At 41.8% G+C, this 143,680-nt stretch overlaps 6 protein-coding genes and 1 long non-coding RNA gene across 15 annotated transcripts; 6 read left to right on the top strand and 1 right to left on the bottom strand.

Moving 5' to 3' along the window:
• The first annotated feature begins 27,029 nt into the window (after window positions 1-27,029).
• Window positions 27,030-61,435, top strand: cntn2 (contactin 2). Of its 2 annotated transcripts, none has more exons than XM_018758712.1 (23): window positions 27,030-27,370; window positions 39,192-39,279; window positions 44,109-44,250; window positions 45,376-45,551; window positions 45,892-45,987; window positions 46,319-46,531; window positions 46,856-46,958; window positions 48,164-48,345; window positions 49,640-49,776; window positions 49,972-50,101; window positions 50,440-50,590; window positions 51,479-51,606; window positions 51,821-51,996; window positions 52,921-53,041; window positions 53,496-53,654; window positions 54,533-54,682; window positions 55,026-55,096; window positions 55,586-55,820; window positions 56,292-56,404; window positions 58,205-58,391; window positions 58,729-58,841; window positions 59,816-59,984; window positions 60,241-61,435. In XM_018758712.1, exons 2-23 carry the CDS (start codon window positions 39,222-39,224, stop codon window positions 60,345-60,347), a joined length of 3,117 nt encoding a protein of 1,038 aa, XP_018614228.1. In that variant the 5' UTR covers window positions 27,030-27,370; window positions 39,192-39,221; the 3' UTR covers window positions 60,348-61,435. The 2 variants fall into 2 exon arrangements, with proteins under 2 accessions (XP_018614228.1, XP_018614227.1); XM_018758711.1 differs by having other exon boundaries at window positions 27,030-27,428.
• Window positions 61,436-71,915: 10,480 nt separating this feature from the next.
• LOC108938242 (acidic mammalian chitinase-like) lies at window positions 71,916-75,704 on the top strand. The gene is made up of 11 exons (XM_018758688.2): window positions 71,916-71,978; window positions 72,126-72,155; window positions 72,351-72,555; window positions 72,684-72,740; window positions 73,197-73,362; window positions 73,476-73,600; window positions 74,035-74,158; window positions 74,297-74,479; window positions 74,643-74,759; window positions 75,034-75,160; window positions 75,436-75,704. Exons 1-11 carry the CDS (start codon window positions 71,954-71,956, stop codon window positions 75,642-75,644), a joined length of 1,368 nt encoding a protein of 455 aa, XP_018614204.1. The 5' UTR covers window positions 71,916-71,953; the 3' UTR covers window positions 75,645-75,704.
• Window positions 75,705-81,710: 6,006 nt separating this feature from the next.
• LOC108938244 (acidic mammalian chitinase-like) lies at window positions 81,711-87,796 on the top strand. The gene is made up of 11 exons (XM_018758689.1): window positions 81,711-81,763; window positions 82,173-82,202; window positions 82,414-82,618; window positions 82,740-82,796; window positions 84,930-85,095; window positions 85,229-85,353; window positions 86,148-86,271; window positions 86,481-86,663; window positions 86,838-86,954; window positions 87,155-87,281; window positions 87,588-87,796. The coding sequence occupies exons 1-11, from the start codon at window positions 81,739-81,741 to the stop codon at window positions 87,794-87,796; spliced, it is 1,368 nt and encodes a 455-aa protein (XP_018614205.1). The 5' UTR covers window positions 81,711-81,738.
• Window positions 87,797-106,798: 19,002 nt separating this feature from the next.
• Window positions 106,799-111,415, top strand: LOC108938245 (acidic mammalian chitinase-like). Its single transcript, XM_018758690.1, has 12 exons — window positions 106,799-106,830; window positions 107,854-107,919; window positions 108,053-108,079; window positions 108,185-108,389; window positions 108,563-108,619; window positions 108,957-109,122; window positions 109,225-109,349; window positions 109,914-110,037; window positions 110,127-110,309; window positions 110,456-110,572; window positions 110,676-110,808; window positions 110,977-111,415. The coding sequence occupies exons 2-12, from the start codon at window positions 107,895-107,897 to the stop codon at window positions 111,228-111,230; spliced, it is 1,416 nt and encodes a 471-aa protein (XP_018614206.1). The 5' UTR covers window positions 106,799-106,830; window positions 107,854-107,894; the 3' UTR covers window positions 111,231-111,415.
• A 12,809-nt stretch (window positions 111,416-124,224) lies between these two features.
• LOC108938214 (uncharacterized) lies at window positions 124,225-125,702 on the bottom strand. Its single transcript, XR_001966397.2, has 3 exons — window positions 125,516-125,702; window positions 124,647-125,041; window positions 124,225-124,305 (listed from the first exon to the last, which is right to left on the bottom strand). It is a non-coding gene; the product is annotated as an uncharacterized LOC108938214 (long non-coding RNA).
• A 1,922-nt stretch (window positions 125,703-127,624) lies between these two features.
• Window positions 127,625-139,037, top strand: zc3h11a (zinc finger CCCH-type containing 11A). 8 transcript variants are annotated; one of them, XM_018758669.2, is made up of 19 exons: window positions 127,625-127,942; window positions 128,046-128,358; window positions 129,576-129,638; window positions 129,813-129,961; window positions 130,355-130,474; window positions 130,568-130,691; window positions 130,796-130,993; window positions 131,989-132,078; window positions 132,166-132,246; window positions 133,837-133,926; window positions 134,472-134,576; window positions 135,002-135,100; window positions 135,203-135,262; window positions 135,361-135,834; window positions 135,934-136,004; window positions 136,082-136,604; window positions 136,713-136,891; window positions 137,006-137,226; window positions 137,334-139,037. In XM_018758669.2, exons 2-19 carry the CDS (start codon window positions 128,289-128,291, stop codon window positions 137,539-137,541), a joined length of 2,925 nt encoding a protein of 974 aa, XP_018614185.1. In that variant the 5' UTR covers window positions 127,625-127,942; window positions 128,046-128,288; the 3' UTR covers window positions 137,542-139,037. The 8 variants fall into 8 exon arrangements, with proteins under 8 accessions (XP_018614185.1, XP_018614190.1, XP_018614189.1 ...); XM_018758673.2 differs by having other exon boundaries at window positions 127,862-127,942; window positions 128,318-128,358; window positions 129,872-129,961; XM_018758674.2 differs by lacking the exon at window positions 128,046-128,358 and having other exon boundaries at window positions 127,785-127,942.
• A 133-nt stretch (window positions 139,038-139,170) lies between these two features.
• Window positions 139,171-142,116, top strand: snrpe (small nuclear ribonucleoprotein polypeptide E). The gene is made up of 5 exons (XM_018758677.1): window positions 139,171-139,324; window positions 139,515-139,541; window positions 140,792-140,854; window positions 141,064-141,142; window positions 141,619-142,116. The coding sequence occupies exons 1-5, from the start codon at window positions 139,271-139,273 to the stop codon at window positions 141,672-141,674; spliced, it is 279 nt and encodes a 92-aa protein (XP_018614193.1). The 5' UTR covers window positions 139,171-139,270; the 3' UTR covers window positions 141,675-142,116.
• Window positions 142,117-143,680: the final 1,564 nt, after the last annotated feature.

Genomic DNA, 143,680 nt, shown 5'->3' with positions numbered 1-143,680 from the left:
AATCCGCAATCTATCCTCCACCGCTTGCTCCTTTTATACCTCAGTAACTACCAGATTCTGAACAGTTGAATGGGTCTGGGCTAGGTGCACTGAGTGGTGCCTCCTCTGGCCCATAGCCATATTGTCCTTGTCGTTCGTGACAGTGCCCTCACGCCCTCCCAGGAGCACCTCCATCCACCCTATGCCGACGGGCAGGCGGCCTCCCCCTGCATCGTGGAGCCACCCGGTCCAGATGAGTCCTATGAATGTCCGCAATGAAATTCAGGTCTAAATTGTTACATGCCAGCATCCAGAATTGCTCCCCAGGGTCATAGACCTCCCAGTCAACCAGACAGTACAGTGTGCCTCTACGTCCTTTGGAGTCCAGGAGGGCCCTGACGGAGTAGACAGGGGAACTGTCTATATCCAGAGGTGAAGGAGGTGAGACTACTGGACCCTGCAGGATGAAAACACAATGGGGTTTGAGGTGTGAAACATGAAACGTGGGGCAGATACAGTAATGAGGTAGTAACTGTAAGCGGTAAGAAACCGAATTGATCCTTTTAAGTATCTTGAAAGGCCCATGAAGCGGGGGGGTTAATTTCCTTGAGGACAGATGTAATTTGATGTCCTGTGTAGACAGCCACACGTTTTGCCTTGGTCGATACAACTCCGTCCTGCACCTTCTGTCAGCCTTCTCCTTTTGGGAGGACACTATCTCCTGGAGTCGGACATGCGCGGACTCCCACACCGATTCACTCCTCTTGTACCAGTCATCCACAACCGGCACTTCACTGCTTTCTACCATCCATGGGAACAATGGAGGTTGGTAACCTAGAATACACTGGAAAGGGGTTATGTTAGTTGATGAATGGACCAGGGAGTTTAGTTTAGTTCTGGCTACAGTAGCTCTGCAGGTAACACCCAGTCTCCTGGTTGAGATGCTCCACTTGCCCATTGGACTGCGGATGATAGCTGGAGAAGAGGCTGACTGAGACTCCCAAGCAGGAAAAGAAGGCCTTCCAGACTGTCAAGGTGAACTGGGGTTCCTTGTCTGAGACGACAACCTCTGGTAATGTCATACAACCAGAAGACATGTTGAAACAACAATTCTGCAGTCTCCAGGGCTTTGGGCAGACCTTTCAATGGGACAAGTCGACGGGCTTTAGAAAAGTGATCTATCACCACCAGTATTGTGGTGTTCCCATCTGACCTATGTAGGTCAGTAATGAAGTCAACTGCAATATGAGACCATGGGTAATTTGGGACTGGCAGCAGTTCAAGGAGCCCTGCTGGAAGCTGTCATGGAACCTTGGCCTGGGTACACGTGGTGCAAGCAAGGAGGAAGTCTTTCACATCCTGTTTCATGGACAGCCACCAGATGTGTTCAGGGAGGCGTTTAAATGTTTGGTTGATTCCAGGGTGCTCTTGGACCGGATGGCGGAAGGGACATATTCCTTCTCTTGTAGCTGCTCGCTGGGACTGAGTTCCTGGAGCTGGGCCACTTTGATGTCATCCAACAAAACCCATTGGATGGGAGCTACAAACTGCACAGGTGACAGGATGGTGTCCGGTGGCGTTAGTCCAAGCGAAACCTCAAACAACCGGGAGAGAGCATCAGCGTTGCCATTCCTGGAGCCAGGCCAATAAGTCACTGTAAAGCAGAATCTGGTGAAGACCATGGCCCACCATGCCTGTCTGGAGTTGAGCCTCTTTGCTTTTTATAGATACTCCAGGTTCCTATGATCAGTAAACACTAAAAACGGGTGAGTAGCATCTTCTAACCAATGTCTCCACCCTTCTAAGGCTAACTTTATGGCTAAGAGCTCCCTGTTTCCGACATCATAATTTCTTTCTGTGGGTGACAATTTGCATGAAAAATAGGCACATGGATAGAGCTTAGGGGGGATTTCCCTGATGCTGTGAGAGCACTGCCCCTAACCCAGGAGTCTGCAGGGCCATATCTGCATTAGGACTCTCTATGGATGTGGCACTGCTTTCCTCAAGAAAGTATCTCACTGGTACTCCAAGAAAGGACAGGTTCATAGGTGACTAAACACAGATATCCTAGAACAATGGGGTTGAAGGGGATTTGACCAAATAAAACCAGATGTGTTCTGTATGGGACGGCCCCACCTGCAGAGTGACAGGTTCTGTACGGAGTGCCACCCTCTCAGACACAATTAGTCCTCCATCTATAGTACTAACAGCCAAGGGTTTTGAGCACGGAGTACAGGGCAAACCGCAAGACTCAGCAATATCGCTATCTCACTATCTATGAAGTTCCCAGCAGGACTACTGTCCACCACAGTTTTCACCTCACGTGTCTGTGAGCCCCATGACACTTTACATTACATTTACAGTAATTCATTTAGCACATTTCTCCAAAGTGACGTACATCTCAGTGAAAATACAATTTGTGTGCTACATTAGGAGAAAGAGAGCCATAGCTGCAGACATGTGATTCTTACATAAACCTAGTTTGTTTCTTTCCACTTTATGCAACGTTGTTCATTGCACGAGTAGGTGCAAAAAACGCAGGATAGATGAATCCTGATCAGATTCCTACATTTTTTTTTTGTTTTTTAAAGTACACAAACATTGACATACAATACAGGAGTAGCAGCTGTGTAAAGGCTTATCTGGGCATGATCATAAAGTTATGGTGCATGAACATTTACACCATACATGAGTTTGAGAGTTCATGGGCGAAGTGAGTCTGGAAAAGGTGAGTTTTTAGACCCTTGTTAAATGTAGACAGGGTTTCAGCAGTTTTGAGAGGGAGAGCTCATTCCATCACAACGGAGCCAGAACTGAGAACCTCTGTGGCTTACCTTTCGTGCACGGGACCACCAAACAAGCAGAAGTAGACGAGTGAAGGGCTCTGGCTGGTGTGTAGCAGTTGATTAACTATTGTACTTAGCTAGGAATAGTTCTATTGATGCATTTGTAGGAAATAACCAGGGTTTTGAATTTTATCCAGGCAGCTATAGGAAGCCAGAGCAGAGAAATGAGTAGAGGAGAGACATGGGAATGCATGGTGAGTCAAACACAATTCTGGCAGCAGCGTGCTGTCAGCTGCAGAAGTATGATGGCAGTAGCAGGAAGGCCAGACAGGCAGGAGAGAGTTCCAGTAGTCTAGACGGGATGTTACCATGGACTAGGACTAGGAGTTGAGCACAGTCAGTTTTGAGGTAAGGACAGATCCTGCAGATATTATGCAGGATGTATCTGCAGGTCCTGATTGTGGCTTCGATGTGCTGAGAGAAAAATAAACTGCAGTCAATCATCACTCCCAGACTCTTAGCCAAGGAGGTAAGAAAATGAGTGAGTTGGCCAGTTTCAGTTTGTTTGATTGATCGTGACAGGAGAACAGGCCAGCTGAGAGGTGAAGAATCTCTGTTTTGGAGAGGCTGAGTTGGAGGTGGTGATCAGGCATCCATGCAGAGATGTTTTAGTGCCGCTCTTTTGATCTCAAGCTGACTAAGACAGGAGAGTAGAATCTAGTGGTTGGCAGTGTCAAATGCTGCAGATAGATCGAGGAAGATGAGGACTGAGGAGAGGGAGGCAGCTCTAGCAGACTGGAGAGCATCAGACATCGCCTCAGTGGAGTGACCAACTTTGAAACCAGACTGACATCCATAAAGAAGATGGTTCCGGGTAAGGAAATCAGATAGCTGATCTTACTTCGCCCAAGATCTCTCCAGCTCATGTATGTTGTAAATGTACATGCACTGTAACTGTATGATCATCCTCAGATAAGCCTTTACACAGCAGCTACTCCTGTATTGTATATAAATGTTTGCATACTTTATAAAAAAAAAATTGTAGGAAGGTTATCAGAGTTCATCTGTCCTGCGTTTTATGCACCGACTTGAGCGATGAGCATCGGTACATCAAATGGAAAGTAACAAACTAGGTTTACTTAAGAATCACATGTCTGCAGCTATGTCTCTTTCTCTTATTGTAATGCACAAATTTGTATTTTTGCTGAGATGTACATTGCTTTGGAGAAAAGCGTCTGCTAAATGAATAAATGTAAATGTAAATGTAAAAGCAGCATTTATTGTTCTGTATTGATTAGTATTGTTCAGCATTTATTTGAGTTTAGGAAATAACAGAAATATTTCAACATTTTGAAAATGCAATAGTGAAAGTCTTTTGAGTTTGTGCACAGCAGATCAGTAGGTTATTGGTTCCAGTAAGTATCTCCTGAATCCCTGAAGTATGTCCCAGGGGCTGCAGTTTCCAGCCTCTTGGGTGAAGCAGAAAGAAACGGAAGGTTTGGTCACATGATGGCAGGGCAGCAATTTTATTAATAGTTAATTACACTCTATAACCTACTTGGCTTCATCCCAACAGACCACATATTTACCATTGGTAAAGGCTAAAGGTCTGTTTTAACCTGCAGACAAAGCATTTAATCATAGCGGTCAATACCAAAAAACTTATAAGAATATGTAACCTTCTGATAGATCTATAGATGGGCCTTTCACTGTAGTATACTGAACTGGCAAACCACGACATTCTGTCCAGAGACAGAAAGTCAATTATTTTCCACTGAGGAATTTCTGGTCACAAACAGCAAATGGCATATTATCAAAATGCTTTCTTAGTTCAAGTGTTTGGCAAGAGCACTGAAACAATACGATGCATGAATTTGTTATTTTATGTAAAATAAATTTGAACTTTACATTGGTGCAACAATCATATGACACTGGGAAGGCCAACTTTTTCCCAGAAAGAACATACAATTATTCAGTAAAAGGATGAGACATCTGGTGACTGTCACTTAGAACAGAAGACATGGGGAAAGCAGGACCAAAGTGCAGGATTGTTTATTTAAGACCAAGGGAATAGACTTGTTCCTGCTGTCGGGGAAAAGCGAATGGTCGGACGATCAGTGATCAGAGTGAGAGCGAACATCTGTGGTCGAAACCAGGAGGCAAGGTGAACGGTCAGAAGTCAGGGACCAAAGAACAGGATACGAGGACGAAGGGGAAGAATGTTCAACACACACTACTAGTTTAACTGCACTCAAGAAGCATATAAGCTGTGGCAGGGAATCCAAACATTAATAGATTATAAACCACAGATGTGGACATTGACAGGTGCCACTCTATCTCTCCCAGATGAACTGAACGTGTTTTATGGCTACTTCGAGCTCGCAAACAAAGACACCCCCAATGCGAATTCCTATAGGGCTAAATGCCCCCCAGTTTCACCGCCTCTGTAGCACAAGTGAGAAAAACTTTTAGCCCAGTCAACATCCGCAAAGCTGCTGGTCCGGACAGAATTTCAAGGCGAGTTTTAAAAACATGCAGTAAGCAACTGGCTGCTGTGTTCACAGACATATTTAACACCTCCTTAAAAAGCTCAACTGTACCTATCTTTTGAAAAACATCACTATTATGCACGTTCCTAAGAAAAACAAAGTGAGCTGCCTTAATGACTATCGCCCAGTGGCACTGACCCCCATAGCAATGAAATGCTTTGAGAGGCTGGTGCTGGGACACATTAAGGACACCATCCCTGACACTCTGGACCCACTGCAGTTTGCCTACCGCCACAACAGATCCACTGAAGATGCAACATCACACACACTTCACACCATTCTGTCTCATCTGGATAACAAAAACTGCTATGCAAGGCTTTTATTTGTGGACTATAGCTCAGCATTCAACACTGTCATTACAACCAAGCTGATCCACAAACTACTAGGGCTGGGACTGAGTGCCACATTGTGCAATCGGATCCTAGATCTCCTCACCAACAGACCCCAGCGTGTGCGGATTGGCAGTAATACCTCCTCCCCACTGATCCTCAACACTGGCACTCCACAAGGAAGCATCCTGAGCCCAGTGCTGTACTCCTTGTTCACACATGACTGTGTGGCCAGTCGCAGCTCCAACAACATCATAAAGTTTGCTGATGATACCACCATTGTGGGTCTGATCACCAACAACGATGAGATGGCCTACAGAGAGGAGGTGAGGCTCCTGGCAGAGTGGTGCCAGGACGACAACCTGTCTCTCAATGACAGCAAAACTAAGGAGCTGGTGATTGACTTCAGGATACAGGAAACGGTTCATGCACCCATTTACATAGGAAGGGACATTTTAGAGAGGGTCAACAGCTTCAAATTCCTGGGGGTCACCCTCACTGCCAAACTCACATGGACAGAGCACACAGCATTGACCATCAAAAAGGCCCATCAGCATCTCCACTTCTTCATGCGTCTGAAGAAAGCCCGGATGTCCACTACAGTCACCACTTTCTACAGGTGTGCTGTGGAGTCCATCCTCACAGGGTGTATTACATCCTGGGGTGGCAGCTGCTCCATACAGGACAAGAAAGCCCTACAGAGGGTGGTCAAAACAGCTCAGGGAATCATCGGCACGCAGCTACCAGCAGTCCAGGACACCTACACCACACGCTGCCTCAGAAAGACGATGCGCATCATGAAAGATCATAGTCACCCCGCACGGGCACTTTTTTCTTCTCTGCCATCTGTAAAGTGGCTCAGGTCTATTCGAACCCACACTGGTGGGTACAGGAACAGCTTTTACCCCACTGCTGTAAGAGTATACAACACTAACCAATGTGCCACCTTTAGTAACTAGAGTTGGACTGCTCCTCCCAAGTGCATTGGTAAATTGGTAAATGTCACTTAAGCATTCTCATTCTCTCGTTCTGAGTTCTCTGGCTGTTAAATGGTATTATTGTTATTACTGTTACCATTATTTATTGCTATTGCTGTTGCACTACTCACTGTCATTGTCATTGTTTTGTTTGTGCAGTATTTCTATTGTCTCTGTCTTTGTCTATAGTCTGTGGAGAAGCATTCAGGAAGAATTTCATACTTCTACGTGGTGCTTGTATCTATGACAATAAACTTGAACTTAATGTGCAATACCAATAACAATACTGGACTCTACACTGTGACTTTTGCAAGTTGACTTTGTACTGATATCTCCAAGTTCATCACTAGCACTGCCACTTTATTATCTGGTAATTATTTTGGCAATTCATTGTTATCTCTGGATGTATGTATATTTTGTACTTAGTAGTACTATCTACTGTATCTTGTCTATAGTCTGTGGAGAAGCGTTCAAACAAGAATCTCATAGTACTTGTACACGGTACTTGTACATATGACAAACTTTGAATTGAACTGAACTGAACTGAACTGAACTGGACATGGAATGCAGTGAATACTCTTGGCACAGAGGGAACGGTTGTCTCGATGAGATGCGGCACTGAGAAGGGCCTTAGTAGTCAAGTTTAAAGTCGAGTGCTCTGATTACCATCAGGTGCTTATTCGGACTCAGGTGCTGCTGGCTGATGTGTGGGTGTGGATGTGACAATGACTCAACATGCAGTTCAGTTGTGTATCTGTATACGAAGTGAATACCCAGTATTTCAGATGTTGAAAGGTGCAAATTACACATTTTTAAGAAGTATTTTTATTAGCAAAAGAAATAAAAAATAGCTTTTATTACACTGGAAAAGAAAGAAAAAAATGAAATAGAGTGTTTGCATAAGTAGAAAAACCTCTTATCCCCAGTTACTTAGAGTTTAGCGATGGGGGGAAAATTGTCTGTCGAGATCAAATTACTTCACCAGTGGCACTTGTCCATGTGCCACTGGAGTGGATAAAAATCTCAATATATAAATGGCTCTCTAATGATACTGTGAAAGAAGAATACATCTAAAGAGATAAAAATGCATGAGTTAAAACTGAAAATGGCATAGACTTGCATGTTTATTTTGACAAAAGTATTTGGATATTCATCTGAACACTGCTGACTTATAAATCAAGATGTGGAAGATGCATCACACCACCCAGGCATTGATTAGGCTGTCCCTCAAAATTCTGGAACTCTGACAACTTGCAGGGGAAACACTTTGGAAGATTCAGAGTTCAAAGGCTGACAGCAGAGTCAGTGTGTCAATATATTAAGAGCTCTGTATAAAGCTGACTTGTGTTAGTGGGTAGTAAGAATGTTGTTATACAAAAAACATCTCAAAGCCCATCTGGGGTTTATTAGGCAGCTAAGATTTGAGGAATGGTTTTGTTGTCAGCTGAGACCAAGACATAGCATTCTGACCACAATTCAAGGTGCTAAGAGTAGCATGAACTTAATCGTCCTTAAGCCTCAGAAGAATGGTGAATAGCTATATGTTAGTAATGGCATCATGCTGTAAGGTTGGTTGTCATCAGCATGAACCAGGAATCTTGTTTAAACTGAATAAAAAATATATGGTGAAATCAACAGATGAAAACTGTCAGGAAACTTTTTGTAGTCTACTGCAAACTGAAGCTTGAGACAAAACTTACCCTTCTGCAGCATAATGATATTAATGCCATCAAACCTCTGCAGCTTCTACAGAATGCTGCTGCACAAGTTGTGTTTGATTTGCCAAAGCACTTCCATGTATCTCCTCTACTCATTTCTCTGCACTGGCTTCTTATAGCTGCCCGAATCAAATTCAAATCCCTGGTTACCGTGTACAAATGCATTAATAGAACTGCTCCCAGCTATTTACAAGACTTAATCAACCATTACACCCCAGCCAAGCCCCTTCACTCATCTACTTCTGCTCGCTTGGTGGTCCCGCGCACGAAAGGTAAAGCTCGGAGGTTCTTGGTTCTGGGTCCATTGTGGTGAAATGACCTTCCCCTGTCACTCAGCACTGCGGAAACTCTCTCTATTTTCAAATAGGGTCTGAAAACCCACCTTTTCCAGATCCACTCCGCCCAAGATCTCTCCTGCTCATTTATGGTGTAACTGTTCACGCATCGTAACTCCATAAGCATCCCCAGATACAACCTTTATTCAGCCATTACTCTGGCATTTTACTTGCTCATTTGTGTATCTTATAATATTAAAAAAAAAAAAAAAAAATCACGGGAGGGTATCGGGATTTGTCTATCCTGTGTCTTATGCACCTTCTTGAACGATGAACAGCGGTGCAGCAAGTGGTAGGGAATAAACTAGGTTTGCTTGAGACTTTCATGTCTGCAGCTATGTCTCCTTCTCTTAATGTAATGCATAAATTGTACTTTTGCTGAGATGTACGTTGCTTTGGACAAAAGCATCTGCTAAATGAATAAATGTAAATGTAAATTAAACACAGGGACAAAGAAGCATTTACTTGACTTACAGTATGAATGTGCAAGATGCATATGAATAATTTAAAATTCACCACTGTTACAACATTTTAGAAAGGTCTAAATAGTGATAGGATAGTGTTTCTGTATTTACATTTACAAATTGATGACAACTTACAATGTCAAGCTACATACTTTACATTTACCATTTTTACAGCTGGATAAGTTTAACTGGAGCCATTCACAGTAAGTATTGTCGTCAAGGGTACTACAACAAGAGATGGGATTCAAACATTGCAGCTCTTATCACTACACTACCTGCTGCCCCATATTATCTGCTACAGCAATCCCTAAAATAAAACAAATTGTACTTCCAAATCTTTTCTGACTAATTGTCTTATTTGTACTTTTTCTAAATGAAGAATAAAAACCAAATGCTATTCTAATAAACTACAGTAACTGGCTATGAATGTGTCACATAACTGCTGTTTTTAATCTGTTTGCTGAAGATTTAATCAGTTTTTTAAATTAGACAAATTGTTCTTTAGGCAGTTTGAAAAAAGCACTTATGCTAACACTTTATTGATTCATCTTGACATGGTAAACTGCAACCTGCAACACTGCAACCTTCATCATTAGTTAAAACTTTTTTTTCACTTTATTATGATTCGTTTATCACAGTGAAAGAACTTGAATGGGGAGCTTCCTGTGCATAAAGACTGCACTTAACAGCCAGAGACTTCACCACTCAGCAGGCATTAAATAATTAATGAAGCCTTCGACCGGCCAAAGCAGGGGGCTCAGTGACCTAAGAACCTAGTTCCCGGCAAAGGAATATTAATGTCCTCCATTAGACTTTCAGATACCTCCTTCAACTAATATAGATCAACCCTCCTTGCCATAGTGACTGCTTTCTCCTAAACCATGAGCCCATCCCCTCTAGTGCCATAAAAATGCTCCTTAGTCAACTACCCCACCACTACAAACAGATGCCTCAGGACAATAACAAGGTCCAGTGCTAAAAAGGACCCCTAGTCCTGTCCTTCCACCTCTAACACCAGCAACCTACTGGCACTCTCAGCTAGTAATGTTCAGTTAGTCTATACAGCAGCCTTCTGAAAGGGGGTTCCTTCTGCTCCCAACATTGTATCTTTGTATCGTTGTATTGTTGTTCTTGTTAAGTCCTGTCAAGTCGGTGTTGATTCATGGTTACTCTATGGATAGGTGTCCTGAAAAGCATCTGGTCTTCCACCAACCAGCTAAGACTGGAAAGTTGGGCATCCATGGTTGTAGTCATTGTGTCGATCCACTGCAGAGCTGGCCTTCCTCTTCTATGTTGATTTCCACTTTGCCCAACATGATGTCCTTTTCCATTGACTGTTCTCTCCACATGATGTGTACAAAGTCATAGAGTCGAATCCGTGTTGTCTGAGCTTCCAATGAGATCTTTGGTTTGATCTGCTTTGTCTTCTCCTTTGATAAGACTTTTAATGCCTTTTCTGTTTCTTCTCTCATCACTTGTGGTTCTTGATCGTAAGGCATAGATGGAAATGCCTGTTGCTCTGCTTGGTCTTCGTGGTACAGCGAAGCGGTGTATTCCTTCCATCTGTTCTTGATCTCTCCACATTGTTGAGCATGAGCATCTTTCAGCATTCCAATTTGGGGTTTGAAGTTTTTTTTAACTCACGTAGTTTCATGAAAGCTGATCAGGTCCTTTCCCTGATATTTTTGGATTCTATATCCTAACACATGTCATAGTACTTTTTTTTGTCCTTTCTGGCGGCGTGCTGAAATCTCCAGTTAAGTTCAATAACTTCTTTTTGTCCTTTCGCTTTAGCCTTCCTACATTTCTCAGCAAAATTCAAGGTTTCTTCAGTCATCCATTTTGACCTCCTTTCTTTTCGTTGTCATTGCAAGGTTTTTTCACTTTCTTCAAGCACGATTTTCTTGAACTGGGAAATTAAGCTACCATACAGCAACAATGCCACTGTTACCTGTAAACTGACGAAAAAGTCTTATTTAATCTAGAATGCTCAGGAAGGGTGGGCAGCCATTGACACTTGGACCCCCAGAGGTTTTTTCTCCCTCGACTTTCAATTGGGAATTTTTTGTTCCTTTCTTCTGTGGCCATTAGGTATACTTATAGCTTTATGAAAGCATTGATAATGTATTACACTAGTCTGTAGTCAATTGTCTTCTTTGTTTCTTTGTCTGATATATTTGTTTCTTTGCCTTATGCCTGTGTTCAAGCGTTCTGTGTCACTCCATGAGAAAAGTGCTCTATAAAAGTAAATTGAATTGAATTGAATAGTGGCATTTGCAGTGAGAGCCTCAGCAAGCAAGTAAAATGGAAGAAGTAGATACAGTCTTTTAGTCTGTGCATGTGCTGAGGTATGAACTGAGAAGAGAAAGAGATAAAGTTCAAGAATACTTTAGTAACACCACCTGCTATATCAGGATCACAGAAATTTTAAGGACTCTTAATTTAGCGCATGGCCTTCATACACTTCTTTAAGTTTCACAAGTTGTTCTCTGTTCACCGACCTTTCAGGCAAATAAAAAAGAAAAGGAACTAGTACCATTGTATTAGGTACGGGATTTCCCAGCCAAGTCTAGTGAACCTCTGAGTGCGAAATCACCCATATTTAAAGAAGTTGCCACTATGGCAAGGAAAGCCCCCAGCTTGCCTGAAGCCCCTTTGAGCTGCCCTAAAAAGTGGCAATGCAACAGAGCAGCACCTGTGCAAAAACAGTAGTGCTGTGCAATCAGAAGATCTCAGTCCTGCAGGCATCGTAACGGGTCTGGCATGTGACAAGGCAGTGGAGATGGGAGTAGAAACTGGATTAGCTTATTCAGGTCCCCAGTCAAAAGGTGACCAAGCGGCAGGAGGTGCAGTGGGGTGTCCAGACCCAGAGGAAGGGTGTTCACCCCTTCAAAGAAGCAAGGACAACATGGAGCATCTACAGTGAATTGTCTCTGGTTTACTGTGAGAGCTGGCTAGCTTGTAGAAGTGTGAGGCATTCGATGAGGATTACACCTGTGATGCCAAAGCTTGTTGCCTATGCGTCAAAGAACTGTGCTGGGACTGAGGCCGAGCAAAAAACTGCGAGGATGACCACCTCGGTCCCTGGGCACACCACCAAGGTGGGCGACCTTGGCTATATCAGCCGCCAGCTCTGAATGTCCAGGACTTGTACTTCGAACCAGAGGCACATTTGAGGACAGCACCAGACAATGCGGCATTCCTGGGGCAGGTAGGCAGCGAGGACACTGCCTGTCCTTTTGATGGGGGGCAATGTAACGAAACACACTATTGAAGAGCATCCCGTTTGAGTGAGAACAGATATTAATTGTAAATTGTTGTGAATGACGGGAGTTGTGGGAAAAGTATAATAGTTGTTCAACCATCTCGTGGGTTGTAAAGAATTATAAGGGAATGATTCCCTGTTGGGAAGTTTGGAAGGCTGCGTGTGCTAACAGTATTTATGGAGCTGAACTAGATTTTTGTTGAATCAAGTTTTTCAGAAACCCACTGTTTTGTATTTAGGTGGGATACTTATAAGTGTTCAAGCATCCTTGCTTTAATTCAGTGGCTGAAGTACAAGTATTTTGCTGAATTTTGGCCTAATGACTATGTAGAGACCTTGAGTTGGAATGGCTCAGTTGTCTTTTTCAACAGGCATGTGTAGCTGTTGTCAGCAAGATTTAGCTTTCACATGCAGTTGCAGTCCTGCCTTTGTTTCTTAATATTCCTTTACAATTCTTTCAAGGCTCTCTTCTACCACTACATTCCTGCTGTCACACCCATGTCCTCGCACTAAGCAGACACACCTGCGGTGGATCAGGGAGGCGGGGCATAAAAGGGCTGCCCCAAACATCCCAGATTGCAGAACTTTGCAGCCTCTACACCAGCAATCTTCCATGATTTCTCCTGTGTCCCTGTTTCTTTGTTTTTTCACCCGTCTTCCTACATCTCGGTTTTCCGACCTGTGGCTTTGTTTCTGGACTTGGATTCTCCCTCGTATAACATTTTTTCCTCGGTGACCTCCTGCCTGTTTTTTGACTACTCTTTAAAGTTGGCCTTTGTCTGCTGACACGACACAATAAAAGTGCACCTGCAATTGGTTCTGGTGCTTTACATCCTGCTCACGATTATGACAGAAGGTTCCGCCAATACATTGGAGCCAGCGGTGCTAGGGTGTCTGGAACGCACTCTCGCTTCCCAGGGCACACTACTAGGCTCCCATAGTCAGTCCCTGAGATGGTTTAAGGAGGCATTCCGGGGGGCTAATCCAAGTGCTTCAAGAGAGGTGCGTGGTGGAGCCTTCCAAAGCCGAACTCGCATATAGAGAGGAGGACTATACCATGAATCAGTTTATAGACACCGCAGTGGCCACTGACAATTTGGCTTGAGACTGAACCCCACAAACCTGGCTGCCTCCACCTGCTTTATATTCTCCTGTGGAGACATTAAAACCAGTGTCGATTGGGCACGGTCGTCTGACTCCTGAGGAGATGCAATGTTCTTCTGGGACCACCTCTGCCTGTACTGCGGTGGTCCCAGCCACCTCCATGCACCCTGCTCAGCCCGTCCTGAATGTAAGGTCAGTGGTTACCGCCGGGCACGCAACTCACTGTTGCCATTGTTTTAGCTTGTGGGGGAGAATCAGATCTACGTTCATGCACTGGTGGATTCAGGGGCTGTGGGCTGTTTTATGGACGTTGGTTTCGCTGAGGCACATTGAGTTCCATGGCATGCATGTGACATAATATTAACGGTTAGCGCATTCAATAGACAACCCCTAGGAACAAGGGTCGTAGAGGCCCGAACGGAACCGTTACTCCTAAGAGTAGGGGCTTGTCACCAGGAGGAGCTGAGATTATTTTTAATCACTTCTCCCAACGTTCCTGTCATCCTGGGTTTTACCTGGCTATCCCAGCACAATCCTGTGTTTTCTTGGAGCAAGGGGGAGCTAGTCGTTTGGGGTTCTCAGTACGTTAAGGGGTGTCTGTCCCTGCTGTGCAGGGCAACCCCAGTGGAGAGCTCCGACACCTCCCAAACTGTGGTTATCCTGGTGGAATACCAGGTCTTCAGTAAAGAGCAGGCAGTTGCATTGCCACTCCACAGGCCCGGGGACTGTGCTATCGACCTCCTTCCCAGTACTGCACCTCCCTGAGGCTGAGTATATCCTCTTTCATTACCAGAACAAGAAGCAATGCAGTGGTACGTGTCCGAAGCTTTAGCGGCTGGAATCATTCGACCCTCGACCTCCTCGGACACTACAGGGTTCTTTTTCATTGGCAAAAAAGACGGCGGCCTCTATCCGTGTATCAATTATTGAGGTCTCAACAGCATTACAGTCAAGTATCCCCATCCTGTGCCCTTGATCACTGCTGCACTCAAACAAGTGCATGGTGCTCAGATATTCACCACACTAGTTTGGATCCGCAAGGTAGACAAGTGGAAGATGGCTTTCAGTACCACCCTGGGCCACTACGAGTACCTCATGGTTCCTTTTGGCTTGGTGAATGCTCCCAGTGTGTTCCAGGCCTTTGTGAATCATGTATTGGGGGACGTGGTGAATAACTGAGTTCTCGTGTACCTGGACGATATTCTGATTTATTCCAGGTCCAAGGATCAACACACCAAGCAAGTAAGAGATGTATTGTTGTCTCACCAACTCTTTGTGAATGCAGAGAAATGTTTGTTTCATCAAGAGCAGATCACGTTCCTTGGCTTCATCCTGAGCAAAGAGGGGGTGGCCATGGATCTAGGGAAGGTCAGAGCCATGACAGAATGACTTCATCCGAAGACCGTGAAGGTCTTATAGAGATTCCTGGGGTTTGCGAACTTCTACAGGCGGTTCATCCAGGGCTATAGTTCCATTGCCGCGCCCTTCACTGCCCTCACCACAGGTAAGGGCACCCATCTCACCTGGACTGAACAAACCCAGAACATCTTTATGACAGCGAAGGAGCGATTCACCACGGCACCCATGCTCCGCCACCCAGATCCTATGCTGCCATTTGTGGTGGAGGTAGACACTTTGGTGGCCGGGGTAGGTGCAGTCCTGTCACAATGGCAGGGGGACCAACCGAAGATGCACCTTTGTGCATACTTCTGATGTAAGCTGTCCAAAGCCGAGCAGAATTATAACATAGGCAACAGGGAATTACTGGCTATCAAACCAGCTCTAGATGAATGGCAACATTAGTTGGAAGGGGACTCACACCCCTTTTTGGTTTTGACCGACCACAAGAAGCTGGAGTACCTCCAGACGGCCCAGCCCCTAACCCCTACACAAGCCCAGTGGGCTCTATATTTTACCAGGTTTCACTTCACAGTGTCTTATAGCCAGCAGTAAAATACCAGGGCCGACACTTTGTTCCAGGTGAACGATAGCTCACCGCCCTCAGAATCCCCAGAATCTGTTCTACCCAGGCATTGCTTTGTGGCCCCAGTGCGATGACAATTCCTCCAAGACCTCCAGGTGGCTAAAGAAATTGAACCCAGGCCCACAAGGACAAACCTGCAGGGAAACACTATGTACCAGTGAGCATGCGACCAGTGCTCCTGAAGTGGGCCCATGACTATCCAACGGCATTCCACCCAGGCTTCAGTCAAATACTCACCCTCCTCCAGCGGCAGTTTGGGTGGCGCTCCATCCAAGAGGACGTCCAGGATTTTGTCAGTATGTGCGTCACCTGTGCACAAGCAAAGATCCCAGACCTGAAGCTGGGGGGCTCCTAGAGCCCCTGCCGGTGCCGGCCTGTCCCTGGTCCCATATCGCTGTTGACTTCCATGTGGATCTCCCAACATCTGATGGGAAGACCACAGTTCTCATTGTAATTGACAGATTCTCCAATGCATGCCGCCTTGTTCCCCTCCCTAAGCTCCCCACAACCTTGGAGACTGCAGAGCTTCTGTTCTACAATGTGTTTTGCTTTTACATCCTACCCGAGTTCATTATCTTGGACCGGGGATAAGAGTTCACCTCTTAGGTTTGGTAGGCCTTTTGGCAAAAATTGTGAGTCTTAGGTCTGGATATCATCCTCAAGCTAATGGGCAGGTCGAGGGGCTCCAACAAGATATTAGCCAATTTCTGTGTAGGTATTGAGGCCGCAAGCAGAATCAATGGACCCGGTACTTGTCCTGGGCTGAATATGCCCATAACACATTGACGCTCACATCTACTGGTCTCTCCCCTTTGCAGTGTGTTTTAGGGTATAAACCCCAATTGTTTCTTTGGCATCCTGGCTCGAGTGATGTTCTCGTGGTGGACGCGTGGTATAGCGGAAGTGCGAAAACGTGGCAAGCAGTCCAGGACCATCTCCAAGCAACAAGTGGATTGACACTGGCACTGGCATCCACTCTCATTCATCCCAAGGCAAAGAGTATCACTTTCCACATGGGACCTCAGGCTGAAGCTGCCCTCTATGAAGCTCAGCCCCTGGTACATCGGCCCGTTCAGGGTCCTCTGCCATGTTACCGCAGTTACTTACATACTTCAATTACCCCCACAGCTACGGGTAAATCCGACCTTTCATTTCTCCCTCTTGAAGCCCTGTGCCACAACCCTGCACCAGAAGCCCCTGGAAGACACACCACCCCCGCAGACACAGGTTGGCGGTGCGACCGCATACGATGTGCGGGAACTGCTGGACTCCCAGCCCCGGCAGGAGGAATTAGAGTACTTAGTAGACTGTTAGGGTTATGGCCCCGAGAAACAGTGTTGAGTGCCAGCTAGTGATGTGTTGGATCCTGTCCTTATCTCTCCTTTCCACAGGGACCACCTAGACTGACTGGTGCCCGGGCCCCAGGGGCATCCCCCCAAGGTTCGTAGAACAGCCTGTGGGGGTACTATCACGCCCATATCCTTGCACCAAGCAGACGCACCTGCAGCAGACACCCCGGATCACGGAACCTCATTTGAGCAGACTGCATCCTCTAAGCCAGCAATCTTCCGTGATTTCTCCTGTGTCCCTGTTTCCTTGTTTCCTCGCTCATCTTCCTACATCTCCCCAGTTTCCCAACCTGCGGCTTTGTTTCTGAACCCCGGGTTTGGATTCTCCTTCGTACGACCTTTGATCATTGGTAATCTCCTGTCTGTTTTTCAACTACTCTTTAAGTCTGCCTCTTGTCTGCTGACATGACACAATAAAAAATGTACCTGCAACTGGTTCTGGGGTCACGGCAAACCACAGCCTAACCCAGCAACACAGGGTGCAAGGTTGGAGAAGGAGGGGACACACCCAGGACAGGACGCCATTATTTCGCAAGGCACCCCATGTGGGACTTGAACCCCAGACTTGCCAGAGAGCAAGATCCAGCAAAGCCCGCTGTGCCACCATACCCACGATGGAGACAAGCATCTGCAAAAAGAATAAATGTAAATGTAGTTAGAGTTTCAATACAAAATCACTGAGATACCTTTAAACATACATCCAGCCAGACCAGATCAGATATAGTTCAAGACCAGACACCTCCAACAAGATACTTCAAGATCCTTTCTCAAACTATGACCAGACCATAGCTACAATCCTACACCAAAGTTGACTTAAAACCCAAATCTATTCCTTAGATGTAATATTCCTTCCTGTTTCTCTTTTCTATGTATAACATGATATTACCCAGAAACCTCTTAAATAACATATAAATGGCACTGGCTCCTTCGTATTCTGGTTCTTCAGATAATGAGATGTAATGGATCCTACCCCATGGGACTTATGTACTGTCAAATGAGAGTGGGGTTTAGTTGCACTGGATGGTTCATCTGTTGTGGGATCACTTACCTGTGATATTCTTGATGGCCATTTTGATAGACAACTGCTGACTCAAATATTAATTAGACTCAAATTACAAAGCCAACCATCTGTACATAACACAGATGTTGTCACACTTCATACCTTATTTGACTGCAGTGATCAGTGGAAAATGCTGACATTTTTACTTCTTCATATTTAATATTAATCCTAAGGCTGTGAATACAGTGCATTCAGGAAGTATTCAGACCCCTTCACCTTTTTCACATTTTTTTTATGTTTCAGCCTTATGCTAAATCCATCCATCTATCCATCCAGCCATCCATTTTCTTGCCCGCTTTTCCTTCTAGGGTCACGGTGGCAACATCGAGAACAGAGAGGCCCAGCCGCCTCTGTTCCCTACAACTTTGTCCAGCTCAGACTGGGGGATCCCCAGCCATTCCCAGGCTAACTGTGAGACATAGTCCCTCCAGCAGGTCCTGGGCCGACCTCGGGACTTCGTTCCAGTTGGCCGTGCCTGGTATACCTCCAAAGGGAGGCGCCCAGGGGGCATCCTTACCAGATACCCCAACCACCTCAACTGGTTCCTCTCAATATGGAGGAGTAGCGGCTCTACTCTGAGTTCCTCCTGGGTGTCCAAGCTTCTCACCCTATCACGGAGAGTGAGTCCCAACACTCTGTGGAGAAAACTCATTTCAGCAGCTTATATCCATGATCTTATTGTTTCGGTCATTACCGAGAGTTCATGACCACAGGTGAGGGTAGGGATGTAGATTGACTGGTAAATAAAGAGCTTTGCCTTATGGCTCAGCTCCCCATTCACCACTACAGCCCAGTACAGCGACCGCATTACTGCTGCTGCTGCTCCCAGTCTGTGGCTGATCTCATGCTCCCTTCTCCCCTCACTCATGAACAAGACCCCAAGATTCTTCAACTCCTCCACCTCGGCCAATTGCTTATGCTAAAGACATTCAAATTCATTTTTTTCCCTCATGAATTCACACTCAATACCTCATAATCAAAGTCAAAGTCAAATTTATTGTCACTTCCACAATATGTTTAGAACATACATCGGAGTGAAATAGCATTTCTCCTGGGCCACAGAGTGACATAGAGGACAACATATACAACATATACTATTATTACTACTGTACAATTCAGAATAACTAACTACTAAACTAAAAATACTGGAATAAAATGCAGTGGTATGGTTGGTTCTATAAGTAAAAATGTAAACAGCTTTAAAAGTGGTAGTGCAAAAAAAGTGAGCTCTTTTGTGCAATAATTGTTTGGAAAAGAGGGTTAGCTAATACAGGTCAATATGGAATGTATTAAAGAAATACAGCAGCTATACTTGGGATGGACACCAATTTAAGTGAGGTTTCAGCAGAGATTATCAAGGACATGAGAGGAGCATTCCTGCAGACCGTATGAAGGTAGCTGGTGTCCTTGTGGATGGTGGGGGGCTGTTGGTTCCGGTGGCCAGAGTTCATGACTCTTGTATGTAATGGGTGGCTAAGGGTGGTACAGAGAGTTCAGGATCCTAACAGGTTGAGGGAAAAAGTTGTTGTACAGTCTGATGGAACCAATTTGTTTGCTTTTGTATCTCTTCCCAGATGGCAGGAGGCTGAAGAGGCTGTGGGAGGGGTGTGTGGGGTCTCCAGCAATTTTGGAGGCTTTGTGGGCATGGCAAGCTTGGTAGATGTCCTGTAGGGTGGGGAGTGGGGTACCAATGATCTTCTGAGCTGTAGCCATTATGCGCTGTACGGTTTTGCGGTTGGAGACATTGCAGTTCCCATACCATGCAATGATACAGCTAGCTGGTCAGGATGCATTCAGTGGTGCCCCTGTACAAGGTGTGTATGATATGTGGTGGCACACTCACCCTCCTCAGCCTCTGTAGGAAATATAGGCAATGCTGGGCTTTTTTAGCCAGTGACGGAGTGTTAGTGGTCCAGGAGAGGTCATCAGTGATGTGCACTCCCAGGAATTTAGTGCTGCTGACTCTCTCTATGGCAGAGCCATTGATGGTCAGTGAGGGATGATGAGTATGAGCTCTCCTCAGGGAAATAAACATGAAAGTCTTCTTGGAGTTTACAGGAAGACATGTAAAGGACTGTAAGAAACTAAAGATTGTAAGACTAAGATTCCCATTTAACCTGACAGAGCTTAATAGGATTTGGATTGAAGACTAGTAGAAAATGCCAAAATCGTGGTTTACAACTTTTATTGCACCATACCCCAGAAGACTCTTCAAGTTGCTTCAACTAAGAAGAGGGTCTGAATCCTTATTTCAATGTGATATTTCTGTTTCTTTTTTTATATATAAATTTGCAAAAGTTTATAAAATCCTGATTTTACTTTGTAATTTAGTGTACTGAGTGTAGATTGGGGGGTGAACTTTAGCGATTTTAGCATAAGGCTGAAATATTTTAAAAAGTGACAAAAGTGAAGGGGTGTCAGGAACAAGGACAGGAGACCAAGGAGTGGGTGAGGACCAATCACAAGTTAGCTTATTCACATGAAGTCAACAAGGAAACAGGCAAGAATTGTAGTTGGGGACAGGCAAGAGTCATTCTAGGTGCAGACGTTATCTTTGGAGCAAGATGAGAATCGAGGTTAATCAGACGAAGCAGGAGATCAAGGACCGAGAAGACTGGAACCTGTGGACAAAGGACAAAAGGCGAAGAGGTACTGGAAGGACAAGATGGTACATGTATTGTGTTTGCCTTCACAAGCAGAGCGGTGGACTCAATGAGATTCCTCAAATCTGTGAGTCAGTGCAGCTTCTTTTATACTCGGTCACTCTAATATGCAGCAGGTGCAGCCGCTGAGCTTGATAGTGTGGCAGGTGTGGTAATTGAGGTTGATGGTATAGATGTGACAGTACCCCCCACCCTATGGGCAACTCCAGATGCCCTACTGGGCTTGGGCGGGCACCCCCTTGGCAAGGGCACTGGCTGGTCTGGGTGGTCCTTGTGGAAGGCAGAAATCAGTGTTGGATCCAAGATGTCCCACGCAGGCACCCAGCAACTGTCCTCTGGGCCATACCCTTCCCAGTCAACCAAGTTTTACATGACCCCGCACTGACGCCGGGAGTCCAGGAGTTCCCAAACCTATATGCCAGGGCCCCATCCACCTGCACCGGTGGGGGAGGTGCGGTATCTCGAGGAGCCTGGAGTGGGGACGTCCTCTATGGCTTCAGAAGGGATACATAAAATGAGGCACAAACATGGAAGTGTGGAGGCAGATGGAGTCAGTATGTTACTGGATTAATCTGACAAATGATCCAGTAAGAGCCAATGTAATGTGGACTGAGTTTCTTGGAAGGGAATCGCAGTTTGAAGTCCTTAGTGAACAGCCAGACCAACTGACCCGGACAGAAGGAAAGGGGGTGGCAGTGATGATCCACCTGCCGTTTGTATCAGAGGATGCTTTGGCTGAGATGATCTCTTACTGCCCACTAAGTTTCTTCACTGCAGTGGAACCAGTCATCAACCGCCGGCACATCACTGGGTCCTGAATGCCAGGGGAAAAGGGGAGGCTGATAGCCTAAGACACACTGAAAGGGTGAGAGCCCTGTGGAGGTATGTGACAGCGAGTTGTGGGCGTATTCTGCCCAAGGCAAAAACCAGCCCTACTGATGATGCATCTGGTTGCAATAGCTCCATAAAAACCAGCCCAGGTCCTGGTGCAACCTCTCCACCTGGCTATTTGCCTGCGGATGGTACCCAGAGGTATGACTCACTGATACCCCCAGCTTACATCAGAATAACTTCCATACCCGTGACGTAAACTGTGGACATCTGTCGGAGACGATGTCCTCCGGGAGACCAAATAGGCAGAAAACAGGGCCTCTAAGGTCTCCAATGGACACACAAGGAACAAAAACTAAATACAATTACAAAGTCAAAGCAGCCAAAGAGAAAGTGGAAAGTATACATTTACTCATGGCTGATTCGGTCCCTGGATCAACACTCTTTGAAGTATGGATATGTGAAAACGAATTGTGGAGTTCCTATCCTGTGTGCCAACACAGGTGGCCCATGAGCCCTGATTAGATGGGATCAGACAGCACCCACCAAGGAGGCTGCTGGTCCTGTTTGTCTTTCTGCCTGGCTGGCGTAGACCTTTGCTAACTTGTTCATGCTCGCCACACTACCCAGGCAGCCCTCACTGTACCCCTATTTCCCACCCCCCAGTGAGGACTGCCATATGCCCACCAGCCAGATGGTCTCATTACTATTATAAGGTGGCATCCTACAACCAGCACCCTCAGGGCTTCTATGCTTAGTTAGCCTGCCCTGGCTATTTCTAAACCTGCTTAGTTTTATTATTTCCTTCTTTATTTATTTTTTTAAATGTTTTACATATTTTGAGAAAAGCTACAGTCAACAAAGCCTATGTACTTTCATTTTCTTTCTTTCTTTCTTTCTTTCTTTGGCATGTTGAGTAATATTTCAGTTATTTGTTTATCATGGGCACCCTATAGGAAGCTGTCATTCATTCTTGTGACTGTTCTACCCTTATAAAAAATTTTCCCGTTGTGCAGAAGGGGCATGCTGGCTTATCAAGAATGTTTGCTTGAATTGAAACAGCAGCATGTACAGTATATGTCCTAAAACTGATATCCATGTCTAAGTATGAAATGGAAAGTAATTGCTAATTTGGCTGTCTCGGAAACAATAATTAATATTAACTATGAAAGTGAAAGTGCACACTGTTAAAAGAAAGTGTCAGCTATGTTGTAAATTGTGACTGTTAAAGAAAATAGAAATATTTACTGTTTTATTTACTAAATCTACTCCAGAACATACTAGAAAACATTTTCATTAATACTGTATTTTACAAATTGAGTTGTACTAAGTTAGGGAGGTGCAGTAGCGCAGTGGGTTGGACCACAGTCCTGCTCTCTAGTGGGTCTGGGGTTCGAGTTCTGCGGGGGGTGCCTTGCAATGGACTGGTGTCCCATCCTGGGTGTGTCCCCTATGCTCTGTGTTACCGGGTAGGCTCTGGTTCCCTGTGACCCTGTATGGGACAAGCGGTTCAGACAGTATGTGTGAGTTGTACTAAGGTATGTTTACAAATCTGTTTAGCTGCTTTTGACCTTGTGATTGAAATAATGAAAGAGATTTTAAGAATCTGTTCAATAAAGACATATTATGACAGAAATTACATGACTCGTTCATTATGTATGAAAACTGCAATTCATGCACAGTAGTGTGTTAATTTTTATATACTCCAATATCTTTGTTCAAAACTACGGTATTTCTCACTTGGCTTTCTGCACTTTAATTTCTTCTTAGGTTGGGTAGATTGTCCACATTTTTTGGAGTGTCGCTTTCCAGTACCAAACCTGATGCCCAGAGAATAAACTAAACAACACACAAACACACACACACACACACACACTAAAACCGCTTGTCCTAAGCGGGGTCACAACGAGCCGGAGCCTAGCCCAACAACACAGGGCGGAGGGATGGAGGGGGAGGGGACACACCCAAGATGGGACACCAGTCCGTCGCAAAGCACCCCAAGTGGGGCTCAAACCCCAGACCCCAGGCACAGGTCAAACCTGCTGCGCCACCACACTCCTCCAGGAACAAGTTTGGAGTAATTCAATAGTTGCTGTGTCTTTGTGGTAAGGCACTGATAGTAAAAAGAAATATGTAAATATATCCTTGGTTATTCAGCTGTTACATCCATTGCTCATTGGAACCTTGTGTAAGTCATAGCCATGGAGAGCGAGTTCCCTCTCAATGACACTTAGCCCCAGTGCCTGTCAGGGTGCGCATGCAAGTCTATGAGTACAAGTGAATACTCTTCCCTTTGTTAGCCTTCACTGTCTCCATTATACAACAGGAAGAGCTCCAGACTTGGGCCATTTGCCAGTGCCTTTTGAGTCTTCCTCATGTAAATGTTAATTTGTCTCGGTGCCTAGAAGAGGAGCAAGAGTAGGAAGACTGTATAAATAAATAGACAAAAGTCACTTCAATTGACCTGCTTATCCAGAGCAAAGAGAGAAAACAGAGGGTAGGTATAATTTGTGCAAGATTCTGCTTCAAGCAGTATGGCCACATTAGACCTGAAGAGTAGATTTGAGCTAACTGAGCTAAAATTGCCAGCAGTGAATGACTACAGTAGGTCAGAGGGAAAGAGAATATGTATATCTGGGTACCTAAAGTGTGGTATCCAATAGTTGCAGCCTTGAAGTCTGGAATCTGATCTCACTCCAGCTTTTTTCTCCAAGTCCCCCCTCACCACATCTCAAAGGTAGCTCCCACAGAGTTTTTTAATGACAAGGGTGTGGAAGGATGTCTCTTTTGTCCATCTGCACTCAGAAAGAACTGTCTGATTTTACACTGAATTTGAAAAGAATTAATGGAAAGATTCACACACACTGGCAGGATCCCCACAAGCCAGAGCCTAGCCCAGGAACGCAGGGTACAGGGCTGGAGCGGGGGATACACCCCAGGCAGGACTCGAACCCCAAACCCACCAGAGAGCGCGACCCAGCCAAGCCCAGCGCAGCACCACGCCATATGAAAAAAATCTTTTGCCGTAAATTTGAAGATTATGGTGTAACACATCTTTCCAAGAAGTTGAAGTTTCAGTTTCAAGTTTTATTGCCATGGGTACAAGTACTGTGTACAAGTACCATGAAATTCTTCTTGAATGCTTCTCCACAGACTATGAACAAAAACAATAGAAATACTGCACAAAACAAAACAATGACAATGAGTAATGCTAATAAACAATAACAGTAAATAACGGTAACAATAATAACAATAAATAACAGTAGACAGCCGGAGAACTCAGAACATGAGAATGCTTAAAGTGACAGTGTAATCTACCAATGTGCCTGGTTTAGTGGGTAAAAGCACTATATTTATATTACAAACATAAATGGAATAATACATCTTTTGGAATTTGCTGTCAAAGCTTTTTGTCACTGTTTTGTCATAGTTTGAGATAAAATGTGAAAAATATGACCTTCAGTAAAAAGATTTAAGCATTTTTGATGTTCTCAGAACAAATATCAGCACCCTAAAATGTTCTAGGAGGTAATTTAAATAATTTATATTCCCCAAATTAAAAAGAATCCTTCACATAATCTTTCTTGTAATTATGTTTTGTTATTTACCTAAAATATATTTTTGACACAGGTTTTGACTTCATCTTTTTCTTCAATAACCTGTGTTTGTGAAACAAACTGGTGCTGCTTGTGTCATCCATCTTGTTTCAGTATTTTTTGGCTCATGCTCAGGCTTCATTGGTCATCACACCCATGACAGGCAAAGGGTTCTCTGGGACAATCACTCAGTGCACTAGCACTGGACAGGAAAGGCACCCATGTGCCCAGGTTCTCAGATTTCGGAGGCTCTTAGACAGCATTAGGGATCAAAACTATTGATTCTCCTGTAACAGATGACTCCACCTCCAGGGAGCCCCAAGACAACTTAGATGGCCAGTCTTCACCTCTCCATCGTGAGTGTCACCGCACAACCAAACTCTTTGTCATGGAAATAATTGATCTACCAATGCACCCATTTGCTTCGTATTATAAACTGTCTAGTTGCTGATTAATCAAATCCTATGAAGGTAATAGGTCACTTCATTTCTAAAATGAATGAGGCAAAATTATCAAGTGACATTAGCGTTTCTAACAATTTAACATCGTAGTCTTACATCAAAGGAGCTAAACATCATTTTCTGGGCTTTGAAGGAACAGCACTGCAAGTACAGAATAATGTAAAAAAACAGAGAAGCCCCATTTGAGTTTCTCTTGGGACACTAGGTCTCACAGAACTCCAGTGACTGAACCACAGCAAGTTTTATTATACTCTTAGATTATCTATTACTGTTCTGGGATGGGGAGAACAGGAGTCTGTTACATCACCCATTGAAGCTTAGGGATATGTTGCTGCATGTTTGTTTGATTCTCAACCATTTGCCCTGTGTTATTGAATTAAATATGAGCTAATGAAAATGAATATCACAACTGGTATTTCAAAGCTGGCTAGTTGGCATGGAAAGGCCTAGAGCCAAGCCCTAGCCCCATCAGGGCTCTCAGAAAGAAGGACAATTGAGATCAGATGAAAAATTACCTTAGTAATTTAGTAATTCTACCATAGTTTTAGTGCAAAATGACTAGAAAATATTTACTTTCACTGGCCTTCACTCTATGAACAAGTAAAGAGTGATGTCTCTGTGCCTCAAGCCTGGTCACTAAGCAGCATTGATTTGGGACAAATACACAGTGAAGATCCTTAGGAAGAAATGAAAAAAAAATGCTGCACAGTTACAGCATGACATTTCAATCGTCTTTCCACTTTGGACATACTGAAGCAAAAGCACAGAATATGAAATACCTTTACTATTTGCTTTAAACTTTTTAATGCATAGGATGAGAAATTATGCAGTCATTTGCAACAATATGCCAGTTTAGTAGCATGGGCACAATGCCTACCCAAGTAAATTAAAAATTTTGGTTCAAAGCTGTACACGGGCATATGTAAAGTATTCGTGAGCCTGCTGGCTGAGATATATTTATGTTTTAATAAATGAGATGTCAGTGGTCCAGGTGGATTTGTGCACTGCACAGATAAACAGACCTGTGTGTCTGCACAGTAGATAAATCTGTACTAGAAAAATGACCAAAAAACCACCACACATGCTTTTTGGGCAAAAGGGCTTCACTTTTGAGTCAGTTAAAATGTGAAAAACTGGGCTAGATTTCAGATCAAGGACAAGATAGAATAAATATGGCCACAGGGGCACCTCTATGGAGGACTGAAAATAGGGTGTGCTGCCGGACACCACAGTTTCTATGTTTGTGTTCTGCCATGTGAGGCATTGGCTTGAAAGGTACAGGATAGGCTGGGAGAGGGTGGTTGACAGCAGGCTTGGCTGAGGGAGGTGGGTGTGGAGACAGAGAGAGTCACTAGAATTCTCATTGTGAGCAGCTGCCAAGCACCAAAGCAGCTGGAGACAAAGGAGAGCGTGGCTGAGCTGTGCTCCATTTTTTTCTGAGCGAGGAGAGAAGGAACGAGAGAGAGATGCGATAGGAGGTGATGGGGGTTTCTCTGAGCAGGAGAGGGAGGGGCAGCTCCGGGAACAGGGAAAAGGGGCGGGGGTGGGAACTGCTTTAGAGTATGAAAGGCGAGAGAGAGAGGCAGTCTGAGCTGCTGTATCGAGAGGACACATCTTAATGCGACACAGCTACAGCTTTCCTGAATGACCTCACCGAGAGAGAGAAAGAAAGCGAGAGAAAGGCAGAGAGGGAGAGAACAACACAAAAATCAACACAGGAAGTCACAGGGAGGAATAATAGAAGCCTGTGCTGTCTAAAAACACCCCATGTGGTCCCTTTTCTTCCAGGACATCCCTGAGGACAGCATCAGCACCATTCTTCCTGCCTACCCCTCGCACGATCAGTAATCGACTCGCCTGCGCATCTTCTTCTCGCCCTGGGATCCAGCACGGCATTGCGGCGCAGAAGAAAGAAAGCTGGTAGCTCGACATTTCTTCTTTCACTCTCTTATCTGCTTGGTCCTGCCTGCTGAGTAAGGTCAGTAAATGTGCTGTCAATAGTACTGTCACCTGAAGACTATCCCTTCCTTATTAAAGATGGGTGCATTTTGTGGAGGCTGGCACACTCTGTATGTGTTCGCATGTGTGTATGTATGCGCACATCTAGGCAGGAGGAGGAGGAGGAGGTGGAAGCTTGTTAGAGCGATACAGTGCAGTGCATTGGTTGTTATTGTCTGCCAGCAATACTAAACAGTCCTTCCCACAGTAAGATGCAAGGATTTTATGTAGACAGAGAGCATTAATTATGTATAGTTCAGGTGAGTTGTTTTCTGCTCAAAGCACCACCTCTGGACTGTTTCAAAGACCTCTATATGCAGGTAATTCGCTGTTTGGGGCCATCTGGTAGTAACATTAAGAGCTGCCAGACAGTTCAGATTGCTGATGCAGGGAACAGTGGTAGTCCAGAGCCTCTGCTTAGCATCATATCACCTCTGCTATTGGCAGCTACAACACCAGTTTACTAGCAGATGGGCAGGCTGGCACCAGAGAGCAAAAACCCAGGTGTGCTGCAGTTCCGGTCGGATGCCAGGGCTAGATGAGGCCTCTCTCTCTCTCTCTCTCTCTCTCTCTCTCTCTCTCTCTCTCTCTCTCTCTCTCTCTCTCTCTTTCTCCTTCCCTCATCCTGTTTGCCAAGAGTCTCAAACCTCTTGCTTCCAACAAAGGACAAGCAGCTTAACAATAGCTTGTTAAGGGTAGCAGGCAGGTAGGGAGGTACTACTGAGTCTCTTGACATTTGTCTATCCTGTCTATGTGCCCCCTGGCTTTTTCAGCCCTACAGGGAGAATTACAAGGTTTCCAAGTTACTGTGTTGTACCCATGAGGTGTGGTATCAGCAAGAACCACATAGACTGAAAAAGGTGAAATTGATAACCACAACATCACATTTGCATGTTTTCATGAAAAGAGGTACTTTGTGAGACTGAGTTGCTGCATTTGGCTGAAGTTTCTTTGTTTCACAATAAAACCTTTGCTCCCTTGCTGCTTGTATCTTGTTGTTGCACTGCTGTTCCATCAACTTTTGTCTGGTCTTGACAGCCAGCTTCTTCTGTTTTGTCTTATGTATCTCCTTTTCTGGTTCTATTTGTTCCTTCCACCCATCACCCCAACCTTCCAAAAATATCTGGGTATATATTCATTTTGTGCCCCTTATGAAATCATTAGTACCCAAGTTTGACATAGAGTAAATGGAGTAGCAAATGGAGAAGCCCTTTTGTACACCGTTGAAGGAGATTTGGATATGAGAAAAGTGGGTTGGGGGCAAATTAAAACCCACCCAACTGCTGTCACAGAGAAAGACAGAGGCCATGAGTCAGCTGTCACAAGTGAGCGCACAATCCACCTAAAGTGTTTTGCATTAAAAAAGAGAAAACATGGAGCAGCCAGATGAAGGGAAAGAAATGTTGTGAGGAGCTGGGTGGTGTAGCACAAGATCTGTATGCCACAGTGAATTTACATTTAGATTTTTTCATTTAACAGACGCTCTTCTTCAAAGCGATGTACATCTCATAGAAGATACAATGTGTACATTACATTAGTAGAAAGAAAGACTTAGATGCAGACGTCTGATTCTTAAGTGCAGTTAGTTTGTTTCTTTCCACCATATGAATCGATATGCATCACACAAGTACCTGCATAAAACTTTATCCCAATATTATAGTAGTTGCGTAAAGGTTTATCCGTTGTTTAACAGGCATGATCTCAAAGTTACAGTGCATGAACATTTACATATTACATTAACTTTATAGCTCATGGTCGAAGAATTTGGAAGAGGTGAGTTTTAAGATCCGTTTTAAATGTGGACAGAGATTCAGCAGTTCTGAATGAGAGGGGAGGTCGTTCTACCACAATGGAGCCAGAACCAAGAACCTTCATGCTTTACCTTTTGTATGTGCACCACCAAGCGGGCAGATATGGAGGAACGTAGTAGTCTGATTGGGGTGTAGTGGACGATCAAGTCTTGTATATAGCTGGGAGCAGTTCTATTGATGCATTTGTAGGCCATAACCAGGCAACTCTAAGAAGCCGATGCAGATAAACGAGTAGAGGAGCTACATTGGAACACTTCAGCAAGTCAAACACAACTTGGGCAGCAGCGTTCTGTATCAGCAGTAGAGGTTTGGCAGTAGCTGGAAGGCCAGACAAAGAGTTGGAGTAATCGAGGCAGGATGTCATCATGGCCTGGACAAGTAGCTGGGCAGAGTCAGTTTTGAAGTAAGGACAGATCCTGCTGATGTTGTGCAGGATGTATCTGCAGGTCTGGGTTGTGGCTTCAATGTGCTGAGAAAAAGACAGTCTTGAGTCAATCATCACACCCAGACTCTTAGCCGAGGAGGTAGGCAAAATGAGTGAGCTGTCCAATTTGGTTGAGAGTTCATGACAGGGAGACAGGCCAGCGGGGAGGCATAACAATACATATGAACAGGAACAGGTCATCATTTTCCATGTTATGGGGTCCTGCCACTGGTCCAACACTGTTTTCACACTAAATCTTGAATTAGACCAAGGTCAAAACTTTTTTAATATCATTGTATAGAGGTTAAATATAGATCATGGCTGTAAATCCTTGGTCCTTTGTAGACAGAATTGCTTACTGGTTTGTTTCCCCATGCAAAGCCCTTAATTACTCAGTAAGATCAATTATGTTAAAATAATGTAGTTCACTGTATTCTTCAGTACTCCAGGGAAAGAGCTGGCAAACTGGCACAAAAATCACTTCTTCAGTCATTCATAAAGCGGACGGGTTTATATTTGCTTCAAGATTAAATCACTATTATATTTTGTAAATGGAATTCAGAGTTTTTTTGTATGTGGGTTATCGATGGGCAAAAGTTTTTATTGAACAAGCAATAAACCACTCCTGAAAGCAGATACCTACTGCTGGAGAAAAGAGCCATCTCATAAAACTTTAACAGACTTCAGCTTTTTGTGGAGAGGACTTTGATGAGAGAGAGGTGAAATCCTAAAAGCCTTCCTGGAGAGCTCCCTCATGATTTTGCCATGTTAAGAACCATGCTAGCCAATTTGTTCTTTGGAGAATTCATCTAAGCAATGCCACTTTATTCACTCTTGGAATTGTTCTAGTACTGAAAGCCATGGGTTACAGACCTCTTTTTTCCTTCCAGAACTCTCAGAGAGAACATTGCCTTTGAGTGGAGGTTTCCAGAGAACATAGACTTTGAGCAGAGTCATTACAAAATGTTTTGATTCATCGCACTTTATAATGTTTTTTTTTTTTTTTTTCTGCTGGGTACAGTAGATCCTGACAAATGATCATTTAAAAACTTATGTTTACATTTGTGCTAGTAATTGCTGAAGGCATTCAAAACCAGACATTTTTGTCACAGTGACTTTTACATGCATATGTATAAGAAACTTTGCAAGTATGATGAAATATTAGTAAAAAGAAAAATAGAGAATTGTAAAGAAACAGTAAAAACAAGCACTTGATTTCATTCTCATCTTTGTGATATAGATATCAGTTTTTTATAGCTTGCTATTATTCCTGAAATATCCAACTGTTGACTCTGGATGTATCTCACTAACAGATGTAAATCTAACGCCTGCCCCAGGGTAGAAGTGTGTATTGTTTTGTGCGTTGGAACAAATTAATTACTTACCCTAAAACCAGTGGCCATCTCCAAAACATGCTTTCTATGTTCATAAAAACATGAAGTTATTATCCAAAGGTGGAAATGAACCATTACAAACACTTAATTAACATTTATATAACTATCTAACGATCCACAAAAGCATAGCTGCCTGTTAATTCTAACAACTTGCTCAATCTGTAACAACATTGATTATTTGATCAGCTTCACTTTGTGCATGTGAGTCATGTTCTAGGTCTGTTCATGTAGTCATGGTACTCTATGCCAGGTTGCATTCCCAGGTTTTCTTATGCTATTCACTGTGTTGATGTAATGCACAGAGGAAGTGGGGAGATAAGAGGTTGGTGTCACATGGAACCAAGGTCGCAGGGAAGGCTGGACCCAAGTACAGGGTTGTTTAGTAGGAACCGAGGGGTCAGGCGAGTTCTCGTTGTCGGGGATGGGCGAAAAGTCGGTTGATCGGCTGTCAGGGTGAGAGCGAAGATCCATAGACAAAGTCAGGGGGCGAGGCAAATGGTCAGAAGCTGGGTAACAAGAACAGGGATTAGGAACAAAGGAGACCAGGACATAGCTGCAAAGGGGAACAGTTGTCTCGATGAGATTCCACGATTGTGAAGGGGCTGAGGAGGGATTTTTTTTAAGCTGTGTGTCATCAGGTGCCCCATCAGCATCAGGTGCTGTTGATTGCGGTGCGGGCATGAACGTGACAGCTGGACCCAAGTGCGGTTTTATTTACAGTGGTTCCTTCATTGCATGCGGAAAGTACCAAAATCTATCCAAATGGCAGAATCAAATGAGATTTCACAGCCTGAGCAGCTGGTGGAGCTTCTTTTGTACCTGCCTTTAACTCGATGCAGGTGTGCCAACCTGATCTGCTGGGGTATGGTCTGGAACGTGACAGCTGAGCTTTGAGCACAATTTTACTAAAATATCTAAAGTTGACATCATGGAAAGGTTCATTCTCAAGTTTCTAATCATCAACATTCCATGAATCCTTAGTGGTATGAAGAGTGAAAAAGTATTCTATATAATGATAAGGTTTATACTGGGATTTCCAGGATCCTGTAAGCTGAGTAAAACAAATATTAAATGTTGTATCTTTATACTGTATATGCCAACTGAATAAACAACATTTGGATTATATTTTCAGAACTACATATACCACTCATATATGATCACATATGAACTGAAATAGTTGCAGCTAATTTCCTCTTTAACAAAATGCATAAACATGCCTCCTTCATGGATCAATGCAGCTTTTCAGCACAATTGTTTCTTGTTCTTGTTCTGTCAAATTAGCAAGTTGCAATGGTATAACATGTATACAAAGGAAAAATGTATGCTGCTCAGCATTTGAATCTTATTTCACATGTATATAATGCACATTATGGTTTTTCTACATATGTCTGGGACTGGTGTATCAGGCATAATGAGAACACCAGGATGTTCAAGTCGTGAGGTCAAAATGTGCACCACTAACGCTAAGGTAATTGAACCCCAGTGGCAATTAATTGCTTTGATGTTGGGAGTACCAAAACATCTGCTGCATTGGAAATTGCTGCTCGAAACACAAACGCAAATAACGGGTAACTGTCTAAATAAGGAGGTGGGCAGGACTTTCATTGATGTGAAATGCACTTTAATAAATAATAAATAAGCTTCTGTTTAACTCTGGCATGAGTGGACCACAAAAAACAAAGACCTCTATTGTGGTTCCACCATCCACCATCCTATCCTGTGCACAGATGCTGCCTCTGTGTTCCAGTACTGCCCCCCCCCCCCCCCCCCCACATAAGCCCCTCCAGCCTGACCACCACAAACCAGTAATGTTTTCCCTCTACTGTGTTTCTAGTCTGCATGTGGCCAACATGCCTAGTGGCCTACGTTTGAATATGTAAAACAGACATAGTGTGGGGTGGCTGGTGGCATCATGGCTGGAGCAGCTGTCTTTGGCTCTGGGGCTTGCTGGTTTGATCTCCACCTCCAGCTATATTTTCCTGGAGCAAGGTGCTTGCCCTGCAGTTGATCTGGTACCTTTGCCTGGCTGTGTGCCTGGGTAACTGTTGTGGTCCTGCAATGGACTGGTGCCCTGTCCAGGGTGTGCCACCCACCCATTCAGCCTTGTGCCCTGTGTCTCCCAGATAGGCTCTGGCTTGCCACGACCCTGCTCAGGACAAGGGGTTCTTGAAACTGGTTGGATGGACATAGTGTGAGACACCTTACACAGGATTCAGTTAAATTTATTTTTACAGAGTGCTTTCTCACACAGTGACACAGAGTGCTGAACAAAGGTATAAGGCAAAGAAACAAATGAACGCAAGATGCCTCTGCATTCTTCGCTGCGGTCACATAGCAATGCCTTCATGGGACTGCACTTATCACAGCAACTTCCTCATACATGGAAGTATCTCTTCTCAGACAATATTTGAGCAAAAATACAACTTACTGTATGTACTTTCTTATCATGGCTAATCTTACCTGACAATATGAAGACTTTTTAAATTGGTTTTAATATGTTTTGGTGTTTACAACAGCTGCTGTTTTATTGAAAATGTATGCCCACATCAGTATTTATAAGTGTATATTGGAACTATAAAAAAAATACCTGCTTACGGCAATGACCAATTTAATATTACTACAATGGGCACTGAATCCTTTGGAAAATTAAATATAGTATACTCAGAACAACGCTCAAAGTTGTAACTTTATTTTTTCCAACATGAAATTAAACATTGCCTGCTTTCTGGTGGGTCTGAGGTTCAAGTCCTGTTTGAGGTGCCTTGTGACAGGCTGGCATCCCGTCCTGCATGTGTCCCCTCCCCCTTCAGTCTTGCGCCCTGTGTTGCTGGGTAGGCTCCGGCTCACCATGACCATGCCCGGGACATGTGGTTGTTGGCATTGGTTGGTTGCATTTACATATTAATATTGGCTGGTTAAGATTAAATGTGAAATACAACCACACTCGCCCTCCATTATTATTCTTCAGCCACTTAAGGCATTCCCTCCTGCTCTCTACCTCATCTTAATAACCATAGCTCGACCCTTTTCATGAAGATGGGACAAAGGCAGAAGACTCACCAACTGTGAGCAGTAGTGTGTCAGGTTTTCATCAGCCTTATTCATGTTGATTTAGCCATAGCAAGAACAGAATGTAAGCAGGTGTATGATTCAAAACTAAAGGTGGAAAAGGCACCTAGTTCCATTTCGTGGAAAAAATCCATTTGGTACAGTGCATTATGAAGCAGCTGCCAGCACATTATGCTGCCACCCCCAATTTTGACCGGAATGAAACTGGTTGACATCTGAATTCATTAGCAGGGTCATGTCAGTGCAGTTTATAAGCTGCACAGTACAGTCTTTTATGCTTTTCCTTTAGTATCACATTTTACATTTATTCATTTAGCATGTATGGATGAGTGACCCATTGTAAGTAGTGTATCTAGCAGTGTAAATCAGCTTGGTGAATAAGGTGTGTGGGCTGGTAACACTACATAGTATCCATTGTAAGTCGCTTTGGAGAAAAGTATCTGCTAAATAAATAAATGTAAATGTAAATGTCGCAGATGTTTTCTCCCAAAGCAACATATGCCTCAGAAAACAATCCAGCTTTCAGCAGATGAATATGCCTAAAGTAAATCCACTAGAATCTCATCATCTCGCTGGGTCAGCATTCATGTGGTTACTGTACAAGCAGCTTAGGAGTGAAATTTTGAAGAGGTCTTGGGTAAAAAATAAGTCTCCAAGGGGGACTGTATCTCTCTCTCACCCTGTAACCCCACTGGCTCCTCCTATTTTGGTACAGAGAATAGGAGCAGTGACCCTCTGTGTTGGTCAGTGGCAGGGTGTACCGGGGACTACAGCTGGGGATGGTGAGCACAGCTGGGTTAAGGGCTTGCTATTTTCATGAATCATGCTGTTTGGTCTGAGAGGTTTTGCACAGCTGTGCCCCAAGCAGAAAGAGCAGAAATGGTTAGAGAGAGCCCTGATTCTGAATCACATAGAGTAGACTTTAGTTTTTCTGGTGCTAACCTGCCTTCACCCAGCATGTGCTTAATGTGGAATCAAGCTGTTTGAATGTGTCGCCAACTTGCCCTAAAAGGCAGTACTATGGTATATGCATCTAGTAGCTGTCAGTTTAAATGCACATATCCTTAGAGGTAGCACACAAGGATATATTTCTACTTCTCAGAATAGAAAAGCAATGAGGGCTTGCCATAGGTGAACCAAGGGCATTGTTCAGCACATCTCTCTGGTTCTGGTGTAGCCAACAGGCTTACCATCAGGGGGCAATGAGGCTGTGCCTCTGCTTGGGCCATGACTCCTAAGGTCCACATATGCTCTCCTGACCTTCCACCTGCATTGGCTTTAAAGCCATTGAAAGACAAAGTCAAAGTGGCTATATTGCCTGGTACCTTTTGCCAGATGGCAGGAAGGTGAAGAGTTTGTGTAACGGGTGCGTGGGGTCATCTGCAATGTTGGTGGCTTTGTGGGTGTAGAGTGTGGTGTAAATGTCTGTGATGAAGGGAAGAGAGACCCTGATGATCTTCTGAGCTGTCCTCACTATCCGCTGCACAGTCTTGCGATCCAAAATGGTGCAATTTCCAAACAAGGCAGTGATGCAGCTGCTCAGGATGCTCTCAAGTCCCTCTATAGAATGTGGTGAGGATGGGGGCTGGGAGATGGACTTTCCTCAACCTTCCCAGAAAGTAGAGATGTTGCTGGGCTTTTTTGGCTATGGAGCTAGTGTTGAGGGACCAGGTAAGGTTCTCTGCCAGGTGAACACTAAGGAATTTAATGCTCTTGACGATCTCCATGGAGGAGCCGTCAATGTTCAGCGGAGAGTGGTCGCTCTGTGCTCTTTTGAAGTCAACAACCATCCCTTTTGTTTTGTCCACCTTCAGGGACAGGTTGTTGGCTCTGCACCAGTCTATTAGCCATTGCACCTCCTCTCTGTATTTTGTCTGGTAGAACACAAAGCTGGATGGAGTCATTACGATAAAGCTGGGGGGAAGCAGGTGCTTTTTATCTTCTCATAGGCTTATCAGCTATGCCCAAAATCATGTCCATCTCTAGTCTGGTACTGTTTTGTACTAGTTATTCGATACGCTCCAACCAGATTGCAACGCATTTCCACCTCTGCCAGCTTGGTGGTCCCAGGTGCAAAAGGTCCAAAATCAAAGCACAAAGGTTATCAGTTCTGGCTCCTATGTGTTGGGATGACCTCAGCCTCTTACTAAGAACTGTTGAATCTCTATCTACATTTAAGAAGGGTCTTTAAACTCACATTTTTGGACTCACTTCTTCCATGATCTGTTAAGTGTATGATAAACATGTAAATGTTTATGTTCAATAATTTTGCTAAATTAATAAATGTTAAGCAAAAGAAGGTGAAATTTGTTACAGAAAATGCTTGCTTTCTGATGTATTTGTGTATTTATGATACAGGGCCATGATCAGTACTATTCTAGCCTGAAGATGTGAAAATACAGACTTCCAGTTGTTTTAGCTAACGAAAGTATTCTTCCCATTTGCTTTATTCAGTCCAAGCCGTGTACCATCCACATTGTGAGCTCTCCAGTAAGATAAAATAATTGGAGTTGCTCCACTGCAGGGGAAGGGGAGTTCAGATTGAACACGGAAGGAATCTTGACTGGCAGTTAAACATTGTTTCTACAAGTTGGTCAGGCACCTTCAGGTTGTTGTGTGCCAGCAAGGAGAGATGAGCCTCAGGTCAGTGCCAGTTTCCCTGTACAGTGCCAAGTGAATTAACTCTCACTGAGCATCTTGGAATTTTTTTCACAGAAGCCTGCATTATTTGAAATGATACTGTGACATGACTGGCACAGTATCATTGCACAGTATCATCACAGTATCACTGCTCATTGCACACGACTGGCCCTGGGTGTGATCAGGTATCAGATGGCAATAGGTGGACTTGTGAGAGTTTTTCTTTCAGTAATTGCAAAATAATTTCTGCACAAAAGTATAATTAACCAGCTGTTGTCAAAAACACAGACTGACACAGTGAAGCAAAACAAAAAAGAAAGGAATACTTCTTCTTTGTAGAACTGTCCCTTTAAAAGCTGAAAATCAGCAAAACCTCAAGCACAAACTACTCATAAAAGAACACAACCAATTAACATTTGATCTCACTATTATTCTCTTTAATAAAAAGTTTCTGTAAGGGTTAAATTTAATGGCTGCACTTGTTACTCATTTTCACCTAATGAAGTCTTCTTCATGTGCATTCTATAAATCAGAATATTATTTATTTATTTGTCACCTGTGCCCAAGGTGACTTGCAATATTAAATAATCAAATTTGCATTGATTTACCAATTTATACATATATATTTATAGAGGAAGGGGGGCGCAGTGGGTTGGACCGGGTCCTGCTCTCCACTGGGTCTGAGGTTCGATTTCTGCTTGGGGTGCCTTGCGATGGACTGGCGTCCTGTCCTGGGTGTGTCCCCTCCCTCTCCGGCCTTACGCCCTGTGTTGCCGGGTAGGCTCCGGTTCCCTGCGACCCTGTATGGGACAAGCGGTTCAGAAAATGTGTGTGTGTGTGTGTGTGTGTGTGTGTGTGTGTGTGTGTGTGTGTGTGTGTGTGTGTGTGTGTATTTATAGAGGATTTTCTTATTGCATCAGGTCAGGATAAATTCCTTGATCAAGAGTTGTACGGCAAATGTGGGATTCAGACCTGAAACCTTAAAACAGCAAAGCGACAGTCACAATCACAACACTAGCTGATGCCTACCAGAGATGGAAAGTGTCCCAGGCCACACCCATCTAGTGACTTATAAGGAATTCACTTTTGTGATAATTGCCTGTGTCTCAAAAGGAGATGCTAGCCACACTTCCTAAAATAAAAGTGCTATTGTCCCTTAATAACTTTACTGTTTATTCAGCAATGACTAACACCACTGCAACTAGCACGTCTGCTTTCCTTCAGAATGCAGGTTTGAGCCTACATGTGGGTCACAAAAAAGAGTCAGTGTAATTTCAATCTACTGAACCGGTGACTTTCAGTTCACTGTCACTGGGATCTCAGTGCAATTAAACTCCATCCCATCTTCTAGTCAACCAACTAATTGTCCCATTCATTTAAAGATAAAGCAACTTCAAGTGAACCCTGGTTTTTATAGATGTTTGAGTGTCTGGGCAGTTGCACACCCTGCTCCACAGCAGGGTAAAAGATTCACACAGGGGTTCTCTAGTGACCAAACAAGTTGTATTTTGGCTGCTTTAAAATTTCTTAACCACTGTAAATCAGTATTTTTCTAGCACCTGCACCATCCCCTTGTCAGCTGGTGGAACTATGCTGAGCATCCCACCTGCTGGGAGAAGAGCCATTTAGGGGGTCATGTCATATTAGTAGATGTCAGGGCACTATTAAAAGCCCCAATGTGCAAGACACTGAAGATTGTGAAGCAAGTCTTGTTTGTGTGTGTGTGTGTGTGTGTGTGTGTGTGTGTGTGTGTGTGTGTCTGTGCTTGTGTCTGTGTCTGTGCGTGTGTAAAGGATGATTTTTGTAGGTGTCTCTGTATGTGTACACTTCACACTTTCTGAGGTGGCGGGCTCTCCTGTTAGCCCCAAACAGGCATAAAAAGCTCTTATTATTGCAACTGATCCTAAAATGAATTTTACCTATCAGGATATCACCCATGGCCCACATTTAGGTGACATTTGGGTGCAAAGATATACATCAGTTATGCAAATAAGCAATGAAGAAATATATTATACAGAAATACATGCAGCAGTGCCATTGTATTTTAGTAACATAACAAATATCAATAATGCAAACTGGGTACTATTGCATACTATTCTCCCCATTAAACAGATGAATATTTATTGAAGCATCTTTCATTTTTTCATTTCATTTTACTTAACACTGCATTGGTTCATCTTGTTTTTGTTATATACAAGAGATTTCATTTGCATTGCAGCACAGTGCCTAGATTTGTAATATTTAATATGATTTAAATGCATTCCTGTACAGAAAAGAACAAGCACCCTGTTCTGCACTGACACAAGCTGTGATTGCACCTCATTTCTGCACCATAGGCCTGTGAGGCCTTTCAAACAAGGAGTGCTTTACTGAAACTCCCATTGTCTTCCTGAAAAACTTCCCAGGGCCTGACCAGGTGGGGTTCTGACCCAAGGATGGGTGGTCAGGTATACCTGCTGTGCTTCGTCACTCTGGCCATAAGCTTCACCGCAGGTAAGTCCACCATCCTGCTGCCCCTTTTTTATTATGCATTACCTCCTACTTTATCTGTTTCTATATTTACCACACATCAGAACTCTCAGCCTCAACCTCTCAGCTGTTCTTTATTTTTTTTTAATTATGATTTCCCCCCATTTTTTTGTAAATATTTCATTTGTGGATTGATAAGTTTATAGCATGTGAACATGAGGAATAGACGGAGAGGACTTGCAGTAGAAGGTGTCTTGCCAACAATGTTAAAAATGTATATTGTTCTTCTGTGTCTGTGGGCTGGAATTAAATTTAGTTTGTTTGAGGTCTCCCTATTTTAAAATGACTCAGATACCTCATAAATGATTTATGAAATAGCAGCAATGCTTTCATTTCAATTAGGCTACCCTAGGTGTAGCCATTCATTTACATTTACATGTAATCATTTAGCAGATGCTTTGCTCCAAAGTGATATAGATCTCATAAAAAATACAATGTGTACATTACATTAGCAGAAAGAGAGACATAGATGCAGATGCGTGATTCTAAAGTACAGTTAGTTTGCTACTTTCCACTATCCATGCTTTCATGCAGCCTGTCATTCCAGTACTCTGCTTTCTCCATCTAAACACACAGAAAGCTGAATAAGTACTTGCATGCTTTGTAACTGGTGAGAATCCTAGGAACCAGCTTTCGAGTAATGTTCATTTCCACTTCAATCCATGTTGTATGTTCCCTGTGCAGGATTTTTTTTTTAAACTTGGGTTAAATTGCTGCTGTCGGCTCTTAGATTAAATCTGGTAGTGCCAAGGCTAAAATGCAGTAAAAACAACTTATGTGCCCTGGTTTTCTTCAAAGTGGCAGGTCATTGTAAGCCAATATGCAAGCACATTTAATAAGCTCTTTCAGTACACACCCAGGGCAACAGTGTATTAGAGTAGTCTGCTGCGCATAAGGCATTACAGAACACACTGATAGGGATTTCTCAGAGGCTTTTGTCCTTATTGCTGGAATTCCATTAGCAGAGACTTTAGATATGCATTTCAAGCTGTGTCATAATACCAGCCAGTCCCAATGAGACTTTGAAGAAGAAAAAACTCAATTAGTGACTCTGCATTTGCTGTTAGTGACTCCTTGCAGCCCTATCTTAGAGAGGTACCCTCTCCAGCTGTATCCACATACACACCCTCTAGTTTTGGTTAAGTCAAAGACAAGCTGAGACTTGAGAGGCATGATGGCACAGTGAGTCGTGTTCCTGTCTCACAGCACCTGGGAGGTGTGAGAAGACATGGGTTTGATCCCCACTCACTCTGTGTAGAGTCTGTATGTTCTCCTTGTGTCTGTGTGAGTTTCTTCTAGGTGCTCTGGTTTCCTCCCACAGTCCAAAGATGTGCTGTTGAGGTTCACCTATAGTGTGTGAGTGACAGAGAGAGTGTCTTCCACTGATGTATGGATGAGTGACCCATTGCAAGTAGTGTATGTAGCAGTGTAAGCAACCTTGGTGAATAAGGTGTGTGGGCTGCTAGCACTACATGCAGTTCATTGGAAGTTGCTTTGGAGAAAAGTGTCTGCTAAATAAATTAATGTAAGTCAGCTACGTGTCTAAATAATCATAATTTCTCTTGTGACCGGTTCCATGACCTTAAATCCACCAATGAAAATGTCCCTCTCTACTTCTAAGATCCATTTAGAATTTCCCTCTGCTCTGATCACGGGTGCATTATTTACATAAAAATCCATTGGTGATTAAAGGTTTCATGCCTTGTGGGTATCAAGGATGAAAATGTAATCACATCAGATTGAATGAATTCAGAAATTTTTTCTGGATACAAAGTCATTTTCATTTGCTGCTGTCACTTGGCCACTAAACCATGCCCATATGCCTTAGTCATTTATTAAAGAAAATGTATGATATTAAGGGCAATAATGGCTTTGACTGATGTCTTCTCACTGTAAAAATAGCCTCACTGGTTTTAGTTTCAATTTAAATCACCAGTCAGCTTCCTGAAGATATTAGAATTAGTATCTTCCTGAAGAATTTACTTTTAAAAATGTTTGTAAGTCGCATTACATTACACACTTTCTTAAGAGTCGGTAATAATAATATTAACATAATAACACTTGTTGAGGGCAGCTGGTAGTGTAGTGGTTAGAGCTGCTGCCGTTAGAACCAAAGATCACAGGTTTGAGCATTGGACTTATCCTAAGTTGCTCCAGTAAAATTACCCAGATGTATAAATGGGTAGATAATTGTAAGTACCTTAGCATTGTAAGTCACTTTGGAAAAAAGTGTTGGCTAAATGAATAAATGTAGCATAAATTTTCATATATAATGATAATCATTTACATTTTTCGAAGGTGCTCACTTGACAACCTCACTGAAATACCCATGTTGGCACCCTGTGATTGATGTGGTGGTTGGGGGAGGAGATTAAGCCAGTTGGTCTTGAGGCACAGAGATACATGATGGCAATGCCGGTTCTCTTTCTCAAGAGGCTTCACAGTGAAGTCGGTTGGACTGGGTCCTTGTGTGCAGTCGTTGTAATATGCACATGGGATGTAACATTTTGTCCTGTGTATGTTGAATGTATTCAATTTATTTTTTTACAGCTATAATGAATATAAATAGTCATTTAGCAGAAGTTTTCCTCCAAAGCAAGCTTTTTAGAGGAGAGGGAGGTCACTCCAGTTAACTGGAGAGTATCTGACACTTCCAGGAGGGTAATTTGAATGTCCAACTTCAAATCCAGACTGATGAGTAATAAAGAGATCATTGTGGGCAGCATATGCAGATAGCTGGTTATAGGTTGCCTGCTCCTAAGCAGTGAGTTGAGGAAAGTTTTAAAGGTAGAGGGGAAGCAATAACAAGAAATCAAGGAGTTGGTAAGCTTGGAGAAAAAGTAATGGGGAACTCTACAATAGGAAAGATGAGGGGATAGACACGAGGGAGAAGGTGCTGACTCTGTGACAGCAGGACGTCAGACATTTCAGTTTCTGAGAGGGGGTGAAATTCAAAGAACAAGACGTTGCAGAGAGATGATCAAGACAGGTAAACACAGGTACAGGGCAGGTAGATGCCAAGAACTTGAAATAAAAATACAAGTATCAGTCAGCGAGTTTCTTTTCTGTTCTGCTCAGAATTACGGTAAACACAAATAGGTTTCCCACATTATGCGGATTTTAAGGAATGCTTTGCATAATTCAAATCATGTTAAACTGAAATTGTTTTTCTATTTTGTTATATGTTGAGTCAAGTTCATTGTGACACATGCATATCGCACAATGAAATTCTTCTTTGCGTTTCTCCTGCAGACTGTAAAAGTTATAAATAAAACAAGGCAATGTATACACAGAGTAAATATGGATTTAGTTTTAATTGAGGAATAAGTATCCTAATATTGAACGTATAAGTACAATCCTCCCCTGCTTAACGAAAGTCTTTCATTTCTGAAAAATCCTTTGTAGAATGAATTCTCATTAATCAAGCACGTAATTAACATGTTTCAATCAAAAACGTTTTAAGCATTCCTGAACAGTAAAACTGACACCTAGTTATGCTAAAAATAGCACCAAATATACTAAAATGGACACACTTACTTCACTTTTTAACATGAGTCCTAACACAGTGTAACAAGGCACATTTCCTTCATTAATTATACTATGCATGTAACTATGTGCACCTATTTAGCTCTTTCATATGTATTACATACTATACACTTTAGAAACACATACATCCACATGATACTTACTGTTTATGCATTAGTTCAACATGTAATACAAAAGCAGGAGTGTTAGTCAAACTCCTCATACAGTCCATTTCTCCTACCCTGAATGATTGTATCATGGGCTATGGCTATGAAGTAATTTCTTTTTCATTTTTGCTATTTAAAATGTATAATGTTAAATATTCACTTAAAAGTAAAGAAACAGTACCTTCTATCAGTAACAACAGAAAAATGATTACTACAATATGTGCTAGATCCTCCCAGAACAGGTGAAATAAAAGACGCAAGACAGCACTCACCGTTGTGGACGTATTTTATGTTGTATGAAATTGTTAAATTTTATAAACATTAAAATTTCATTCCCTCTTTCTATTTTAAATATTCGCTTTATCAATGATTGCTTTCTCAGTTTCATAAATAAAACAAAGATGTGCTAAACAACTGACCAATGTCCATCCACCCAACGTCAACAACCACTTGCACTGACTGGGGTCACTGCGAGCTGGACCCTTACCCAGCAACACAGAACACAGGGCCAAGGGGGGATACACCCAGGACAGGATGCCAGTCTGTCCCAAGGCACCCCAAATAGGGCATGAGCCCCAAACCCACCATACAGCAGGCACCGGCCAAACCTGCCACGCCACCATGCCCCCCTTCTCTGTTCAATTTAAATGACTTAAAATGGCAATTTGTTCTATTACGTTTTACATTCACCAATAGCAGCAATAATTTGTTAATACAGGTGCCCGTCTTGGTTTCCTAAAATTTAGGTTAGTTAACAATAATGAGTTTCAGCAGCTGTGCTGTAAGAAAATCAGCTTACCTTGTGATCCATGATGACCATGGTTGACAACCTCTAACCTCAACAGAAAGAAAGCATAGACTACTGTTGCTAAACAAAAGTGACTAAAAGTTTAATTCATTTTTAACATTGCTTAGAATATGAATCACTTCATATCAAAATAATTCAAAAGTTTGTTTTGGATTTTTAGTTGGAAGTTGGTATTGATGTTTGAAACATCAAGGAATAAATGTCTTGGCTTTCAGTACAATGTGTCAAAGTCTTCACTGACTCTCTGAGCTCCTCACATTTAGAGCCATTTCATGAGGTTTCTGTGTCTGCAGGTGGGGAGGTGTGCGTGTCAGGGCACGACAGTGGGCCCGTTTTTGAGGAACAACCCTCCAGTCTTGTGTTTCCAGTAGGACTCACAGAGGAGAAGGTGACTTTAGCCTGTCAGGCCAGAGCAAGCCCTGCTGCCACGTACAGGTAAGGCTCTTAGAGTTACATCAGGTTCTTTGAGCACATACGTAGAAGTTTGTGTTCATACTTCACTAGTTCAAATAATTTACCTTCTTATAAATAAATGATTTTTTTATTTATGACCAAAATACTGAAAAATCCCCCAAAATATATTTACATATTTATTGTTAAAGCAGACTCTTTTGCTAAATACAGTATCTTAACAGCGCTTAGTAATCCATTTGAGTAATCTATATTTCGAATGTTACCTAAATCACAACTCCATCAAAATTAAACCAGCTGAACAAGACTTTAGTTGAGATTTAAGTTGACATTTTCCTAATTTTTTTCAATTTAACCAATCTCAACAGCCGCTTGTCCATACCAGTGTCGCGGCAAGTCGGAGCCTATCCCAGAAACACAGGGTGCAGGGCCGAAGGGATAGACCCCAGACAGGGCACCAGTCCACCCTAAGCGGGACTCGAAACCCAGACCTACCACACAGAAAGCACCAACCAAACTTGCTACACCATCACATCCTATGCTTTCAATTCACTCTAATTCAATGTCTTTTTATAGAGTATTATTCTCACACAGTGACACAGAACGCTGAACAAAGGGATAAGACAAATAAACAAATGGTTGACTATAAACTTGAGTAATACATTATCCATGCAGCTAATAAAGCTATATGTATGCCTACTGGCTACGGAGGAAAGGAACAAAAAACTCCCAAATGAAAGTCAACCAAGAAAAGACCTCTAGGGGTCAAAGTGCCAGTGACTGCGCCCCCACTAACCCCGGCCATTCTACATTAAAACAGACTTGATTCAGTTCACAACTAATCATAATATTGTAGCTGAGTGTTAACTTGATTTCCTAGTTCACATAACTGTGTCCTCATCTGAGGTATAGAAAAAGATACGTTTGTTTTCATGTAGAGGAAATTTATATGTAATAAACATTTGAAAAATGTTTCTCACATGAGCATTAACCAGCATCAATCATATCTGTGAAAGTGAACTCTTAGTAAAGTGATATTAAATGCTAAAATACCCCACTTGTCTCACTCAAGCTCAACAAGACTAGGTAGTGTAGGAATCCTGCCCCTCAAGGAGTTTCATTTGACTGTGCTCTGTGGCTCCCATACAGGTGGAGAGTGAATGGGACAGATGTGCCAGTGGGAGAGGACCCACGTTATGAGATGGTGGCAGGGAACCTGGTGATCAGCAGCCCACAGTACAACCGGGATGCTGGCTCCTATCAGTGCCTTGCCATTAACCGTTGTGGTACCGTCATCAGCCGGCCTGCAAACCTAAAGTTTGGCTGTGAGCTCCTGCCTCCTCTCTTACTATTTCATTATCCGTGGAGAACATCACATTGACTGGACGCTAGTTCCTGAGAGCTGATACCTAAAACATAAAATTGTAGCACAAACAGTTCCCTATTCTACTTTTTAGCAGATGTTTTCAGCTTCTGCAACATTTCTGAATTTTTCAGTTGAGGATATACGCTGCATACTTGAGTATTTCCTTATGTCATCTTGGGTGCAATATTTACACAGACTGAAACTATATTTTTAAGTTAATTGCTGTTTCTGAAGTAAGTCACACACCACTGAGGTTATTCCATCATTGCATAATACTTTCATGTTGGAATTTTTTTCAGATCTCCATGACTTTCCTCCTGATGACAGAAGCCCCCAAACAGTATATGAGGGAGCTGGAGCCACTCTTATCTGCCAGCCCCCAGCCCACTACCCAGGTTTGCTAAATTTTCTGTATCAGCAAAAAAATAACAACACAGTTCAGAAGCATAAAATGACTTTTATTCAATTTAAGAGTACATAAAATCAAAAAACACAATTTTCTGAAAGCTGAGTAAATTATGAAAATTCTGTCATTAAGGGTTAAAACATAAATGACATCACATAGTATACAATATGTTATTAAGGTACATTAAACTTATACAGTGAATTGTTATTGAAAATCTCATAATACAGTCACGGTACTGTGTCATAACCAAAGCGATGAAGAGCAACCCCAAATCTTACTTTAAAAGTTTGATATATTTTCATTTATCTCAACCTCTTCAGCTCTCTCATATCGCTGGTTCCTCAACGAGTTCCCGAGCTTTGTCCAGCCCAGTGGGGGTCGCTGGTTTGTCTCCCAGGTCACAGGTAACCTGTACCTGGCTAAGGCAGAGGTCAACGATTCAGGCAACTACTTCTGCTTCACCACCAACAACATGGATATTAGCACCAAGAGTGTCTTCAGCAGAGCCAACCCACTCACGGTGCTACCTGATGGTTGGTGACTCTCCCTCCCAAAACATATTAAACAATGAGTTCCATTTATTTGACACCCAACAATCAAAGAGTAAACCTCAGCCACTGCTTCTCATGTAGTTGTTAAGGGCATGGGTTTGTAAGATTTACAGAGACATGCATGTACACAGAAAGCATGAGATATCACAAATCGCTGATGTAATGGGTACAGTGAAAAATATGTGTGTGCATTCAAGAAATGAATACAGGCCTACATTAAAATGGAGGTCGACAAACTTATATGCAAATGAATATTAAATCCATATATTGTGGGTTCTAACTTTTCCTTTGTTCTCCTTCGTCCAGCCAGCCCCAGGAAATCTGCTCCCAACATCAAAGTTCGCTTCCCATCCGAAACGTATGCTCTGACTGGACACACCACCCATCTTGAGTGTTTTGCATATGGCAAGTGAGTCTCAGCTAACACCATACCTGCATTTCCTGAGGTGTTTTGTACATTCAGTAGTAATACCAAAACACACAGCCTGATGTGGTAGGCAGAATAGAGGCTACTGCTGTAGAGTTTTGCTATTGTACTTTGAAGAAAGACAATTGATCCAGGGAGAAATCTACTGTGATACATGCATAAATACAGACACCCCTAGACTTACGCAAATAGACCGTTCTTTAACCCCTTACGTATGTCGAAAGTTGCATATGTCAGATTCCCCCTTCTTCCTCACCATTCAACACAGGCTACCCTAGCCTAACCTAGGCATTTGTTGCAAACACAAGTATAAAAAATTCCACAATATAATTCTCTATTAAATGTCAGACATATCAAATACCATCATAAGACATATTCTTCACTTTCATATTCACAGTCGATACAGCTAAACCTAGTTCCCATGCTACAGACAATTATTTTTGTCCACTGGTCATACTTCCTTATTATTTTCAGTTTCATTTCCAAATTAATTGCTGTACGCTTGCAAGACGGTTCTCGTTTTCTTTGAAGTGCACGTTAACCATCAGGCATTGTGAATAATGAAATAGGTAAAAAAATATGCAAAAAAAGCACTACTCTAATGAGAGGAGATGCATTCACCGCTCAAAACACATGGGTACTGAGAAAATGCAACTTCCTGCCTTGTCTGGCTACACCAACTTTCGCTTGAATTTTTTAGGTAAATCTGGATTTACATAAATCAAATTTACGTAAGTATAGGGGTGTCTATGCTATTTGATGTCAATGGGGTATCAAATACACAGCATAATTGTATGGCTCCTATGGAGAACTTTCATTTATCTGCTCATTACAGCTATTATTTGGATTATACTTGATTTATAAATGAAGTTACAACATAATCCTTTAAAAGGGTATATTTGTTTTATATACAGATTTACCGATTTATTCAGATTACAGATATACAAGCGGAAGCAGCACTTTCTAACTGACATTTAAAGCTATAACACTCTTGTAGTAGGATAACTATAAATTAATGCCTACACTTTCTATCGGGTTCACTTTCTGTGCTATGACTTCCTGGCTATTTGAGCTGCCTTGAAACATTAAACTTTCTAAGACTACCCATGTGGTGAACACTCTTGTATGACATATGTAGTTATAGACATAAACAGACCATAATAATCTCTGCTGCTGCTTTCCTCCAGCCCAGTGCCAAAAATACACTGGAGGAAAGTGGATGGCAGCCTACCCTCCAAGGCTGCTGCCAGCACTAACTCGCCTACACTGACCCTTTCGGACCTGAGCTTTGAGGATGAAGGTGTCTATGAATGTGAGGCCCTGAACTCAGAAGGGCGTGACACTTATCAGGGTCGCATCACTGTGCAAGGTACCAATCACTATAACACAAACATTAGATGACAAGTTAGTGACATTACCCCTCTTTACAAAGAATTCAGCAATTTTTAGTTTAAAATTAATTATGTATGTTACATTACATATAGATTTACATTTATTTGTATATCTACACATAATGTTTTAATTACAATATTTCATTCCTGTTTCAATACTTTTATGCAACATTCTAGACCAGTTTATTTATTTACACAGATGAATGTTTTACTGAAAAAGGTTAACTTACATATATCACTGAAATGTGAAACAGCAGCACCAGAAAATGTTTCTGTTTTTTGGGTGGCACGGTGGCACAGCAAGTAGCGCTCCTGTCTCACAGTGCCTGGGTGGTGCAAGAGAATGTGGGTTTGCTCCTTACTCAGTCTGTGTGGAGTTCACATGTCCTCCCCATGTCTGCGTGGGTTCCCTTTGGGTGCTCCAGTTTCCTCCCACACTCCAAAGATGTGATATTCAGGTTCACCCATAGTGTGTGTGTGACAGAGAGATTGTGCTCCACTGATCTATGGATGAGTGGCTCATTGTAAGTAGTGTATCTAGCAGTATAAGTCACCTTGGTGAATAAGGTGTGTGGGCTGATAACACTACATAGAGTTCATCGGAAGTCGCTTTGGAGAAAAGCATTTGCTAAATAAATAAATGTAATGTTTTTCTTTATTTGCGTACAACAGCTGCAAAGGACAAGGTTAAAATCAAAGGAAAAAATTATTTTGACCATCTTTCCAGAGAAGTGTTCGTGACCATGGTCATTTCTTTATGAAATTGTCAGGGAAATTTAATTCAGGATGCTCTTACTAATGAAGCCAGTGCTGTTGAAGCCAAATCCTGGGAGATTTTACATTTTACACGCTAGAACCTTGAAAAAGGAAAATAAAAGAAATCGGAATGTGGGTCTGTTTTGTTTTGTGTAATAGAATTCGCAACAACAACTAACAGAACATTTCCTGGTTTTGTACAAGAAACCTGTCCCAAAATCTCAAGATCACAAAAATCCACAGAGTCATCTTAAAGCAAAACCCCAGGGGACCAGTAGATAAAAAGAGAACAAATGATAATGGGAAAAATGAGAATTTTTAAATATACTTTATATATGTGTATGTACACTATTAATATCAGAAAAATTCAGTGCAGAAGGTGTCTTTTTAAAAGGCACAGCTGCCATGCTGGTTTTGATTCATGCTTCTACAAGTGCTACATCTTATGCAATGCTGTTTATATGATATTATTAATTCATGAGGCTCCATTCAACTTTATTCCTTCATTCAACCCAGCTCAGCCAGAGTGGCTGCAGGTGATGAGTGACTCTGAGGTGGAAATCAGCTCAGAGTTGCGTTGGAGCTGCGCAGCTGCAGGAAAGCCTCGCCCATCCATGCGGTGGCTGCGCAACGGCCAGCAAATCATCAGTCAGGTCTCTTACATCCATCCGATGCACTTATTTAGCTTGCAACATACAACAATTGCTGAAGAAACAGCCAACACTAACTGAAACTGTTGTCAGTAAAGATATATGAACCTAAATCTAAAGTATATAGTAATATATTCATTCCTATTTCTCTATTTGTATGTATGCTCTCTACCCTTCAATATGTCTGATGCTGACCAGGACCGAGTTCAGGTCAACAGTGGGAAGCTGAAGATCAGCCACTTGGCCCTAGAGGATTCTGGCATGTACCAGTGTGTGGCAGAGAACAAGCATGGCACTATCTACTCCAATGCTGAGTTGAGGGTTCAAGGTGAGAGCTCAGAAAAAAATCCAAGGATAATAAAGCCTAGCACAACGACTAGCTGAATTTATCACTTGGACCTATAAGTTGTGGAAAAAACATAAATTTTTACCTAATTTTTATGTTAATTGTCCTTTTTCTTTGTGTCATCTCTTTTATCGCTGTCCTATCATATCTTTAATGTACTGTTACTCTTCTGTTAATTTCTTGGTTCACTCTTGTCTCCCAGCTCTCGCCTTCCTTGCTGGCTCATTATGACCATGTTTCTCCCTTTATTATGTCCTACCTCCTCCCATATTCACTCACTCTGCCCTGTCTCTATTTTTCCTCTCTTGTCACATCTTCAGTCCAGGCCCCGGATTTCCGCCTCAACCCAGTACGGAGGCTGGTCCCAGCTGCAAGAGGTGGCCAGGTGATTATGGAGTGCAAGCCGCGTGCTGCCCCCAAACCCACCCTTTTCTGGAGCCGCGGCACCGAGCTGCTGACCAACAACAGCAGGCAAGAAAATTAGAATGCAGCCCTTGTGCCAGTGACAACAAAAACCCCAGGCAAAATGTTTACTCTGTCTAACAGATAAACTGTGGAATAAGAATTCTGTGCTATAGTTAGATTTAGCTTCCTATCCATCCATCCTCGTTTTTTCACTTATAAAATGTGGGCTTTAAAGCGACTGTCAATTAATTCGAATTATTCAGTTCAAGATATGGGTGGAATGGTGGTATAGAATTTAGTGTTAGCTGAGGATTCAGACGAAGGTTTAAATCTGGCTCAGTCTGTGGAGAGTTTGTGTGCTCTTGCCGGGTTTAAGTGGGTGACTCCAGGTGTTCGTGTTTCTTCCCGCAGTCCAAAAACATGGGTATGAGGTGAATTATTCACTAGGTATTGTCCTTAGTGTGTGTATAAGTGCATGACTGTGCAAGAAACTACCCAGTGATGAACTCTAGTCCTGTCCCAGATGTATCTTTCCAAGATAGGCTCTGGACTACTGCAGGGGGGCTTTTGTCAAAGGACGGACGGAAGATAGAAATATTATATTTAATGCACAATTTTAGTGTACTCTTGTGAGATCCCATTTTCAAAAATGTGACGGTGTAAAAGTCGAGCTCACCTCACTCCTGAGCTATATATTGGAACCGCCATCTTCTTAAGCTCTCACTTGAAAGGCAGCATTTTCTAGAGACTTCCAATAAGAACAGTAGCATTTCCTAGAGCTGTCAGTAAACAGGTAATGTCTTGGCAATCTTTATCAGTAGGCAGCATTTTCCAGAGCAGTCTTAAGAACCACCATCTGTGCCAACAGCAGGCATCACAATGTGATGGAGTGAAGATTAGGCACAGGCCTGCATGGGGGAACAGCAGATTTTTGACTCCCACTGCTCCGTGCAGGGTGACAGTGACACCGGATGGGAACCTCCAAATCACCAACATCAGCCGGGCAGATGAGGGAAAGTACACCTGCTTTGCAGAGAACTACCTGGGCAAGGCCAACAGCACAGGACACCTCTCAGTGCGAGGTATATCACAATTAAATCACTCCCCATCACTCTTCATAAATGTGTCTCATTCCTATTTACCAGAAATCTGCCTGAATTATAGTTTATGAAGTATAAGAAACAGCCCTCTTTTTGTAAGGACATACTTTTTTACAATGTGTTGGACACCTGATATTCTGAGCATCCCTCACATTGCATTCCCTCTGACTTTCCTTGTCTCTCTGTTGCTCACCAGATGCCACCAAGATCACCCTAGCACCCTCCAATGCAGACATCAACCAGGGGGAGAATGTTACCCTACAGTGTCATGCATCACATGACCCCACCATGGACCTCACCTTCACCTGGTCCCTAAACGGAGTCCTGCTGGATTTAGAGGAACCTAGTGGACATTACCATCGCGTGGAGAGTGTAAGTCCTAATCATGATCTTCACCGAGTCAAGTCCCTTTTCTTTTCAGCTCAGTACTGCGGTACTGATGATAGGGCCAAATTTGATATTATCTGTCTTTTTGATGATACTTGTGTGATGTACATTGGTTGATATGGTCGAAAGTAACACATGAACTGTGCTGTAGAATCACGCATCTGCATCCAGGTATCTCTTTCTGTTGATGCAATGCACTTATGTTTTCTGTGAGATGTACATAGTTTTGGAGAAACACGGCTGCTAAATGAATAAATGTAAAATGTAATGTAAATGAAGGGGGTGCGGTGGCGCAGTGGGTTGGACCGCAGTCCTGCTGTCCAGTGGGTCTGGGGTTCAAGTCCCGCTTGGGGTACCTTGCGACGGACTGGCGTCCCGTCCTGGGTGTGTCCCCTCCCCCCCTCCGGCCTTACGCCCTGTGTTGCCGGGTAGGCTCCGGTTCCCCGTGACCCTGTAAGGGACAAGCGGTTCTGATAATGTGTGTGTGTGTGTGTGTAATGTAAATGATGAAAACCTCTGTGGCTGAAAGGTTGGTTGTGTTGAATTTATAGATATCACTATAAAGTTTTAGAGTAGTTTTAACTGATATTAAGTTAAAACAGTTAATTGAAAATTCTGTTTAAATTATTGTATTTTTAGAGCTCAAACGCTTACACTTTCTTAGTATTGGGATTTTGCCAGTGCAACATATTAAATTAAATGTTTCTCTATGAGGATTAGAAACTTCAAAGTAAATATTTGGATTAATGAAAAAAATGACTAATTACAGTCCAAATAAAGGGCATAATAAAGACTTTAAATTTAATATTTTCCAGTTAAATGTGAGGAATTTGACAGCTGAATCCGATCTTTATGTAGCAATCTTGCTTTGTGCTTCGTAATCACACACCTTCCCCCTTGAACCTCCAGAAGGAAACGGTTGGTGACTTGGTCATTGTGAATGGACAGCTGGGTCATGCAGGGACATACATGTGCACTGCTCAGACAGTGGTGGACTCCGCTTCTGCCACAGCCAAACTGGTAGTCCGTGGTAAGAACTTCAGATGTTTGGGTGTACATGTCTATGTATATGAGCTGTTACTACTGTTCTTTAAAGTAAAACATTCAATAGCAACCATCAGCAGTGTACTGAGTGGTAAGTGACTTTGTAAAGTTATGCACAAAGAGATGGTATAATCCTAAATTTTTGCCCTAGCTAGTGGATATTGTGCTTTTAGATACAGTGCTTTTATTTTGTGGATGAGTGTGTTTAAAAATATACACCATCTTAAGCAGGTGACTTAAATTTGCTTTTATAATTTCAAGTATTGCAACTCAGGAACTGCTAGTCACTTAGCCAATAGCAATGTCTGTCAAAAAACACTGATATTGTATTACTTTTGAGCTGTGTATTTCGATGTTTGTGGTCCTACTTTAAATAACTGTACATTGTGAGCAAAATAAAGAAAAATCAAACTTGATATGTACCCTTTTTCCTGGGGAAGGTCCTCCTGGGCCACCAGGGGGAGTAATTGTAACAGACATTAATGAGACAGCGCTGGAACTGCGATGGAGCCGAGGCTATGACAATCACAGTCCTATTGGAAAGTACATCATCATGGGCAGGTCACCACTGTCTCCAGAGTGGCGAAGGATGCAAACAGGTGCGTGGCCCTACAGACATCTAGTATGTCATGTCAATGACACAGAGTGGTACTTGTAATTCCTATGGGGAAACAGGTAACATCAGGGTTAGGGGTGCTGCCTTTGGACCTAAAGGTTGCAGGTTCAGGTCTCACCTCCAGCTGTTGTACTCTTCAGTAAGGTACTTACCCTAAATTGCACACCTGTATAAATGGGTAAATACTTCTGAGTTGCTTTGGAGACATTTGCCAACTAAATGAATGCATTTATTCATTTAGCACACGCTTTTGTCCAAAGCAACGTGCATCTCAGCAAAAGTACAATTTATGCATTACATTAAGAGAAAGAGACATGGCTGCAGGCATGTGACTCTCAAGTAAACCTAGTTTGTTATCTTCCACTTGCTGCACCGATGTTCATCGTTCAAGCAGGCGCATAAAACACAGCATAGACAAATTCTGATACCCTCCTACCATTTTTTTTCTAAATATTATAAGATATACAATCACATACAATGCCGGAGTAGCGGGTGAATAAAGGCTTATCTGGGGATGCTCATGAAGTTACAGTGCATGAATATTTACACTGTACATGAGCTGGAAAAACATTGGGTGAAACTGGTCTGGAAAAGGTGAGTTTTCAGATCCTTCTTGAATGAAGACAGAGTTTCCGCAGTTGTGAGTGAGAGGGAAGGTCATTCCACTACAACAGAGCCAGAACCGTAGAACCTCTCTTCTGGGATGGAGCCTTAATGTAATGCATAAATGTAAACGTGCATTGACAGTCTACATGTCCTGTTGCCCATTTAAACATCTTAAATATGTGCTCTGCTTATTTGTTGGTTTGCTTCTTCATTAATTACTGCTACACTGATTTCTAAAATGTATGGTACCTGCAGACCCACCCACCATTGAAGGAAACGCCGAGTCAGCTTGTGTGACTGGCCTGCTACCATGGATGGACTATGAATTCCACGTTATTGCCAGCAACATCCTGGGGAGTGGCGAGCCCAGCATGCCCTCCCAGATGGTCCGAACCCGGGAAGCAGGTCAGAGTGACCATAGAACCCTAAACATACACCACTGGGAGCTTAGCCAGTCTCATAGAACTGATTAGCTTCTTCAAGACACCCCTAAAGGAATTAAAACCTAAGCAGTCTTGTTTTATTAACCAGTATTTACATGCCCTGTTATTTAAACAAAGTATGATTTTTTTAATTGTGGAAACAGCCACAATCCTCCCATCTCACCATCAAAAAGCCAAGCAGAACACAAACACTCATGCAAAAATAGAGTGACAGAACTCCTTTGGGTGTACTTTGTTATGGTTCTGTTTTCTATATTAGCACCATGTTTATTCCATGCTACCATTATTACTGTCTAAAACAACAGCTCCCACTGTGGCCCCTAGTGGACTTGGAGGAGGTGGTGGGGACCACCATGAGCTTATTATCACCTGGACAGTGAGTTTCTGATCTCTGAATGTATGTGCATGTGCAAGACAGGTGCCTCCGTATGTTCTTGTTATCACTCTAGCGATATACTTTTAGAGTAATGTTGTTCTTCACTCTATTTCAGTCATCCAGCCTCTCAGTTAGACAGAAAGCAGAATATTTCAATTACTAGTTCAGTTTATTTTTATAGAACGCTCTTCTCACACAGTGACACAGAGCACTGAATAATGAGTAAAGCATTTCCTGCAAATAGGTTATGTTCCTATAAATGCCTTTGCATCGTTGCCTTTGCCTTTGTGATCTCTGTAAGCAGTAACAGTTACATAAACAACTTCATTAAATACTCAAACTTTAACACATTCAAGCATTGTAACATTCTGTATATACTCTAAAAATGTATATTGTTGCACTGGATAAAGAGTGCTCAGCATTTATTTGACACAAAAGAGCTTGTATCATCTCTTAAAACGATTGATTGTTTGTCAACCATTCACTCAGCCCATGGCACGGGAGTATCAAAACGGAGACGAGTTTGGCTACATTTTGGCCTTCCGAAAGCGCAATACCCCCTCCTGGATGGTGGTAAAAGTACCCCATGCGGAGTCTTCACGCTACGTCTACAGCAACCAGAGCCTGTCTCCATACTGTCCCTTTGAGGTCAAAATAAAGGCCTACAACCGAAAGGGGGAGGGACCCTTCAGCCAAATGGCTTTGGTTCATTCTGCTGAGGAAGGTAAGCAGTAGGCCTTCCACCATAAATATGAAGGCCGGAGAAGGAATGTTGGGTGAAGGAAGGGTGGAAAAAAGGTTTAAAGCAGAGGTGGCCAGTTGTAATCCACCAGAAATGCACATCTGCATTTTGTCAAACATCTTTTTAATTCGGGCTTCATTTTAACCAAGTGTGGGGCCTTACTGTCTGAGTGTCAAATTCAGTTAAACAGTTAAGAGGTATGGCACAAAGAACCAATGCATCCTGGAGATACCAATCCAAGACCTAAAAGATTGCAGAAATTCACCAAATGAGAGAACCATAAGTATATTTTTTATCGTAAGCAAGTAACTTATGAACAAGAAAGTGAAATTATGTAGCCTTCCTGAGTATGTGCAAAATGAAGGATATTGAGGAATGTTAAGAACACCACTGTAGTCCATGAGATGGCACAATATGCAAGAAGTCTGACTGTATGCCTCACCTCCCTGCCAGAGCCCACGGTTTCCCCTCGAAAGATCAACACAACAGCCTTGACTGCATTCGAGATGCTCGTGTGCTGGGAATCCGTGCAGGACCTAACTACAAACATTGTGCGTGGCTATGAGGTGAGCTTCCTGTCAAAACTTTTTTTTTGGGTTGATTCCTGGCCCAGTAGTGTGTTTTGTTTAGCAGCATGCCTAAATGCAACAAAGTCAGGTGCAGGATTCTCTTCTGGACTTCATGTCCACGAAGTTTGCTTGATATCTAATAACTCTTTGGTTGATGCTTCCCCTCCCACAGCACCACCTGCAGGCAACATGTCCATGTGGGTTTCATCCAGGTGCTCAGGTTTCTTCCCATAGCCCACAGATGTGTGGCTTCATGTGAACTACTGACTTGTCTGTGGTGTGTGTATGTATGAATGAATGAGTGTGTGGCCCTGCAACCAACTGGCATCCTGTCTAGGGTATAGAGTTCTGTAAGCTCTGGGTTTTCAAGACAGATTCTTATCACTGCAACTTTGCAAATGAACAAATGGTGGAAGATAATGCATGAACTTTGTCATGGACTCTCTAATAATGTGAGATTAGTAACCCGTTCTTTCAAAAGGACAGTATATATGATGGGAAAATTTTTTAAAAATCTTCAACAAACAAAAATTGTAAGACTCTACCATAAAGCAGATAAGAAGGCAGTGTCACCTCATGCTGTAAGCTTAGTGTCCCAATGAACTATTTTTGTTTTGCTACATAGGGCTCTCTAAAAAGTCTTTAATCAGCTTGTACTTTCAATTATGAGAGATGAGAGTTCTAATTATCAGCATGTTTTGTGCGACATGACGCAAAACCATAATGTTTTAAATGAACCCTGGCAGTGCAGGGGAAAACTTTAATCTTTTGTTTTCTGAGAAGATAAGGAGACAGAACTCATGGGTCTTCTGATGCTCACAAACCTTGACAGTTATTCATACATCATGCAGTAAGGACAAAAAGCTTTTGGGAGTACTATTGTGCTGTTACTGATGTTACAAATATTATTAATAAAAATAAAAAAAGGTCAAGAATTAAGGAAGTGGAGTTATGGTCACAAAGTATCAGGTTCTGTAGAAATTTATTCCAGCTTTCTACATAAATAAACAATAAAAATAAAGATATGAGTTGTTAAAGTTTATTTTGATGTCAAGAAAGATAAAATGATGGGAAAAACTAATAGGTTCTCTAACCAAAGAAAGTGTTGCTAAAATTATCTTTTCAAAAAGGATGGAGACCAGATGTAGCAAAGCCTCTGAAACATTTCTTACTGACCAGCAGCCTGTCTGAATATAGCAATGACTAAGGGATGTTATTATTTTCTATAATATTGCGATTATATTAACAGGTCCTGTTCACTTACAAGACGAATCACAAATGCTGCTCTACTAATGATTGGTTTGACTTACGATTTTTCAAAGTTATGATGATAATTGTTCCCGCACTTGCAATATGCAGTACGATTCTCTCTCCTGATGCTGGATGATGACAGTGAGCCGCAGCATCCACTCATCACATTTGCAGTCTCTGTGTTTTTGCATCCCATCATGTCTACTAAACGCCCATGTGTGTTTCCTGCTCCTGATGATAAGAAAAAGAGGAAAGAAATCAGTCTGGAGACGAAATCATATTCTTTGTAATTCTATGTGTTCTTTGTACTGTATTCTTTTTCAACTTACGGTTTTTCCACTTACGATGGCTAAATCATAACGTAACTCTATAGTTAGTCAAGGAGCATTTGTACACAATTACTTTTTTCTAACAGATGTATTTTTTCAGTAATACAAACTAAACCCCATGTTCATGTTTGCCCATGAGGCTGTGATTCATTCATCATACTTCCGATCTGAGTTATGATCAGGTTGCAGGTTGCCTGAGATGTATACGTTTTTCCAGATTCGCTACTGGCGCCAGCACGAAAAGGAGGCAGCAGCTGACCGCGTCAGGACTGCAGGGCTGGAGACATCAGCTCGAGTTTCGGGTTTGCGGCCCAGCACCTTTTACTATGTAACTGTCCTCGCATATAACAGTGCTGGCACAGGACCACCGTCTCCTCGTGCCACTGTTATCACCAAGAAGCCCCGTAAGACACCTTCTGACTGCAAAACACCTACAACTGGAGTCTCAGTAGGGACTGCGGAATAAAATGTCACTTATCAGTATCACTCAGTGTGATTCCATGAAGAGAGAGCTTATATTTTATCACTTTGATTTTGGTCTTCACACTCCTTTAACAAATTAGCACAGGAAATGTTCATACTGATGGACTACAGCATAATTCAGCTTTAAAGTTACAGGTTTTTAAACATCTCTACATGGGTTTTAGGCATAAAAACAGGTTAATACTGTAAACTGTGGTATTTTAAACTGTTTTTTTTGTTTCCATCTTCCACCCCCAATCCCAACTTTCAACTCCAAAGCCCCTAACCGCCCGCCTGGCAATGTCTCTTGGAAGACTGATGGATCATGGGTAACTGTCATGTGGGATCATGTTAAAGCTATGAAGAATGAATCTGCTGTTCTTGGTTATAAGGTAAAGATATTAGTGATAGAGTGGTTGTCTAAAATCAGACTATTCTGCTGGACTGTTGAGCGTGATTTGATTACAAGGAAACCTTAAAAATGCTGCCTTTATTAGTTATCTTTCCAGATGATCCCCAAAAAAAATGTATCTGATTTGTAGAATTTAAATTAAAAGTGTGCTTTGAACCAGGGGAGCATGATGCTGCTGAGGGTTTGGCTGGGTCCTGCTCTCTGGCAGATCTGGGGTTCGAGTCCTGCTTGGGGTACCCTCTGACAGACTGGTTTCCTGTCTTGGGTGCGTGCCCCCTCCCTCCATTGTTGCACCCTGTGTTGCTGGGTTGGGCTCCAGTTCACTGCGACCCTGCTTAGGACAAGCAGGTTTAGCTAGTGTATGTGCTTTGAACTTAAAAGTTAAATGCTGTGAGAGCCTTTGTAAGGAACCAGGTAGAAATAATGACTGATTTCTCTTGATGAAAGAACTCATGCAACATTTACAGTATTTTTCAGAGAATATAGGTCACATACTTCCATTACTGTTATCTTGTCAATATTAAAGAAAAAAAAAATAGACAGTACTCACCAAGAAAGTTATTATATACAAAATATTTTTATTTAATGTTCAACCCTTGGTTTTACACATAAGGCTTTTCTTGTATTAATACTATTATGAATATTACTTAACATTTAACATTAACATATGAAGATACAGGAAAGAGGCACAGTGCAAAATTGCAACTGTTTATATTAGTGTTGCAAGTTTTTGCATTCCTGCTGCATTTATCTGTGTGCAACAAAGCAGAATGTCCTTATTAATATATAATGGACATTTCAATGATTTCACATGTCACTGCATGCTCCTGCACAGTAGGGTATAAACAGTGCAACAGTCCTGCAGAGCAACATGTAGCTTGTCCATTGACTGAGCTTTGCTCACTATAACATTCATTCCTCTCTGTGGCTGTCTTCTTTTGTGTCTCAACCAAGGTTCTTTACAAGCACGAGGGCCAGTCTGCCTTGAAGGTCTTGGAGAAAGGCAAAACCTCCATCAGCCTCCCTCTGCCCAAAGACAACAGTTATGTGGTGCTGGAGATTCGCTCCTGGGGGGAGGGTGGTGATGGTGCTGCACATGAGACCATCGTATCCCGGGATTCAGGTGCATGAACTGCTGGAGATCAGAGGAATAATTTCACAAATTCACCATATTAACTCCTTTTTTTACTCCATCTGTCCTTATTGTAGTGCTCAATAGACATTACTTTGAATGCACGTAGAGTTCCTTCTGTACTGATATTGCCTTTCTATATTTGTATTAAACATTCTCTATGTCCACATGATGCGTATCCCAATAAGTAAGTGTTTCAGCTACGTTTGTGGGTCAAACTGACGGCCAAATTTTTTTTTCCCCACAGGAACTGGAATGATGGTTCAGAACACTGCCAGGATACTCAGTCCTTGTAGTTATGCCTTGGTCCTCACAGTATTACTACAGTCTTTTCTCAGTTCACTGGAACTCTGAATATTCAGAGTTTGCCCCTTGTTTGTAAGATAACACTTATCTCACCTTAGTGACTTTGTATGTGTGTGGGTGGGGAGGGTTATGAATGTGTTATGAAGGGTTGGTGAATGAGTGGGTGAGTGGGTATGGTGTAAAAGACAACAGCTGATGTAATTTTATTCTTTTTTTAAAGAAAATAACATTTTTAAGACTATGTGACAATGTGTGCTGACAGTGTACAGACTAGGCAAACAGTGAATGGACAGTCTGATTGTGAATTGAAATAATCTTCCTAAAAACATGCCTTATGGTAAGATAAATTTGAAAAATACATTTTTCAGAAATGTACCACCATAAAAGCAGTGTTTCCCTGTTATTTAATCACTTTGAATGTCATATACATAAATACAGTGATAAACGTGACATTTCTTATTACCCAAAACCAAAATTAAAATTGTTTAGATATAACATTAATACAGGTAGTGGACAATAAAAGTGAGAACTTTGTTGTTGTCTTGTATATCAGATTAACTAAAGCACAGAATTGCAGAAATGTCAAGCTTTTTAATTGGAATGATAGTAATACAGTACACAAATTTATCCAAATTGTTTGAATAAAAACAGTGGAGAAGCCAATGAATAATTTAACATTGGAAAGAGCCTTGAAATATCCTTCAAGTCATTCTGACATAGGCAGAAATTCTAGCTGCAGTCTTTTAAATGCATTGTGAGACTCAGGCCCTGTGACTGCAGTGGTTATGTACTCCTAAATGCTGCAGAATGAAACCATGAACCCTCAGCAAGAGGAAGCACTGCACCATAGGATGCAAAGTGATGCATAGGTTTTCAGCCTTCCGTACAAGCTTTGCCCTTTCCAGTTATGTACATAAATATATTATACCTCCTCCTGGAACAGCTGCGGATGCTTGAGGTGGTTTTAGTCACATGTGCTGCACCGGTCTCTGCACAATTTACTGGGTGTGGTCAGAACAGCCGGTACATAATACAACTGTATTATGTGAAGATTCAAACTGTACATTAAACTCTGCACATGTTTTTCTTTTTTCCTAAAAGCATTGCTTTCTTCAGTGTTACATTTATTCACTTAGCAGATGCTTTTCTCCAAAGCAACTTACAATGGATACTGTGTAGTGTTCCCAGCCCACACACCTTATTCACCAAGGTGACTAACACTACTAAATACACAAAAACACACACACACACACACTTTCTGAACCGCTCATCCCATATGGGGTCGCAGGGAACCAGAGCCTACCCGGCAACACAGGGCATAAGGCCGGAGGGGGAGGGGACACACCCAGGACGGGACGCCAGTCCATCGCAAGGCACCCCAAGCGGGACTCGAACCCCAGACCCACCAGAGAGCAGGACTCGGTCCAACCTGCTGCACCACCGTGCCCCCTCACTGCTAAATATACTACTTACAATGGGTTACTCATCCATACATCAGTGAAACACACTCTCCCGGTGTTACTCATACACTCACACACAGTGTTACCACTCCGTTTCCCTTTTCCCAGCTTGACCTCACCAATGACATTTAGTATAAAACCTGTTCGTGAAACACAAATACATACAATGAGTGCAGTACATACAATGCAAGCCAAAAAATTAAAAAATAGAAACACCCTCAAAACAGATGCAAGCACATTCCTCAAAATTGTTGTTACCACCTTTTGCTTTTGTAGCTTTTCATACAAACATTCTGGTACACATTTGAAGAGCAGCTCAGATATTTGAACGTTTCCCACACAGTATGTGCAACAGTTTGCTTGTCCACTACCTGTATGTACAAATGCAACACACAGCTGAGAAATGTATTGTTCAAACTTGACATTTTTTATCCAAGACAAATTAATTTAATGAAAAATTAGATATTTACCTTTTTATCTGTATTTATTTCATTATTTAAAATGTATTGTGTTATCTTAGTCATCTATAGACTGGTGGGGACTGCTTGCAGTCTGGTGTGAAAGCCAGTATTGATGAATGAACCAAGTGAACAAACACTCCTTTTCAACTTTTCTCCTTCAAGGATGTTGAAACAAGCAGGTACCTTTGGACACATTGCTCTTATTTTGGTACGGAGCACCTGTTTTACAGCTGGAAAATATCCTGTAGATCATTAACATCAGATAATGAAATTTTGAAAACTCTGCACTTTTCAGAATGCAAAGGTTTTGAACCACAGTTGCTACTAAACCAAGCACTGTTGGAAAGAACCCTGACTGGATATTCTGCTTGAAGAAAGTGCAAGAACCTATGCACTCTAGGGTTAAAACTCAGCAAGAATTTTATGTGAAAAAAAATGTTGCTTCATGGCAGTACTTTTGCAACAAGTGCCAAAATGATTAAATTAAGGCACACTGAAGAAATAGAAATTTTCATATAGAGCTCAGGCTGTGTTTTAATCCTAGTTTGAGGGTGGGTACTGAAGTTTGTCTTCTATTCATTTGGACCTACTGATGCATTTAAATTAAGGGATGGTTCTATTTCAGTTCTTTAAAGACCTGTAAATTATGTAAATGAATACTGTGTACCAAATATGGATACATATATATATACAGTAGGTCTGTCTCTCAGACAGGAAATCCAGTGTAAAAAAACAAGTAAAATTTGGGGTGTTAAATGGTCAAGTGATCTGCATTATACCAGCTCAGACATACAATTTATGTTTCCAAGTACAATTTTATTTTCATCATGTGCTCCATCCTTTTTAGGGGTGTGATCTTTTTGATATTGTACAAATGGACAATGCCAGTCTTTTAAGAATGTTAATTGTGGAGTTGCATGTCTTACACTGAGACCAAAACAGATCTTTATTTTTGTTATTGCAGAAATAGTGATTGGGTGTTTATATTCCAGGACTAGAGTTTGAATAGCAAACCCTTCATGTTTCCATTATTTTCGCCTTAAAATAAAAGTTCTAACACTCAAAATTAATTACAGTTTGGGGTTCCATGTTCCACAGTGAGATTTACTGAGCTCGATGTTCATAGCTGTGGTTCTTTCCAGCCTTGAGACATGTTGAACACAATCCCTTACTGAACATGTCATTCACGCTTACCTTGAAAAATTACATTTTACTTATTACATTGAATAAAACAAGCCTGGCAAAACTTGAACACGTAAGTAAAAGAAGCCATGGCTTTACTTTGTTTATTGAATTTTGCTTAGAGAAGAACAATATTACATGTCAGGGTCCAGAAAACAATCAGTTGCCACTGAATGTCATGCCTGTGGACTTCAGGGTTGTTTTTTATTAAAGTGAACTTTAATTTTGTAAAAACATTTTGTACATTGAAATACTGAAATGAGTGCTCTAGCCTCTCTTTTTTAATCTTCCCAGAGGGTGAGTAGCTGAGGCTTATAAGTTATGGTTCCATGCATTTCAATTCATCAAATAATTTTATGCCACACGGTTGGAAAAAGTTTTGTCGACCCAGCTGAATTAATACATTTTGCACTTTTGCCATTTTTTGCTGAACTATCATGCATTTACCATATGTACAATAGAATACACCCAAGTCCCTCGGCAACAAGTTACTTAAACAAAATTTCAATTCAGTCCAATTGAAATATTTTTACTGAGCGCTCTTCTCATACAGAGTCCTAAAAAAGTATTGCAGAGATAATTAATGTAGGTAAGGCTTTTTCCAAAGCAACTTACAATGTTAAGATTACAATCAATTACGTGTTGACACAGGAGGGTAATTTTTCTGGGGCAATTTAGGGTAAAAATATTGTTCAAGAGTACTACAGTCGAAGTTGGATTTCAAACCTACAACCTTTCGATCCTAAAACAGTAACACTAACCATTACACCACAAGCAAATAAAACACTAGCTATACATTAAATTAGTACATTAACTCAATTCATTAAAAATATAAGAAGACAACTGGCCACAGAGGAAAGGAACAAAAACAACTCCCAACCAAAAGCTAAGATGAAAAAAAAATCTCTGGGGGTTGTGGCTGTTCAATACCTCCTGGACAATTTATATTTAAAAAATGTTTTTAAGTCAAATTAAACAGCTATTTTTAACATCATTGCGAGAAGTTAATATGCTGATGTCCCATTTCACTTAGGCAGGTCTGTCCACCACAGCATGGAGTCACTAGCTTCCATTAACATGAAGTGCTGGTATCACGGCCAGCCTCCTTAAGTCTTGACACAGAGAAACAATGCTCAACATGGAAAAAATGGTTAGTAACAGAGAACAAAAGATCAAAAAGTTTTATACTGAAAAAACAACAGCAAAAAGGAACCTCATTGTTTATTGATGTACCAGAGTGAACATGTGATTCTTAAACCTGGATTTAAAGGCTGAGACTGGGAATTCTGACAATAACTGACAGATTATTCCAAAGTTTAGGGGCTCTATAGCTGAAGGCATGATTTTTTACTGCGACCTTATTGATTACAGGTACAACTTCTTCAAAAACAGCTTCTTCAAATTAATAGTAGACTTTAGAATTTTTTTAAGACAAGCATTAGTTTAGAGGATACAATGAATCTGGTACCTCACTATGTAAAGCATAGGTTGATGCCAAATTTTAACAACATACATTTTCAGATTTTCCAAAGATTTCAGAGTTTTCTTATTCCTTAAAGAGGAGCACAGTTTAATCATAACAGCCATGTAATGAGTTCAGTATGCATGCACCATTTCATTGCCTTGTCACTTTTTGGGGTGGATTCCAGGGGCTGGAGTTGTAGGGTGTGAGGGGAAGGTTGTGGGCTCCCTTTGATTTGTGTGTTTTAATCATAGGTTCTGGGTATAGTTTAATTGCATCTTGAGCTGACTTCCTACAATACGATGTATTGTTCTAACTTTCAGGTACAAGTGCTAAAGGAATGTTTCTCATAAACTTTGAATGTAGTTAGAGAACTGTCTGGATTACCTAATTCAGCTTTCAGATGAAGAATCTGATGTTATCTGGAGAGTTGCTTTGAACAACTCCTAAAATATCAGACAAGAAAAATGCCAAACATTATGAACAAAAACCTGGGAAACCACTTGTAAATGATCTTCAATAAACACATCAGAGTTGTATTTAAAAAATATCTGCCTACTTTTTCTCAAGATCACAGTTGCGCTATGTGACCTGAGTGTTTTTCTCTCCATCTGTTCAATTTCAGTCAGTGCAAGGGAACACTCTTTTGAGAGTACATGTCCAGCCACCTCTCTTTTGCTGTCATCAAATCCTGCCAGACTACACCCTTCATTGCTTAGAGTGCTTCAGCAGACCATGTGTTTTCCTTAATATCATGATAAAAGCCCTGAGAGAAGATTAATTTACAGTGAAACTTTCTAGAAAGTAGGGTAAGCCAAATAGTTTTATTTTCCAATCATTTCCTGTTATTCTTGCACTAAGGCCTATTATTCTCAATAAAAATAGTTATTTCACCATGGAAACAGGGCTGGAATAACATACAAGGTGCCTACTAGCTGCCATGTCATACCTATTAGTTATCTCCCCATGCTGGTTTGCCATGAAATGAAATAAGATGTCTTTCCAGAGATTAAAAGCGTAAACAGATATATGATGAAGCACATGACAGGATAGTTAAGTAATAGCATAATATATAAAATACATATTTAGCATAAAATAGTTATGTGACATTTTCTCCCTGATAAATATAATTATATGAAAAATATACGATTTAATAGTTATATAACAGCAATATCAAAAAATGTTTCAAAGTCCAAAAAATCTTCTTTAGGTTTGTGTTATAAATGTACTGTCAATGATATGAAGAAGATAGCTCCAGCCAAAGCAAAGAACCTAACCCCGGAATTGCTCCTTGTCTGGCAAATAGCAATAACTTCAGAATATATCAAAAGAGAACTTCTAGCCAGATTAGGACCAAAGACTAATACTGAATATGGATATTTCATTGCTTTTTCTTTAAAATGTTACAACACGCCAAAGACCTTCCTCGTCCAGACAAACTTATTGCATGAGCAGAATCAAATATAGAGAAAATGTGTGTAGCATGCATGTCCCTCATTTACCGCCATAACTCACTCTAAAATGAAATTGCTAAATGCTGCTTCACTCAATTTCCCTACCAATTTTGTACATAAAATTTACTGAAGACCAAAAAATTAAACTTGAATTAGATATAGGTAATCATCATATAACCAATCAAACACATTTCCAGTATATGAACTGGTGCGTTATTACCCTCTGTTGTAACACTCACGTCTTGTCTCAGTCACTAAATCACTTCATGCATGACCCCAACAGTCTACCTATAACCTTACGTTCAGTTATCACAATTACATAATTTGTGAAAAAAAAAGCAAAGCAGCAACACATCGAATCTATTAGTTCACACAGAAATGTGTGATTAAGATACCTGTAATCAAGACAATATCATTAGTGTTATTGTATTATGAGCTTCTGTCCATAAATTATGTATTAGTTACTTTGGACCAGGCATTCTAAGAATTATGATAATGTTCATGTATGGGATCATAATGTAAGATTATGTATATTTTATGTGTTTGTAATCTTTTTAATTTTTAAAAAATAACTACTGTACTGTAAATAAAAGTAAATTAAAACAAATAGTCAAAAAATTATTTCAGCAATTGGTTACAAGAGCATATTTTCCTTGGTAACAACGCCTTTTTTCTGGTTTCAAAAATAGCCTAGAAGTTATTGAGTGTCCTTCATTTCCTTGTCTTACTTCTCCTACATGATTTACCACACAGTTAGATCTAGTATTAACCAGGAAAGGTTAATCATTTTTAAACTTTGAGCAACATATGCAAAACATTGTTTACCAGTTGAAAAGTACTGAAGTTCCTTTAATATAATTTCTTTTTCTTCCTATCATGAGCCTTAGGAGTATTGTTGCCTTCTGACTTTTTCCTCAATTGTTCTTAAGTACTATTGCTGCTAATTCTTCCATTGTTCATAATTATGTGTGCATTTTTTTCTGTTCGGAGGTGTGTTGTATAAAACTAATCTGCGAAACTGAACTAAATATGTTTTTTTCTATTTTCTGATAGGCAAGTTTTAAGGCATTTTGTGTACACGAGTAAGTACACAGGTGTCTTCTGTAAAATGAAAATTTTATAGTATGGGATTTCTACTGAATGTGTTTATGTTCTTTCTCTTCCCATAACTGGCTAGTAATTGATTATATACTCTGTTGTTTCTTTTATAAAAAGGGAGAGGAGATTTCAGAATCATTTTTTTCAATACCCCTCCATGAACCGCCACCTTACCATGGTGGAGGGGTTTGAGTGCCTGAATGACTCCAAGAGTTATGTTGTCTGGGGCTATATGCCCCTGGTAGGGTGTCCCATGGCAAACAGGTCCTGGATGACAGACGAGACGAAGTGGAGTTCAAAAGCTCCTTATGAAGAAACTAAAACCAAGGCTTTCGTTTACCCCGCCCGGTATGGGGTCACCGGGGCCCCGCCCTGGAGCCAGGCCTGGAAGGGGGGCTCGCATGCGAGCGCCTGGTGGCCAGGTCTATGCCCACGGGGCCTGGCCGGGCTCAGCCCGAAGCCATGACGTGGAGCCGCTCTTCGGTGGGCTCACCACCTGCCGGAGAGACCGTAAGGGGCCGGTGCATTGTGATTTGAGCGGTGGTCGGGGCCGAGTGCCTGTCCGACCCAAACCTCGGGCGCCAACTCTGGTTTTTGGGACTTGGAGTGTCACCTCACTGGCGGGGAAGGAGCCTGAGCTGGTGCGGGAGGTTAAGAGATACCGTCTAGATATAGTCGGGCTCACTTCCACTCACGGCTTGGGTTCTGGAACCACTCTTCTCGACCAAGGGTGGACTCTCCACTATTCTGGCGTTGCCCAGGGTGAGAGGCGGCGGGCGGCTGTGGGCTTATTAATAGCCCCCCAGTTCAGCCGCCATGTGTTGGAGTCTACCCCGGTGAATGAGAGGGTCATCTCCCTGCGCCTTTGGGTCGTTTGTGCTTATTCGCCTAGCGGCAGTGTAGAGTACCCGGCCTTTCTGGAGTCCCTGGAGAGCGTGCTGGAAAGCGCTCCCACTAGGGACTCTGTCGTTCTACTGCGGGACTTTAACGCCCGCATGGGCAGTGACAGCGACACCTGGAGGGGCGTGATTGGGAGGAACGGCCTCCCTAATCTGAACCCGAGCGGTGAGTTGTTATTGGATTTCTGTGCTAGTCACGGTTTATCCATAACAAACACCATGTTCATGCATAAGGGTGTCCATCAGTGCACTTGGCACCAGGACACCCTAGGTCGGAGGTCGATGATCGACTTTGTAGTCGTTTCTTCTGACCTTCGGCCATATGTCTTGGACACTCGGGTGAAGAGAGGGGCTGAGCTGTCAACTGATCACCACCTGGTGGTGAGTTGGATTCGATGGCGGGGGAAAAAGCTGGACAGACCTGGCAGGCCCAAACGTATAGTGAGGGTCTGTTGGGAACGTTTGGTGGAAGTCAAACCATAATGTTTACATCATCTAGCTGTTACAAGCTAGGTCCCGAGGGAGGTGGGGGAAATTGAGTCTGAATGGACTATGTTCCGCGCCTCCATTGTCGGGGCGGCGGTTCGGAGCTGCGGCCGTAAGGTCTCCGGCGCCTGTTGTGGCGGCAATCCCCGAACACGGTGGTGGACACCGGAGGTAAGGGATGCCGTCAAGCTGAAGAAGGAGTTCTATCGGGCCTGGCTGGCTCATGGGACCCCTGAAGCAGCTGACGGGTACCGACGGGCCAAACGGAACGCAGCTCTGGCAGTCACCGCGGAAAAAACTTGGGCTTGGGAGGAGTTCGGTGAGGCCATGGAAGAAGACTTTCGGTCGGCCTCAAAGAGATTCTGGCAAACCGTCCGGCGACTCAGAGGGGGGAAGCGGTGTTCCACAAACACTGTTTACAGTGGAAGTGGTGCGTTGCTGACCTCAGCTGAGGATGTCCTCGGGCGGTGGAAGGAGTACTTTGAGGATCTCCTTAATCCCTCCAACACGCCTTCCATAGAGGAAGCTGAGGCTGGGGACTTGGAGGGGGACTCCTCCATTACCCTGGCTGAAGTTGCTGAGATAGTCAAAAAACTCCTCGGTGGCAAGGCTCCGAGGGTGGATGAGATCCGCCCCGAGTTTCTCAAGTCTCTGGATGTTGTGGGGCTGTCTTGGCTGACAGATAGTTGAACCTCGGATCCAGGAGGAGCAATGCGGTTTTCGCCCTGGCTGTGGAACACTGGACCAGCTCTATACCCTCACTAGGCTGTTGGAGAGCTTGTGGGAGTTTGCCCAATCAGTCCATATGTGTTTTGTGGACCTGGAGAAGGCATTCGACCGTGTCCCTCGTGGCATCCTGTGGGAGGTACTTCGGGATTATGGGGTTCGGGGCTCGCTGCTACGGGCTGTTCGTTCCCTGTATGACCGGAGCAGGAGCTTGGTTCGCATTGCCGGCAGTAAGTCAAACCTGTTCCCGGTGCATGTTGGACTCCGCCAGGGCTGCCCTTTGTCACCGATTCTGTTCATTATCTTCATGGACAGAATTTCTAGGCGCAGCCAGGGAACGGAGGGTGTCTGTTTTGGTGGCCGCAGGATCTCGTCTCTGCTTTTTGCGGACGATGTGGTCCTGTCGGCTTCATCAAATCAAGACTTGCAGCGTGCACTGGGGAGGTTTGCAGCCGAGTGCGAAGCGGCAGGGATGAGAATCAGCACCTCCAAATCCGAGGCCATGGTTCTCAGTCGGAAAAAGGTGGATTGACCCCTCCGGGTTGGGGGGAGCCGCTCCCACAAGCGGCAGAAATGAGTTTCCTCCGCAGAGTGGCTGGGCGCACCCTTAGGGACAGGGTGAAGAACTCAGTCACCCGGGAGGAGCTCGGAGTAGAGCCGCTGCTCCTCCGCATTAAGAGGAGCCAAGTTGAGGTGGCTCGGGCATCTGTTCCGGATGCCTCCTGGACGCCTCCCTGGTGAGGTGTTCCGGGCATGTCCCACTGGGAGGAGGCCTCGGGGCAGACCCAGGACACGTTGGAGAGACTATGTCTCCCGGCTGGCCTGGTAACGCCTTGGGGTTTCCCCAGGGGAACTGGAGGAGGTGTGCGGGGAGAGAGAAGTCTGGAGGACTCTGCTCGGACTGCTGCCCCCGCGCCCCGGCCCCGGATAGCGGAGGAAAATGGATGGATGGATTTTTTTCAATAATGCAGTCAAGAGTTGAAGCAGAGGAAACACCCATAATTTCTTGAACATCTTTTTGCCAGTCCGTCATTTATAATGTTCAGATTCAATTCCTCAGTGTGTGCTTTTGACACTTCTGTTGTCGATATGATTGCCGTAAGACAATCCGCCATTTTCCAGTCAATATAATGAATTTGCAGAAGGGAAAGAAGTGAAATATGAAACTTTTTAGAAGAGGTTCATCTGTTGAACTTTGTGCTTAGCATTTTATTTTACATACTTTGTGATGCAAACACAGTGGACAAGTCCTTCTTTTGATACTTGGGTTACAGTGTTCCCATAAAGGTTTGGGTTTGGCAGTGTATCATTACACTGGCACCACCTGTTACATTAAACTTTTATTGTGTGTTTAAGAGGATAAAGAAAAAAAGACCAAGTTGTAAATAACCAGCTCTGGCTTATTCATTCATAGGGTTTATGGGTTTGTGGTTTTATAACTAAGCAAAAGATAACTCATATTAGCTATGGTTCTTTTCCTGACATTCTACAAGTAACTAAAGCACTCACATCCTGTATTTTGGGACAAAGAAGAGAAAGTATCACTTTACTTACTGTTCTGAGGACATTTTTATTAGCCATAAGATCACTTAAACTAAAGCAGTCAGAAAAGGTTTACTGAACAGACAGGTAATGCATATTTGTAGGATTGGTTTGCTTCCATATACTGTGTTTAACAGTAATTAATTTGCTTAACCCTAAGTATTAATAAATGTGGGATTTTACGGGAATATGTGACTGTGCCACCATTAATTTTAATAATCTGCACTTTGCCTCCTGGTTGTAAGATAAACTATAAACTTATCATTTGAACTTTGATACCAATTGTTATTAAGGAATGATGTACATGCATAGATAATCAAGTACCAGTATAAATACATAAAGTGAACTCAACAGACATGAAGCATTCTCTTGGTGAAATTGCAGGTAAAGATTTCTTATTTCTAGGGGTGCGGTGGCGCAGTGGGTTGGACCACAGTTTTGCTCTCTGGTGGGTCTGGGGTTCGAGTCCCGCTTGGGGTGCCTTGTGACGGACTGGTGTCCTGTCCTGTCCTGGGTTTGTCCCTTCCGGCCTTACGCCCTGTGTTACCGGGTAGGCTCCGTGTGTGTGTTTCCTACCTTTTCCACATATTACCTGCTTTGTGATATAGTGACCCATTTAAATGCATAGTTAAATTGTTGTGCTGTTTGTCTTTTTGTCAATGCATTATTACAAAACTTACATATAAATTTAATTAATGAAACAGCTGTGAAAGCTTTGGAGATGAAATTTAAAAGCACCAGTGTTGATTCAGTGAAATCAGACTTACCATTTAAACGGAGGAATTTTAAGATGTGTTAGAACTGAGTATTCCAGTGCTATTAATCTGGTATAATAACAACTAATGTCTTCGTTTTCAGTTGGCCCTGGGGCTTTAATAAACAGAATGGCAAGATTCACAGTCCTAGCAGGTAAAATAACAAAATAGGGGCTGTGGATTTTTTTATGCACACAGACATATGTATGCATGTATGTGTGCATATGTATGTTTTTTTATATTTGTGTGTTAAGCATGGGTGGAAAATTGATGCAACTGTTTTGCGTTGTGTTGTTTACAGGACTAGGGGTTCTTATTCTGGCCCATATCGGTAAGCATGACAACTGTTAAGCATGTTTAATAATAAAGCTCTATCTGCAATACAACTGCAAAATGAAAACTTTGTTTTCTTATCAGCTTTCTTTATGCAGCGCAAATTAATCAGTTACTTTATATACAATTACTGTAACCTTTTAAAGAACTACCTTAATTTTAAACTCACTCAGAATTAACTTATTTTTCCCAGCTGCATCCACAAAACTGGTTTGCTACTTCACCAACTGGTCCCAGTACAGACCTGGAAATGGAAGATTTGTTCCTGAACACGTTGATCCCTTCCTCTGTACTCATGTTGTTTATGCTCTGGCCACCATAAGCAATACCAACCAGATAAAGCCCATTGAGTGGAATGATGAGACCCTGTATAAGTCTTTAAATGACTTGAAGAAGATGTGAGTGTCCATTAGTTTTAGGAGTGAAAGTTTCTGAAAATTTTAAAAGTGTTTATGCATTTAACGGAATGCTACTGACTGCATATTGATGCATTAACTATTTTGCTTTTTTCCTTTATGTCTTTCAGAAATCCAAACCTTAAAACATTGCTTTCAGTTGGGGGCTGGGTCAATGGAATAAGCCCGTAAGTTTTTGTATGACTTTTCATTGGCTAAGTTCCATCTAAGTTATTTTATTCTGGGTTAATGCAACAAGTATAGTTTTAGGCTATATCTCTGAGAATTACCCATTACATTCAGTATATAGTTAATATATTTTTTGTCATTAAAAGTCCTGCAAGTCTGCGTTATCAAACATGAGTTACACATACACACCCACAAACCGTCTGAAGCCATTCATTCTAAGTGGGGTCACGGTGAGGCAAAGCCTAAGTTGGCAACACAGAGCTAGAGGATGAGGGGACACACCCAGGATGGGACACCAGTCCATCACAAGGCACCCCAAGCAGGAATCAAACCCTAGACCCACCAGAGAGGATGTGCTGGCCAAACCCGCTGCGCCACCGCGCCCCCCTATGCGTTAAACAATGGAAGAGTTATGGTGATATACCTACGATTCTATCTATGGCTGTTCCATCCAGGTTTATAAGCATGGTCTCCACACCAGAGAACCGTCATGCCTTCATCAGGTCAGCCATCAGCTACTTGCAGGCATACAACTTTGATGGGCTTGACCTGAATTGGGAGTTTCCTGGGCAGGGAGGAAGTCCACCTGAAGACAAGCTGAGGTTCACAGCCCTGGTTACTGTGAGTCTTCACTCAACTCCTGTTTGCTGACCTCATTATTTCATCCTGAATGTAGTGCATAATGGACATCTCAAAAACCAAAACTGACCTGTTTTTCCACCTGGTGGTTGTAGGAGCTCAGGGAAGCTTTTGAAAAGGAGAGTACAGAGAACAAAAAAACAAGATTCCTGCTTTCTGCTAAAGCAGCAGCAATACCAAGTACCATTCAATATGCCTATGAGATCCCAAAAATATCCAGGTAATGCACAGGTTTATTGCTAAATCCTCAATATCATCTTGGTCCTTGAAAGAAAAGCAGTAAGGAGATTATATCAGCAACTTCTTGAGAACAAAAAAAAACTTGGTTTCTCAAAAAAAATGCTAAAATTGGGGGAAAAAGCGCTCAACCTAATACAACATTACTATGGTAATTTTATTTCTACTTATTTGTGTTCATAGCTACTTAACTACAAACGTGCATGAAAACATGAAGTATACAAAAACTATAGCTATATAATTTGAAAACACAATACAGTTTTCCTTGAAAGGGATGGCTTTTAAGTAGATTTTTCCAGAGCTTGGGATCTGTGAAAGCATCATAAATGTGATGATGGTCAAATAAGTGTTCAGGATTTTGAGGATAATGTGTCTACAACCCTATGGAAGCCAAGGCACTTCTCTTTGTGCTCACAGTCAGCTGGACTTCATAAGTGTGATGACCTACGACTTCCATGGACACTGGGAGAAAGTCACAGGGCATAACAGCCCTTTGTACCGCAGCTTACTTGATCAGGGAAATCACATCGACTACAATTCTGTGAGGCTAATTAAACATTTGAGTTAACAACCAGCAACACTATAAAATTCACACCTAGTTCAATTTATTTTTACATAATGTCTTCAGCAGTTTGTATACAAACAAGTGAAGTAAAACTCCTCCCACTCTGCATTGCAGGACTCCGCTCTCACCTACTGGATTGAACAGGGAGCTCCTGCTGAAAAGCTGCTGATGGGCCTGGCTACTTACGGTCGTACATTCCGCCTCACCTCCGCCTTTAACGGCCTTGGTGCCCCTTCTGATGGACCAGCTGCTGCGGGGCCCTACACTCGTGATCCTGGCTTTTGGTCTTACTACGAGGTGAGCAACACATAGGCAACACGAGTATGTAGGCTAATTTAACTAAGAACAACAATGTACAATTTAGTTAATCTCAGCCAGTGTGTGAAAAGTTTAGTATCTCCTTTAAAATCTTGTGCTTTCCATCAGTTCACAAAATCTAGAATTAAAGGTATTCTTCTAGGTGTGTTCCTTCATTCCGGCTGCCACAGTCCACTGGATTGAGGAGCAGAAGGTTCCTTATGCTGTCCAGGGTGACTCCTGGGTGGGCTACGACAACAAGGAAAGCTTCACAGCCAAGGTTGGAATGCAATGAGTGATGACCTTTTTGAACTGCATGTGTGCTTTGACCCTCTGCTACAATTTCAGTTATAAAAAATAAATTTAATTTTTTAGTCTTGTACGTTTTCAGAATATTCATAACTGCTATATGCTGTAATACTAGTCTGTCAATAAAGGCTAACTCTGAAACAAAATTGTAATGAAATTGCTTCTGTTTATTGATTAAGGCAATTATAGCTGGTTTTGATCCCTATTGTCCTATTTAGCATTTTGTCCTCTATATTACCTTTTAGGCCCAATGGCTGAGGGAACACAACCTGGGCGGGGCTTTCATCTGGACTTTGGATATGGATGACTTCAGGGGAACATTTTGTGAAGATGGGCAATACCCTCTAGTCAATCATCTCCGTAATTCTCTAGGTAAACTAGCCTACATAACCCCTCGGCACTGTTTTGAACACTGTTTTTCTGCACTACATTCTTCATCTGTTTTAAATATAAGCATTGGTACTTCAGTTATCATAGATTCATTAATAACGCACCTTTATTAAAAGAAATAAAAATTAAGATGACTGCAGTAGCTCCACTACCAGTATTTAAAGGTAGCTGCAAAACATCACCACAAACCTCTAGCTCTCAATACAGTACAATAATTTGGACAAGTTAATGTTAATTTAAATATTATTTTTTTGCAGGATTTGCACCAAAGCCAACCCTTCCTCCTCACCCCACAATCACTACAGACCCTCTGTTAACTTTCTGTGTCGGGAGACCTGATGGGCTATATCCCAACCCTGAAGATAATACCACCTATTTCCAGTGTTTCCGTGGAAATACATACCTTCACAGATGCCAGCCAGGCCTGGTCTACGTTGATGCCTGCAAGTGCTGCAATTATCCCTGAGGGAGCTTAGTAGTTCCTTAGATCACATTACTTAGAGTCAGAAAGACATATTCAGCTTAGCATTCATACATTAACACTGTGCAAACATATATTATGCTATTTTATTAATAAGCATAAGTGCAAGTGTCATAATATAGAGTATATTTTTATTTACTACATCCAGCATTCCAAGAAACATTACATTTCAATCATTCTGAAATACTCAGCTATTTAATGAGTTTCTGTCATTCTGATATACTAAGATATCATGTTCATGTTCACATTTCTATACATTTAAGTAATAATTTACTAATTTACTTTAGTATCAGTGATGATAGCCTTGAAGCAAATCTAAAACACATCAGATTCAGAAGTGAGTCAAGCTCAGAATGGTGAGGATAATGATGATGATGAAGACCAAAAAATAAAATGATGACGATGATTATCAGAACATGATGAGTAGAAATAAGCTCCTTCATGTTCTACTCAGATGTTTGCCTGAGTTAATGCTAAATGAGGTTAAAGACAACAAATAGTGTGACCTATCATGAATAACAGGGTCATTACATTTAGTTTATACTTTTTTCCCAAAGAAACTTTCGTTATTAAGTTGCTTACAATTATTCACCCATTGATGTAGCTAGCTAATCTTGGGTAAATAGATTGCTGAATGGCACAGTACTACTTCAAGACATTCCATGCCGAGCTGGGGATCCAAGATTCCATTTACCAAAATTATAATTACTTGTTAAACACTTTACAAATTGTTACTTTCTAGAATGCCCAGGAGGGGTGGGCAACCACTGGCCCATGGACCCCCAGAAGTTTTTTTCTCCTTCAACCTTCAGTTGGGAGTTTTTGTTCCTTTACCTGGTGGCCAGTAGGTCTACTTATAGCTCTATAATAAGTTCTTCATTATGGTAGCCATTAGTTGACTGTCTTCTTTGTTTGTATCAATTTTTCTTGCTGTATGCCTGTGTTAAAGCACTCCGTGTCACTGCGTGAGAAGAGCGCTCTATTAAAAAATATATTATAATAATAATAATAATAATAATAATAATAACTACAGCCAAAAAAGAGATTTGAACCTATAGCCCTAGGGCCTAAAGGCAGCAGCTCAAACCACTACATTACCAGTTTCCCCAGGTCAAATGCCTGTGTTAAGCAAAGATGCCAATCAACATGGCTCACAATATGCATATCAAAAAAGAAAATATAGCAGATGAAAGTATGACTATGCCCCTTTATACGGACCTATTTCTTCTTGAAAATGGTTTGCATAACAAGAGTCTATAAACAATGAGGTCCTTTCCCGTTATTTTAAATGGAAAAAAAGATGCATTTGTAGAGATACACATACTTTTACAAACATCCTCCAAACAATTGAACAGTCTTCACACAGAGGCTGAAGTTGCTTGTCCCAAGCAGGGTGGCGGCAAGCTGGGGCTTAACGGAGCAATGCGGGGGGAGAAGAGATACACACAAAATGGGATGCCAGTCTGTCACAAGGCACCCCAAGCAGGACTCAAACCCCAGAGTTCCCGGAGAGGAAACTGGCCAAACCCACTGTGCCACTGCACCCCCTTACACAGGCTCAAGAAATTGTAATTAAAACATTACAATGAGTTATTAAAACTAATCAAGAGGAAAATTAACAAAGCCTTAATTTGAGCAGAATTTTTTTTTTTTTTTTTTTACCTAATTACTGTACAGTAAATACACATAAACATATGAAAGACACATAAAGTGAATTTACATTTACATCTATTCTATATATCTATAAGAAGCTAGCAGACATGGGGGGTGTAGTGGCATGGTGGGTTTGGCTTGTGTGTTCTGTGTGCCTTATCTAGAGTTCAAGGCCTGCTTGGGGTGTCTTGTGGTGGTCTAGTGTCCTGTCCAGGGTGTGTCCCTTCAGCCTTTCCCCCTGTGCTGCCAGGTAGGTTGTGGTTTGTCACAACCATGCTTGGGAGAAGTGGTTGTCTACATTGCATTCAGCAGATGCTTTTCTCCAAAGCTACATAAGTCTCAGAGAACAATGCGAAGAATGCATTACGTTAACAGAAGGAAAGATTTCGATGCAGACACGTGATTCTTGAGTACAGTCAATTTGTCACATACATAAGATGTCACTTTACATGAGTAGCTGCATATAGGTTTTTCCATTATTAAACAAATAGTTATTAAAATAGTTATTTCTAAAGTAAAGATGGTGGTGTGGTAGCACGCAGCGGCTGCTTCGGGGTCCTTAAACATGGTGCATGTTGCCTACAGTTCACGGTTATACCCACGTCCACGTCCTGTCCTGTGTATTTATTTATTGTCTTGTGCTATGTTCTGTGTTGCACCCTGTTCTCCGAAGAAACAAAATGACATTTCGTTCCACTGTACACAAGCTGAATAGAGGATTGACAATGAAAACAACTTGAACTTGAACTAAAATTATTATGCATAAAAACTTACACATCTTACAAGCACTTGACACATCAGATGAGAAGTGAGTCCAAAAGAAGTGAGTTTTGAGACCCGTCTTAAATGCTACACTCATCCAACTCTGCACGCTTGGTAGTCCCACGCATTAAAAAGTCCAAAATCAAAAGCACAAAGGTTTGTTTGGTTCTAGTTCAAATATGGTGGAATGACCTACCCCTCTTACTCAAAATTGCTGAATCTCTCACTACATTTAAGCAGGGTCTTAAAACTCACTTCTATTACAATTTTGTGTTTAGGAATTTGTCAGTTGATGGATAAACCTTTATGCAGCTACTCATGTGATGTACACAAGTTGACATGGTGGAATGTGACAAATGAGCTGTGCGTTACAATCATGTGTCTGCCCCCAAGTCTCTCTTTCTATTAATGTAATGCACTCATTGTATTTTTCTGTGAGATGTACGTCACTTTGGAAAAAAGCCTCTGCAAATAATTAAGTGGGTATACCTGTCTTTAGAGGAAACCTGAAAAATTATAGAAATGGCTTATACTTCTAAGAAGCTAAATGATGCTGCCAGTTGGTGATTATTCAAATCTGGAGAGTGTTCATGGAGATGTACCACCTGCAAACAACAACAAAGGAGTTGCATTTCTGGCTTTCGAGAATGCCACATGTAAGGTGATTTTCTCTTCATTTGCTTCCTATAGCTTCCCAGATCAAATTTAAGACCCTGGTTATTGTCTACAAGTGCATTAATAGAACTACTTCTAGCTATTTACAAGACTTGATCAACCGCTACACCCCAACCAGACCGCTTCGCTCATCTACTTCTGCCCGTTTTGGTGATCCCGCGCACGAAAGGTAAAGCACAAAGGTTCTCGGTTCTGGCCCTGTTGTGGTTAAACGACCTCCCCCTCTCACTCAGAAGTACTATAACTCTGTCCACATCTAAGAAGGGTCTGAAAACTCACCTCTTCCAGACTCACTTTGCCCATTATCTCTCAAGTTCCTGTATGGTATAAATGTTCATGCACTATAACTTTATGATCATCCCCAGATAAGTCTTCACACAGCCGCTACTCCTGTACTGTACATAAATGTTTGTGTACCTTTAAAAAAAAAATTTGCAGAAAGGTTATCAGGAATGGCTTTTTCTGAGTTTTACTCACCTACTTGTGCATTGAACATCACTGTACAAAGTGGAGTGAAACAAACTCAGCTTACTTAAGAATCACACGTCTGCAACTATGTCTGTCTTTCTCCTAATGTAATGCACAAACTATTTCTCTGAGATGTGCGCAGCTTTGGAGAAAAGTATCTGCTAAATGAATAAATGTTAATGTAAATGTAAGGTCACTGATATAATGCGTTCTGTGCTGATGTCTAGAAATAGATTTAGTTCAGTTCAATTTTCCATGTAAACTTTAATTATTATTTGTCACAGTTACTGGAAATGATTGGTATATTGCACATCAATCTGTATTTTTTGCGTCACAGGACTCTAAAGCAATGTGTACAGAAGGATGTTGCACAACAATAATTCATTGATTAATTCAGGTTCAGTAACTGCTTGTCCAGTGCAGGGTAGAGATGGTCAGGAGACCAGCTAGGAAGAAAAGGTTGTGAGCCAGGACACAACCTGGAAGATGAAATTTACTTTGAGCAAGTAGTTCATGGGACTTTTGGGAAAATACTATTTATATTTAAGCTTGTATTGCTGTATGCTGTGACTGATAATGCTGTGAATCTCTTAAAACCAAGTTCAAAACTGAGAAGCAGAAAATTTGGTTTTCTGCCTGCACCCTTGACCTATTCAGTTCATTCAGTTTCAAAGATAAAAACAGATCCAGTGGACAGTGTGTTACTCCACTCATAAGATTTCACCAGATCCAAAAGAACATGCAACTTACCTTTGAATTCAGAATACCTCAGCCTGAAGTTGCCTCATGTGGGACAATAAACCCAAAAGGTCCGCCTTAGACATTGGTTTTACACTATTACAGACAAGCAAAATCTTCCCAGTTACTTTGGCATAGATTTTGTTTTGATCACCCTAGTGGAGCATGTACCCATGGTACAAGTCTTGGCACACTAAGATCAGAAAAGCCCAGCTCTATGCTCCAGTTTTCACCCTTAAGCTTCAGTCAAGCCATTAGTGGTTTGAGCTGTGTGGCTGATCATACTTAAAGGTTTGATCATCCCAGGAAAAGTGTATCTGATTACTAATCTCTAGCCATTGTGTAGATTTACACTGCTTGTTCTGCTACTGTGTGAGACCCTTTACTCTTCATGACTCAGCCTTGGAAAAAATTACCAAAAGTTCAGTAATTTTTTCTTTATCAGCAACAAAATAATGTAGGTCAGACATGATTTTGCATTTCTGTCCACTCAATTATAACTGTATTTTCTACATACATGAAGCCAAACTTGTGGTCTTCCATGACCTCCAAATTACTGATGCTAACCTTTAGCTAACACTGGAAAGGATGACTGATACCTGCAAAAGAGGATGTGTAAAGTCAAAAGCTGAAATTGTTGTTACAGAGTCGATGTTGATTTTTAGCAACCACATAGGCAGTGAGAAGCTAGAATGTTCTGAAATGCTGTAGTACAGTAAAAAACAGTACTGCAGAAAAGTGTTAGTGGCACTCCATCTGCCCAGTATGTGTTTCTGACACTGATTTCCCCACAGATTTTTGCTCTTTCTCTGGTAAAAAAATATTATGTTTTTGAAGAACTCTCATAGGCAAAGCTATGAATGATCACTGACGGCCCTTCAATTTCATGTTATTTTCTATATAAACCAAACACAAAAGACATTGATCCAGAAAGTGATCAGGAAAAAAAATTTCAAAACCATGGCGTCACAAATGGTTGTAAATAGCTTGCTGTGGTTTCTTCATTTTTATAGTTTATGTTTTTATAGCCTGTTACTGAGTAGTAGATGGTATTATGCAATCTATAATATAAATATTACGGGTGGCATAATATTTACCAGCTAAGGCGGACCCACTTTCAATTCCAGTAATAAAATAAAATCCATTTACTGCCTGTTCTTTTAAAGTCTTAGATCCACTGTGTGGCATGTGCATAATTCCGAAGACCAGCTGTCGAGAATCAAAGACAATTAAAACAAATAAAACTTTGTTGGGCCTTGAGGAGATTCTCCCATGTAGTAAACATAAGAAAACTGGAACACTGGAGGACAAAATATTGCACAGGTGGTGCAATGATATGACTTTTTCAGCTTTAGACAATGTTTAATATTGCCTCCTACTTCCCAAATAAACTATGACCTTTGATACCAATTGTTATTAGGGAAGTGCGTAGGCATTATTATATGGGTATAAATACATGTGCACTAGACTACATGATGCATATTCCGACCGGATACATTTTCAGGTAAATACATCATTTTTGAACACTTGTTAGCTTTGTTATGCTGTGATTCATTTAAATGAGCATACTAATCTATTTTTAATTTCTCTGAAAAAATCTGACACATATTCTAGTTATGGAGACTCTTGTAGATATAGTGTTATTGTAGATATATATGCTTTGAATAGTTACAGATGAATGATTACAAAACTTGAGTAGCATATGGCAATTGTATTTAAATAACTGTAATACATTTTTTTTTCTTCCCATTTTTTAGGTATTCCTGTGGTTTAAATAAACAGAATGGTCAGATTAATTGTCCAAGCAGGTAAACCCACTGAGTCCAGTATTGTGTGATTTCAATATGTAGAACATTTTATTTATTTAAATTAATAATTAATTAGTTAAATTAATTTCTATATTAATATAATTATATTAGGGGTGCGGTGGCGCAGTGGGTTGGACCGCGGTCCTGCTCTCCGGTGGGTCTGGGGTTCAAGTCCCGCTTGGGGTGCCTTGCGGCGGACTGGCGTCCCGTCCTGGGTGTGTCCCCTTCCCCCTCCGGCCTTACGCCTTGTGTTGCCGGGTAGGCTCCGGTTCCCCGTGACCCCGTATGGGACGAGCGGTTCTGAAAATGTGTGTGTGTGTGTATAATTATATTAATTAAATATTATTAATTACTTTTATTACATTGTTTCTGCTTTTCTGAAGCTTATGTTATTTCTGTTTATTTGTAGGGCTAGGGGTTCTTTTTCTGGTCCAAACTGGTAAGATACTGAACATGTTCTAAAAAGCTTCAAATAAAATTAATGTTCTCCTTCTTGAAGTGCTCATAGGTACAATTAGATGCAGTTCCTTGCATTAGGCAAGGAGATATTGATAAGGAATAAACAAATGAACTTTATACATAACTTCTTAAAATAAAATTAAAAAATAGATATTTTTACTCCTTCAAAAATAACATGATATTTTCCTCAGCTGCATCCATGAAACTGGTTTGCTACTTCACGAACTGGTCCCAGTACAGACCTACAAATGGGAGATTCGTTCCTGACCATGTTGACCCCTTCCTCTGTACTCATGTCATCTATGCTCTGGCCACTATAAGCAATACCAACCAGATCAAACCCATTGAGTGGAATGATGAGACCCTGTTCAGGACTTTGAATGACTTGAAGAATATGTGAGTGCCCATTAGTTTTAAGAGAGGAAAGAGCAGTGTTGAAATATAATCAAATAGAATAACTATTCATGTATTTGCCTGAAAACTGATGTTTTGTTTCTCCTTCCTACACCTATCTCAGAAATCCTGACCTGAAAACATTGCTTTCAGTTGGAGGCTGGGTCAATGGAATGAGCCCGTAAGTTAAACTGTGACTCTAAGTTAAAAAAAGTCTATTTCAATAGTTCAAAACATGTTTCAGTTTAGGTAATTTTCTTGTTAAGTGTGATTATTTGGAAGCAATACAATTATATACAGGAAATAATGTGATCATTTCGACAACTAATTGGTTTCCAGAATGCATTACTCTATTCTTCAGGGGTGTTTTCAAAATGATAAAAACTCAATAAAACACAAGTATGAACTGATGAGATAACATCTCCAGTTGGGTTATTAAATTTAGTCTTTCTTTCTCAAAGACATTAAGGAAATGTTAACTCCCCTTTTAGCGCCAAGCTGAAAAGCTAAAAGACTCTTGTAGCAGTTGACCAAGGTCTGACATGGTACATGGACAACTTTACTACAGCAACAGTTGCAAGTTTTCCTGTACCAACAGTTCTTTTTAAATCCACAACATCTTGAACAGATTGTGGTCAAGATTTTCACTCATCTGTTCTATAGCTTGAATTTTGTTTCAGACATTCTGATTTTGACTTGCCGGTAATTTGGGATCATTGTCTTGCACTTTGGCCCAAATGAACTTCAGCTTTAGCTCATGGAGCTGACATTACTTACTTACGCCTTCCACTCCTCCTGGGGCATAGGCCACCAACAAGGGCAGTGAAGTTTCCTTGTTGGCATTTCTGTAGCTGGCAACGTTTTTACAGTGTGGGGTAGCTAGCCCCACGCCCAACCCTTCTCCTTTCTAAGCCGGCCTCAGGAACATCCGTGGTGGAGTTGGACCTGACATTATCTTTTCGATTTTCCTGATTCAGAAAGGAATTCAAGGTTCCTTCAATGTTACATAGATATAGGATACCCAGGTCTTGTGGCAACAAAATATACTCAGACCACCACATCGCCATCACCATGTTTGACTGCTGGTAAAGGTTTTTACTCTGAAATGCCATGTGTCATCAGAAGTAATACGGCCATATCATCCAAGAAGTTGTACTTTTTATTCATCAATCACGTTCTTTTATTGAGCTGTGGTTTTTGCCTTCCTACTGTCCCTTGTATCACATTTCTGTAGAGTGTTTCTTATTTAAAGGGGGTGTGGTGGTGCAGTGGGTTGGACCACAGTCCTGCTCTCCAGTGGGTCTGGGGTTTGAGTCCTGCTTGGGGTGCCTTGTGATGGACTGGTGTCCTGTCCTGGGTGTGTCCCCTCCCCCTCTGGCCTTACGCCCTGTGTTGCCAGGTAGGCTCTGGTTCCCCGTGACCCTGTATGGGACAAGCGGTTCTGAAAGTGTGTGTGTGTGTGTGTGTGTGTGTGTGTGTGTGTGGTTTTCTTATTTTGGATTCAGAAACACTGACCTGAGCTGAAGAAAGAGAAATACAATTTCCTTGATGTTGGTCTGAGGTTTTTTTAGACCTCATTAATGATTTTATTCCTTGCCTTCACTTTCTTCATTTAATGAGTATGGCTCTGACTGTGGCTTTATAAGTCTAACCAGATTGATAGGCTTCAGTAACTTCTACAAGAGGTTTATAAAAATTGCCTCTGTGAATCTCTGTTTTGCCATTCTGACTTTTTCTGATAAGGTTTTGAGAAGGTAGAAATAGTTTCACCCAAATGAGGCCTAAATATATTCAAACAGCTGACTCTAATTACCTCCTTAATTTGGAACATTAAAGTTAGTGGGCAATGACATTATCACAAATATGACTGCACATTTCATTATCTGCCACTCCAAGTAAATCACATTAAAACAATACTGGTGTAATTTTTTTTCTCTCTATTAGGTTCCATTCATATAGTACTAGAACTGACAAAAAGTTCAAATTTAGTGTCAAAAAGCTGCAAAGACAGAAGAAAAATTGAAAAGAGGAAAATATTTTTGTACTGCACTGAAAGTTATGTTTGTAATATCTACAGTAACTTCATTTCAGTTTATTTGATTAGCCATTTATTGTTTTACATATGAAACCTCAACTACTTTCTTTCCATATTACCATCCATACCTGAGTGGAATGTTTACTAAATTCAGTGAATACACTGATTGGTATAAAATAAATTCATAACAAAGATTGCAATACTAGAAGCTTTCAGTGCCAGATATAAGGGTCCAAAACCAGAGATATAACAATGATTTTAATTGATTGTTCCATTCAGGTTCATAAACATGGTCTCTACACCAGAGAACCGTCGTGCCTTCATCCAGTCATCTGTCAACTACTTGCGAGTACACAACTTTGATGGGCTGGACCTGGACTGGGAGTTTCCTGGGCAGGGACAAAGTCCCCCTGAGGACAAGCTGAGGTTCACAGCTCTAGTTACTGTGAGTCTTCACTCAGTTCTTGTTTTGAGAACTCATTGTCTCCTATAAGTTATGACTGATATTTAACTTCTCAAAAACCAAAGCTGACTAACCTGGACACTTCTGTCTCTGTTTTTCTACCTGATGATTGCAGGAGCTCAGGCAAGCCTTTGAGAATGAAGGCACAGAGAACAAAAAACCCAGACTCCTGCTTTCTGCTAAAGTTGCAGCTATAAGATCAACAGTTCAGTATGCCTATGAGATCCCCAGCATATCAAGGTAATTTAGCTTTTATGACTCACCATCATATTGGCACAGCAAGTACTACAGACATATAAGACTTACAACAGTCTTGTTCCTGCTGCAGTACCACTAAGGAAAATACTTACCCTGAGTTACTCCAGCAAATATACATACACATTGACTGAAGCCACTTTTCCCAGCAAGCCAGAGCCTAACCCAGCGGTGTAGGGCATAAGGCTGGAGGGGACACACCCAGGGTGGGATGCCAGTCTGTCATACGGCACCCCAAGCAGGACCTAAACCCCAGACCCGCCAGAGAGCAGGACCCCGCTCCTCCAGCAAATATAAAGTCAGCTAAATGAATTAAGTGGACACAGTATTGTAAGATGTTATTTATAATGAGTGGTAAGAATGTATGTATGCAACCTATGCAAGGAAAAGTCTAACTGTGGAACTATGTCCCAGAAAAAAAATATTTCTTCATTAATGTTAATTGTTATGTTGATTAATATGGTAATTCCTCCTGCCTTGTAAGCTAGAGAGTGTGAAGGTCAACAGTGGCAGTGTGGAGATACTTTTGGAAATTACTTCAATTTATTGAAAAATCTACTCTACTAAAGTAATAAAAAGACTGCCCCCAGGGAAGTGTTATGACATATCTTCATGTATGATAATGTTTAAGCAAACATCCGAGTTTGAGTGGCAATTGAACTGGTTTCAACACAAAAGAACTGCAGCTGTGATGGTGTATTTTAGTCCTAACTCTAAGTATTTTTTTAGGGTTATAGGTTTTTAAATGTAAACTAATGCATACCACCCTGTTCACACAGACAGTTGGACTTCATAAATGTGATGACCTACGACTTCCATGGACACTGGGAGAAAGTTACAGGACACAACAGCCCTCTCTACCGAAGCTCTTTCGATCAAGGAAATCACATTGATTTTAACATTGTAAGAAAATAAAACCTAATAAAACTATATAAACCACAGTGGCTGTCATCTAAAAAATAAAATGAATTTATTTCATTGTTAAATATTACCTATATTACTATATTTAGCTTACTATAAAGCTCAGTTTAGTTATTTTATATAGTGCTTTCACCAGTTTGTGTGTAACGATGTAGTGAGTGAATTAACACTCCTCCTGCTCTGTATTGCAGAACTCCACTCTGACCTACTGGATTGAGCAAGGAGCTCCTGCTGAGAAACTGCTCATGGGATTGACAACTTATGGTCGTACATTCCACCTGAGCTCTTCTCTGAATGGGCTTAGTGCTCCTTCTAACGGGCCAGCTGCTGCAGGGCCCTACACCAGAGAACCTGGTTTCTGGTCTTACTATGAGGTGAGCACGTAACAATTCATTCTGTGAGCAGCTGTAGCTGTATTCAGCTGTGGCTTAAGAACTGGAGTTTACAGTTTATACTGTAGTCTGTTTTGTCTAGGCCATTGAGTTGAAAGTTTATCATTTTCTTTCATGACTTATGTTGTGGATCTAGAATTTAAAGTGTTCTTGTAGGTGTGTTCTTTGGCTCCACCTGCCACAGTCCACTGGATTGAGGAGCAGAAGGTCCCTTATGGTGTCCAAGGTGACTTCTGGATGGGCTATGACAACAAGGAAAGCTTCACAGCCAAGGTACAAATTAAAACTAATCTGCTAGTAAAACTGCCCCTAAAATTAAGGAGAAAAAAACTAGCTCTGGGTGCAGTAAGATATTGCATTATAAGGCATATACTTTAACAATGTCTGTTAATGGCCCAACTTGTTTTGAGGAAAAAACTAATTCATTTCTGTTGACTTGTTCAATATTTTTTTCCCTGTGCTTTGCCTTCCAGGTCCAGTGGCTAAGAGAGCACAACCTTGGTGGGGCCTGGGTATGGACTCTGGACATGGATGACTTCAGGGGAACATTTTGCGGAGATGGGCAATACCCTCTAGTCAATCATCTTCGTAGTTCTCTAGGTAAACTAGGACACAATCCCAATGTGAAAATATTTTTGAACATAGTACTTTGAAACAGATTCTTCACATTTTCCATCCCCCTAAAGCATAAAAACAATCGATTTTCAATTATGTAAATTAAAAGTTAAAGTTATTTGCATTCCTCATGGTCCTTTCCTCTGTAGATAAACTGAAATTCAGTTATACAATAGCTCCTCTTCTGATTTTCATATTTTTAGATTCAAAATGCAGTATCATATTGCTATTACTCAGAATATTTATGCAGACAATGACTCAGGAAACAGCTGACTGAAATCATTTTTGCAGGTTTTGGACCAAAGCCCACCACTACCCCTCACCCCACCACCACAAGAGATCCTCTATCTTCTTTCTGTGTTGGGAGACCTGATGGGCTATATCCCAACCCTGCCGATAGGAACACTTATTTCCACTGCTTCAATGGGCACACCTTCATTCAAAGATGCCAGCCCAATCTGGTCTATGATGATGACTGCAAGTGTTGTAATTATCCATGAATCTCCTCAGATCATTCATTTCAGGGTCAGGAATGTATTCATGGTTTCAATAAATGAGTACTAACTTTAATGAAAAAAAAATTATTAGTCTTGTTTTGTGCGTGTTTGTGTGTGTATAGTGTCTTTTACTTTACAGTACAAGGTAATGGCAAGAACTGTAATGTACAGTAAATGTCATTTACTCTTTTTTTAATACAGTGCTGAAATGCGCATTTTGAAATTGTCACTGATTATACACATAGTTTCTTTTCATATAAAAATATGATTAAATAAGAAAAATTTGTGTACCACTTACTTCTCTTTATTTGAAAAAAAATTACTGGCACTATTGGTGAGAGTTTATGCCACTAGTCTTCTGAACCACTTGTCCCATACGGGGTCGCGGGGAACCGGGGCCTACCCAGTAACACAGGGCGTAAGGCCAGAGGGGGAGGGGACACACCCAGGACGGGACGCCAGTCCATCGCAAGGCACCCCAAGTGGGACTCGAACCCCAGACCCACCGGAGAGCAGGACCCCGTCCAACCCACTGTGCCACCGCACCCCCCTATGCCACTAGTACAGGCACCTAAATATAATTGTCTAAATATAAGTGTCAATGCACTTAAAAACTCCATGGAGAGTAAAAAAAAATTACCCAGGAGCTCAGTTCAGGAGTTATACATTTTTGACCATGGGTATAAATATGGTGCATTGTGATTTGGGCGGTGGTCGGGGCCGAGTGCCTGGCCGACCCAAACCTCGGGCGCCAACTCTGGTTTTTGGGACTTGGAGTGTCACCTCACTGGCGGGGAAGGAGCCTGAGCTGGTGCGGGAGGTTGAGAGATACCGTCTAGATATAGTCGGGCTCACTTCCACTCACGGCTTGGGTTCTGGAACCACTCTTCTCGACCAAGGGTGGACTCTCCACTATTCTGGCGTTGCCCAGGGTGAGAGGTGGCGGGCGGCTGTGGGCTTATTAATAGCCCCCCAGTTCAGCCTCCATGTGTTGGAGTCTACCCCGGTGAATGAGAGTGTCATCTCCCTGCGCCTTCGGGTCAGGGAACGGTCTCTCACTGTTGGTTGTGCTTATGCGCCTAGCAGCAGTGTAGAGTACCGGCCTTCTTGGAGTCCCTGGAGGGCGTGCTGGAAAGCGCTCCCACTGGGGACTCTGTCGTTCTACTGGGGGACTTTAACGCCCACGTGGGTAGCGACAGTGACACCTGGAGGGGCATGATTGGGAGGAACGGCCTCCCTGATCTGAACCCGAGCGGTGAGTTGTTATTGGATTTCTGTGCTAGTTGCGGTTTATCCATAACGAACACCATGTTCATGCATAAGGGTGTCCATCAGTGCACTTGGCACCAGGACACCCTAGGTCGGAGGTCGATGATCGACTTTGTAGTCGTTTCTTCTGACCTTCGGCCATATGTCTTGGACACTCGGGTGAAGAGAGGGGCTGAGCTGTCAACTGATCACCACCTGGTGGTGAGTTGGATTCGATGGCGGGGGAAAAAGCTGGACAGACCTGGCAGGCCCAAACGTATAGTGAGGGTCTGTTGGGAACGTTTGGCGGAGGCCCCTGTCAGAGAGGTCTTCAACTCCCGCCTCCGACAGAGCTTCAACCAGGTCCCGAGGGAGGTGGGGGACATTGAGCCTGAATGGACTATGTTCCGCGCCTCCATTGTCGGGGCGGCGGTTCGGAGCTGCGGCCGTAAGGTCTCCGGCGCCTGTCGCGGCGGCAATCCCCGAACACGGTGGTGGACACCGGAGGTAAGGGATGCCGTCAAGCTGAAGAAGGAGTTCTATCGGGCCTGGCTGGCTCATGGGACCCCTGAAGCAGCTGACGGGTACCGACGGGCCAAACGGAACGCAGCTCTGGCAGTCACCGCGGAAAAAACTTGGGCTTGGGAGGAGTTCGGTGAGGCCATGGAAGAAGACTTTCGGTCGGCCTCAAAGAGATTCTGGCAAACCGTCCGGCGACTCAGAGGGGGGAAGCGGTGTTCCACAAACACTGTTTACAGTGGAAGTGGTGCGTTGCTGACCTCAGCTGAGGATGTCCTCGGGCGGTGGAAGGAGTACTTTGAGGATCTCCTTAATCCCTCCAACACGCCTTCCATAGAGGAAGCTGAGGCTGGGGACTTGGAGGGGGACTCCTCCATTACCCTGGCTGAAGTTGCTGAGATAGTCAAAAAACTCCTCGGTGGCAAGGCTCCGAGGGTGGATGAGATCCGCCCCGAGTTTCTCAAGTCTCTGGATGTTGTGGGGCTGTCTTGGCTGACAGATAGTTGAACCTCGGATCCAGGAGGAGCAATGCGGTTTTCGCCCTGGCTGTGGAACACTGGACCAGCTCTATACCCTCACTAGGGTGTTGGAGGGTTCATGGGAGTTTGCCCAACCAGTCCATATGTGTTTTGTGGACCTGGAGAAGGCATTCGACCGTGTCCCTCGTGGCATCCTGTGGGAGGTACTTCGGGATTATGGGGTTCGGGGCTCGCTGCTACGGGCTGTTCGTTCCCTGTATGACCGGAGCAGGAGCTTGGTTCGCATTGCCGGCAGTAAGTCAGACCTGTTCCCGGTGCATGTTGGACTCCGCCAGGGCTGCCCTTTGTCACCGATTCTGTTCATTATCTTCATGGACAGAATTTCTAGGCGCAGCCAGGGAACGGAGGGTGTCTGTTTTGGTGGCCACAGGATCTCGTCTCTGCTTTTTGTGGACGATGTGGTCCTGTTGGCTTCATCAAATCAAGACTTGCAGCGTGCACTGGGGAGGTTTGCAGCCGAGTGCGAAGCGGCGGGGATGAGAATCAGCACCTCCAAATCCAAGGCCATGGTTCTCAGTCGGAAAAAGGTGGATTGCCCCCTCCGGGTTAGGGGGGAGCCGCTCCCTCAAGTGGAGGAGTTTAAGTATCTCGGGGTCTTGTTCACGAGTGAGGGAAAAATGGAACGGCAGGTTGACAGACGGATCGGTGCGGCGTCCGCAGTAATGCGGTCATTGTACCGGTCTGTTGTGGTGAAGAGGGAGCCGAGCCGTAAGGCAAAGCTCTCAATTTACCGGTCAATCTACGTTCCTACCCTCACCTATGGTCATGAGCTCTGGATCATGACCGAAAGAATGAGATCGCGGATACAAGCGGCAGAAATGAGTTTCCTCCGCAGAGTGGCTGGGCGCACCCTTAGGGACAGGGTGAAGAACTCAGTCACCCGGGAGGAGCTCGGAGTAGAGCCGCTGCTCCTCCGCATCGAGAGGAGCCAGTTGAGATGGCTCGGGCATCTGTTCCGGATGCCTCCTGGACGCCTCCCTGGTGAGGTGTTCCGGGCATGTCCCACTGGGAGGAGGCCTCGGGGCAGACCCAGGACACGTTGGAGAGACTATGTCTCCCGGCTGGCCTGGGAACGCCTTGGGGTTTCCCCAGGGCGAACTGGAGGAGGTATGCGGGGAGAGGGAAGTCTGGAGGACTCTGCTCGGACTGCTGCCCCCGCTACCCAGCCCCGGAGAGTGGAGGAAGATGAATGGATGGATGGATGGATGGATGGATGGATGGATGGGTATAAATATTGCAAAGGTGCTGTTTACTCTCCATCTGGGCTTAGAGTCTGCTGGAGGGCTAATGCCTGTCACTGAGTGAGGTTGTTGAGTCCCCCAAGAAGGTGAACTGTTAAGCAAGATGTATGGTAGATGATTGATAGATTAGATAGAAAGATTTAGAGAGAGATTAATAATGGCAGTGGAGAGGGTGGTGGGGGAGCGATGCAAAGGTCAGGATGGAAACGTGGCCTCTGCTCTGTAAGGAGCATAGTGTTGGGAAGGAAATGACAACTGGACAACAGGTGCAAGGATGGTGAAGACCCCTGTAGGAGGGATGGAGACAGCAAGAACAGCAGAAAGGAGATAGAACAGCAAGGAAACCGGATGTCATGACCCCAGGCACGTATGAGTCACTAGGGTGTAACATCAGGTCAATGGTGACGAGTGGTAACAAGGGGCCAATAAAATCACACAGACAACACGGAAGTGCTTAAGTGCAAGTTCTTTTTACTGTGCTAATTGGTGCAGATATTCTGGTAACTATTTACAATATTTACATAACACAAAGACACTTTCCACGGGGAAAAAAGAACTAAGACGGTGCCAAAGAAAAGAACCTTGGAAAACCAAACCAAACCAAACTGTCTCAATTTCGTGGACTACCCTAGCTATGAAACAAAATAAAACAAAAGGGTCTTCAGCATCTAGGATGCCCTAACTAACCTACTCCATCTACCAAAAAACCAAACATACCGAGGGTGGCACCTGCTTTTTCCCTAAACAGGCTCTTGAAACCTACATGTTGGAGATGAACATGGTGATGTGCTTACCTGTCCACTTATCAACAACACAAAGTCAATAGAAAACTAATCATTACAATAAACAAAAGAAAGAATGAAAAATCACACAAAGCAACGCAGTCAATAATCCAAACACAAGCACCATGAGACAATAATCTGGGTTTCTTGGCAAATGGTGGGGTTTTTAAGATGACAGAGCTTGGAGTTAATTGGTCCAAGATGGAGGAACTGAAAACAGATCTGAGAATGATGAACAGGGATGACAAAAAATGGTACACAACAGACCTGTACAGCAAGCCAAAAATACACAAACACAGAAAAGAATAACAAAACACACCGAAAACCTGTACAGGGAAATAACACAAGAATAAGGGAGAATAGTCTAAAGGTACGGGAACCGGTGACGGCCATGAAGGATGGATGTAACCTAAAGGCAGGAGGGATTATTAAAGAGGAAATCGTGTATAGCCTGGGGGTAGTGACAGAGCAAGAGGAAAGGAAAAATCTAGGCCCAAACCAGAACGAGGAGAGAGGAACATTGTCAACACAGAGCAGGATGCACCACCAGATGGAGCTGTTCTGGAGTCAGAAGGAAGGAGGGAAAAACGTGAACACAGAAGCCCCAGCAGCAGGGGATGGCACAGACACCAGAGAGCCAAAAACAGAAAAGAATGGAAGAATCACGTCCCAAACCGTAATGAGGCAAAGTGAGCTGTCCTTGCATAAACAACTTTGGAATGGCCGTGAGCGGGGTGGGATCAGGGAGAGATGGAAGAGATTTGGTTTCCAGGCAATCCAGGGGAAGCAAATGCTATGAAAATTGATTGCCTTGTAGAGGTTTGGCCACAATCCGGTGCAAGATGGAAGGAGAGGGAGGTCCAGAGAAAGGAGAGGATGAAGAGGCAGATGAATGAGCCGCAGTGTGGATGCAACAAGACCGCCTGACCAGGGCAGGTGGGGGGGTCCAGCAGGTGGGATGTGTAACCACTACTAGGTGAAGAAGTAACATTGCTGTAAGATACGGAAGCAGGCTGATGCACTGACACTGGAGGACTCTTTGGGGGAGAATGCAAGGAGATGAAGATTGGGAGGGGATTCCCAACAGGAGCATTGCAGAGGAAAGTCATTGTCCAAGGTTAACTGATTAATGTCCATGCATTGAACTATGAATTGGTTGGAGTGGATTGAAAATGTGAGCTACAGCTGGTACTGGCAATTTTGTGATGCAGAATCTTGCACGCCAAGATTGCGAGGTCTGTCAAACTTTTACAGTTATTCTGTTATTGACAACTTGCCACAACATTAAATTTCAATTTGCTGGTATACCGGCCCCCAGGGAGTTCTCAATATTATTTCATTGGTGTACTTCAGTCTTTTTTTTATTAACTCAGTGCTGTTTTTACTATATTTAGCTCATACCTTTATTAAGGTCTCATACAACTTTGGACAATATTAGAAGCAGGGTGTTATTACTGAGGGTATCAGTGCTCTGCAAGTAACACCCGTACCCTAACAGCTCCTGGGCTTGGACTTCAGACATGGGCTTCGATGCAGCTTTTCTGTTTGTATGGAGTCTGCACATTGTATGGAGTCTGTTTGTGCTGGTTTCCTTCAGGTTCTCTAGAGATCTGTGCTTCAGTTGACTGGGGAATCTAATTTGCCCTTACTGTGGTGAGAGCCCTGTGATAGACAAGCATCCTATCCATAGTATACCTTGCCTTATGCTTTTGTATAGGTTTGTATAGGTCTTGCATTGGATAAGTGGTTACTGAAAATTGAAAGCTGTGTGGTGTTCTGACTGTATCATCTGCCTCTCAGTGTCTTTTTTTTCTTCAAGGGAATCACAGATGTGGATCTGTAGCATAAGCAGTAGTACACCAGCAGGTGGCATAATTGATCATAGTGTTGTCCTATAATCTAAAGTTCTGTGATTTGAATCCCATTTGTGCTGCAGTAAAGTCAGCTATGTAGAATCATAAGGCAAAGGTGTTAGATAAGTAATTAATAATAAAACAGCCATAACGTTTATACTTAACACTGTATACATTTCAGGTTCTAGTTTATATAAAAGATTTAGATCATTACACTAACATCATTAAAATGTCTTATTCTTCATTGTGAAAATAGAGAAACACCATCCAGATTAAATTAAACTTTAAACAGCTTGTAACAGCTAGATGATGTAAACATTATGGTCAGAAAAGGCATATGTTCTCCTACACCTTTAAGCGGGTGTCTGTTCATGTAAGATAAAGTTATTAACTACAGTTCTATCTACAATATTTATTCATATCCAGGAAAATGCTCATGAATATATGTTTGTGAATATTGTGGTTCCCATATTTCATACTCAAACTTCATACTCAAATCCCATATCATTATTTAATGAAAAAATGCACAGTATATTACATGTACAAATTTAAAAAAACCTTCTGAGAACAAACGATGATTCTTTAATAGTTATTTCTATTAATAAACAGATACTATGTTCATCTATGTTTCATGCAGGAGTTTTTAACAAAGGGGTCTATGCACCTCTTGAGTACCTGTGGACTGGCTTCCAGGTGAAGCACAAGGGAAGCACAAAGCCTGCTTTGAAAATAACACTGTCTAGCTAAATAAATGTACTTTCTGTAAATATTATTTTGAATGCAATATATTTCATGATATACAGCACAGGTATCAAACTCAAGGCCCGCTGGCCAAATCCGGCCCGCCCCCTCATTTTATGCGGCCCGCGAGACCTTACAAATTATTTTATTGTTATTATAAATTTTATTTCCTGGACCTGAAAATGCATCTGAATTTTATTACCTGCGCGATGAAGGCATCTAGCCAGTAGATGGCAGTGTCTGGATATCTGTTTTTTCCTGCAGCGGCGTTCTAGTGCAGTGAATATGATTAGTAAAATTTAAAAAAAGTACGAATAGACCCATCATGTCGAAGAAAAGAAAAGTTGATGCAGAGGGGAGGCTATTTAATGAGAGATGGGAAAGCGAATACATGTTTGTGCTTAATGGAGACAAGCCGGTGTGTCTTCTTTGCTACGAGGCCGTGGCCATGGCCGTGCTCAAGGAAGGAATACAATTCACGTCGCCGTCGGCGCTTCGACACCAAACACGGAGCTAAGTATGCTAACCTTAGCCACCAAGAAAAGCAAAAGTACAAGAATTGAAAAACACAGCCTGCATTCTCAGCTGAATTTGTTTGCAAATGTTTCTGCAAAAGTGATGCAGCAGTGAACTGAAAGCCAGCTTTATTATTTATTGTGACTGAAGAAATCGCCCGGGCTTCCAAGTGTTTTTCAGGTGATTTTGTAGTAGTGTGCTGAAATTGAGTTTGTAGACCAACAGGTCACTTTGGACTCATGATTTCATGCCTAATTTGGTTTAAAAAAATCCTCAAGTTTGCTCATAAACAAGGATTATTTTGTTTTCAGCTGGAAGCATGTATAAATGTCAATAGCAGTTTTATTTCAGAACTGTATTGTATATACTGTATTGGTGTACCCCTCTCTTGTTTCCACTTTTCATAACAATAACAATACATAATTTTTGTGACCTAGTGTCACTACTATTTAGGTAGCCGATTTCACTTACCTAACGGTCACATAACCCAGTCCCATTATTGCAGCTTCCCAATAGCGTGCACATTGATAACTTTGTGCACACAGAGTATCACCTCCAACATCCATCAGGGAAACACAGTCACTGTGTTTACCCAAATAAGGTTTTACACAGGGCCTTATCAGATAACTTATCCCTTTTTATATTTTGCATAACATTACATTACACTAAGACAATCAAGGAACTACAGAATGTACAGCGGTAACTTCACATATTCTCTTATCTAGCAAACCAGATTATCATGAGGCAATGTTTTCTCCAAATAAGCTAACATTTTCCTCCCAAGTGACTTACAATTATTGATCCATTTATAGAGCTGGGAAATTTTACCAGACCAATTAAGGGTAAGTACCTTACTCAAGGGTAGTGTAGCAGCAGATGAAATTTGAACCGCCACCTTCGGTCCAAAAGTAGTAGCTCTAACCACTACACTATCAGCTGCTAAAGCTGAAGAAAGAGTTTCACTTTATGCATTGTTGCTGAATTTCCAATATATCATTGCTCAAACAATATTCAGTTTACCTTAAAGCTGGCTGAATGCTATTCTTGTTGGAACAGGACTTTAAGACATTTATCTCAGAATGAATTAAGTGTAGTAATCCTATTTTAGGCACTAACACACTTTCCAAGCTTCTGTATATTACAATAATAATAATTATTATTGTTATTACATTTAATTTATTTAGCAGGCACTTTTCTCCAAAGCAACTTCTAATCAGCTCTATGTAGTGTTATCAGCCCACACACCTTATTCACCAAGGTGACTTATACTGCTAGATACACCACTTACAATGGGTCACTCATCCATACATCAGTGAAACACACTCTCTCTTTGTCACTCACACACTATGGGTGTAGCTGAAAAGCATGTCTTTGGGCTGTGAGAGGAAACTGGAGCAAACCCACACAGATATGGAGAGAACATGCAAACTCCACACAGACTGAGCTGGGATCAAGCCCACGTCCTCTTGAGCTGCCCAGGTGCCATGAGACAAAAGTGCTACTTGCTCTGCCACTGTGCCACCTGTTATTTCATTGTTATTTATATTTATTTTATTGATTATTATTATTGTTTCTTTCTATTTTGTTATTTATTATATTTATAACTTCCTGTGGAGGAAAGGAGCAAACAAACTCCCAAACAAAAGGCAAGTGAGAAAAAAAATCTCTGGGGTTCCAAGTGCCTGTAGCTATCCACCCATCCTGGACATTCTAGATTAAAAAAATACTTTTAAGTCAACAATGGAAATGTTGAGTTAGTTAATTAACATTGCCACTAGACATTAGTAAGTTAAGTAAAAAGTACAAAAGCATTTTTAATAGAGTAACTCTTAATCTTCAGAATATTTTGACTAACATACATATTCAACAATTTCTTTTGGTTTTTATCTAAAATGCACATTATAATGCATATTATCATGCTTTATTTTTGCACTTTAGCCTTTTGGCACTTTATCAAAGAATCAGGGTAAGTAATAAATCATGGATAATAAATTCTATTACCAGTCTGTTTATCCTTTTGTAGCATTCTATTAAAGTAATTGATTTTGTTTTGAAGTCTATAGTCTGGGAAAGACAAGACATTATTATTAGTACATTCATTATAGAGCATTGGGAACACAAATAGTTATTAAAGGAGAGACTACGATGCACAGTTTCATTTTCATTTTTCAAATATTTGAAAGCAAGATAAGAAGAGTGTACTGTCTCATATAAAAACAAGATCAGGTTATCTATTGTGCAAGATAAAGAAGTATCTTTTTTCTGCTGCCAATGAATATATATTGACTGGCCCACAATTTTCAAGCTCATTTCCATTGTTGAAAAAAATGATTACAAATGCCTTATATAGATATACTGTAAGGATAATTTCAGTCTTCGTCATTGATTTGTATGATGAAATTTTAATAAATTGCTATCAGCTTTAATTTTTAATTGTATGAATCAGGGTGTGATTTTCACTAGCCTTATGTAACTTTTATTAATTAGTTGTAGAAGTTGTAATTATATCAACCAATAAAAATTTGGTACTGTGACACAGATGAGCTGGGGCACAGGAGGTTAGATCCAAATGCGGGATCTTTTATTGAAATACTGAAGGGGCGAACCAAGTCTCCTGGTCGGGAGCAGACGAGGGTCCAAACTCGAAGGGTGAACATTGTACCAAGGAGGATCTGGAGATGTGGTCAAAGGTCGTAGCCATGGGAGACAGGATTGAGGGACAAGGAGTCGGGCAGGGGAACAAGAAAGGGAGACGCAAGGGGCAGGTCAGGTAAGGCTAAGTGGAAGGTTTGAAAGCACTGGTGGGACAGCTGTCTTAATGAGATTCTGCAACCAGGAAGAGGTGGAGCGGTGCCTTTCATACCCCAGTGTGCTAATTACGGCCAGGTGCTTGTGTGTGCGGTGTGCTCGTATGCGTGGCAGGTACAAACCAGGCAGCAAAGTTCATGTTATTTTTTAGATACAAGATACCAAATATTTTCTAGTTCAGATTTTGTGTCAGGTCGATCCTATATGTATGGACATTTTGAGACATTTAACACTCTAACACTCTCTGGGGACAAAGACAATTCCAAAATACAGATATTTCTCTGATGTCTGTTTCTGTTATTCTATTAAAATTTTACTTTCCTCAAAATCTAGACCATCCACCCATTTTCAATAACTGCTTGTGTTGACCAGGGTCGTGATGTTGCAGAACCTATCCCAGAAACAATGGGCACAAGGCTGAAGGGTGAGGGGAGTATAGCTTGGATAGGACACTAGTCCACAACCACATACACAGCCAGTAACTCATTCATTCCCTAAGGGAAATTTAGAGTTCTCAATTCACCTGAACTACATGTCTGAGCACCCAGAGGGAGCCCATACAGACATGGGGAGAAAATGCAAATTCCACACAGACTGAGCAGGGATTGAATTCACGTTCTCTCACACCACCTATCACAAAGAATGCTAAGAGAGATGTGGGTGGAACCAAAAGCAGAGTTTTAACTGGGTACAGTATCTAGAAAACTAATCCAGGATGAAGCAGTGATGAGGCAAGGAATGATGCATGACTGGTGTTTGAGTTGGAGACCAAGTATCTGTGCCGGAGGTGAAGTATGAGTGGGTTTTGAGCTCATCAAGAGAGTCGAGCTCTGGAGTCGAGGGTCAAGCCGAGTCATGGTCAGGGTCAAAGGTGAGGGTCAATTCCAACAAAGAGCAGGGTGTCCGGTCCAGATCGCAGTCTGAATCAGTCAAGGATTCTGGTCAAGGTCAGGTACATGGGTGAATCAGAGGTCATCAACGAGAAAGGAGCGAAAGGGAAGTGTGAGATCTCTAGAAAATTCCACAGTCTTACTTTGGTTGTTTGACATATTTTATTCCTCCTTCTTTGATTCTGGCCAGGTACAGTGAGTGGATCTTTCAGGTTTGGTCATTTGGGGGCAGAACACCACCCAGGTGATGCAGCAGCAGTACTACTCACTGCACTATCATGCCATGGTATAGTTAAGTTATATACAACCCCAATTTCAAAAAAGTTGAGACAGGATGGAAAATGCTAATAAAAACAAAAAGGAGTGATTTGTAAATTTACTTTAATTTCTATTCAAACAAAAAGAGTATAAAGACGAGGTGTTTCGTGTTTTACTTTATCAACTGCATTGTTTTCTGAATATATACAATTATTCTGAAATTGATGTCTGCAACATGTTCCTTTAAAGTTGGGATGGGTAGTTTAGGACTAATAACCGTGTGACAAGTTAAAATATCAAGGTAATGTGAAACAGGTGATCGTGTTACAGTACTGTATATAAGGAGCCTCCAAAAAAGGAGTAGATCTTCAAGAGTAAGGATGGGTCGAGGCTCACCAATCTGTCAACAGATGTATCGGCGAATAATCCAGAACTTTAAGAACAACATTCCCCAAAGACAAATTGGTAGGACTGGCTCTTCACCGTCTACAGTGCACAATATAATGAAAAGATTCAAAGAATCTGGTCTAATCTGGGTGCATAAAGGGCAAGGCCAAAAACCATTTCTGAATGCACGTGATCTGAATTCCGCTGACTTCTCTGCACTTGGTCTCATCTGAGATGAATAGTAGCACGGTGGAATCATGTTTTATGATCCGACTAGTCAACATTTCAAATAGTTTTTGGAGAAAACAGCTGTCATGTTCTCTGGGCCAAAGAAGAAAAGGACCATCCAAGCTGTTTTCAGCTTCAGGTTCAAAAGTCAGCATCTGTCATGGTATGGGGGTATGTCAGTGTCCATGGCAGGAGTAACTTGCAAATCTGCAAGGGCACCATTAATGCAGAAAGATATGTACAAATTTTGGAGCAACATATGCTACCATCCGGACACCGTTATTTCCAGGGACATCCTTGCATTTTCCGGCAGGATGGCACCAAACCACATTCTGCCTGGATTACCAGTGCATGGATGGAAGCAGAGAGTGCGTGTACTAGATTGGTTTGCCTGCAGTCCTGACCTGTCTCCAATTAAGAATGTGTGGTGTATTATGGGGTGAAAAACACATCAACAAAGGCCCTGTACAAATGTGCAGCTGAAGACCGACATAATGGTTGAATGGGTAAAAAATTCCATTTGCTATACTTAACCAACTGGTGTCTTCAGTGCCCAAATGCTTAGTAAGTGTTATTAAAACACATGGTGATGTTACACAGTGCTAAATACTTTACTGTCCCAACTTTTTTGGAACGTTTTGCAGGCATCAGTTTCTGAATTTGTGTTTTGTTTGAAGGGGGCACAGTGGCGCAGCAGGCTTGGCCAAATCCTGCCATTTGGGACAAACGGCTTCAGTGTGTGTGTGTGTTTGTGTGTGTTTTGTTTGAGTACAAGTCAATTAAATTTACAGATCACTCCTTTTTGTTTTTAATAGCATTTTCCATACTTTCCCAACATTTTTGGAATTGGGGTGGTTTATTAGCTTCCTCGAAATACATCTATACTTTTTCTTTTTTTTTTTGAGCTTTACAGTTAATTTTCACATTTCATATTTGACATATTTCATGATTCAGTCTCTATTACCATTAAATAATATTTATGCATAAAACATAATCTATGAAAATGACAGCAATACAAAAAATTTAAGCTTTATGTTGCAAATTGTCTCTAAGTATTAAAGAGTGATCCCTCACCTTATAGACAAATGTAATCTTGAAAGTTTCAGTTTAATGTTGAAAGCATGTATTCTGCTTTTTGTCTGCAGTGTTTCAAAATGGGTTGTCATGGATTGCTGTCTTTTTTTATTACTACCTGGTCAATATTATTCATAAGTATAATATCATACATGACACATGATCTTATCACTTCTCATTAAAATCCCTAACTGTACATTACAGCCAGGCTGTATGTGAAAAGTATTGCCAGTGTCCCACAAAGATACTACATGAAATAAATGATTTCATCTTAGAATTTAAAACTTGACACCATGATTCCTAACATAAAAAATTACAATAAAATATTTCTTTGCTCATGGTTCAAATACCCACATTGCATTTTCAGGATTTCACTAGTTTTTAAGACACTGAGGTCATGTGTAAAACTGCATCTAGTCCTGATCTTGTAAATTCTGGAAAAGATGGACTTTGTATTTAAAGAAGTTACAAATCTGTAAGAAAACAGATGTAATAGCAAAGGCATTGAAACTAGTAAAAGTTCAGTCCCTGTAGATATTCTCAGATATGCTGAACTCTAGCCTTTGCCACTCTGCAAACACTGAGCCTCTAAATTTCATCTTATTTTCTACCTGAACAAGTAAAAAAGAATACATTACCCCTATGTTGACATTCTTACACAAGCTGTAGCTTTTGTACTGACTTTATTAAGTTTTAGGAAGACAGCTTTTGTGTAAGATGGACTTTGTTGAGCCTGAAAACATATATACTGAACAACACTCTTTGTGTGCTAAATATTGTGAGTGTTATCACCTGTTTAGTTATGTCTCTTAAAATAATAATTGTTGTATCACTACCCTGGCTGTTCTACAGTCACTTGGCAAGAGACTATTCTTCCAATTCCAAATGGCCACTCTCAATTATACTGAATTTAATACATTTTATAATAATATTCTCTTTTGTTCTAGTCATTACACAGACATTTCTACATGGCTTTTGGTCATTATATTTGTGTTTTGTGGAAATTATCTTGGTGTATAACCTATCCATCCATTTTCAAGAACCACTTATGCTGAGCAGAGCCATTGTGTAGCATATAATGTTTGTGGTTTCTATGTCTCTGTCTAAAAATACTTTTCAGATAAAGTTCTAAGAATTTTAACTATATGTGAAACTCTAAGCTCTGAAGGAGAAAGCCTGCTTGCCAGTTATACAGCTTCAGTTTGTATCCAAAAGCACATAGTGTCTCATATCAGCATACATGCAGTCATTAAGTAGGTAATTTATTGCGCTAATATTCAGTTAGTGTACTGCCAAAGTTAGTTGCCAGTCTACCCTGGTAGGAGGAAAAGAGATTTGCAGTTATAACACGACCCTGCTGGGGACAAGCAGTTCTTGACAATGGATGGATAACACCTGCAAAGCCTTTATACATGTATTATGGGAAGGAACTTTGAGAGAGAAAGGGGATAGTGCGCAAAAGAAGTTAAGATGAAGAAAAAGTGGACAGTGCTGATTTAAACTGGCTTAGATGAAGACATCAGCTCCCAAGAGGGGTGCAATTATAGCAATGAGGTAAATTTATAGTGAACTGTTACTATAAATTTAATTTAATGTGTTTTGCTGTAGTTTATCAAAAAAACTAAAATTGATTAATTTATTTTGTATTATGTAGTTACACAAGTTAAACTGTGCGGTGCAACTGGATGGATAGCGGACTGAAGCACAATCCTTTTTTTAGTGCACAATATTTTAGATGAAAAAGTCTGTTTTGCTGGATGGGAAAGAATGATAGAGATTTATAAGAGATTAAAACAGATGATTTTTAGATGGGGTCAGTGCTTTAATTCTAATTTTGCTGAAGTGTACCTTTTTTACTTGTTAACAGAAATTTAAGACAAAACACTGTTCATGCAGCAGGTAGTCTGCATGTACAATGTGTTCTGTTGTGCTTTTGCCGGCATTTTACTTTACTTTGCCTTTGAAATGCTTGGCAAAAAGGTATCACTCATATTTAGCTGTTTTACAATAGACTAAGTATTAATTATTCAGGTTCAACTTTAATACTGAGGTTAGTCATTTCTATAACATAATTACTTTTGTGAACACCTATTCAACACTCTGAGTGGCCTGTATGGTCTATGCCTAATCTGGGACAACCTTGCTAAGCACCAATAAAGTTTTGTGCTTGTGCATTACAGCCTGTCTTCTGGCATATGCTGTACTGAAACAATACCAGCTCAAAATATTAGCCTTTTTAAATGCCTATTGTATCTGGAATTGTTGCCATTGCAGTCCGATACAAGTTTATACACATAGACCAAAACTGCTTCTTCCCAGCGGGGTCATGGCGAACCGGAGCCTAACCCAGCAACACAGGGCAGAGGGCTGGAGGGGGGGACACACCCATCTGTCGCAAGGCACCCCAGGGGGAATCAAACCCCAAACGCACCAGGGAGCAGGAACAGGCCAAACCCACTGCACCACCACACCCCTTTGTCCCTCCCCACCGTTTATACATTCTTTAATTGATAGTAAAATTTTGCTTTTGCATGGTGTCCAGGAAATGTCAAGGTAAGCTTTTGATGATTTCTGGTATTTTTTCCATAGCTCTGAGTAGAGAAGGTGCTCAACAGATGAAGTACAGGTATCCACCATGATAATGGAACACCCTCAAGAAGTGTTCTTTGTCTAAGGTGAAGCAGAAGGGACCATACAAAGCATTCCTCTGATTACACCTGTATTTCAAGTACACTTTCTTTCAGGATAGTGAGCTAGAAGTTCTTAAATAGATAGATAGTCCTTGAAGGAGAGATGCATAAATTGAGGCGCTCAATAGGTCACAAAGGAGGTTTTGTTTAATTGAGCAAGGTGCCCTCCATTGCCTGAGAAAGCACTTGTCAGAGTGAATGATGCAGAAACAAAAATTTCTTTTAAATTAAGGAAATTGGCTGTATGCTTTCAGCAAAACTACACTGAATGCTTTTTTACCAATGTATCTTGGGTCTACTAGCATGATGTTCCATGTTGTACTTTCTTTGTACTCTTCATTTTGTTTAGCTTCCTCCTGCTGATGTTTTTGTTTCGTATTTAAAAATAGTGCAAGAGAATGTGGGTTTGATCCCTGTTCAGTCTGTGTCGAGTTTGTATGTTCTCCCTGTGTCTGTGTGGGTTTCCTCCCACATTCCAAAGACACGTTGTTCCGGTTCCCCGATAGTGTGTGTGAGTGACACAGAGAGAGTGTGTTTCACTGATGCATGACCCAGTGTAAGTTACCTTGGTGAATAAGGTGTGTGGGCTGGTAACGCTACATATTATCCATTATAAGTTGCTTTGGACAAAAAGTGTCTCATAAATATAAGAATTCTCTTTTTTTGCAATAATGGAAAAATGCTGTTCCTTGTTAGTATTCCAGCTGACTGTCCAGTCTGCACTGCTTTAGCAATGCATCTGAAAAACTAATATGCAAGTTACCATTCACATTTAGTGAACCAAAATTTAGCAAGTAGCTAAGTAATGTTCAGTATTTATGTCTTGTTTGTGACTTGTTTTTATGGACTGTTGGAAGGGTGCTGTAATTTCTAACTTTGGAAGGATCACTTCTTCCATTAATGCTGCTCTTTGATTTCTTGTCATGTGGTCCACTGATGGTTGACTTATGGACCATGACCTGTAACAAAAATTTTATGACATATTATTTTATTGCTGATGAGACAGAGGCACTGACATGGAATGGCCTCAGCTATTAGGGTAATGTTCTGTAATTATAACAAAGTAATATAAGGAAAAATGTATGCTATGAGGTTTCAAGAAATCCATTTTCATTTGTGTACATGGAATAAATTTTATCATTGCGAAAGTCTTGAATAAATGAATATGAGTGCACTTTTCAGCACATTTTTTCCTGATTCCTAGCAAGTAACGTTTATAGCAAATATTTATCTGAAACTTTTAAATGTTGCCGAACACCACACGTCAAATGCCAATACCAAAATCACAGCTTCATGAAACCCCACCCATCTAACATCTACAAATGTCCATCACATACAACACCTGACAATAATCAAAACAATATAACACAACCCCCACATCAACTAGCAATCATGCACCTTACACAGATTTACCACAACATAACCAAAGAATACCAGCTTTACAATAACAATACATGTATTATAGCTCAGAAAAAATCAGTATTTAAAACAATTACATTCTCTTATCAGCCTCTTGTTTTGGTCAGGGTGGCACCTTAGAAAAACTGCAAAACTAAAACATTGTTGATGTTCAACATTGATTATGGTCAGGAAATTTTAGGTTAAACTACAGAAGGTGCAGGGTGTGCGGTGGCGCAGTGGGTTGGACCACAGTCCTGCTCTCCGGTGAGTCTGGGGTTCAAGTCCCGCTTGGGGTGCCTTGCGACGGACTGGCGTCCCGTCCTGGGTGTGTCCCCTCCCCCTCCGGCCTTGCGCCCTGTGTTGCCGGGTAGGCTCCGGTTCCCCTGCAACCCCGTATGGGACAAGCGGTTCTGAAAATGTGTGTGTGTGTGTATACAGAAGGTGCACAAAATAGCAGAAACACCGCATGAAAAGGAGCTTAACTTTGAAGGAGCTAAATCACAAACAGCTGAAAAGGAGTGTGCATAATAGACTGATTGCCAATTTAGAGTCTGGCATTTTGATGTGTGTTTTTTCCAAGCAACAGGAAACAAGTTTCAAAGAGTCAATGCTTCAATTGTATCTACAATGGTCACAGAAACTAAAATGATTTAATATGTTAAGGGGAAAAGCCTCACATATAAAGACAGAATATGCCAAGAGGCTGCAAACAGTGGTTGCAAGTCAAAAGCTTGTCAACAGGGATAGCTGGACACTTTGCAGGACTGTTGCTAAACGGCAAAGCATAGCCTCAAAAATTACCACAGAATTGTGTCAGCACCTTTGTGATGCAATCTCAACACAAACTGTACATCAGGAGTTTTACAAACCTGGAATTTATTGCAGGGGTACCATTCACAAACCATATGCACCCAAGGTCAATGCACAAAGACACATAACCTGTCTGTACTGTAGGCTTTCCTTTTTGGTGCAATATCCCACTAATTTACTCAATTAGGACTTGCATGACAACATTCCAACAAGGACTGAAAATGTAAAGACAGGGTTGGCCCCACTCCTTATTAGGTCCTTGATACTAATGCATTGTTAAGTGCTTTCATTATTTTGTCCATCCCCCATAGATTCTGGTTTTTGCTTTGGTCTCCAAAAGTATCTCTGTTAAATATCTTGTCGAAGCTGTGTTTCAGGTGGACTTGATTTATGCCTTCCTCCTCCTAGTCTAACCCATTTAAAGTGTGGTGCACAGAAAATCACCAGCAATAGGCTTAATGATTCTCTCACTCACCAGTCATTCTGATTGTTCCACCTTCACTAGTTAACTTTCTTCCTTCTGGCATTGCAATGACACCATGCTTGATCCATCACATGAGCCATCTCAAAAGCTCCTGACAGTGACTGCACACTTGAGTGAGACCACTGATTATGAATCCAGCTTACAAACATGTTGATTTGGCATTGGCTGATCAACATGTTCCTCTCAGATTTAGTGGTACAGGAATATTGTAATAGGAGGGGCAAACAGCCACTGGTACTTGGACCCCCAGAGGTTTATTTTTCTATTTCCTTGAACTGAGAGTTTTTTTTCTTTTCCTTTCCTCAGTTACCAGATGCCTACCTTCAGTGTAAATAGAAGCATATCTAATTTCTGGATATCTAAATAGAAACTGCCCTTTGTATTTTTTCTTCTGTCTTTTATCACTGTGCTTTGTACTGTGTTACTGTAATGAGTATAAAAGAAGAAATACCATCATTTTAGAATTACAATAATGAAAGAACAACAGAATTCCTCCATTGTCAATAACCACTTTTCCAATACAGGGTTGAAGTGATCTGGACTCTACCTCAGAAACATATGATATGAGGTAGGATGTACAGTGGATGGTAGCACTTGCTGTTTAAACTTGAAAATGATTTTAAATTGGATTATGTACAAACCTACAGCTGTAAATGACCTTTGACAAAGGTGTCAGTTAAATACATAATAATAATATACAACCTAAAGCAGCCTTGTGAATTCTGTATCTTTCCTTGTTATTGTCAAAATATCAGTTAAAAGAAATTTTTATCATATTTCAATAATCATCTAATAAACTAATTGTCCAGATGATATTATTTTAATTTTATGTAAAACCATGAACTTGACATTACAACAACTTTCTAATAGAGCCATTGGACAAACTGATTGAAAGGGTGAAAGGGTGAAATACTATAGCCATTCTACAGAATTATTACAAGCTTTTCTTGCATCATTTGAGTTCTTTAGGTAACTTCAGTGAAACATGCTTGCCCTCAAGCAAAAGTCAAAGGCTGTATAAGGGAGTTTTTGTAACCCCATATGATTATATATTGCCATTTTTTATTTCACTATACTGTATATCATTACTTAAATCATACTGTGTATTAGCCTGTCTCAGACCCTAAGTTCACTTTTATTCTGACTTAACTGCCAGCAACATTTATGAAGGTTACACATGTTCTCTGCCAAATGAACTCACGTACAATAAATAGCTGCTGTGTGGCCTTTTTTATTACTGGTTTTATCTAATCATGTTTATAAATCTTGTTGGTTGTGTTTTATACTGTTTGCCCTTTTAAACTCTTTTTTTTTTAAGAATGGTCTCTATATATACCACAGTACTTAAGTATACTGATGGCTCTCCAACAACTTAGTGCTGAAGGTAAGATAAGCTAACAAATTATATAGAAGAGTGAAATTGACCATCAAAAATAAAATTTTCTATGTTTCTTTTTTCTTTCCAAATAAAAAATAGATTACATTATTTTTATTATTGACTTAACACTTCTGCATAATATGTATGTATCATTATGGCTCTCATAATCAAGTGTTACAGTCTCAGTACAATCATTCTTCTCTTTTTATACAGTGACAAAGAGAGGACATCTGTGTCAGGTCACTGAAAGCACAATGACTAAGCTCACTCTCTTAGCAGGTAAATATCTTAAAACACTGCAGAGATTCTCAAAAAGAAACCTTTAAAGTAACTATTAGCCCCATTTTGTTAAGGAAGACTTACTCTGTGTGAATTGTTCTTTATTAACTTGAAACTTTTATCTCCCTTTCAGGCATGTGCCTGGTGTTGTGCCAGTTGGGTGAGTGAGTTTAATTCTTCAGTGTTTTACTTGTGTTTCCTATGAATGTCACCTTGTTCAACCAGATGACAACTTTACTGACCTAGAGTTTTATTACCATTTCAGGTTCTGCTGCAGAATTAGGGTGTTACTTCACAAACTGGTCCCAGTACCGACCTGGAACTGGGAAGTACCTTCCTGCCAATGTAGACCCCTTTCTATGTACCCACCTCCTCTATGCATTTGCCATGATCAACCATGCAAATGAGCTGGTCACATACGAATGGAATGATGAGACTCTCTACAAAGGCTTTAATGATCTAAAGAACAAGTATGTTGCATATATATATATATATATATATATATATATATATATATATATATATATATATACACACACACACATATATATCTATAGCATGCATGCAACTGTGTATGATGAATATTTTAGGACAAAGTGTACCATAATGAATCTAACAAAGTTACCTTGATACTTCATTACAGAAACCCCCATCTAAAAACTCTTTTAGCTGTTGGTGGATGGAACTTTGGTTCATACCAGTAAGTCACTGGTTTCTACATACTGCAAAAAAAAGTTTCTTATTGTAAGAATATGTTTACTATGTGTATTTAGTAATATCAGGAAATGTTGTTACATATTACCAATGTTTACCAACAATTATTTAACTTAGTAATTCCAACATGATCTCTTTTTATTTTAAATTATGCTACTTTGTCAACCAAAAACTCGTCCTCTGAAATGTTTAAGCAAGTCACTGTTATAAGTCTGGCTCTTAAAACTTCAATGTGCAGTGTAGAAACACTAACCAAAACAGCACTTTCAACTAGTATGTTTTTATGTTTTTCAGCTGTTACAAATTTTTGTACCTCCATTCAGGTTCTCCATCATGGTGTCTACACCAGCCAATCGTCAAAAGTTCATCCAGTCATCCATCAATTTTCTGCGTATGTATGGCTTTGATGGGCTGGACCTGGACTGGGAATACCCTGGCTCTCGTGGGAGCCCCCCTGAGGACAAACAGAGATTCACACTGCTGTGCAAGGTGAGCCAAGCAGCCATAACCCTTCAAGACATGGCAGCACTTTGTCTTGTCTTTTATAACAGTCCTTACTAACCCTTTGAATTTGCTTCTTTGGGATCTCAGGAGCTTTTGGAGGCCTACGAAGCCGAGAGCAAAGAGACCGGACGTCCTAGATTGATGGTTACAGCTGCAGTGCCTGCTGGAAAAGGGACAATCGATGCTGGTTATGAAATTTCTGAAGTTGCAAAGTAAGACTGACTTAAACAGTGTCCTGTATAATATTTATATTAGACAGTCATCATGATTTTTTACCTTACGTTTGGGAATTGCTGCAGAATAAGAAAAATACAAGTCACTCTAAGTATAAAATTATAATATAATATATAGTGAACAAAAATATGAGAAGACAGGAATGGGCCATTCACAGGTGTCAAGAAAAAACCTTGAAACTACAAGCAAACCATTAACAAACCCTGGCTTTTGCCACATGGGCTATAAGACATCCATTTTTGGCCTTCATGATGCCATCTTGAATAAGCACATAAAACTAATTTTGCTATTATATTAAGTAAGTAAAAGAAAATTGTTAAACATAAAAATAAGTGAAAATAGATATTGATTACATAGCTTTACACTCTTAAGAACAGAATATATAATTTCCCCAACCTGTAAATTGCTTGCAAATTATTCTTTTTTTCAGATTTTAACTTTCCTAACTGAAATTAGGTCACTTCCTTTGATGGATAATTAGATAAGATTCAAAATTCTTTCTGCTGTCATTTAAAAAAAAATAACTGCTTATATGTCTATAGGTACCTGGACTTTATCAATGTGATGACATACGACTTTCACGGAACATGGGAGACCTTCACTGGGCACAACAGTCCCCTGTACCAGGGTGCCCAGGACCATGGAGATCTCATCTACTTCAACACTGTAAGGACATGGGGACAAAAAGGTTCAACTCACCTTTGGCTGTAGTCAGTTTCATCCAAAATTTGGTATCTATACTCCTTCTCATGTAGGATTATGCTATGAGGTACTGGAGGGACAATGGCACCCCTGTGGAAAAACTCAGGATGGGATTTGCCACATACGGTCGCACATTCCGCCTCACCTCATCATCTAGTGGAGTTGGTGATCCAGCCAGTGGTCCAGCATCAGCTGGCCCATACACTCGAGAAGCTGGATTCTGGTCCTACTATGAGGTAAGCAAAAACTTGGCATGTGTAACATGAACATTATTTCCACATACTTTGCTTTTGAGCTGGAGAAGACAATCAGAAGAATTCAATTTGAGATGGAAATGAAGGTTGGCTAAAATGTGAATGTAACTCAAAGGAGTCCTTTACAGATCTGCACTTTCCTCCATGGAACAACCATTGAATGGATTCCAGATCAGATGGTGCCATATGCAACTAAAGGAAATGAGTGGGTGGGATTTGACACAAAAGAGAGCTTTGAAATCAAGGTAACAAATTAATGGGTGTAGAACCATGTTACAAATCAAATCAGCTTTGAGTTGCAGACATCTAGTTAATCTAACACCTTCCATTCCTTAATTTGGCTTTCAGGTCTCCTACCTGAACGAAAAGAACTTTGGAGGAGCATTTGTCTGGGCTCTGGACCTTGATGACTTTGCTGGACAGTTTTGTGAACAAGGAAACTATCCTCTTATAGGCCACCTGCACAAGCTTCTTGAGATTGGTAAATCTTATAAGATTCAAGCAATTGTTTCTCAGATATTAGCTATAAAGTACATTCATAATACAACTTCAAATTTCCAAAGGAGAGTGACAAAGTAACATTTCTCTACCATCTGTAAAATCCAGACTAAAGCTGGATTCTAAAAAATATCTTTTTTCCCAAATTCAGAGTTTCCTTCTATGCCACCTCCCACCACCCCAAAGCCTGGCGTAACCAATACCAAGACCACTACCACCACCACCACCACAACTACAACCCATGAGCCTGGCACCGGTTTTTGTGCTGGCAAACCAGATGGCATATACCCTCATGAAGAGAATCCTATGTACTTCTATGACTGTGCAGGAGGTAAAACCTACCTCAGGAATTGTGGTCCTGGGACAGTTTTCAGTGACAGCTGCAAGTGCTGTTCTTGGCCATAAATCAAGACACTGCTCTTAACACCAAATAAAGATCATCCCAAACCCAGTTCATTCTTGAGGGCTAAACACCTGAGAACTAATTTAAAACTTTTTAGAGGAAAAAAGCAAAAAAGTATTGATATGTAGCAATATTTAATTTTAAGTATATGTGAAACTCTAAGCTCTTTAATTATTTGCAAAGCACACTGCACACATAATACAATGAAAGAAGTTATTTTCTTTCTTGAAATTCTTGTTTAAATAATTTGGGCCTATTTTTCTACATCAAATTTTAATTTTGGAACTATTATGGTCTATTGTCTGTATTTTTTTGCATTTTCTGCACACATGCAATTTTACATATCACATTTATGTATGCTGAACTATCAGTAAGACCTCCAGAATTTACCACACAAATAAGAAATCATTATCCTTATGAAAAAAAAAAAGGAACTCAATAGAATCCATGAACATTTTCACAGAACCATCTATGTATTTCATAGAACCAAGTATTTGAATGCAGAAAGTAATATTCATCTGGTAATTAGCATGTATAGTTTGTATTAAGCCAAGTAATAAATGAAACACCATATACGGTACATATTAAAAATGTAGAAGGTGTCTTTATTGAAATTTGTCATGCGAACTTGTTGTTTTCTTGTATCAGTTTGTACACACACTTCAGCATACGATTAGATATGCTTTCTATATTTAGAAGTTAGCTGAGGCTGTAAAATTGATAAAGCTATCACAGAAACAAGATTACATCAGGTGCTGTGTACATGCTTCTGTAGTTTCAAGTGTTTGAATGATAAGATACCTCCAGTCTTTTCTCAGCTTCAAATTTCAAATGTTTTATTATTTAAAAATGTCCGTCTCCAGAACTTTTTTTAATAATCCACAAAATACAATGTCCACTGTAATATTATGCAGCTATGATTTTGACAAATAAAAATGCATACAGTACCCATGCAAGTAATTTGCCATATGTGCAGTGTTATGACCCCAAGGTTGTTTAGGGGTATAGATGGGGTAACCTCAATTTCTTCTACCAAGTTATGAGTTATGAATTGACAAGACAACAAATAATGTGCACAAACAAGAGTGTGTGTTTATTGTTCCCAGAACAGAATGCAAAGGGTATTCAAAAACAAAGAAAAACCCTAACTAACCGTTTTACACCAGCCACTTTCTAATTCAAACCGGAGAACAAAAAGGGCTGAAAACCCAAAACAGTCTCTAACCAGCTTCCTAACCACACTATTTTTATACTATATACAGAGAATACAAATAAACAGATGTACAACAGTATATTAGTGATAAAAACAAGGAAAGAAGCAAAGGATAACAAAGTAACCACACATACACACACACACAGGCTGAAACCGCTTGTCTCGAGCTGGGTCGCAGTGAACCGGAGCCTAACCCGGCAACACAGGGCATAAGGCTGGAGGGAGAGGGGACACACCCAGGATGGGACACCAGTCTGTCGCAAGGCACCCCAAGCGGGACACAAACCCCAGACCCGCCAGAGAGCAGGACTCAAAGTAACCATAAGAAGATAAACAGCAAATCCAACAACACTATCAAAAGCATATTCAAACAGTTTGTGAATCCATAAGCAAGCTCCAAAATGGCCCTAAATGGAAAAGTGTCTTTTCAACATGTGGGAAGTCCCATCTCTCTGGTTCAGCGAATCACCTCCAGCTCTCCCGGACTGATCTATATGTAGCCTCAACAAACATTCCAACATTTTCTTCTCAGCTGTCCAAGACTTATAAAGACTTTTATATTTTCAAAATAGAAATCTGTATCTATAGCAATTCAATGACCTCTACACAACACATACCCAGAAATCACATTTTCACTGAGAAAAGACTACAGAAAGAGAGGCAGTTCTGACACCATGTATTTAAAGTGACAATGGTAACGCTTCCCAGCTTGAACAGGATCGGATGTCAAATAAAGCTGGACATAGCCTTTTCAGCTAAATCACATTAGACTTATATTGCTACTTTTTACTTTGCTTTCATAAATATTTTAACACCAAAAGTTAAAAAGTAAAATACACACACACACATTTTCGGAACCGCTTGTCCCATACGGGGTTGCAGGGAACCGGAGTTTACCCGGTAACACGGCATAAGGCAGGAGGGGGAGGGGACACACCCAGGACGGGACGCCAGTCCGTCGCAAGGCACCCCAAGCGGGACTCGAACCCCAGACCCACTGGAGAGCAGGACCCGGTCCAACCCACTGCGCCACTGCGCCACCGCGCCCCCTGCAAAAAGTAAAATATTTCTTTTAAATTATGACTTCCTGAGTTACTGGGAACATTAGTTATGATGTACTTCAATTCCTTCTTGAGTCATTACTTCTACCAAGCAGGTTCTTGTTACTAAAAACAAAAAATGAATCCAATGATATAAAGCAAACTATACATGTTAAATATTGAGGGGATTCTGGGACTATTTCAGAGTTATATTTTTCGGTTCAAAACGAACAATAAAAATATTAATTTTGTAACATTTAAATTTATGAAAGTTTAGTGATTACTAAACCACTTAGGTTAATTTACTTTTAGCAACAAAAACATGACGAAGTGCTTCTCAATCTCGATTGCCTCTCTTACTACGCAGCTCCTGTATCCAGGAACAGGTGCAAGCACTGTGATCTCTTCAAAATGGATTTCATGGCACTTGCAGATCTCTGCCTCCATACATTACGTTGATGACATCTTCCTGATATGGAGACATGGAGCGACAGCCTTGGATGAGTTCAACGTATCTCCAACAGCAGATGGGTTTTTGTACTGCTGATCGGAGCGCTCATTCCTTGAAGTCCTCCATGAACAGGTTGGCGACGACTGGTGATAGAGGGCTGCCCATTGGTGAACCTTCCTTTTGTTTGTAGTATGTTCCGTCGAACAAGAAATAAGTGGAATGGAGGCAAAGATCTGAAAGTACGGCTAAGTCCTCTGGTAGTTTTTCTTGTATTAGGGAAACAGTGTTTTCGATAGGAATGTTGGTGAAAAGAGAGATGACATTGAAACTGACCAAAATATCGTCGCCAAGACTGTAGAAAAACCTACATCGGGCAGACAGGTCGACTTATCTCAACACGGCTCCAAGAACACATAAGAGCGACAAGAAACAATAACATTAACTCAGCAGTGGCTGAACACTCACTGCAAACCGGCCATGAGATCCATTAGGAAGCCAGAGTAGAGAAATGAGAAGAGGAGATACATGGGAACACTTTTGCAAATCAAACACAACTCGTGCAGCAGCATTTTGTAGATCGAGAAAAGAAGAGGACCCAGTACCGAGCCCTGCAGAACACCGGTTGAGAGAGGCAGAGGAAAAGAACGAGAGCTTCGCCAGACCACTTGATATGATCTGTCAGATAAGTAGGACTCAAACCATCTTAGTGCCACACCTTTGATCCCAAGCTGGTTAAGAGAGGAGAGTAGAATCCAGTGGTTGACTGTGTCGAATGCTGCAGACAGATCCAGGAGGATGAGGACCGAGAAGAGGGAGGCGGCTCTAGCAGCTTGGAGAGCATCAGACATCGCCAGAAGGGCCGTCTCAGTGGAGTGACCAACTTTGAAACCAGACTGATAACCATCGAGAAGATGGTTCCGGGTGAGTAAATAAGACAGTTTGTCACACTCTGCCCACTCTAGGGTTTTAGACAGGAAGGAGAGGAGAGAGACCGGTCTGTAATTTTCAACCAGATTGGGATCCAGGGAGGGTTTTTTTTAACAGAGGTGAAATTAGAGTGGTTTTGAAGGCAGCTGGGAAACAGCCAGAGGAGAGCAAGGAGCTGATGATCTTAGAGATGAAGGTGGAGAGTTGCGGGGAAATGTTCTGTAGGAGTGATGATGGGATCGGGTCAAGCGAGCAGGTGGTGGCTCTGAGCAGTATCATGAGGTCAGAGATTTCTGATTCGCAGAGCGGCTTGAATTTGGAGAGGATAGCTTTGCAGGGAGGTCTAGCATGAACCTGGCAGGTTGATGCTGAGAACTTGTCAGAAATTGCTTTGACTTTGTCTCGGAAAAACAAAACAAAGTTGTTGGCAATGAGAGAAGAGGGAGAAGGAGGTGGCGGGGGACCCAGAAGGGAGGAGAAGGTTGCAAAGAGTCTGTGTGGTTTTTTTAGATGCAGACTATTTTGTTGTGGAAGAAGGAGGTTTTAGCTGAAGAGACAACAGATTGAAAAGCAGCTAAGAGTGACTGGTAGGCATCCAGGTCTGATGGAGATTTGAATTTACACCATCTTCGTTCTGCAGCCCGCAGTTTGGTCCTGTTAGCACATAACGTATCAGACAGCCATGGGGAAGTAATGGGATGTGCTGGTCTAGAGGACAGAGGACAGAGAGAATCGAGGGAGGAGGATAGGTCAGAGAGGAAAGTGTTAGTGGCATCATCTGTAGATAGATCCGAGAACTGTGCAGCAGAAGGGAGAGCGGCTAGAGTAGCTGAGGCAAAGCAGGAAGGTGAGAGAGATTTTAAGCTGCAGCGAAAGAAGGCCGCTTGCATGAATGTCATCGACATGCAGGTTGAAGTCACCCAGGAGAATCAACGGAGTGTTGTTCCCTGGCAGAGAGCTCAACAACATGTCAAGGTCATCCAAGAAGCAGCCGAGAGGGCCAGGAGAGCGATAAAGAACAACCACAACAAAAGTGATTGGGGCAGTGATAGAGACAGCATGCCATTCAAATGAAGACAGATCATGCAAGTAAACAGGAAGAGTAGATAGAGCATTCCCACCAAGGAGAGATGAGCAGGCCTGTGCTTCCACGTCTGCCGGAGGAACAAGAGGTGTGAGAGAAGGAATAGTTCATATAATAATAATAATATTCCATCCATCCATCTTCCTCCGCGATCCGAGGCCGGATCGCGGGGGCAGCAGTCCGAGCAGAGTCCTTCAAACTTCCCTCTCCCCACACACCTCCTCCAGTTCCTCTGGGGAAACCCCAAGGCGTTCCCAGGCCAGCCGGGAGACATAGTCTCTCCAACGTGTCCTGGGTCTGCCCCGAGCGTGCACTGGGGAGGTTTGCAGCCGAGTGCGAAGCGGCGGGGATGAGAATCAGCACCTCCAAATCCGAGGCCATGGTTCTCAGTCGGAAAAAGGTGGATTGCCCCCTCCGGGTTAGGGGGGAGCCGCTCCCTCAAGTGGAGGAGTTTAAGTATCTCGGGGTCTTGTTCACGAGTGAGGGAAAAATGGAGCGGCAGGTTGACAGACGGATCGGTGCGGTCATTGTACCGGTCTGTTGTGGTGAAGAGGGAGCTGAGTCATAAGGCGAAGCTCTCAATTTACCGGTCGATCTACGTTCCTACCCTCACCTATGGTCATGAACTCTGGATAATGACCGAAAGAATGAGATCGCGGATACAAGCGGCAGAAATGAGTTTCCTCCGCAGAGTGGCTGGGCGCACCCTTAGGGATAGGGTGAGGAGCTCAGTCACACGGGAGGAGCTCGGAGTAGAGCCGCTGCTCCTCCGCATCAAGAGGAGCCAGTTGAGGTGGCTCGGGCATCTGTTCCGGATGCCTCCTGGACGCCTCCCTGGGGAGGTGTTCCGGGCTTGTCCCACTGGGAGGAGGCCTCGGGGCAGACCCAGGACACATTGGAGAGACTATGTCTCCCGGCTGGCCTGGGAACGCCTTGGGGTTTCCCCAGAGGAACTGGAGGAGGTGTGCGGGGAGAGGGAAGTCTGGAGGACTCTGCTCGGACTCCTGCCCCCGCGACCCGGCCCCGGATAAAAGCGGAGGAAGATGGATGGATGGATGGCTGGATGGATTCTCATCCCCGCCGCTTCGCACTCGGCTGCAAACCTCCCCAGTGCATGCTGCAAGTCTTGATTTGATGAAGCCAACAGGACCACATCGTCCGCAAAAAGCAGAGACGAGATCCCGCGGCCACCAAAACAGACACCCTCCGTTCCCTGGCTGCGCCTAGAAATTCTGTCCATGAAGATAATGAACAGAATCGGTGACAAAGGGCAGCCCTGGCGAAGTCCAACATGCACCGGGAACAGGTCTGACTTACTGCCGGCAATGCGAACCAAGCTCCTGCTCCGGTCATACAGGGAACGAACAGCCCGTAGCAACGAGCCCCGAACCCCATAATCCCGAAGTACCTCCCACAGGATGCCACGAGGGACACGGTCGAATGCCTTCTCCAGGTCCACAAAACACATATGGACTGGTTGGGCAAACTCCCATGAACCCTCCAACACCCTAGTGAGGGTATAGAGCTGATCCAGTGTTCCACGGCCAGGGCGAAAACCGCATTGCTCCTCCTGAATCCGAGGTTCGACTATCGGTCGATTCTCCTCTCCAGTACCCCGGCATAGACTTTCCCAGGGAGTCTAAGGAGTGTGATCCCCCTATAGTTGGAACACAATCTCCGGTCCCCCTTCTTAAAAAGAGGGACCACCACCCCGGTCTGCCAGTCCAGAGGCACCGTTCCCGAGCTCCACGCAATGCTGCAGAGGCGTGTCACCCTAGACAGCCCCACAACATCCAGAGACTTGAGAAACTCGGGGCGGATCTCATCCACCCCCGGAGCCTTGCCACCGAGGAGTTTTTTGACTACCTCAGGAACTTCAGCCAGGGTAATGGACAAGTCCCCCTCCAAGTCCCCGGCCTCAGCTTCCTCTACGGAAGGCGTGTCGGAGGGATTGAGGAGATCCTCAAAGTACTCCTTCCACCGCCCGAGGACATCCTCAGCTGAGGTCAGCAGCGCACCACTTCCACTGTAAACAGTGTTCGTGGAACACCGCTTCCCCCCTCTGAGTCGCCGGACGGTTTGCCAGAATCTCTTTGAGGCCAACCGAAAGTCTTCCTCCATAGCCTCACCGAACTCCTCCCAAGCCTGAGTTTTTGCCGCGGCGACTGCCAGAGCCGTGCTCCGTTTGGCCCGTCAGTACCCGTCAGCTGCTTCAGGAGTCCCATGAGCCAGCCAGGCCCGATAGAACTCCTTCTTCAGCTTGACGGCATCCCTTACTTCCGGTGTCCACCACTGTGTTCGGGGATTGCCGCTTCGACAGGCGCCGGAGACCTTATGGCCGCAGCTCCGAACCGCCGCCCCAACAATGGAGGCGCGGAACATAGTCCATTCAGACTCAATGTCCCCCACCTCCCTCGGGACCTGGTTGAAGCTCTGTCAAAGGAGGGAGTTGAAGATCTCTCTGACAGGGGCCTCCGCCAAACGCTCCCAACAGACCCTCGCTATGCGTTTGGGCCTGCCAGGTCTGTCCAGCTTTTTCCCCCGCCATCGAATCCAACTCACCACCAGGTGGTGATCAGTTGACAGCTCAGCCCCTCTCTTCACCCGAGTGTCCAAGACATATGGCCGAAGGTCAGAAGAAACGACTACAAAGTCGATCATCGACCTCCGACCTAGGGTGTCCTGGTGCCAAGTGCACTGATGGACACCCTTATGCATGAACATGGTGTTCGTTATGGATAAACCGTGACTAGCACAGAAATCCAATAACAACTCACCGCTCGGGTTCAGATCAGGGAGGCCGTTCCTCCCAATCACGCCCCTCCAGGTGTCACTGTCGCTACCCACGTGGGCGTTAAAGTCCCCCAGTAGAACGACAGAGTCCCCAGTGGGAGCGCTTTCCAGCACGCCCTCCAGGGACTCCAAGAAGGCTGGTACTCTACACTGCCACTAGGCGCATAAGCACAAACGACAGTGAGAGACCGTTCCCTGACCCGAAGGCGCAGGGAGATGACCCTCTCATTCACCGGGGTAGACTCCAACACATGGCGGCTAAACTGGGGGGCTATTAATAAGCCCACACCCGCCCGCCGCCTCTCACCCTGGGCAACGCCAGAATAGTGGAGAGTCCACCCTTGGTCGAGAAGAGTGGTTCCAGAACCCAAGCTGTGGGTGGAAGTGAGCCCAACTATATCTAGACGGTATCTCTCAACTTCCCGCACCAGCTCGGGCTCCTTCCCCGCCAGTGAGGTGACATTCCAAGTCCCAAAAACCAGAGTTGGCGCCCGAGGTTTGGGTCGGCCGGGCACTCGGCCCCGACCACCGCCCAAATCACAATGCACCGGCCCCTTACGGTCTCTCCGGCAGGTGGTGAGCCCACCGAAGAGTGGCTCCACGTTATGGCTTCGGGCTGAGCCCGGCCAGGTCCCGTGGGCATAGACCTGGCCACCAGGCGCTCGCATGCGAGCCCCGCCCCAGGCCTGGCTCGAGGCTGGGGCCCCGGTGACCCCATACCGGGCGGGGTAAACGAAAGCCTTGATTTTATTTTCTTCATAAAGGGTTTTTGAACCGCACTCTGTCTCGTCTGTCATCCAGGACCTGTTTGCCATGGGAGACCCTACCAGGGGCATATAGCCCCAGGCAACATAGCTCCTGGACTCATTCAGGCACTCAAACCCCTCCACCACGGTAAGGTGGCGGTTCACGGAGGGGATAATAATATTATTATTATTATTATTATTATTATTATTAATTGCACACACATTTTTCATAACCACTTGTCCCATACGGGGTCGCGGGGGAACCGGAGCCTACCCAGTAACACAGGGCATAAGGCCAGAGGGGGAGGGAACACACCTAGGACGGGACACCAGTCCGTCACAAATTATTATTAATTGCATTGCAATATAAATGAAATTTGATACAAGAAGGTATAGCTTGCCCTGAAAACTACACTATCACATGAAAGAGACTGAGAATGTAAGAATAAGGCATTGCAAGAATAGAGGCACTGGTTAGAGGGTGCTATCTACTCCTTTGTGGTTCTGACTGACCATCGCAATTTGGAATACCTGCAGAAGGCAAAGAGGATGAATCCCAGGCAGGCACAATGAGCCTTGTTTCTTTTTTTAATCCTGCTTTAGATCGAGGAGGATGAGGACTGAGGAGAGGGATGTGGCTCTAGGCGACTGGAGAGCATCAGATACTGCCAGACGCGCTGTCTCCATGGAGTGACCAGCTTTGAAACCAGACTGATATCCATCAAGGGGATGGTCCAGGTGAGGAATTCAGACAGTTGATTACAGGCCGCCCACGCTAGAATTTTAGACAGGAAGGAGAGGAGGGAGACTGGTCTGTAGTTTTGGACTGAGTTGGGATCCAGGGAGGGTTTCTTTAACAGAGGTGAAAAGAGAGCAGTTTTGAAGGCAGCTGGGAAACAGCCAGAGGGGAGCGAGGAGTTGATGATCTTAGAGATGAAGGTGGAGAGTTGCAGGGAGATGTTCTGTAGGAGTGACGATGGGATTGGATCAGGCGAACAGGTGGTGGCTCTGTGTGATATCAGGAGGTTGGAGATTTAAGAATTAAGCCAGTTTAAGTCACAAAATTAGTGCTCAAACTTTTATGACATTACCCTTGGTGAACTCTTTTATAGTAAAAACTGTATCGATGTCACGCCCTCCACCTTCCTGCAGCTGAACAGGGTCCGGGCGCATCAAAAGACAGCTCAGACCGCAGGAATTTGCAGAACCTTGTTCACCCTCGCTACTCGCTTGCGCTTCTCCTTCTCACCTTAGATCTCCTGACCTCCCCGTTTCCCAGTTCCTGCTCCTCGTCTACGACTTCCTGGTTTGCCACGACTTCTCGCCTGTTTACTGGACGACTCTCGGATTTGACCTTTGGATTCCGTTCACAGATCGGTGACCATTTTGCCTGTTTTCCTGACCATGCCTACTGGATCGCCCCTCGATTTCACTTCCTGTGCTCCGCACTTGGGTCCGACGCATCCACGCTGAGGGGATATCATGACAATCGATCACTAAATTGTGACTTATCACCTTGTACAGAAAAAATATTAACCCTTTATAGTATTAACACCAGAGCTGGCCCATTAAAACCAAGGTGATTTGTCATGATACTGAAAGAGTCATGATTTTTTCTTTTAAGAGTTTATTTAAAAGGCATTTATTTAAAGCGTTTATTGTGCGGCAGCCAGTGGCACAGGAAACATTGTATGGGTAGAGGGATCTTCAGACAATGATCCCAAACATACTGCAAAAGCCACCATGAGCTACTTGGAGAAAAGCAAGCTGAAGGTTTTGGAATAGCCCTCACAGTCCCCTGACCTAAACATCATTTAAAATCTGTGGGTAGATCTTGCACATGCTGTGCATGCAAGACGGCCCAAGAATATCTAGGAATTAGAAGTGATCTATAAGAAAGCGTGGGTAAAAATCCCTACAACAATAACTGCAAGACATTTAGCTGGATATAAAATGCGTTTACAGGCTGTGATATGTGCCAAAGGGGGTGTTACTAAATACTGACTTACTAAGGGGTCCAAACTTTGCAGATGTCACAATTACTATTTTCTTTGTTTGTGTTTTAAAGTTCATGAAATAATAAGTAACTGTGCATTAAAGATGGCAAATGTTTTTTTAACACACAGTTTCCTACTTTTCACTTACAAAACTGATTAAATATGTAATTTGGCTAGGGATTCAAGAAATCGTTTGCATAAAACTCTTTTTCCTCAAATCTTAGAAAGTTTATTGGTTCATTTTAACATGTAGAAGCACTTGAAAACTGCTTTAAATTACAGGAAACTATCAGCACAAAGTACTTCAAAAACTGAATGAATTAAATGACAAGGATGTAGGATAATTAAACCAAAGTGTTTCATACATAAGTCCAGTTTAAGCAGCTTATAACACATCAAAAATTAAATTACACCACAACTTTTGGATAACGATAATATGGTCCTTCATTCACAGACACCAACAGTTTCACTAGTGTGAGTTAGTTATAGCTCACCCAGTGCAAAGTTCTTAATTAGGGCCGAATTTTCTGTGCCAAGCTTATTGCTAAGGTTCGACTGGGCAAGTCCAGATGTGCTAAAGACATACTGTATGCCTGCAGAGCATGCCGCTAAATTCCACATCAATGACATCACTTTTTACAATTCAAATTTAATTACTTTAAAGCCTTTAGGGAAGAAATACAGAAAATATTTTTGTAATGCTTTCATTTACATTTATTCATTTAGCAGACGCTTTTGTCCAAAGCGACGTACATCTCAGCAAGAGTACAATTTATGCATTACATTAAGAGAAGTTAAATTCTTCACTTTCAAACAAACAAATGATTTTAAACTTAAAAAAACAAATCTGATTTAAATTTTAAAAATTGCCAAACGTGATAAACACACTGCTCCTACATTGGTTACAGACGATATGATAACCCATGAAATTTGATATTTTATAGCAATATCAATGAGACAATGGGTAGTGGAATTGTGATGATGACTTGTAAAATGAAAGTTGCTGATATTCCATAAGTAGGTGGTGCAACAGTTATAGATCCCCCGATCCAGAAGGACACCAGCCACTTCCATAGTACAGTCTGCAGAGATTATCCTCATATCCTGACAGTCTCTGCTGAAACCTCACTTACTGGTGTATATCCCAAGTACCGCTGCTGTATTTCTTTAATATTCCCTATTGACCTACATTAGGTCACACTAATCATCTTTTCCAAACAATTTTTGCACAAAAAACTCACTTTTCTGCAATACCACTTAAAACTGTTTAAAGTTCAATTTATTGAACCACTGACTGCACTTTGTTTTTAGTTTTGTGTGTGTGATATGTTGAATTAGAATATGTAAAATACGTAAGTAACATGATTGCGTAGCAAGACGTATTAGTGATATATTCATGTAAGATGGCGAAATAAAGAAGCCACGTTAAGTCAGCCACGTGTGTTCTGCTCATTAAAACCACAAACATTACATGGTGTCAGAGTGGGATTAAGTCGACTACGAGATGGCACAGTTACAACCACCATCAAGCTTATGTCTCCAAGGGAATCTCACGGAAAACTGGAAACTGGGTACAAAAGTTTGACCTGTTCCTGATTGCAAGTGGCATTGCTGAGAAGTCGGAGAAAGTGCAATATGCCACATTTCTGCATGTTGCAGGTGAGGAGGCTATAAAAGTTTGCAATACTTTTGAATTTCAAGACGATGAAAGAGACAAACTTGCTGTGCTGAAGCAGAAGTTTAGGGAATATTGCGAACCGAGAAAGAACCTACCTTACAGTCGTCACATGTTTTTCACGAGAGCTCAAGGACCGTCGGAGAATATTGACAACTATGTTACTGACCTGAAGAATAGGGCAAAAGACTGTGAGTTCAGAGAGCTGCATGACTCTTTAGTTCGGGACAGAATTGTTTGTGGAATACGGGATGACCAAGTAAGAGCCAGACTACTGAGAGAGGCAGACCTCACGTTAACAAAAGCTGTTGATATCTGTCGTGCCAGTGAAATCACATCTAGCCAAACAAAAACAATCAATGAAGAAGTAGACTTGCACAAAATTAGAACTGTCGAAAACAAACAAACAAATAAGAACAAGTTGAAAGGAATGCAGAACGATTCAAAAGAACGCATAAAATGTAATAGATGTGGTTACAAACATGAACAGAGAAAATGTCCTGCCTACGAACAGATGTGTAAATCATGCAATAAAAAGAACCATTTCGCCAAAATGTGCAGAAACAAACGGAAACAACCAAGAAAAATGCATGCACTTGAACAAAATGACGGAGCTGACACTAGTATGTTCCTAGGCACTGTTGAAATTCAGACGATTAAAAAAGTAAAAAACGTAAAAGCCTTCATAACAGAAATGCAGAAAGATAAAGAAAAGTGGACAGAGAAACTCAAGATAAATAACAAAGCAGTCACATTCAAACTAGACACAGGTGCAGATTGCAATGTTCTATCCTTAAAAACATTTAAATCACTTGGCATAAAGGATAAATTGAATGAATCCACATGCAAGTTGATAACCTACTCTGGACACCAGATGTCGCCATTAGAACAGAAACTGCTTACATGTGAATACAAAGGACAAAAACACAGAATTGAATTTCAAATCATTGAAAGAGATGCATCTGCAATACTAGGAAGAAGCATTTGTCAAACATTAGGCATGATAAAAAGAATACAGAAAGTGACAGATGAGGACAATGACATACTGAAGGATTATGAAGATTTGTTCTGTGGTTTAGGATGTATGCCAGGATACAAGTAGATCCAACAGTCAAACCAGTTGTTCATGCACCACGAAAAGTTCCAATTGCCTTGAAGGACAAGATAATCGAGGAATTACACAGAATGGAAAAGATGGGTGTAATCACCAGACAAATAGAACCAACAAATTGGGTCAGTAGTATGGTAACAATACTAGTTAAGCCAAACAAAATTCGTATATGTCTCGACCCACAAGACTTAAACAAGGCAATCAAATGAGAGCACTATCCATTGCTTACAGTAGAAGAAGTCATGTCAAACATGCCAAATGCCAAAGTCTTCTCTGTACTAGATGCAAACCAAGGGTTTTGGCAGATTAAATTTAATGACGAGAGTTCCAAGTTGTGTACCTTCAACACACCAATAGGAAGATACAGATTCCTGCGTTTACCTTTTGGAATATCATCGGCATCAGAGGTATTTCAAAGAGCGATAGCACAGATGATTGAAGATCTGGATGGTGTAATCAACATAGTAGATGATCTGTTAGTATGGGGAGAAACTGTACAAGAACATGATCGCAGACTAAGAAAACTCCTGCAAAGAACAAGAGAGTATAATCTTAAATTTAACAGAAAGAAATGCCAAATTAGAACGTCAACGATCAAGTACATTGGTCACGTACTCACAGCTGATGGACTCAAACCAGATGATGAGAAGGTGAGAGCTGTAATCCAGCTACCGCCACCAGAAGACAAACGGGCTCTACAGAGATTTCTGGGTATGCTGCAGTATCTAGCCATGTTCATTCCCAATTTGTCAGAAGGAAGTGCACCACTGAGAAAGCTGCATGAAAACGACACTGAATGGAACTGGGGAGCTAAGCAAGAAAAAAGTTTTCAAAAGTTGAAAACACTAGCAACAAACACACCAACATTAAAGTACTATGATGTCCACAAACCGCTAACCCTATCAGTAGATGCTAGTTCTGAAGGCATAGGAGCTGTCTTATTGCAAGATCAAAGACCAGTAGCATATGGATTATGAGCGCTCACAGACTGTCAAAGTAAATATGCTCAAATTGAAAAAGAACTACTTGCAATTGTCTATGGATGTGAGAAATTTCATCAATATGTATATGGAAGAGAGGTTCTAGTAGAAAGTGATCACAAACCACTTGAGAGTATTTTCAAGAAACCACTCCATCAAACTCCTTCTAGACTACAAAGAAGGATGCTTAGACTTCAAAAATACAACCTTAAAGTTACATACAGACCAGGCAAACAGATGCACATAGCAGATACATTAAGTCGTGCATACCTCAAAGAACATACAGAAGAACTGCTTGAAGAGGAACTGGAGATAAACTGGATAACACCTCAATTGCCTATCTCAGACAAGAAACTTCAAGAGTTCAGGAAAGCCACAGCAGAGGATCCTGAAATGATAATGCTGAGAAACGTCATCATGAATGGATGGCCTGCTGAGAGAAGTGCTGTTCCAAAAGAATTACAACCATACTGGACATTCAAAGAAGAAATCAGTTACACATCAGGACTGATGTTTAAAGCGGCAAAACTCATTGTACCAAGTCAACTGAGAGAAGAAATGTTGGACAAAATTCATGAATCGCACCTGGGCATAGTGAAATGTAAAGAGAGAGCAAGAGACATTATCTTTTGGCCAGGTATGTCAACTCAAATAGAGAACAAGGTATCTCAATGTGCTAAGTGCAACACACATAGAAATAGTAATGCAAAGGAACCATTAATACCGCACACATTGCCAGGTAGACCTTGGGCAAAAATAGGTACTGATTTATTTCAACACAATGGTTCTGAATACTTACTGTGTGTAGACTACTACTCAAAGTTTCCGGAAATTGCAAAGTTAACTGATATGACTAGCCAAAATGTCATTATTGCCTTGAAATCTATGTTTGCCAGACATGGAATACCAGATATAGTGATATCTGACAATGGACCGCAGTATGCGAGTCTAGAGTTCAAATGTTTTGCAGAAAGCTGGGAATTTGAGCACAAGACATCGAGTCCTGGATATGCTCAATCCAACGGACAAGCGGAAAGGGCTGTGCAGGCAATCAAGACTATGGTGACAAAATCAGAAGGTGAGAAAGGTGATCCATGCATAGCATTGTTAGAATACCGTAACACACCACTAGATGACATAGGACTGTCTCCAGCACAACTACTAATGGGAAGAAGACTGAAGACAAAATTGCCAACCTCTACGACACTGTTGACTCCAGAAGGAAATTGGCAGATAAAAGAGAAGCTGAATCACAGACAAGCAAAACAAAAATGTTATTATGACAGACACACACAACAACTGCCAGAAATAGCTCCAGGAGACAATGTTAGACTACGACAAGGACAGGTTTGGAAGCCAGCAACTGTTCTGAACAAACATGAATGCCCAAGATCGTTCATTGTTCGCACATCAGAGGGAAAGACCTACAGAAGAAATAGGAGACATTTGATGAAGACCAATGAACAAGAATCTCCACTTTTTGACAAAGAAACAGACATGTATACTGATTCAGACAAAGAAGAAACACACGAAGGCAACAAGGATCAAGCTGAATCTGCACTGGTGAATCACACTCCACCGCAAGAAGAATCACAGACACAGTTGACTAAAACCACTAGATCTGGTAGAGTGATAAGATTGCCATCAAGATTCAGAGACTGAAGTCATGTAACATGTAAGATAATTCGTGTTGTTGTGTATAAGAACAAATGCTGGATTTATAGTTTAAAATGAATGTCTTTATAGAATGCTTTGTGGAATGTTAAATAGCTAATTGTGCTTACTTGGTTAGACGAAAAAAAAAAGGACGATGTGATATGTTGAATGAGAATATGTAAAATATGTAAGTAACGTGATTGCGTAGCAAGACGTATTAGTGATATACTCATGTAAGATGGCGAAATAAAGAAGCCACGTTAAGTCAGCCACGTGTGTTCTGCTCATTAAAACCACAAACATGATTACAGTGTGAACTGTACTGTAGTAATATATGTTGTCCTCTCTACTGTGGTCCAGGAGAAACACTATTTCACTCCGATGTATGTTCTAAACATATTGTGGAAATGACAATAAAGTCGACTTTGAGATGCTGACTTGCAACGTCAAAACTTGCCATTCAAATCCCATTCCAACCAATATGACCACCTAAACTGATCCGGTATAAATATCCTGCTGCGTAAAGATGTAAACTGCCAATGATAACCACAGAAAGTAGTCAGCTGGCAGTAAAAGCTGTTGTTATTGGTTTACCTTAAAGTAAAGTGACTGAATTGGTGTAGAAATAAAGAGGAAAGAGATCACAGCAAAGAAGTATAGTGCAGAAAAAGAGTGACTTAATTAGATAGAACATAGTACATTTAGTATAAAAAAAATAGTATTTGTACAATTCTAAAGTAAATATTTCACTACTTATTCTAATTGAGTAAGAGTATATGTACGTACTTACGTGTACTGAATTAAAAGTAAAAAATACTGTTGACTAAAACTACTATGAAAAGTACATTTTCTCCTAAGCGCAAGTGCAGTAAATAGTCGGATTTTGCCGTTCTAGCATTTCTATATCTAGCTGCTCCTCACTGCCGCCGCCGCCGGCGCCATCTTTGTTTCACTCTTACACAACAGAAGAGCAAGGAATCCAATCGCCACAAGTTTTCTCACGGAAGACCGACAGTTTAACTCTTGTCTTAAGTAATCCTGGTAACTAATTCGTTATTTATTTAAATTACATGTTGTAATTATTACATGTGTAGTGTCATGTGACTAATTTAAATATATCTTTCTTGAAAACGACAACGTCAAGTGTTGAAGTGAAAACGATAGCTAGCTTCAAAGCTTGTTGCTAGGCCTATCGACTTACCCATAACATTTCAAAGTACGTATTTATATGTGGAGTTCTCATAAATGTACGACATTTCTATTCGTTATTTGTACTAAAGCTTATATTAAGATTTGTCTGTTTATAAGACATGATTTCTGAGATGTAATTAATAATCCCCTCAGGCGCCGTTCGGTTCAGATCATCATCATAGCTACTAGCTAGCTAATGTGTGTGAACAAATTGTGTGTTTACAGTACCTCGGATGGTGAAAAGCGCGTTCTTCCAGTAATTTCTGGTAAAAACACCTTTTGCTGTGTTTTCATGGTGTGATCATTTATGGTTTTGTCGAGTTAGTCGCCAGTTATGTAACACGGGACGGGTAAGGGCTTCCAGCGTTCACTCAGGGTTGTTAAGTGGCCTTGTTGTATTTAAATTAATGCCATAACATAATGGTAGTACTAATCCAGTAGTCTGGGTTGCTCACATTACATTTATCAAGTAGTTTTTTTTTCCTGCAAAAATCAAACAGCTCTAGTCTCTAGCGCTGTTAAATAATTAAGAAAAAAGTGTAAAGTAAATCGGTCGTGATGATTTGGCGCTTTGGGATCCAAAACACTGTGTATTTTTACTTTTTAAAAATAATGATCTCATCGTGGCAAATCATGTATCAGAATTATGCCAAATTTAAGATGTATAACATTGAGAGTGTGATTTTAAAGTGGCCACCTACTTGATTCACTCCTGCTTGGAGTGAACAGACTTCATTGATAAAATAGCTAAGAGAGTTAAACACTTGATGTTAGGTACAGCTCTTACATTGCAGCAGAGTTCTTGTGTACACAGACATTATATTCCACATTCTCAAAAGAACAGTGAACAACTAATCCATGAAAATGCAGTGCAGTAGTGGTGGGCTGTTGTTTTGTTGTGTTTCAGCATGCATTTCCAGTGCCTATATTCATAACCAGTGTCCGGGAGGGGTTTTTTTTTTTTTTTTCCTTAACTTTAGGTAAAGAAGCTTCTTTTTCCTCCATGCCTGAAGATCACTGGATTTGGATAGAATGTATATCAAAGGAAATAGATAGCATAGAAGACAGCTGGTTTTTGGCTTTTTTGAGTTCCCAGGAAACCCACTGGTCCCAGTCCTCACTCCTTCCCACATTTCTGTACCTCCCTGCCATTCAGTTTAAGAAGAAATAGAAGATTTCTTTTTTTCCTGGCTCCATTTTTTTCCATTTCCTACAGTTTGTCCTTGGCTATCTTCTGGGATTAGATCAAGAGAGAAGCCTCTCACCTCTTTTCTCTACACTCCACCCCCATAAAAATTTAAAAAAAAAAAAAAAAAAGAAAAAAAAATCTGAAAGAGGGGGAAGGACTTGCTTGCCCCATCCTCCTATTGATTTGCAGGATGACAGTGAAGAAGATGGCATTGCCATCTTCCAGACAAGAGGAGTAGGGCACCTGTACCTTTGGCCCTCTTCCCTCTAACTCATGGACTGAGTGTTCCTTCAGGAACCCCTAGGAGCACCTCTCAGAAGTGCCTGCAGAAAACAGGAGTTTGCTCAGCTGCACCAGGTGAATGAGCGTGTACTTTGTAAAAAATGCCAATTTGTTACTTTACATAATGATTTTGAACTGTTGAATTTTACCCGTTGTTTTAATTGTAAAGAAACTGTACTCTTCACATTGGCAGAACTTGCTAGGCTGTTGTACTACATCAGTGACAAAACTACTTATCTCACTGAGCAGAGACTCCAGTCCCCCTGCAGAAGACAGTATTCAGGAACCGTATTTTGTCCGTCTGCCAGGAATTCAGGAAAGCTGTAGTCTGCACCAGCCTGAGCATGACAAACCACGGCGATGACTGCTACTTTTATTACTATTCCACCTGCACCAAGGTAATACACAGGTGGATGCAGACATAATTTGCAAATTGCTTCACACCTTTTTTTAATTTATTAAAAATATTTTGGCATTTATGGCAGTTGTTTTATTTTTATTTAAGTACATGCTTTTCTCCAGTTCAGTGTACAGTAACTACTGTGTAGTGTTAGCTGATGCCTTTATTAAGCATCTTGTAATGCCAGAGAGTCTCCACAAAAAAAAAATTAACAACCATCACCCATTTACACACCAGAGCAATCTAACACACACAGGGCAATTTAGGCAGTACATTTCATTTGCTACCTTAATTTTTTTTTATATTTTGCCACTTGATTCATGTGATAAATTTTTCACCAGTCTAAACTCATTAGAAGGACAAGCCTCACTTTCCTTTAATTGTTTTGCAGGGCGATAGCTGCCCTTTTCGTCACTGCGAGGCTGCAATGGGCAGTGAGATTGTTTGCAACCTCTGGGAGGAGAGCCGCTGCTTTCGCAAGATCTGCAAGTTTCGTCACATGGAGATCAAGGTACAGTCTTAAAAGCATTCTGTCCGATAATGAGGTCTTTGTTATGCCATTTTTATCTCTGTGCAGATCAAAATTTAGCTTTTGTCAATGCAGAAAAAGCGCAGTGAAATTCCTTGCTACTGGGAGAACCAGCCAGCTGGATGCCAAAAGCCGCACTGCGCTTTTCACCATGAGAAGCCTCGCTTTATTGATGGAATTTATGTCCCACCCAGTAAAGGTGTGTCCTTATGGTGTTTTCTTCTACTTGTGACTGTTTTTCGTTGAAATTATAGTGACCCTTGATATGGCGTTTCAATAGTTCAGGCTCTTTTTCTTGTGCAGTATCAATCTTAAAAAAAGAAGTGGAAGAGGAAGCACATCAGGTGGAACCACCCCCTCCTGCCCCTGCTCCAGTCTCAAACCCAGCTAACCCCCAACTCCGTGGCGTAATCAAGGCTGAGACTTTGGAAAATGTGCCAAGCCCCACTCACCCTCCAGTGGTCATTAGTACTGTTGATGATGAAGATGAGGATGAAGATGGTATGACCAGAGGACCTTGTTCCTGAATTGTTTTTAATAAGTACATGGCCCTTAAAAATGCTTAACTTTTTTTTTAAGGTCTAATAATGTTTTAAACATTACAAACAGCATTTTATAATATGCTACATGTAGTTGCTTCACATCAGTAATTGAATTGTCTATTCCTTTGAAATTTTTCAGATTGTATTCAACATGATATACAATTAAGAGAAAACAAAAGTTTGTGATGGCTCTTCATTTACTATGTTTTTGGAGCTTAAATTTGGTTGTTATGCAAAAACAAGCTACACTGCGAGAATCTTTCAAGATTACTTCATAGTCATTTTCAGCAAACATCAGAACAGGCCCACTGAAGTTTAATTATTTTGCATTTGTGCAGCTGGGTAACCAATGAGGCTGATCTCCATTCAGTCTTGGTACTTTATTTCTCAGTTCATGGGCCACTTGAAAATAGAGAACTTGCCTCTACAACCCAGGTAGCATACCAGTTGGTTCAAAAAATTGTATTGGAATAAACCTTTTGGTCAAAAATGTAGATTTTTTTTAAACTTCAGTCATTTTATCTTCTTTACAGAGACCTCACTTCACATTTTCATATTGGAACAGGGGTTTTCAGTCTGGATTCTCTATGACCCGTACATGTGTTATTTTTTGTTAACAGAGCAGATAATTAAGCTCTGTTTGACCTAAAGAACTGAACAGGCAGCATGATTTAAATAACTTTTTAAAAGGACACCCTACAGTATGCATTTGCTTGTTGCAGTTCCTGCAGAGGTGGGCACGGTGGCGCAGTGGGTTTGACCTAAGTCTTGCTCTCCGGTGGGTCTGGGGTTCGAGTCCCACTTGGGGTGCCTTGCGACAGACTGGCGTGCTCTCCAGCCTTACGCCCTGTGTTGCTAGGTTAGGCTCCAGGACCCCGCATGGGACAAGCGGTTTCAGACAATGTCTGTGCAAGTTCCTGCAGATATCCCTCATGCTTTCTGTTGTGTCTGCAGATCAGCTTTCAGAAGGGGAGGAGATCAAGTTGGGATCAGATGCTACTAGGATTGTCTCACCCAGGAAACTGATTCCTGGCACCAACCAAGGTCTGAGAACTTTATATGTTTCCATATATTTTGTGTCACAATAACTTGTTGGGTTGAATTTAATATTTTTGTTTTGTTTTTGAACAGATGATTCCTTAAACTTCGGCATCAAAACACTGGAAGAGATCAGACTGAGGAAAACCCTCAAGGCAAATTTAAAGAAAATAGGTATAAATATACATTAAGCTGTCAATTTGTAAGCATTATGTAGTGTGTAATGGTAGATTAATACTGAGTACAGACATCCCTTGGTTTGCAAACATCCCTGAAAACCATTCATATACTGGTCATTTGTCTATCGAACCCAATTTTCCATTATTTCTTATAAGGGAAGAAAATGTTCCTGTACTTCTACCTACATTTCTTTGCTTTTCACTTTTGAACACAATTAGACTGAGAAATACACACACACACACACACTGTCTGAAACCGCCCATCCCTAGTGGGGTTGTGGGGAGCTGGAGCCTAACCCGGTAACACAGGGCACAAGGCTGGAGGGGGAGGGGACACACCCAGGACAGGACACCAGTCTGTCACAAGGCACCCCAAGTGGGACTTGAACCACCAGAGAGCAGGCACGGGCCAAACCCACTGCGCCACCCTGCCGGAGAAATAAAAGTAAACAAAGTAAAACATGAAATAAGAGTACTGTATTGTAAATTTTATTTATGAAAACAACAGCATTCATGAAAATTAGAAATGTTAAACTTCAGCGTCAACTGTAGATTATGTAAGGATTTTTGAAGACTTTTATCCTGGGAATTAAAATTTTTGTATGATTGTCATTAGCACACATGAAAAAATGCTAAAATTCTGAAAGAGGCAAAAAGAAAACGCATTACTGAAATTATTAAACATAAAAGGTAATTCAGCTTGTTCCCAAAAATAAAATGTAATGTCACTAAAATCATTTCTCAGCTGAGAACACTAAAAAACATCCATTCACGCCTTTCCATGCCTCAAGTACACTTGCGAATAACTGAACATGTTTGGGGAAACATCCCTCCAAGACGTAGCTGTGGTGTGATGTCATTGCACAGAGCCTCTGTACACAGAAGTATTATTACAATGCGAAAGGGAATAAAAATACCATTCGTTGCACATACTGTTACATTGCCCTGAATATCACTTGCTTGTGATGAACATATGCCATTATTACCATGCATTATTTGAAGACGTTAAAAATAATACAATATAAAGTACTAACGGGTGGTGGTGAGGTGGATTCAGTTGGTGCCCGCTATGTGGAGGGTCTGGGGTTCAAGTCCTGCTTGGGGTGCCCTGCGATGGACTGGCGTCCTGTCCAAGGTGTGTCCCCTCCCCCTTCGGCCCTGTGCCCTGTGTTGCCAGGTAAAGCTCTGGCTCACCGCGACCCTGCTGAGGACAAGCGGTTGTTGCCAATGGATGCATGGCTGGATAAAGTACTAAGAAAAATAATAATAATAATGATGATTTTACATTTATTCATTTAGCAGATGGTTTTCTCCAAAGTGACATACCAGAAATTACATCGTATTCGTTTTTTAGGGTAAATTTAGATTCTATCCCGGAGGCATACTCATGTCAGATTTGGAGCTGTGAAACCCAAACGTGCATATTGAGAGAGGGTATTAATTTTCTTAGGATGTAACTTTCAAGATTTGTATATTGAAGTTGTATATCATGGGATACTTGTACAGTCACTATTAAAGACATGTTATTAGAAGTTAGTGCTCCATTTATAAAAGTAAAGTAAAGCCCACTATCACTGTTTTGTAGGCCAGTCATCCAGCCAAAGTAGCAACACCACTGTGGAGAAGGAGAACATGAGGTCTTCATCGAAGGCATGCTTTTTTACTGACAAGGAAGGTAAGGTTTATAACAAACCCAATAATGCTTGTAGAATTTTCTGGGGTAGATATGTTTATTATTTTTAGTTCATGTTGCTGTTGCTCTTTTCCCATTTACTTCACAGTTGCCAATTCTTGTGTTTAGCTAAACTCTGTGTCTATTCAGTTGCCAGAAAGCACAAGTTTTATGTACCATTTCCCATCTTGTGTTTATTTTATCCACTGCCAGTCCTACAATGCTGGACAGGTGAATTGACATAGTATCAGCCTCTTATTTCTACCTGACCTGTGTAGAAAGTGTCAATAGACCAAGCAGCCTTGAAAGTGCTGGGGCTGTCCCACCATAATGAATATTTAGCATAGTCATTGAGGGCACACTATGCTAAACTGTTTGTTTCATGCTAGTGGAAAGTAATTTTAGTTGCCTGACAGTTTACTAACCCATTTTTCCAGGAGCCCTTTTTATTTTAGGTGTTTATAAGTCTCACTCAAACTAGTCATAGCTGAAAAACAATATGTATTTTTGCCATCATGTCTGTAATGAATGTTTATGGTGTCACACAGAGACCCCACTTTTGCCTGAGGAGCCTGTAAAACGGCGCATTGGTGACAGGCTTGGAAAGAGGAGGGTGTCTCGCGCTGCAGACAAACAAATCATTGTCAACAAAGGTATATTTTTGGTTTTGAATAAATTTTTATAACTTTACAAATGGGTGAGACAGTACTCCCACCCCAGTAGAAGTAGTATGTTAGTGGTTTCAGGGAACACACGACCAGTTATGAATGCATTTTATGCAACTAAGCAGTCGAAAAATAGACTTTCACTGTTGAATGTTCTACTTTTGTCAGCAGCCAAGTTAATAATAAAACAAAAATGTACAAGAAGTTATGTCGCAAGGGTTGAGTAGCAATGCTTGGCAAGGAAACTTTGTATATATTTTACTGGAGTCTGAATTATCAGTGAGATTTTTTTTTTAATATTAATGGATAGCGTATGTATAATTTTACATCAGCTTTGCTGGAAGTCTAAAAAGCAGCAAATGTCACTTGGCAAAGACAGTGAAAACTGTTGGCTTCATTTGTCCTACCTGCAGATGATGCTGTAAACATTGACGTACCACTCAAGCGCCGACTTGCTGAGCGCCTTGGGAGAAAATTGACTGTTTCAGAAGATGATGCAGACACCCCCAAGGGTAAAGTGGTTCTTCTGGCTCATCAGCCACATTTGCACTGTCCGCATCTGCTCTGAGTCTTCATGCTCTTTATTTTACTTTTCTTTGTCTCTGACACTCTAGTTTTAAAATCAGTTCGAGAGAGACTAGAGCTGTCTGTGGAACCTTCTGCTTCTGAAACTGGTAAGTTTATCATTATTATGCAGTTTGGTTATGTTTATATGTTTTGCATTGCTTTTATTTTTATTTATTTAATACAAGATTGCATTACTGTCCTGCAGAAAACTGTGGTGATGCCAAGTCACCTGGAGAGATCCGGATCAAGACCCTGGAGGAAATCAGGCAAGAGAAGGCAGCTAGGTCTCAGGGGCAAGCCAAAGATGCTAATGTTGAGGTTGCTTCCACCAAAGCCCCCAGTTCTACGAAGAGAGCTGCCAAGATCCTTCCTAGTCCGCCCCTCAGAACCTTCTCTGAGGTTCTCCATGCCAAGAAGAAAGAGAAGGAGCAAAGATCAACCAAAGAACCTGAGGCTGCCACCTCTGAGAAGAGCAAGACCATGAGAAACATGGGAACCCAGGGGAAGATGCCCACCCAGCCAGGAGAGGTCAGAGTGAAAACCCTAGAGGAGATCCGCAAGGAAAAGGCTGAAAGAATGCAGGCCAAAGGGGAGGAGGTTAGAACTGAGAAGAGCTACTCTACTGGTGATGAGCTTCCTAAGAAGAGGATGCTGCGCATCAGGAAAGCTGTGGCTCCGGGTGAGTAAACTCTTTCATACACTAGCTTTGTCTTGATGTAGCCGGATGAACTTCTGATGCTCTGTTAGATCATGAGGCTCATGCACAATTTGTAATTAGCAGGAGCGTTCAGTGTCAGCGATAAAACTGCTGAAGCAAAGGAGAGGTCATCGGATCCTGTCGACACAGAGGTGGGTGTGGCTGAATAATGCTATTACTGTGAGCCTAAAGCAACATCAGACTTATGTGTGCTTTCTGGTCATTTCAGACAAGTGCAGCAAGTGTGAAAGTGCACTCCTCGGAAGAGAACCGTATCAAGGTGAAAACTTTTGAAGAGATAATGCGGGAGAAACGGCTTCGCATGCAGCAGCAGGAGTTGTCCTCTGTCCAGTGTGATGAGCCCTCCCCCGCCACAACCCCAAAACCAGCATTAGTCCCCAAGAAGGAACAATCTCTCAGTAAAGTTAGACAGAGGGGAAGCATAGCCTCACCCTCAGAGCCCATTTCTGCACCAAAGATCTCTCTGTCAGGTGCACATCAGCACGTAGCCCTTCAGCAGGAAGATGGGTTTTCTGTATCGGATGCAAGACAAGAAGAAGCAATTTCTCTATCCGTGGAGAAAGTGGAGACCGGTTCTTCCACTTCAGTCCGTAAAGATTGTTGCTTACCTCTGAAGCAGAAGGTCTGTCTGGCCCCTCCTCCAGTCCCACAGGCAGCTCCTAACCTCACTTCCAAGGAGCCACATGATGTTGTTCTTAAGACATCACCTGGGCAGGTTGCTGAACACAAAGGTACGTGGCAGTTAGCGTAACTAATATTCCAGGATGCTCTTTTATGGGTAGAGTATAGATGTTGTGAAGTCATGAAAAAAAGACCACCTGGCCTGTTGTACATTGCAGTGAGACCCAAATTAAATGTGAAGCCATCAGTGATGAAGCCTGCAGCACCTGTGAAACTTTGCCAGAAACGGAAAGCTGTTGAGACACAGAGATCTGCTATTGCAGAGGTAAAGCCTCTCAACAGTGTCCCAACTGCTGTGGAAGACCAACCAAAAGATGTGCTCAGAATGCATTCTGAGGTTAGTGCCATGACTGACACTGCTTTTTACTTTGGAGCAGTAGTTTTGCTTTGCCACATAAAGGAATGAAAGTATAACCATAACATTTTAGCAAACTTTTTCTTTCATCTGTAGGTGTTGGTACCCTCTGAAGGTCCAGAGAATGATGTACAAGGAAGATTTTGGGCTCCAAAACCACCAGTGGTGGAATTTTTACAAAATATCAGCAACATAGAGATGGAACCTGAAAGCTCTTCAAGTGCACAGCCAGATGGAGCATCACTTGCAGAGCAGAGCAGAGTCACAGTCAATTCTGCTCTCTTGCCAGCCAGCGAACCCCATGCTGTCCCACACAGGTAAACTGAAAGTTAAGCAGGCCTGTTCTGGCAAGGTACTGTTAACACCTGTTGTAACTTATTGTAGCCTGAAGCTTCCTCACATGTAGTTTGTTGTGTTCTTTCAGCTCAGTCATGGCACCAAAGCAGCCCTCCCAGGGTAAGGCCCGTCGCCTGAGCAGTGTGTCTGCACGTGCTGGTGGTGCCCCAGAAGATGACTTTGATGAGTTGATAAGTGAGTTTACAGATGACCGTATAGAGGATGAGATGGAGTTGGACCCTTGCAAAGGTGGAGATGATCTGCTGCTTGAGCTGTCAGAAATGATTGGTAATTAGAGCAGCTCTGGACAATGGGCAGCGCAGCTGTCGCGAAGACATGGAACAGGCTTAATTCTGCATTTTGGGGAGGAAAAGTAAACTGAAGATCCAATTCAGACTGTGTAACCCCCTGTTTTTCTGTCGTTACCAGTACCACGCTGTTTCGCTGTCCCTGAAGTTCATAAATTATGGCTTACTTAGACAGCCTGGTCTCTAGTATAAATGTTTTAAAATGTGTCCATTTTATTTTAGGAAATCTTGATTTGTTGTTCATGTAACCACCTTATGTATAGTCCCTGTACATTTAACATTTAAATGCTAAAAGTTTTGTGTTCCCAGCGGGAATCCTTTTATGTATTTTTAGAATGCTTGGTTTGGGGTCTTTTGTACATTGTAACGTTGAGAATGGAAGCCAAATACCGTGCTTGTCAGCATTTTTGGTTGAATGAAAAAGCCATATACTTCTCTGTACGTCTTCTCAGGTGTATTCTGGAAATGGCTTCTTCAAGCTATCAAATACACTGACTTCATGCCTAGAGCTTTTCAAGCAACTGCAATGAGGTCACAGCTGAGCTTCAGTTCGAGACAGAACCCTTTGAATTATTTTTTTTTTTTTTTTTTTAATTAAAAAAAAGGGGGGGATTCTGGTCATAGTTTAACGAGAAAAATAAAAGTATTTCACCTCAGCATAATTTTAACACATTGAACCCACAAATAAATGCAGTAGGGATCATACACTTCGCACTTTTTTCCCCCTCCCCAATTCTACCAATTGCATTTGGTCCATTAAGGAAAAAATGTGCTGTTTGTGCAGAACATGATTTACACGTGAAGTTCTACACAAAAGGAGTAACGGCACACTTCTTGCTCGCTCCTTGCTAGTTTATATACTGTTCAGTTTTATTCTACTTGGAGTATGTCCACTCATTTTCGCAAAACACTTCTCTGCCTTGATTTAAAAAAAAATGCCCATCATATCTACTGAGCTGTGAACATTTGGTACATGCAATGGCTCTATGAAATGTCATGTAGAGAAGTCTTATATAGTTGTAGATGTATTTATCTTTTTTGCATGTACATAAAGGTTTTTCTTACACTCAAAGTTGGTTTCTGAATTTTTCCATCATTGTTTGTGGAATGATTGTTCTGTGATTCCACTGGGGACCATCTTAACCCATCATGTTTGCATTTGTTATTGCAGTCTAATGGAACTTTAAAAACTTTTTCTACCTGTACATGTACTGTATTTCAGATGTTTCTCAGGGAAGACAAGTTAATTGTTTCCACCTGTTTATATTACATTTGCTGTATGCTGTTATGTAAATGGCTCCTGTTCTCTGCCAGCTAAGATTTAAGATAAAAATGAGCCATTTTGTTCATTTCTATTTCATAACAATAATTAGATTTGGAGTTTTCATCCTGCAATGTGAAAGAGTGGTGGCAGTAGAAGCTTTGTTTTGTTTTTGTTTTAAATGTCACTTTATCTGGACTCCCTTTGTAAATAAAAATTTGAAGATGTCCTCCCTGTTGTTTCGGTCAATATCTGCACAAGTTCACTTGCATTGTATCGCCACGGGGTGGTGCTTTCAATAAAGGGAGAAGAGGAAGCACATATCCCACACTACCTTGCGTTTCCGGAAGCGCGGCATTTTCACCGGAAACGCAACAACGTGAACGTTTCGTTGTACAGTGGAGTGGAGGTGTTTTACAAGGATACTGCTGAGAAGCACGGTAAAAATACGGCAGGATGGCTTACAGAGGACAAGGACAGAAGGTTCAGAAAGTTATGGTGCAACCGATCGTATCCTTTAACGTGTATTTTGATTGTTGTTAGTCCGCTCGCGCCCGTGCTCTGACCATGTGGGGAAGGTGAAGTGCTGGTGATAGGTGTGGACCAAATCATGAAGGTCTTTGTCTATTGTTCTCCGGTAAAATGATTTGCGTTTCTGTCTTCTGCTCGCTGGTATCTGTTCCTTAACCGTTTCGTCCAGAATCTCATCTTCAGGTACCTTCAGAATGTAAGTGACTCGACGGTCTGGACCATCCATCCATCGCTTGCTTCAGCTCATCGTTTTTCCCTTTGTTTTATTCCAAGGATTTTTTTACTCCACTGAGTACATGGTTTGCACCTTTCTACAGCAAGGTATTCTAGTGTATCAAATCAGGGTGAGCACTCTGACCAGTGCTACTGCATCAGATCAGGTGCAGATTCGAACTGATAGTTAAGGTTCTGACCTTGGCAGCAAGTTCAGTACCTCTCTTCCACTTTACGTAAACAGACAGCAGTCTTACATTTTGCTGCCTCTGTGTAAAATTTGTAGAAACTTTTTCTCCAATTAGATTCACATTCATCTAAATGTGTGAATGACCTGGTTTGCAATTTTCCATCTTATATTTTATTAATCACTAATTCTGTCTAAATCATTTGTATGTTAGGGGAGCAAGTTAGCTGTGAAAAGTGTAAATCCAGGGTAACCCACTTAGAAGATGTCTTTATTTAAAGCTGCTTGCGAGTAATTTACCTCCATATATAGGGACGGCACAATCAGAGAGAACTTGGGTTTGACCCCCCTCCCCCTCAGTCTGTGTGGAGTTTGCATTTATTTGCTGGGTACTCTGGTTTCCTTCCACAGTCCAAAGATATGCTGTTCTCCCATAGTGTGTGAGTGACAGAGAGTGTGTTTCACTAATGTATGGATGAGTAACCCATTGTACGTAGTGTACAGTATTAGTAGCGTAAGTTACCTTGGTGAATAAGGTGTGTGGGCTGATAACACTGGAATTCATTGGAAGTCGCTTTGGAGAAAAGCATCTGCTAAATAAATAAATGGAAATATATAGCAGGGTATTCTTACTGTGTAAATCTGTATGAAGTACCTTGACCAGGGGTACTACAGTAGGAGTGTGATTTCAGCAGAGGACCTTCAGGTTACAAGGAAAAGGCCCTAACCACTACTCTGCATACCTTTGACATATTAAGTATTTTTCATAGGGGATGAAAACAGTAAAACAGCGGTTCACTCATATTGTTTGTTTTACATTTCAAGTTATTGGGTTGCTTTTTTTGTATAGTTCAGCTGTATGTAACTGAAGGACACCAGGATGTAACCTGATAACCTGAAGGTTGAGTCCCAGAACATATTTAAACTGAACTGCTTTAGTAAAATTTTCTACTGTACAAATGTTGCCAAAACAGAAACTTAATGACACATTTAATGTTTTGTGCTGATTGTCATAGCCATAATATTGACTTTTACTTTCTCTGTAGCGCTCTAGAATCCAGGTGTGGCTTTATGAGCAGATCAACATGAGGATCGAGGGGTGTATCATTGTGAGTACACGTGTCTGTCTGTGCGTTGCTTCTTCTCTGTCATCCCCACTGTACATGAAGCTTGCAAAGCCCACCTGTGCACAAAGTTCAGGTCTCTTTGGTGTGGAACTTGGGTCTGGCACTGCTTTAGGTGAAAGTGTTTGAGTCCCCACAGTCAGCTCTTTCAGTTTTTGCCACCTTGTATTTGACATAATTTCTAACCTTTTTAGGGGTTTGATGAATATATGAACCTGGTTCTTGATGATGCAGAAGAGGTTCACATGAAGACCAAGACCAGGAAGCCTCTTGGTAAGCATGTTTATTTCAGGAATCCTGCGCTTGACAGTAGCAGGAAATAAACAAATGGTTTTGTCTGTTCAGGTCTAGCTGTGGCATTTTTTACATGCATGAATCCGTATTTAGTTGTGTGCTTCATTATATCGTTCCACTAAACACAGTCCCACATAAAAGTTTATTTAGGCTCAACAGATGTTTGTAACTAGTCTTTATGTGTAATATTCTGTCGAAATACAACCAGTAATGTTGTAAAGCATTTGCTAGACTAGCAAATTAAATCTGGTTTCCATTAATGAAAATATGCAGAAAACTTTTCTTGAAACAGACATACTGTATAACTCAACAGTGAACAAAAATTAATAGATGAACAGTTGTAGACACTGACAGATGTTTATCAAAGTAGTTAGTCTGACACCTTTTTCTGTCCCGGATAATGTCACTACATGCTGCTTCAGTCGAGCTCTGAATGCTTCTCACGTTTTTTGCAGGGAGGATCATGTTGAAAGGGGATAACATCACCTTGCTGCAAAGTGTAGCAAACTAACTCAAAGAACAGAATTTTGTGTTGTGTTGTTAAGAGACAATGTTTTGATTTATGTTTGGATTGTCATTCCTTGTTTAGATGCAAATAAAGTTGTTTCTGTACAAAATAGTGTTACATTTCTTATTTTCTAAAATAAAATGGGATTGTGTTTCTAAGTGAAGTCAGTTTTTTCAGAAATGTTGCAGTGATTGTTGTGAAAATGTACTTCTTTTTGGCTAATGTCTTGGCCTTGACCCCTTCCCCTCCTCTTCCATCTCATTTGTTTCTGTGTATCACAATTACAAAGGCGTCGTCTCATTTAAATACTTACCTGTGCTGTTTTCATTTTCATTGCCTTTATGTAATTGTTGTGCAGCAATGTGTTGAGCAGGTTGTAGTACAAAAATGACAGTGTTTTTGTGAGATCAACCTTTTGTACATTTCCACCACATTATACACTATGAACTGCATAAAGCTGTGTGGCCCATGGTGTCATCATTGCGAATGGAAGCAGTGAGTGGTGGCCACCAGGGAGAGCTACATTTACACTTGATCGTTTCCTGCACATTTCCTAAAGGCAATCTGTGTATACGTGTCATCTGTGTGTCTCCCAATGTTAAACAAAAGCTTTTTTTTAAAAGTATAGTATTTGCACATACCGTATTACAACTTTGAAATGGATACTATTGTTTGAAAGACATTTATCTGCTCTTTTAGACAAAGGGTGTTGTATTCAACATTCATACCATTTATTCCATCCAGCCTGCTATCCATTATATTTTTGAATTAGTTTTTCATTTATTCATTTAGCAGAGGCCTTTCTTCAAAGCACCATGCAGTGATTATTCTGGAGTATTAAGCTGAGACGTGTATCCAAGGTGACTTACAGTGCTAGATGCACTGCATTGCACTTCCTAGTCTTTTGCCCATCCGTACTCAACTTTTTATTGTACATATGCATTAAGAATAATTTAGATTTACCAGTGCAACCCAGGTGGTGCACAGTCATTACTGTGTAGTCCCATTTTAAATAATTTGTTTTTCAGTGGAGTGAAAAACGGTTTAAAATGAATTGTTCGTCCCCCCAGATTATTTTATTTCCATCTTTATTCCATTCTATTTCTTAATATAACAAATGTTAAAGGATGTGACATGTATGTATCAAAGCACAAGAACACTTACCGTTATATTTAAAGCACATTTAAATCAGTATTTGGGCATGTGATTTACTGGTAGTTTGCACTGATGTGATTCTAAATAGCATGTTAGACAGTGAAAATGTGACAGAGAATGAAACCATGTATTTGACGCTGATTCACTGAAAGAAATACCGATTCTTCTACAGAACTTCAACTGTTTAGTTTTTGCAGGAACTGCTACTGAATGAACATGTCATTTATTTAAAGGACATGATTTTATCATTATAGCCAATATGTGTGTTGGCAAAAAATACATTACAGTGCTGGAAAAGATTCTAGTCCTCATTGTAGGCAGCTTTTACACAGTTCTATGTTTTTAACCCTTATTTAATTTGTCATTTTAATTTTAACAGAACTCCTTTAGGCTTTGGTTATGTTATCAAAATGTTCCTGATGGTAGAACTGCTGTGGACTTTTGACATCTTCCTATAGGAAATATTCATATTTTGATAAACAGCATATTTAATATGCTATTAATATATTTAATATAAACAACAGACAAAAAGCATATTTTGATATATTAAAATGCTGTTGTCTTCACTGATGTGTAATCAAATGAAAGCAAGTAATACACACACACTGTCTGAACCGCTTGTCCTATACGGGGCCGGGGGAGCCAGAGCCTAACCCGGCAACACATGGCATAAGGCTGGAGGGGGAGGGGACACACCCAGGACAGGACGCCAGTCCATCACAAGGCACTCCAAGTGGGACTCGAAGCCCAGACCCACCGGAGAGCAGGACCTGGTCCAACCCACTGCACCACTGCACCCCCCTCAAGCAAGTAATAGAAATACAAAAATGTGTTTGATGTTTTTTTGTTTTCTA

The sequence above is a fragment of the Scleropages formosus genome, chromosome 2 (genome assembly GCF_900964775.1).
Source record: "Scleropages formosus chromosome 2, fSclFor1.1, whole genome shotgun sequence".
Taxonomy (NCBI): Eukaryota; Metazoa; Chordata; class Actinopteri; order Osteoglossiformes; family Osteoglossidae; genus Scleropages; species Scleropages formosus.
The sequence above is the reverse complement of the archived record's forward strand: the minus strand, read 5'-3'. Positions and strand labels throughout refer to the sequence as shown.

What these genes read in the sequence shown, in the direction of transcription:
- cntn2 (XM_018758712.1), top strand. Translation starts at nt 39,222, where the DNA reads ATGGGTGGTCAGGTATACCTGCTGTGCTTCGTCACTCTGGCCATAAGC. An exon ending in AGCCAAACTGGTAGTCCGTG is followed by an intron (nt 53,042 to 53,495) that starts GTAAGAACTTCA and finishes TTCCTGGGGAAG; the next exon opens with GTCCTCCTGGGCCACCAGGG. An exon ending in AGCTTATTATCACCTGGACA is followed by an intron (nt 55,097 to 55,585) that starts GTGAGTTTCTGA and finishes CCATTCACTCAG; the next exon opens with CCCATGGCACGGGAGTATCA.
- LOC108938242 (XM_018758688.2), top strand. Translation starts at nt 71,954, where the DNA reads ATGGCAAGATTCACAGTCCTAGCAG. An exon ending in ATCACATCGACTACAATTCT is followed by an intron (nt 74,159 to 74,296) that starts GTGAGGCTAATT and finishes TCTGCATTGCAG; the next exon opens with GACTCCGCTCTCACCTACTG. An exon ending in AGGAAAGCTTCACAGCCAAG is followed by an intron (nt 74,760 to 75,033) that starts GTTGGAATGCAA and finishes ATTACCTTTTAG; the next exon opens with GCCCAATGGCTGAGGGAACA.
- LOC108938244 (XM_018758689.1), top strand. Translation starts at nt 81,739, where the DNA reads ATGGTCAGATTAATTGTCCAAGCAG. An exon ending in CAGATTAATTGTCCAAGCAG is followed by an intron (nt 81,764 to 82,172) that starts GTAAACCCACTG and finishes GTTTATTTGTAG; the next exon opens with GGCTAGGGGTTCTTTTTCTG. An exon ending in TCTTTTTCTGGTCCAAACTG is followed by an intron (nt 82,203 to 82,413) that starts GTAAGATACTGA and finishes TATTTTCCTCAG; the next exon opens with CTGCATCCATGAAACTGGTT.
- LOC108938245 (XM_018758690.1), top strand. Translation starts at nt 107,895, where the DNA reads ATGACTAAGCTCACTCTCTTAGCAG. An exon ending in TAAGCTCACTCTCTTAGCAG is followed by an intron (nt 107,920 to 108,052) that starts GTAAATATCTTA and finishes TCTCCCTTTCAG; the next exon opens with GCATGTGCCTGGTGTTGTGC. An exon ending in GCACAAGCTTCTTGAGATTG is followed by an intron (nt 110,809 to 110,976) that starts GTAAATCTTATA and finishes TCCCAAATTCAG; the next exon opens with AGTTTCCTTCTATGCCACCT.
- zc3h11a (XM_018758669.2), top strand. Translation starts at nt 128,289, where the DNA reads ATGTGTGTGAACAAATTGTGTGTTTACAGTACCTCGGATGGTGAAAAG. An exon ending in AGTTTGCTCAGCTGCACCAG is followed by an intron (nt 129,639 to 129,812) that starts GTGAATGAGCGT and finishes CTCACTGAGCAG; the next exon opens with AGACTCCAGTCCCCCTGCAG. An exon ending in TGCTCAGAATGCATTCTGAG is followed by an intron (nt 136,892 to 137,005) that starts GTTAGTGCCATG and finishes TTTCATCTGTAG; the next exon opens with GTGTTGGTACCCTCTGAAGG.
- snrpe (XM_018758677.1), top strand. Translation starts at nt 139,271, where the DNA reads ATGGCTTACAGAGGACAAGGACAGAAGGTTCAGAAAGTTATGGTGCAA. An exon ending in TCTTCAGGTACCTTCAGAAT is followed by an intron (nt 139,542 to 140,791) that starts GTAAGTGACTCG and finishes CTTTCTCTGTAG; the next exon opens with CGCTCTAGAATCCAGGTGTG. An exon ending in CAAGACCAGGAAGCCTCTTG is followed by an intron (nt 141,143 to 141,618) that starts GTAAGCATGTTT and finishes CGTTTTTTGCAG; the next exon opens with GGAGGATCATGTTGAAAGGG.